This window comes from Sceloporus occidentalis, unplaced genomic scaffold (genome assembly GCF_023333645.1).
Source record: "Sceloporus occidentalis isolate IW3139 unplaced genomic scaffold, rSceOcc1.0.p SCAF_71, whole genome shotgun sequence".
In the NCBI taxonomy this organism is placed as follows: Eukaryota; Metazoa; Chordata; class Lepidosauria; order Squamata; family Phrynosomatidae; genus Sceloporus; species Sceloporus occidentalis.
This window is the reverse complement of record NW_028317051.1, coordinates 2,604,920-2,749,098: the sequence shown is the minus strand read 5'-3', so window position 1 is coordinate 2,749,098 and position 144,179 is coordinate 2,604,920. Positions and strand designations below refer to the sequence as shown.

Below are 144,179 nucleotides of genomic sequence, written 5' to 3'. Positions count from 1 at the left end.
AAAGACTGAACAAGCACGGTTTATTTGGAAGGGTTGCCAGGAGAAATCCTCTTCTCTCTAAAAAGAACATGGCACCTTGGCTTGGCTATAGACAGACGAGACCAAAGAGATGTTTGGCCATAATGCATAGCGCCATGTTTGGCGAAAACCAATTTGCTGCAGGATATCAACACAAACACCTCATACCAACTGTCTAGCACGGTGGTGGAAGTGTGATGATTTGGGTTTGGTTTGTAGCCACAAGACCTGGAAACCTTGCAGTCATTGAATCGACCATGAACCTCCTCTGTATGCCAAAATATTTTAGAGTAAAATGCGAGGCCATCTGTCCAACAGCTAAAGCTTGGTAGAAATTGGGTTATGCAACAGGACAATAATCCCAAGGTACAACAGAAATGCTGAAAAAGTCCAGACCTCAACCCGATTGAAATGTTGTGGCGGGCCCTTAAGAGAGCTGTGCATAAACAAATGCCTGTAAACCTCAATGAACTGAAGCAACATTGAGAGACTTAAAAACTCATACAGAAATGATAACTCCAAGTTATTGCTGCTAAAGGTGGTTCCTCAAGCAGTGGGACCTTGAGAGAGCTGTGCATTAACAATGAACTAAAGCAAAATAGACATATAAAATCATACAGAAAATGATTACTTCAAGTTATTGCTGCTAAAGCTGGTTCTAGAAGCTATACTTACGTATTTCACTATTTTGGCTTCATTTTTGTTGAATAAATCATGACATGGTGTAATATGTCATGTGTTGTTGTCCATCTGAGGTTGTGAAGAATTTTAGACCTGCTAAGGAACAGATGATTGTTATTATGTCCTCATATGTAAAACCATGGAATTCAAATGAGTTTTATTTTCTTTTTTACACAACTGTAAATACTTGAATTTTCTTGTTTCTTTTCCACCGTGGCAATATCATTACTTATTAGAAGGAATCATACCACGTGCCTTCGTCATGGGACAACTTCAATAGTTATGGATTATTTCCTCTTTCTACACTTCTTGAGGATTCTTACTCCCCCATCATAATCACCCCCAGAGTTCCTTTGTCCCCTCCTTCACTGTGCCACACCTCTCTTTTCCTCCCCCATGTAGTTCCGGTATAGAGTAAATAAACAACACATGGAAACACATCATTCAGGGGAGGGCTGGCAGCCTAAGGCCTGGGGGGCAAGTCAAGTCAAGAGGCCCATTGTGCCACCGAATCAGACCATCTTTTCCTGATTTTCTAACGCATATTGATTATAAAAATACAAATATGATTCAAATGTGGTTTAACATAAGTAAATTTAATAGCAACAAAGGATAGTAAAAAAACCGCAAAACGTAATGTCCCCCTGATGCTCAGCTAGGTAAATGTCCCCCATGATACTGGCTGAGGATTATGGGACGTATAGTACACATCAGCAGGGAAAGTGTTTTTAAGGCTAATATGAGTACCCTACCAGGATCAAGTAGGCCCATACACTCGCTAATATTAATTCCCTGGAAGAGCTGATTGGGGACAGAGCTGACACTGGAGAGCTGAATGGGGACAGTAATGACATGGGGGGCTGAAAGGGGACAGAGGTGACACTGGAGAGCTGAATGGGGACAGTAATGACACAGGGGGCTGATTGGGGACAGAGGTGGCACTGGAGAGCTGAATGGGGACAGTAATGACATGGGGGGGCTGATTGGGGACAGAGGTGACACTGGAGAGCTGAATGGGGACAGTAATGACATGGGGGCTGAAAGGGGACAGAGGTGACACTGGGAGGGGCTGATTGGGGACAGACGTGACACTGGAGAGCTGAATGGGGACAGTAATGACATGGGGGGCTGAAAGGGGACAGAGGTGACACTGGGAGGGGCTGATTGGGGACAGAGGTTACACTGGAGAGCTGAATGGGGACAGTTATGACATGGGGGGCTGAAAGGGGACAGAGGTGACACTGGGAGGGGCTGATTGGGGACAGAGGTGACACTGGAGAGCTGAATGGGGACAGTAATGACATGGAGGGCTGATTGGGGACAGAGGTGACACTGGTTGGGGCTGATGGGGGACAGCAATGACATGGGGAGCTGAATGGGGACAGAGGTGACACTGGGAGGGGTTAATTGGGGACAGAGGTGGCACTACCTTTTTTTTTTTTTTTTTTACCGAATACAAAAGAATAATATATAATTTGTACAAAGATTGGTTTAATAACCTTCTTCCACTTCTTCGTCTAGGCCTCCGTCTCCTCGTAGCTGCAGACTGACGTTTCTACTTTGTGTCACTAACATCTGGTACTCCAGCAGTCTGAGCGCGAGGGGGCGGAGCTTTCACTCCTGACGCTGCTCCCATCATCACTAGGCGGCCAATCTAATCTAAACTGCCGATGCGTGCTGCTGATGCCGCCGGCCGGAGCTTCTTTGATACTTTTTTTTTTTTTTTATTTATTATGGCAAGCCAATCCGGCTTGTCATATTAAATAAAAAAAAAAAATTACAGTAGCGCCGGCCGGCGGCATCAGCAGCACGCATCGGCCGTTTAGATTGGATTGGCCGCATAGTGATGGGAGCAGCGTGAGGGGTGAAAGCTCCGTGCGAGGGGCGGAGCTTTCAACCCTCACGCTGGCACTGCTCCCATCACTAGGCGGCCATCGCACACAGCTGCTGGGTGCTGATGCTGCCGGCCGGCTCTGCTTTAATACCTTTTTTTAAAGGATCGGCTTGCCGCTTGCCATAGTAAGTAAAAAAAAAAGTATTATAGTAGCACCGGCCGGCGGCATCAGCACCCAGCGGCCGTTTAGATTAGATTTCGGGCGGCCTGGGGGGCAATTGCCCCCCTGCCCAGCCCGCCCCTGACATCATTGCAGGTATAGATTTACTGAATAAGACATACAAACCCTGTATTTGCAAGTATAGAGTAAATAAGTAACACATAGAAATATAGCATTGCAGGTATAGAGCAACTTAATAACACACAACCCCATTCTTGTAAGTATACATTAACTGAAAAAATCACAAGCAAACTCAGCATTGAAGGCATAGATCAAATAAATCATATTTATCAAATAAAATTGCAGGCATACATCACAGGTTGCACACCCTAAATGCTAACCCTGGCACCCAGGTTGAACACATAGGACTTGCCCAGTACCCAGAGTACACACAAGGGACTTGCCCAGCACCCATATTGCACACATAGGTATGCATCCACATTATCCAGCATCTAGACTGCATCCACAGGATTTGCACCTTCAAAAGACTTGCCCAGCACACAGGTTCCATCTACAGCACTTGCCCAGCACCCATGTTGCAGCCACAGGACTTACCCAGCACCCATATTGCACACACAGTGGTCTCCTCTCAGTCTGGCTCAGGTGCCCCTTTTATTCATTCTATATCCTTTAGTCCCAAAACATTAACGTAGTAATGGATAGGCATTCTACCCTTGCAAACGCATGCCCATAAATGGATACATTTGTATCCAAACTTGCCCCTACACATAAACATCCTGGCGTATACTTGCCCTTGCAGCCACATACTTGCTTGCCTTAAGACAAACTTGCCCTAACATAGAAACACTAATGCAATTTTCTCTTCCCTTTCTCATAATTTCTGCCCTATCTCAATATCTCTCCCTGTTCTCTTTACCCCCTTTATCTCTCCCCTCCTCTTTGATCCTTCTCTTTCTCATTATTTCTCCTCCTCTTCATCTCTTCTCTTTATCTGTCCATTTTCTCATGATTTCTCTTCCTTATTCATATGTCCAATTATCTAATTTCTCCTTTTTCTGATTATCTCTCTTCTTTCTCTCCTCCTTATCTCTATCAAGCTTCTTTCTCTTTATCTCTCCCTTTTTGTTCCCATCTCTCCTCCTTCTCATTATCTATCCCATTTATGCCAATCTCTCCTCTTATTCATTATCCCTTTTCTTGTTATCTCTGCAACTTTTCCCAATCTTTCATCTCTCTCATTATCTCTCCCTTTTCTCCCCATCTCTTCTGCTTCATTATCCCTCCCTTTCTTTCCATCTCTTCTGTCTCATTATCCCTCCTTCTAACTATATCTCCCCTTTCTCCCCATCGCTCCCTTTTCTAATTATTCTTGCTTCTCTCTATTTCTCCCCTTTCTTTTTTCTCCTCATTATCTCTCCCTTTTTCTTACTATCCATCTCCCCCCTTTCTTCCCATTGCTTAGCTTGCTGAAGTCCTGTGGCAGGAGTTCAAGGCCTCTGTCTCAATGCTTCGTGCGGTGCAAGTGACTTTACTGGTGGGGGCTTTAGGAAGCAGAGTCCTCGCTCTCTCGCTGATCCTCCTCCTCCTGCAGTGGGCGATCTGTGCTCTCGGCTGAAGCCTACCTTGCCTAGCGGTAGCGCTGGCCCTATTTACAGGAATGATTTTTTGCAATATTAAATCTCGTTTTGCCCTTGCATATAACTCACAAAATTTAAACTTGCATTACATTTACAAGCAACTGGTGTATTAGGTAATACATAGGTTTCTTTGCAAGTGTTAAATCAACTGACCAGACTCGACTACTTAGTCTACTTAATATACTGCAATGGCACAATACTATTTGGTATAAGATACTACTATGCTTGTGGCCAGGCCCGGACTGGGACAAAAAATAGGCCCGGGCATTTAGGACTGAGCAGCCCATTTTTATTTATTTATTGTTAAAGCCCACCCTTCATGTACCATCTTTGCATTTCCCCAAATCACTTAAACATTCATGATAGACACAAACACTTACTCAAATCATTAACACACTCATTAATGCAGTCTCACAAATCATTCAAGCAATTCAACCACACATGAATTCATTAATTCTCATACACATTCACACAATTCATCCACACATTTATTCATTCATTCTTGTACGCATTCACACTACCCCCTCTCCCCATCCCCTTCTTACTATGTTCCCCCTTATCACTATGTACCCCCTTCCCCAATATGTACCCCCTCTCACTATCTATCCCCTCTACCCCTTTCTATCTAACCCCTTTCCCCCTCCTTACTGAACCCCTCTCCCTTACCCTACTTACCTTGTTGCCGGAGTAAGCAGCAACTGCGACCGGGTCCGCCACTCTAGGGGGCCGGGCAGCCCCCACCAGGGCCGGCTTTAGGGGTGCGCGGCCGCACTGGGCTTAAATTAAAACATCGTGTTTTTTTGTTGTTGTTTTTTTTAACTTTATTTAACATCCTCCATGTTAAATAAAGCTAAACAAACTTTATTTAACATGAAGGATGTTAAATAAAGTAAACAAAAAAACCCAAAAACCCGATGTTTTAATTTAAGCCCTGTGCGGCCGCGCACCCCTAAGACCGGCCCTGATGGGGGCTTCCCGGCCCCCTAGAGTGGCGGACCCGGTCGCAGTTGCTGCGGGCTTAAGGGGCAGGTGCCCCTTATGCCCTGCATTAATGCGGCCGCATAGGCCCAGCCAGCCCGTCCTGACTGAGCCTATTTTAAAATGGAACAAGCAAGACTTCTGTCAAGGGGCGCTTGAAATTCACGATCTTGTGTGACTCAATAAAAACAGATAAAAAATAAACAAAATATAGTGTAACACAGTAACACTATTACGGAAACCCAGGGCTATGCTCCAATGGTTGCACTCACAATGTGTATGACCTTTAAAGCCTCCAGACTCAGGAGGAAGCCACGAGATATTGGCGAAACGCGTAGAGGACCTTTATACTTACGAGACATTTGACTTTCCATCTATTTCTAATCATTTTTATTGATTTTTATTCGATTTTTTAAACATTCACTTTTTTTTAGTACATTTGTTTTTTATACTGATGAGTTGTAACCATACTTTCAGGATCTAGGGGAATAGTCCCATAATAAATTATTTACTTATTTATTTATTCACTCTTTCTATCATGTTTTATACACTATCCATCCATTAATCATGAATTGCACATAACACATACTGAACACTAATTATCTATTGAGTACTACCAAGTTGGATTATTATTTGCACCTGCACTTTAAAAAGTTTTTTTAACACTGCCATTGGAACCCAGAGGACTTATCTCACCAAGACCCAAAGACCTTGAAGTTCATTAGGATCCAGATCCAGAGCTGCAGCCTCATCAGCACAACTCCAGGATATACAACAGACAAGCCTGATACATCTGCCTAAATGTAAGTGCATCCCACCATTGCGTGTACATCTATATAGAAAGATATCACCCTATGATAGATTTCTGTTTTATATGTTTCATGATATGGATGGATTGACACATACACCAAGGAGTGGATTCTGGAGGCTTTAAAGGTCATACACATTGTGAGTGCAACCATTGGAGCATAGCCCTGGGTTTCCGTAATAGTGTTACTGTGTTACACTATATTTTGTTTATTTTTTATCTGTTTTTATTGAGTCACACAAGATCGTGAATTTCAAGCGCCCCTTGACAGAAGTCTTGCTTGTTCCATATTTCAAACATTCTGTGGAGGATGTTTATAGGGTTGCTGCTGTAAAGTCCGATCATATCTAAAGGGAAGTATTGTTCTTTCCGTTTCTATTTACTCACCTTATATTGGTTGACACGTGGTTTCCAAACTTCTTTCTGAGCCTATTTTAAGGTAGGGGCCTGGAGCTGCTGCTCCATCAGCCCCTACGTCAATCCGGCCCTGGGCCGCCCGGCCCACCGGGAAAATGCCCGATGTGCGCGATGGCCAGTCCGGGCCTGCTTGTGGCATCCTTACCTACTGCTTAGTAAATATAAAATTGTGTTGAACTAATGATGTTTGCCAATGATAACATCTGGAATCTGGTGGTGACTGTTACACCCCTGTGTGAGAGATCATGAGAGAGTTTGAGACGAGATTTACAAATGGAAAAAGCCCTCCCGATTTCATCTGAACCAAGATGGCAAGAAAACTGAGTGGGTTGCCCTAAAAAACAAATGGACCAAAAATGAAATAAAAAACGTGTTGGAATAATTTTTGGTCCATTTGCGCCAGTCTATCACAGATACACCTTACTGTATCTGTGAAAGACATCATTGCACAACGTCACACGATGCATGTCTATGCAAGCTGCTGCTCATAACAGAGCCCTGTCACGTGCGGGGAAGAGTTTGAAGCAGTGCCATAGTGAAGCTTCAATCTGATATTCTATGCAACATAAAAGATGTGTTGAATTGGTGGCATGAAAAGGGGCTAATAGCTTACGTGCATACGGTTTCCATTTACTCGTTAATGAATTCTGTAAATTATTTTTCTATATCTTTCCATTTCTATTTTCAGATTTAATTTTGCAATATTTACTCCCCAATATAATTATTCTGTGAACTAATGTCTGTGGTTCATCCCTCGACACCATAGCTCCAATTACTACATGTTACCCCCGACAATTTAAACGCCAACCATGGCATAAAAAACCCACACGGTTTCTTCAGAAGTGCTGCCGCACGGCTGAGAATTACTTCAGAAAATCCAAATCCAGCGAAGACTTTACTCACTATAAATTCATGCTTCACACCTACAACTCTGCCCTCTCTCTCGCCAAACAGCTCTACTTCTCCACTCTCATATCCTCTCTTTCTTCCAACCCACAACGCCTTTTTTCTACTTTCAACTCCCTTCTCTGTCCCTCCACACCCACACCACAAACCTCTCTCACTGCCCAAGATCTTGCTACCCACTTCAAAGAGAAGATCGAGACTATTAGAAAAGACCTCTCTTCCTTACAACTCCCTCCTACACCACTCACCACCACTCTCTCCACCGAAGAAGAGATAGCCACTCTACTTTCTTCCTCTCACCCAACAACCTGTCCCCTCGACCCCATCCCTTCACACCTCACAAAGTCTCTATGTCCATCCCTTGGTCCATCACTTACCCACCTATTTAATCTTTCTCTATCATCTGGAACCGTACCATCTGCCTTCAAGTATGCGCTAATCACACCAATTCTAAAGAATCCTTCCTCAGATCCCGTCTGTTTGACTAACTACCGCCCTATCTCTCTGCTTCCTTTTACCTCTAAGCTGCTTGAACGGATTGTGTACAATCGCCTCACTAACTTCCTCTCCTCTAATTTCCTCCTTGACCCTCTACAGTCTGGTTTCAAACCTCTTCACTCTACTGAAACAGCTCTAACAAAAGTCTCCAATGACTTGCTCTCTGCCAAAGCAAAAGGTCACTACTCTATTCTAATACTACTGGATCTCTCTGCTGCTTTCGATACTGTTGATCACCACCTTCTTCTAGACTCACTTGCTTCTATAGGCATTCGAGATACAGCTCTCTCCTGGATCTCCTCATATCTGTCTAACCGTTCCTTCTTTGTCAACTTCTCTGGCAAGACATCATCACCCCTTCCACTTTCGGTTGGTGTCCCCCAAGGTTCAGTCCTTGGCCCTCTGCTGTTCTCTCTTTATACTTCCTCTCTTGACAAACTAATCAACTCATTTGGCCTCCAGTATCACCTATATGCAGATGATACCCAAATCTACCTGTCTTCTCCTGATCTCTCTCCATCTCTCATGTCCCGTATTACCAATTGTTTGTCTGCTATTTCTTCATGGATGTCACAACACTACCTGAAACTTAATCTTTCTAAAACTGAATTCATTATCTTCCCTCCCTCCATCTCCACTACCTGAATTCTCAATCACCATTAACAACACGACTATCTCTCCTTCTAACCAGGCCCGATGCCTTGGGGTCATCAAACCTCTCCTTCATCCCTCACATTCAGTCCCTCGCCAGATCCTGCGCTTGTACCTAAAAAACATCTCTCGTATCTGCCCATTCCTCACCCAAGAATCCACAAAAACTCTGGTTCATTCACTTATCATTTCCCGTCTTGACTACTGCAACACTCTTCTGGTTGGCACTCCACTGTCTCGACTCTCTCCTCTACAGTCTATCCTAAATGCCGCTGCTAGGCTCATCTTCCTTGCACGTCACTCCTCTTCTGCTTCCCCCCTCTGTGAAACCCTCCACTGGCTCCCAATTACCATTAGAATTAAATTTAAGATCCTGGTACTGACATATAAGGCCATCCATACTACTGCTCCTCCGTACATTTCTGACTTCATTAGCAAATACTCTCCTACTCGATCCCTACCTTCCTCCCATGGGCTAAGGCTCTCCTCCTCACTCATCACCTCTTCCTTTTCCCGTCTACAAGATTTCACTCGAGCTGCCCCATATATCTGGAATCTACTCCCAATCTCACCCTCCCTCCCGACATTCAAGAAACATCTAAAAACCCACTTCTTCAGAGAAGCCGCACCATCTTAGCTGCTAGAACTTCCTTGTCATCGATACAACCACCACACTACCTCTCACCCTTTCTCTATGCCTTATGTTTGTCACCCCATTTCCCTCTAGATTGTAAGCTTGCGAGCAGGGCTCTCTCCACCAAATGTATCGGTTTGTCTTAGTCTGTCAATTCTTGTCTTGTCATATCCCTTGAATTTATGTATTGTATTAAGCGCTGCGTAAACTGTTGGCACTATATAAATAAAGGATAATAATAATAATAATGTGGTCTACACACAGCTCTCTGATTGAATCTCATCTGCACAAGTTCTTATTATACTTGTATTTATACTTACAGTATCACCACTGATACCCAACACACCCAAAGGTGATAAAAATCACCTGCCTCATATAGATGCCAATGTATCTACTGCATGCAAAGGATGTATGATAGTTTTGGTGATATAATCTGCACAACAGTAACTAGGCAGAGCTACATTACGTTAATGATATGGATTGGGCAGAGCTTTTGGAAAGTGGGTGTGGAATATGATTGATGTGTGGCAAAGTGTCCCTGGATTATTTTTTTTCAAATGTTGGTAACTATGAACCTATAATATTTATTTCGGAGAAGCCAGTAAAGGTATCCTATTTACAGCAGGAAATAATGGGTGGATTATATTTGACAAATCGACTGTCAAATTTTATGTTTCAATCTTTTGATTTACTTAATCCGACATTTATTTTCTACCACTCCACTGGAACAATACGAGTAGCCAACAGAATGTTAACACCTTCAGTTCCTAATATGTCCACATGAGGGCATTTGAAGTACAGCCAGAGACTAGCATTCCCATACTTACTGGATCATTTGTATGCCCCTTTTATTTAATTATTGTAGCCCCATCTTACTTTTATTGCTATGATTACTGTAGCAGTATAACACACTTTTCGTTTTAAGAATAGTACTAAGTACTGACATTTATTCACTATATATCTGATATTTTATGTTTGTGCAGATAGCTCCCATAACATAATTATGTATTGTGGTAAACAACAAAATTGCTGTATCTTAAAGGAATAATTGTGCTTTTTGGCACTGCAATTATATACTGTATGAGTAACAGTCTCCATCATTTCTCTTTCATCTCTGTATATGTATGAATATGGTCTCTGTATGACACTTTGGTTGGATAGTCCATTATCCTGCTTATTGGATTGATGCTTATATAAATAGTTTGGCACTCTGGGATAGGGGTGGAACAACCAATGATTTCTTCCCAACAAAATACAATAAGCAAACATCTACAGATTGGACTACTCAAAATAAGGTAAGTGAAAACTAAAACATAGACAAGAAGACACAAGGTTGGCTTCCATTCTGAAAAACAATATGTACAGTAGCACTGGGATAGTATTCCTATTGAGCAGTGCCTGGAAGTCATATACAGTGCCCAACATGATTGAGAATGCAGCAGTAATCATTCAGGAGGCACACTGACCACTTACAGTCAATCTTTCTGAAGGTAGCAGCTACTTGAAAGAAAATGATATCCAATATCTATCTCATTGATCTATGGTTTATGGGCACCTGAGAATGGTTTGTGTAAGGAAGTCTATATGCTTTTGAAAGTTAATGCTAGAGCGCTTGTACTTTAACCTGTTTGCCTTGAAACGATTACAGAGAACTAAGGGTTTAATCACCCTAATCCCCAAGTATTCTCTTAACCCATTCTCTACCCAGGCAACAAGTGAACTCACCTTTGTACTGTAGATAATGTTATTAATCACCTACTGCTCATATTTACCTTATTCCTTTAGAGTTTCATTCACTTCATTATTACCTTATTACTAATTTCTCTTCACCCTCTGACCTATGATAATTATTACTTCCCCTTATATATATATATTCATTTTAATCTTACCATTTTAATGATGTATTTGTATTCTTTTAATTGTCATTCATCCTTTTATGTTTATCCCTTCTTCTGATTCACTTTCTCCTCTCATACCTCCCAAGTTTGCCTCTTTAAAGGGACATATCTCTTCTGGACCCAAATCCCTATACCCTCTGGTGTCTATTTTTTCTAGGAATGTTTGTTCAGTATGACTGTATCACAATGTTCCACAACCCTAAAAGCCGCAAGGACAGTTTGATCTTCAATCTAGTCTGATGCCTGCTCTTCCCTTTGACCATGGCAATCACCTAGCTAAAGCTGTATAATCCCATCTTTTAATTTTGACTCGTTTTGTAAGAAGTCTTGATTTACTTGGGCACTGCCCTAGGCCAGATCCAAGACAGCACCCCAGTCACCCCATCCTCACTGCGGGGTACAGGGATAAGACATCATATGACATAGGCACACAGCTCCTTTTAAAAGTCTTTAGAGGCTGTGCTAGCTTGGTAGCATAAATTGGTCAGTTGGAGAGATGACAGCAATGGCATATTAGAGGGCTTAAGGCTCTAGAAAGTGATCTGTTTCATGGTTTTGTGTACCCCCTGGACCAGCCGCCATTAGTACTAGTGGGCCTAGGGCAGAATAAGTCAGTGGTGTTGATACCATTTTAACTAGCTCATCTTCCAATGCTAAGGGTCCTGCAAAGAAGAATCTGTCTATACGCCCTCCTCACTATATCAGAACATGTATGATCTACAAAAAAAGTAGTAGCTTGTCTTTTTTTTTTTCAATCCATCATGCCATCAATTTGCAGGTGTTTTACTTCATACTTGCAGGATAATGTGTACCTCCTTTTGCCATGTGCCACATTTAGATACAACAAGCAGCTTCACTCTGCTATTCTGATGTTCTAGTTTTAAGCTAATTATGGGACTCGCTTGTTGTCAATCCTTGATTGCCCTAGACCCTGTGGTTTCAGATGTTTTCTACATATTAAAAGTCCTGTGACTCTTTCCTTTACACATCACGCAAAATACAAGAAGTGTCTATCACCCAGCTATAAGGTAGAAGACATGGTCAGACACTCAATAACCAATGTGTGACTAATATGCCCTTTGACAAAATTGACTCCACTCCCTGGTGGATTTGCTTGCAGTTCGTCTCCTTCTTTCACCTCAGTCTAAGGTATATCCTGTTTTTCATGTGTACATGCTTAAACTCTGGGCTCAGGATCCCTTTCCCTCTCGTATTACTCCTAATCTAATACATTTTATAGAGTGTCTTCTTAACTAGGAGGGCTTTGGTCCTGAATACAGATCTTTGGAGCCAACATCACATGTTCATATCCCATATCTGGTATGTGCATTCAACAGAACGTATCCTTATAGGCTGATTCTGTGGAGCATCCTGAGGTCACATGTTGGGGGGAAGGTATGTCAGGAATTATAGTAACCTTTGCAGGAGGAAAATCCATGCAACAGATCCAGTGTAAGCAGGAGAGGCTCCTCAACAGTGAGCACAGATGTACAACTTCCCAGGAGGGTCTCTTGGCCACATGCGGTAGTCATCATCCAAGGATGATCCTCATGTTTGCTTGATACTAAACCACGTCAGCAACGGAGGGCTCAGTTGTGTCTGGCTTGGTTGCTCAACTCAGCAGTTGTGGCCTGTGCTTATATGCCCAATATTCTGCCTGCAAATTCTCTTCCTTGCCTGTACTGACTTAGAAGTACTCATGCTTTTAACTTATGTGTTGTTCTAGGCCAGTGGCTCAAGCCGCCCACTTGTCAGCCGCCATCCTTACTCGGACAGGATATGACATCATGTCCCTGTGTTCCATATATTAAGAATGTGTGGAGCTTGGGAACCAGCTTAGTCCATTATAGTGTAAAAAGAAGGTTGGTGAATCAGAAATATTCATTGTAATCGACCCACTGAGCTGTGTGCCTACAGTTTAATGCAGGGGTGCTGCTGCTCCCCCATACTTATCTTCCTAGGCATTGTAAGTCTAGGCCAGAATCCGTCACTGCCTACCGGCTTTCATCTCTGGGTAGACTTATAAACTTTGCTGTTAACAATCCGTCCAACTGCGTTTCAAACCATAGCTAGTTTTGACACTAGAAGGACACCGTACACACACAAGCAGCGTTGGCATTGCCCCTATCAAATATGTCTTCTTTTGGTTTGGAGTCTCGTCATACGGCCTTTCACACATACTAACCGAACATGACACCACTGAACATTTGTTAATCCATGTAGCCACAACCGTGAATGAACTGGATTCTCGCCAGCCAGGACATATTAAAAACAAACCCGACTAGCAGCGAGGCGGAGGGCGGAGTCAGGCGCTGATGGATGTCATGTGACCTACTCGGTGAGGGGGCGGGGCTGCCGTTAGGAGGAAGCAACGGCTGTAGGAGAGGCTTGGTGCATGAGAGGCAGGTGATGAGTGTACTGTGGGAGGAGAGGAGCCCGGTGTCAGGAGCCATACAGCCCGGTCATCCGCTGGAATAACAGCCACGCTTGCCCACATCAGGGCGGGGGAGCCCAGGGATGACAGACCTGCAGCAAGCTATGGAATGAGAGGAAGAGGCTTTTAATTCTACTGTGCTTCGTATTGATATTGTCATTATTATTGTTCTTCCTATTATGGGGGCCAAGGAGTCACGGATCGGATTTCTGACGTATGACGAAGCCGTAAAGAGGGGTGAGTAGATCGGCGAGCTATGGAGGGTGACGAGAGAAAGTATCCGGGGCGGTTGGTTCATGGAAGCAGATTTGGGAGAGTGACAGGAGACGTGTGGCAAGAAGTGACCGAGGTTTGGCAGAGGGGATGGATTGATAGGGTTGGGGGCTCTTGAGAGTGACGGGAGGTATCAGGAGCGGTCTGAGGCAGGTGTCACAGGGGGAATGCAGGGGTTAAGCGTGACGAGCTGGGGCAGTAAGGGGTGCTGGCGGGGGACAGCCCCGGAGGCTGGATAGAGTGACACGGCAGGTCGTGCGATCTAAAGGTCACCGGCAGATAGGGCACGGGGCAGTGGAGTGGTCAGCACTGAAGCACTCTCAAGTGTCTGATGCTAGGGGCACCTCCTGTCAGTGAGTGCTGGAATCTGCTCCAAGGGCTGTCCCTTTAACCTCTGAACTGCCTGCTGCATGCCTTATACGCCAAACCTTTTATGAAAAATTATTGTTTTATATAGCGCCATCATATTCTGTGGCGCTGTACAAACCGTTGCATCATTCTGTGTTAAAGCCGTGGTCGCGGCTGCTAACAGCGTTTTCAAACACTTAAAGCTATAGGTGTACTTCGGGGATGTATATTGCATAAGTGTGCACCCTGGCTCCCGGCACCATGGCTTGTTTATACTATAAATGACCCATCCATCAGAATCTGTTTGTTGTTCCATTGTTGTTAGTGTCTTTGGCTTACATTGTTCTGTTTCGGCTTGTTTGTGGGTTGATCTGGCCCTGTAGATTGTAAGAATTGCTTTTTTTTGTTTTGCAATTTGGGGAGGTGATGATGATACGACTTAATTAACTTTCTTCCCGTTATGAGTAATGCATCTCGTTCCGATCACATCGGCTTTGGTGATTAGACGTATGAAGAAGACGTATGTGACATCTAAGTGCATGACAACAATGCTCTCTGTTTAATATCTACTTCTCGTTGAATCTGACATTTAAAATCCACTACTTACTTTGAATGTGTCTTTCTCTGCAGCGCCGGTAAACCTGTAGCTGTAACGTGGTTATTTTGCTAGGCAGTGACAGCTGACAGGTTAAAAGGATAGAGCCATGAAACCATTTACATAACCCACATAACTCCATCTGCGACTTCCCCAAAGTACAGCGTGTCGAACCAGATGAACGGACGGAGTGCCAGGGAATGGCAGCCTCTATTCTGTGACGATCGTTGCTCTCGTCGAATGTCTCTGTATTTTACTTTTGGCTACGTGTCGTTGAACGTTGGCTTGTCTATGTTGAGAAAGCACCTGCTCTTTCTCATTCTCTAAGGGACGAATGGCTTCTCTCTATGTATTCTAAGACTTTTTGAAGTCGTCTTAGATACTGTAAGGGAGATCTGTGGCCATAATAACGTGGCTTTCCCCATTTTTTAAGGGTTATCGTAATGCAATATGTTCAGCCATTCAGATTTACTACAGTATTTAATTATAATCTCATGAGCAGGGCCTGTGATACCTCATGTATTGTTATATAGATATCATACACTGTATATCTACTATTGTCTATGTAAGGGATGATAACTCGGTTATTAATTTGTTTTATGCGTAGACATCCCCGATTAAAACAGAACCTCTGTGTCTTAAAGGGGGAAAAGTCCCTCCTGACCCCATAATGGTAATCTGATGTCTCACCGGATCAAGTGATAGCTAATCCTTTATAACCAATGGTATCCTGTATTTAGCTAAAACGGGCTTTGGTATAACTGTTCAGCGAGACCCTAAACTGTTGATTATCTTGATTACATTGAATAATTGGAGATATAGTCTATAGAATGTTAGAAATATTGCATTCCTATACTATAATGTTTTACTTACTAGAGCAAATATTGGTGCAAAGTTGTAATCAAACTTACTTAAAACCATTCCCATTGTCCAACCGTCGGCAACATTCCATTGGTTGCTATGGTGATAAGACTGCTTTTCAAACTTTGAACTCTTTATAAATAACCCCCCATCGATGGTATAAGAATAAGTTTATCCGTGAAAGCAATTGTTCCATAATCTTACTGCAAACACCTGTATACAATGATTTATTCTTCAATGACATAAGACCCCTGGTCCTTCATGGCTCTTATCTTCTAGCTGGCTGATACACAGATACAATAGTTATTTTTACATTGGAAATCGCCCATGTTCTTTCAGAGTTTTGTTTGGAAAATCTGGATATTTCTTTTAAAATAGTTATTTATTTATTTTTTGTGGCTATTCTATTTTATGTGTTATGTGAGCATGGTGACTTTTCCTGAACCCCATTTAGTTGTCTAAGTTTGAACAGCATGCTTAGTTGTTCAGAGTAGCTAATAAATGTTACTCAACAAGGAGTAATTATTCTCCAGACTGCTAATTTACTAACTGGGTAAACCGGTTACTACTATTAGTTTTATAAAGTACACAATCTATAGTTTCTTTATGTGCATATCCATGGCGTTTGTGTTTTGCTACTAATTTCGTGTATTGATCAAAGGGAAAATCTTGTTTGTGCTGTAAAGACAAGTATAGGTTGTACATTAACTCGCATACCTCCACTTAAAGGTTTACCTGGAGACATTTCTCTGTCAGTTTATGAAAGTTAAATTAAAAATGAAAGTAGCGATTAAGTGAAAGCAATACAATGTTCATGATCATTTTCTTTTGTTTTCAAGTCAGCCATGCAGACACACACATCCAGTTGGATGGCTTAACTTTCCAGCTGGCGTTATTCCCATGATATCCCAAAATACCATACTTTTGTTTTTGTTTTATTATTTGTTTTGTTTTGTTTTTTTGTAATTTAGAGCAAATTTGCACTTTTGCTAGTGAAAACTATCAATTGTAATATCATGAAAGATTGGTTTAAATGTTATGGTTATGTAATTTGTTATGGTTCGGAGTCGCAATTCTGAATTAGTGCCCGCCTGATGTTATCGCGCTAGTTCTTTGTGCTTTATGCATTATTTAGTTTCTGCTATTGCGGCTTTAAACACTGTAGTGCTAATCTGAGTCCCGTGGAATCTTTGATTGCTCTGCATTATCTAATCAAAGGGATAAGTCTTAAATGGAATGGCCGTAAATAGTGTAGGTCTGCCAAGATCACCTGCATGAACTTTGCTTCTTGGCTTTCGAGATCACTTTATAAACAGAACAGCAAAGAGGCATTTATACTTTTATATATATAAATAGACATTACAATACAACCGATGTATGCTGAGCATTTTTCTTTCTATTGTGGAAAGATCTGCATTTGTATACTTGTATACATTATGAGTATTACATATGTTGTAAAGCAGGGCTTGACAAATTTGTTGTGAATCTAGGCGCCAGCTAAAAAAGTTAGGAGCCAGGATTTTTTTTAAACTAACAGTTGGTTAGGAGTAGGGCTGAAACAACTAATCGATAAAATCGATAATGAAAATCGTCAACGATTTTCATTATCGATTAATCGAATCGATTTTTATCGATTTATAAAAATTATAATCCGACCTCAAACAGAGATGGGATTATAACACTAGAATCCAGATCCCCCGCAACGCTGCAGGGGACCTGGATTCCCCTCACTGTCGGCCGGTCTCTCACTTCCGTCTCTCTCCCCCTCCCATACACCCCTCTGACTCCTCCCCCCTCCCATACATCACTCTGCCTCTCTACCCGGCTCCGTTACTGACTTCATAGAAGCCTCAGCGTAAGTGAAGGGCAGTAACGGAGGCTGTCTGTGCAATGCAGACCCCCACCGGCTGACAGAGAGGATGATCCTCTGTCAGCCGGTGGGGGTCTAAACGATGCGCACAGACAGCCTCCGTTACTGCCCTTCACTTACGCTGAGGCTTCTATGAAGTCAGTAACGGAGCCGGGTAGAGAGGCAGAGTGATGTATGGGAGGGGGAGGAGTCAGAGGGGTGTATGGGAGGGGGAGAGAGACGGAAGTGAGAGACCGGCCGACAGTGAGGGGAATCCAGGTCCCCTGCAGCGTTGCGGGGGATCTGGATTCTAGTGTTATAATCCCATCTCTGTTTGAGGTCGGATTATAATTTTTATAAATCGATAAAACTCGATTCGATTAATCGATAATGAAAATCGTTGACAACGATTTTCATTATTGATTATCATCGATTAGTTGTTTCAGCCCTACATTATAGCATCGTTACGATTGTATTATTCATAAATCAGTGAATATCTGACCACCACTTAAAGAATGCATCCTTAATGCTATTACCCCCTCCCCGGTGTAAAGTATGGTAGAGGACCTGGGTTGGCCATGGAAACCAGGCTGTCCAACCACTAGTTTGTCCTTTAGGGAAAGTGTCAACCCTTCATAATGCATTGTTAATGTTCTGTTGTGGAATGTACAATGCGGTTCTAGCCTTTGGGATCACTTACAAAATGTCCTTTTTTTTTTTTTTTTTTAAAAGAAAAGCACATTTTGTCCATTAGAATGACATCAAATGGGTCAGAAAAACAATGTAGACGTTGTTCATGGATATTGAAGGTCTAGTGAGTGGAGTTCTAGGTACAGTTTAGTCGGCAGGATTTGTATTTTTTGATGTGTGTTGAATAGACTCCATGCATTTTACTGCATGATATTTCGCACATGCAACCTTCATTTCATTATATGCTGTCAAGGAAAATGTGCCCAAAAACCTGTATTGACAGTATAGAATGTCATGAAGTAAATAGTGTTTCCCGGAGAGCGAACCCTCATCTGTGATACGGTTTATATTTCACTTTTTCTTTTCGATTATTTTGTGGGGGACTGGGAATTTAGTTTGATTTTTTTGGGGTAATAGGAAGGGAATTGGAGGGCTGTTTAGTTTGTTGCAAGGTAGGTAGGGAGATTTTTATGTTTAATTTTTATAAAGCTCTTTCACAATAAAATGGTTAAATTGTATACAGCCAAGCGGGCATAGACTTTGTCTGATGACTTGTCAGCATCTGATGACACGCTGACTGCCTCAGACCATGACCATATCTATATATATCTATATCTATATATACATTGGTAGTGTCACTTCCAATGAATAAGTCATTCACCACAGCTTGATAAGTGGTACCCAATTTGCCCCTTTTACGACAACACCTATTATAAGTAGCCATGGTTGCAAATGCTGTTTCTAACAGACAGCTTGTTGGAGTTCACCAAACCAATCTTTATGCCAGTCAGTATTTAGCAGAACATCCAGGCTTATTTAATTGTAAGCACCATTCTTGGCTTCCCACTGACCTGGTGGGGGAAAAAAATCTTGAAACCTGCTAATAGGCATTGTAAGCAAGACACCTATTGACATAATGACTCGTTTATTTCTTTCGTTTTGATAATTCCATGTGCTCTCCTAGAACTGATCCATGGAATGACTGATTGTAGACTAACACATTTAAGGAGGGCTACAACCCACAGCAGGATATCTGCATTGATGAATCAAAGGACGGCTGATATTTAAGTAATGCATACCTTCCAAGAGGGCAAGGTATGGGGTCAAGCTGTACAAGCAATGTGAAAGCGAGACAATGTACACCTCCTTTCAGGTTAATGAGGAGAAAGACTCAAATTTAGATTCCCCCCCCAGGCTGCTCTGAGTCTGTGGTACAAGTGGTTAGGATCTCTGCGACCATGGCCTGGCTGGTACAGACCAGGCAAAGTCAGGGATTCCGTGATGGCTTAGCACCATGAGTTGTTGGTACAGACCGCAAGGATGTGTGAATGTTGTCCATGATATACAATGAGTCCATTGTGATGTGTTAGAGGGAAAAATGTTACTTAACCAAGGTGCTTAGCATATTATAATTAACACATTGGTAGTGTTGACTTGGCAGACCAGTGCTTGAAAACATATTTCGTTTACCGCAATGCCAACATTTGCTGTTGCCATTTATCTAATACATAGATTGTAAGAAAAAAAAAAAAGGTAGTCAGTAAGGAAGGAATATACCGTTTGTCAGTTCCAGCAGGAGGTCATCCAAGACCTCCTTTTTGAACAGCTCCCTAACCCCGCAGCCTCAAGGTGTTGCCAGATTCTGCGGCAGACGTTTCCCACGGAGGATTCCACCAACAGACTCCAAATATAAGCCACAGAGATGTTGTAGGGTTTGCTGGCAAAAAGGCATAAAGAAAGACAGTAGCTGTTTGTTCCAATCTCTGTCAGGGCTCTGTATTGGCAGTTGCTTCCAAAACAACCACAAACAAGTGGACTTTATAACATATATTTTTTGAAACTTGTTTTATTATTAAGTTTAGTCTTCAGTTTTAGTTGGAGGGGTGCCCTTTCCTGGTAGGCATATAGGGATAAAGTTTGAAATTTCTTATTTAAAAATACAAACAAAAATGTCAAGATTCTCTTTTCGTCCTGTTTTTGATACTATTGCAGGCCTGTTATCGTTAAACGTTTTAATGCTTTTTCCCCAAAAATATTTTCGTATGTATTATTTATCCTAATTGTTAGACTGTTTTTTTAAAAATCATATAAAAAAAAATCTGCGTCCTTGGAAAAAAAACTATATATTGTATGGGTGTACAAAAAAGAAAGAGACTCATGTTAAATAAGTACACCTGTTGAAGCAGCAGCCAATCGCATTGAGCAAAACGTCAACGTTCAGATTGCATTCATGTGATTGGCTACTGCAACTCTCATTGGTTTTAGCAATATACAAGTGTACATATTAATGCATTATGCTTTCCGTAGAGGAAGCTGGGGAGAAATAAGTGACTACAGAATGCCCACACTGATTTGGATGCAGTAAAAAAACTGGCGCTCAAGCAAAATGGACTCCTATATACATTTAACATGAAAATAGGACTGCAGTGCTCATTTAAGGTCCATAGCTTTACATCTCATTTTCAAGAGCTGGTAGTACAAGCTTAGTGTTTCCCGCTTATGCTTTTTCTGCGGGAAGGAAGTTACATAGAACTTACTCCTCATTAGAAACATTTTTGTTGACTTCCCAACCCCATATATAGAACTATAAGTAAAACTAGTGGGGGGGGTCATGTGAGGTTCCTTTTAAAGGGTGTCTGATTTTAGCCTTGGCGTTAGATGATCCTGACCGTGTTCTAAAAGGAAATAGACGTTGGATTACGAGAAATTATTCCTGCTGAGCAAACATTTAGCAATCAAGACCTTCTATATATGAACAGCCACCAATGGGCATGTGAAGGCATTAGGCTTATGGATTCCAGCAGTTTTTTCACACCAGAAGCTTCATTTTCAACATGTTTTGCAGAGCAGTACTGGGTAAAGTGCTGGCGGTTGATTACTGAAGAAATAAAAAGGGTAAAAAAAACATGTGTTGGAAGTTGTTTGTATCCAGTGGGTACAAGAATACTCCTCTACCGCAATTTTACATTTGCTTTGAACATGTCAAGGTTTAGCAAAATGAAAAAACAGCAAAAAACATTTTAGGAGGGTTATCTCTGCAAATGTGTATTAGAAATGGTGCTCCTTTGATTTGCCGGCTGCAACCCTCAAACTGTTACTTTGCTCGAGGCTGTTGCGTGCATTTGGCAATTTCCTTTAAGATGTTGGCATCTTTCCTGACATTTGTGAAGCAGTCATTGCAGGAGAAGGTGTTTCAGAATAGGCAGAGGCCGTGGAATGTCTGAAAATGCGTATTGATGATGAGTCCGCAACAAGAAATGAACTTTGTGGGGAAAATGACATTGATCAGAGTGGCTGAACCAGTTAATAGTTGGTGCTAAAGTAGTATTGTTCTTAAAGGGATACGCCAGCTATTTATATGCATGCGATAGGCGAGCGTGACCTTTAAATTATTATAATGAGGTTTATTTTTTTTTAGCCAGTAGAGCTGTATGGAACGATTCATCAGAAATGCCTCTGCGTTTTCTCACCCCATCTCCTTGACTTGTGTTCAGCTGAACCCACCTCCTGCTTACCAGCCCATGTGTGCGCTATACTCGCCACCCGACAGCCATGGTACTGCGTGAGATTTCATGGGGGTATTGTATTTACATACAAAGGCTATACCTCTTAATACCCTGAATAATAATTTTAGATTGATGTTCACAGATTTTACTCATTAAATCATCTGTTTTCTAAAAAAAAAAAAAGGAAAATCTGTTATAGTGATTAGTTTGTCTGCTGATGAAATAGTCCTTGACTATTATTTCCGTTCATACCACACAGGACACTGCCATCATTTTGCTTCATGTTCCCACAATACATCAGCTTGTACCGGCTACCCTCCCTGTCTCCCGTGTAGACAGCCGTTCCTAAATCAATTCTAAAGGAATCCATGCAGAATAGTCACTTTGACAACTACAGCGGTAACTTGGGCTAGCATTATGTGTTCTAATGTAGTTTAGTTTACTAAAAACCCATCCACTCCCAATGATCTCACTGACCAGACTGATTTTTTTTGCCAGTAGGTCATAAAATGGGCCAGGCAACGCCTCTACTTTTGGCTGGATGAGTTTGATTCAATATAATGTGTAGGACTTGTATTATAAAAAAAAAAAAAAAGCTATTTTACTTCCAGTAATGTTCTTTAGATTTTGAAATGTGTCCACGATGCTGTCGTGTACATTGGTTTTATTTAACGCAACGGTTGGAAAAGGAAGGTTGAAATGGTTATGTGAATGTTACGAAATTTGATATTTCTTCCCTTTTGATAGCTGTGAGAATCCCTTTGTTTTAGAGAAAGCAAAGTTTATCACTGGCTTATACATAGAATCATCAAAGCAATTATGACATAGCTGATCAGGCTGAAAAAAAGTGAAGAAAAATGAATGATGTTCTGCAAACATATATATCTGCCTAAGAAATAGTTATAATAGATTTAGTTGCAGTAACAGCTGGCATCAGTCCGCTTTCAAAATGACACCTTTTACATTTCTGATCAAGTAAAAGTTTATAGGCGTCTGTTTTCATAGCCGTCCTAATCACAAGTAAGCTTTTGTGACACTTACTAGTTGATACGTTATCACTTTTATTTATCTATAATTTTACAATTAATGATTATTTATTTGAAGTGGATTTATAACAAGATAATACCAATGGAACTTGGAACTTCATCACTAATATTATTGTTTGTAATGACTACTGTTATACATTATACATATATAACGCACATACACACACAGAATAAGTATGGATTCTCACCTGCCCATGTGCAGAAACCCAACACTGCTGCCTGCCTGATAAGGAGCCCGTGGACTGCATCATGGCATCACACGAGCTCCTTTAGTGGTCAGATTGGTATGATGCCAAAACATAGGTGGTCGCTCAATGGTTTTTAAACCCCACTACAATATTACACTTCTTTTTCAAATGATTGAGGAGGAAATTATTAAAAAATCTTGACAGTAAGGAGGATTGGATGAATTATTTTATTAATGCATATTTAACAAATGTTATACATATAGACAATATTGTTATTACTGTATGGGAATATTTTTTTTAGGATTAGGGATTTGTAATTCTTATGTTACATCATAGTGTGATTTAGTATTTCAAGTAAACACAATTATAATTTAGAACTACTAAAAGTTATGTTGGTGTAGTACTCAGAGCTCAGAGCTGGAAAAATCCCAATACCAAGGTAGGCATGGGTTTTAAAATTCCATTGCAAACATTTTGCTTTTTCTACTACCTTTCATATCCTAGCCTTTCATATGGCAAAAGAGAGTGTTTTAAGGGCTTTAATGAAACTTTGGGTCTATTCAATGAAGGGAGAATCGACAAGACAGTTGACAAGACAGCCTTTCAGCTCCTTGACTTCTCTATACATTTTGAAGAGTCATTCCCAATAAGCTTCTGTTGCGAGACGAGCTTCATTGACTCTATATACAATGTATAGTTAAATCAGAGAGATTTCTTCTAAGTCTCCTCACACGTTGAGCTATGCATCATTCATGGTCAGCTCAGTCCTTGCCGGTGTTGAACCTTCATAATAAATGGTAAAGTGATGGAGTTGAAACCACAAATCTCCTACCAACTCTTCCTTTAGTGAATAAACCCCTTTGTGTGACTGCGACCAATTTTGGTAGACCTTTATATATCTGATTAAGAAAAGAGGGCTGCTTGGGAGGTGTAGTGATGCATCCTCAATCTAGATTTGTCTTGGTAGCCAGGATAGGAAATGCACTTTTACGACATATGCATTGTTTCATGATGTCATATACATGTAAAATGCATATTTATTTGTTTACAATCATATGTATATAGTATGGGTTGGTAATGTTCAGTGTTCTACCCGGGGGCACTGCTGGAATTAATGGTGTGCTTGTATTTGTCTACGTGCTTGTTTAATAAAGAGCTCTGCTGAGCCTCGCGTTTCTGTCGTGTAACAGCTATGCCAGATCCACCCTTTGCAAATCCCACGTAAGCTGTAGAAAGCTGTTTGTCTGCTTCTGTTGATTGGACTGGGGCAAATGAGACTAATGACTTATTAATGTATGCACAGATCATGTTTGTTTGTACATGCATAGGCACACATCTGCTAATTTACATTTTTACAACCGCACGTATAAAAATATGTTGTACAGGCGTTGTGTGTAATTATAACTGACATTATTTCATGACATGTTGAAAAATCTAAAAGCGGATATATATATATATATATATATATATATATATATATATATATATATATATATATATATATATATAGTGTCCCATTCCAATATCTGCAGGTGCACATAAATGCTAAAATGCATTCGAATAATCAACACAGAGCTACAGACACCTAAGAATTGTAACTGGAGTGAGATAAGCGAACACGTCATACACTTACTGAATTGTATTACGGTTTTGATAAACAAAATCTAACGTTGCCGTTTGTAGGCGGGATGAAACTGCAGCTCTCCTGCTCTCGCTTTAGTGAATTAATTCTGTTCATCAACCTCAGTATGCGAAGGAACAGATACATTCAGTAAAAGCACTTGGACTCTATGGTGACGTAAAGCTCTCCAGAATTAGTGCCTTCAAGTCCAAGAACATGGTTCCATAATCATACTTGCCTGTTAGGAAGTAGACATCTGTTGTAAATATAAAATAACGATTAATTCGAACCTTTTACTTGTTTGTCAGTAGTGGGTTTATATAAAAGTGTTCTTTTTTTCAATTGGAATTTTCATTGTTTGCAACTTTAAATGCATAACCCCCACCGTTCCATCCCAAAGTCTTCTACTAGTAGACACTCGCAAGTCTGAATCCAATTTACGGACTGTTGAGTGTGTACTGTACACATCTTACACCTTGCCCATATGTATGACAGCCCTTATACCAGGGTAGAACATTTATTTTATTGCAATTTAACACACATTGTAAGTTTCAATGTAACTATTTTGGTTAAGAAAACATAACATCTAATATGCTCTGTGTAATCATTTTAGGAATGCCTTTATAAAATGAAGAAAAAAAATCATTGGATCTGATATGTGGCTGTGACGTGATAAAATGTCCTTTTTTTTTTTTTTTTTTTCTTTTTGCACGGCCTTGGTGATTTTCTGGAACTGTTCAGCTGCTCTATCATCCAAGCTAATGGCCTCATCATATCTGTTCTTTGCACCTGCGAGAAGCAGATCGAAACAGTGGAATTATTGTGTCAAAAATGAGCATTTATAAATGACAACTCTAAACTAAGCTTTTAAGTGTCTTTTCCCCCATGGAAAATACAGGAGAGCAGATTCAGAGGAAACTAATATGTAATAAGTTTTCTATTTACTTGGCTAAAGGGAGTCATAGTACATATCATAGACTGATATGCATCTCTGTCTGCCCTTTTCTACTGTTTGCATCCATCCAATGTACAATATCCACTTTTCTCCATTATGTCTATTCTATTATTCCAGCTATCTTTCCTGATGACTCCTTCCGTGGCATTTGCATCCTCTCCCTGCCATTTTCTTTGTTTTCTCCAGCTCCTCTTTTTTTACTGTCTCTCTCTTAATGTAACCCTGCAGCAACCAGCAGCATGACTCAGAGGAAGGTGGTGTGACTGCACATGAAGCGTGTGTATGGTTGGATGAAACCAGTACGCTAACAGTGTTAAAACTGTACAGAATCCAGAAATAATGAATGTATTGGATACTCACATCACACCGATATTAGCAAAGTTCATATTAATTTCCTATTGGGAGAATATGTATATTTACCATGGGTATGATCCTGCAGCAGGTATTTGTACCCCAGTCCTCCCAAAGCTTGCCTGTAAACTGGGGTCTACTTGTGCAAAAAAAATATTAACTCAAGTTATGGTTGGTTACTTTGTGTAATTACTTTAATCAACCTACTCTTTCTTAATGTAGCTCATATGTAAATATGTATATGTGTGTTTGTCAACCACCACAAAAGGCTGAATTTTGCATATGTACCTGCCATAGATTTAATTATTTAAAGGTTTTATATGAAACCATATTCTTGCTAATAAATATTATTTATTGGGGCATTGACCCGGACTTGTTTTAACTCTCATTAGCTGGCAAGCTTTCTGCTGCTGCCTCTCTACCACTACGCAGTCGCATAACACGGACACCTGGATGCCGTACATCTGCGGCACAGACCTCATCACCCCCTGAAGTCAAGCGGGGGGGGGGGGGGAGTGATTTATAGTCTGCATGGTGACCTGGTACTTAAGTTTTGACAAACCTTACCATACACTAACATACATTTGCACTCTTTAACACCATACAGTAACAGACACACTATATCCAACAACACACGCTAGCTAATGGGATACATATATAAAAATACACACACGAACGCGATGAGACTTTTGCTACAATACAGTAACCATAACTGGCACTATACATTTACACACATAGAGACATACACACTGACTCCACACTACACGCCACAGTACACACACACACAGGCTGACTCCAGCACTATACATACACACACATACACAATGACTTTGACATTGCAGAATGCACACACACACACACCCTACTGCTCATCCCTCTTCCTGTCACCTCATTGAGGCCTGCTATGCCGCTGCCTAGCTTATGCCATTGTGAATCCGGCACCCTATGCGTTCGTGTGGGGGCGCAGTAAAGCGGGTGCCAAGTCGGCATACGTAATGTGCATTACTGCAGGGCGCCTCAGACCACTCGCTTTACTGCATCCCAGCAGGAATTCCTAGGGTGCTGGATTCACAATGGCAGCCATGGCCAGTTTTTTCTCCCTTGTCCTGCACCCTGTCCTGGGTGTGGACTGGTTTTTAGTCGCCTTGGTGACCTGCTGCCCATGGTTTGTCAAGTCCTGCATTATAGCATAAAATAATCCAAAAGGTAGAATTGTTTGAGTTGGTATCCTGCCAGAAGTACCATCTTTACCTAATGTGTCAGTTTGTTTTAGTCTGTCAATTCCGGTTGTGTCATAAATATAAGGAAGTCATTTTCCTAATTCCATTTGATTGTTGCTACTAGCTCTGAATCACTGTTTGTACTCTTATGTAACGCTTCCTTAAAATGTCTTGGTCTAGAAGGAATTCTATATAAAAAAAAAAAAAATGTTTTGTGGGTTTGGAAAGAGATCAGTGGTTTTTTATTTTTAAATAAGTTCATTTATTATTATTACTGTTATTCCTTGTTCAACCCATCAAAAAGATGAACCAAGCGCACAGTATCAAGTGTTTAGTGACACTTAATTTTAATGAAATAAATTGAGAGCAGAAGTGCCAAGACCACAAACGTTTCGGGGAATGTACCCCTTTGTGAATGTGTCTGTCATCAGAGTGTTTGCAGTAAATATAAATGACTCATTAGACCCGTTGCAGCCAAAATGTAGCAACGCAGGGTGCTCTGTTGGTGGTTAAATAACACGTGTATGCGATAGACAAAGATTACTGAGAACTGTGTGCAGTCTGTTGATTTTCTTAAGGAAGTAACAATGCTTAGTAGCAAAACAATGTTTTGCAAAGGGCATTGTTAGACATTAAATTAAAACTTTAGAACTCTGTCGAGCTCTAGTAGAAGTAAGAACTTACACTCTGACAAATGTGAGAGGCACTTTTCCTTGATAGTTCTGTCTTGTGGCACATTCTTACATTTGTTACTTTTGCTGACTAGACATCGCAGCTTTTACTGAAAACAACTTCTGTTGGCATCCCTCAACATGGATTAGTCCTTAGTCATCTCCTCTACTCCAAGTCTCCTGGCCAACTAAGTAACCTACATGAAGCCGACACCCACATTAAGGGCAGGATAAATCTATGTACAATTTAAGTACTATTTTGTTATTTTTTATTTTGTTTATTTTCCACAAAATCCCCTGCATGCGCATTTGCCCCTTTTTTTGTTTTTGCATCTTCCAGCTAAATGCAAGAAATGTGTATTTGCTGAACACCTCTCTGTGATATACTCGCCTCCAGCTCTGACTCTAGGAACATTATGGGTGCATGTGTGAAACTTAAACCTGTTTATTTCGCTTCAAACCATTGAGAAGGTAAGGTTCTTTTTTCCCTTTTTAAGGCAATCCCTTAAGGACCAGGTTATTTTTCAACATTTTTATGAATAAAATTAGAAAAATGGGACTTGTAGAAGAAAAAACACCTTTGTTCAGTTTTATAGCTACATGAGCTAGACGCAGTAGACACAGTGAAAAAAGTAAGGAGAGAGGCAGAGAGTAGTGGGAGAAAAAAGCAGTCCTTGACTGTATCAATGCATGTGATTGGCTGCAGAAGCGATCACATACCCCACGCTCGGCAGCAAGAGCAGTGACCTTGTGATTGTGGTGACGTGGGACCATTTTTAACTAATGATGTACCAGGTATTTCATTGGTCCTGTTGGGGCATCATTTCATGACATACCTGGAAAGTCACTGGTCGCATAGGGATACAATTTGTCACCAGTCGAGCTTTTCTGGATATCACAGCAAGGACAGTTAAAATTGTTGGAAAAAATGAAATCGCTTGTGTTAAAGGCAATGATTCTTTGTAGTCTTTGAAGCCTGGAGCTTGACACCCCTGGATCCTGATTTTATTGTATAAAGTTTTTTTTTTTTTTTTTTTACTGTTTATAGATCTTCGCAGTTTGTGTGTGTGTATTTTTGCTGGCCTTGGAGAGGATATTCCGTTTAACAACTTAAAATTTCCATATTTTGATGATGGTGTTTGAGATTTATTAAACCACAAACATGTCGGCAAAATATTTGCTTGCGAAGAATATTGTAGTCAGACTTTTTTGTTTGAATGACAAAGCATAATGGTCATAAAACTGCATCCAATAAATGGCACGCTTGTCAGTTTTGCTGTATTTTATGAGCTGTTTTTGTTCCTTATCTAGTGGAGGGCTAATTGCCAATAAAACTCGTAAATGTGAGCATTTTATGTGAAGGTAAATTCCGATTTAATGGCAGTGCAGTTTACGTAGAATATGTCTATATATATATATATATATTTATCATAACTTATTGGCTTCACAACTCGATTAGCTAACTTGTCAGATTTGCAAGTGGTTCACAAATGCAATTAAGAATAGGTACCATGTGATAAAATCAGAATTCGAGGTAGAACCAGGACTAAAGAGTGTTACAAGAATGCGCATCTGTAACAAATTATATAGTTTAACAGATGTTTGATGATGTAAGCACACCTTAAAGGGACAGTATCGGAATGTTTATTTTGAGTTATTTTTTTATGGAAATAATGAAGCCGTTTACATTTTTTCTTCAGCAGAGCATAACTTTTCTTTGAGAAACCAGATTCTCTGTTTATACACGACACTTTAATTTACAAGTGAAAAAAAAAAAGCTGCAGTACAATGTGATGAAGACAAATGGAAGATGTTTAGTAAATATATGATGTGGATGGTTTCAACAAAATAGTACAGATAAGATGAATACATAAACTCTAACCCATTTCAGGCGTGTTTAATTAAAAACACAATTACCGGTTAGTCCAGCGTATCAAGTGTGGATGCCGCCGAAAGCATCCTTAAAGGCACACAGCATTCATTATATGAACTATATCATAATGCAATTATTATTATTATTATTTTTTTTTGTACAAATGCATATGGGGATTGATCAGGATAACTTCTGTGCATCTGATCTCTTTTCTGGTTCCCCAGCTACATGTCATTGTTAGGAAATGCATTTGAGAGTGATGGCCATTAATGGAGGTGCTTTGTTTTAAGTAATTGACTTCAAACCATTAAAAAACTAGCTGAAAATGTGGACATTTTACCAAGGTGTTTCTTTTAATCTATCCTTTGTAGTTTTAGGTAGAGAAATAGATTGTGACGTCAGAGAAGAACCATTTGGCTCGTCTAGTCTGCCTATTGTTCTGATGTAAAGACTCCAACCTTAATCAGTCCTTGGTCTCGTGTTAGATTCAGGATAGCTTTATGTCTATCCAATGTTTAAATTCACTTGCTCTATTAGCCACTACCACGTATACTTACTAAGTGCTTTAATATGCATTCATTGTTGGTGAAGCACTAAATTGTCAAATGGTAAAAAAACAAAAAATATTTTTTATTATGTCCTTATGATATAGCAAGGGTTCCCATCCTCAATTTCTGCTTCTCAAACTGTAGTGTAAACGACTTGATTCAAAAATGTTGAAAAGTAGCGAGATTCACTGGCCTCCAGTGGCCTAAACAGCGCTGAGAGACATTTTACGGTGGTGACTGCAGGTACTGCAGAAGCTGGGGTTTTATTCACAAGAGGCTTTTTCGGATTGTGATTTAAGTTGTTGATCCAGGGTTTATTTTGACGGCGCATGGAGCCATGGAGGATTTAACCGCCCTTTGGGAAAAATATGTGCTTAAACGAGGAGATAAAAAAAATTCTCCCTGAGCCTCAAAACAGTGCTGTGTACAGTAATGTCGGTTAGGACTGACAAAAACTCTTCCCTTTTTGTTTCTTCACCTGCAGACCTAGAGGCTGCCATTGTTGTCAGTCATGTTATATCTTGGGTGACTTACAACACCTCACTGAGCGGATTCTTTATGGCAATGCTAATGAGGTCTGTTTCTCTATAGACTTTTATCAGTCACAGTGTCCTACTGGGTGAGTTAGAATGATGAGTTAGGGATCGATCTAAGATAACAGAGCTAGAACACATAAAAAAAATAGCCAGTATATACAGCTGCCTGAAAATATTGTATTATGCCAAAACTAGAACTGTTGTTCCCAACTCATTTAGACCAGTGTGACTGGAAATATTTTAGACAGGCTGAACCTGGTGGACTTGATAACAATATGTTGAGATGGGAGATGAAGTCCTGTAGCAGCTGGAGGGCCGCAGGTTGGACAACCCTGATCTATATTATATTGTGTTCATGTGATGAAACATTTTATTTATTAAAGTATTTTTGCTTTATTTCTCATTCTGTTCTTAAAAATGACGTGCTGTGTAGTAACGTGAATAAGTCTACGTATTTTAATTGCATCCAGGAGAAATCGGTAGACCAGTCAGGCATTGTGTACTATGAATAATCTGGATTTGATACAGTCACTCGAAAGGGTTTAACTCATGAATTCTAGCCAGGGGAAGGCAACAACATTCTGTGTGAAGGACACTTGACTAAATGCCCCGTAAGCAACGATGACTTCCACAAGCCTTTGCTGCCTGGGCTACGGACACTTTGCCTACCACTGATTATAGCACATAGGCCTATATGCTGAATTTGGATTAAATATTGACAGGACAAAAGACCTTGAAGACAGGATAAAATAAATTATTATTTTTTTTTTATCTTTGCTGATGATGCAGAATGCTAGGACGCAATATGATCCGCTCAAGATCTGGCAAAAAAAAAAAAAAAGTGCAGTTGGTTATAAGGTGATGTGTTTACGGGCTATAAATAACAATGCATTTTTTATCTTTGCATATAATTGGAGAGTTTGGGCATATGTCTGCGCTAATTGTTTTCCTGTTTAAAGGAACAGTCGTGCCAATATTTTAAACAACTTCAGGTAATTAAGGGGAATTTACAAAATAAAGAAATATATGTAGGTTCCTGGTAGACTTCAAAATGATTTCAAATGGTTGCTTGTTGGAAGCAAATTATGCATGGAAAAGAGAGAGAAACTTAACTTACACATAAGTACAATAAGTATTACAGGTCTTGTAAACAAACCCCAGTGACGGGGACCTAACTGTGAAGTGTCACTGTACTTTATGACGAAACTACGGACTATCCGCAGTGGGCTTCTCCTGCAGGAAGGGGTGATCCTGTGAGTTAAATCAATACTTCCTTCCCCAGGCGTAACTCTCTGCTTTCAACAGATGCCTACTATGTAGTTTGTAAATGACGATTGTTTCCTGTAGGCTTATATACACAAAGTTTTGCGTTAATAAACAAGATCCAAATAAGAAATTGGTACAAATGGGGGAGTCCCAGGCTGACGCAATAGACTGTAAGCTCACAAGAGTATGTTTTCATGCGTGTTAATGTTTTTATCAATTTTAAACTGTCTTTGTTAAATATGTTAATTGTCCCCTTCGCAAAAGCATTCTGCTGTCGCTATATATATATATATATATATATATATATATATATATATATATATATATATATATATATATATATACCGTATTTGCTCGATTATAAGACGACCCTGATTATAAGACGACCCCCCAAAATCTGAATATTAACTTAGAAAAAAAAAAGAAAAAGCCTGAATATAAGACGACCCTAAAGGAAAAAAGTTTTACCAGTAAATGTTAATTCATGTAAACTATTTTTTTAAATAAAAGCTATGATTGAGAAAAATATTTTTTTTATTTCCTTGTATTTTCCAACCTGTCCCCCAGTTACGCACATCTGCCCCCAGGCTTGCCACACCAATATGGCACTGTGGCCCATGATATGCCTTTTAACCCTCTATATGCCACTGTGCCCCATGGTATGCCTTTTGACCCCCTATGTGCCACTCTGCCTCCATACCATTCTGGCATTTAGGGGGTTAAAATGCATATTATGGGGCAGAGTGGCATATAGTGAGGTATAAGGCATTTCAGGAGGCAGAGTGGCGTTAAGGGGGCATTTAATAGAGCACTCTGCAGAGTGGCATATAGGGGTATAAGGCATTCCAGAAATGCCCTATGCCCCCATTTAACACACACACACACTTACCGGTGCTTCCAATTTCCTGCTGTATTGCCGGGGCAGCGGGTTGACGTCTCCTTCCGCTGTAGCCGGAAGGAGGTGGAGGTGGAGTTGGCAGCGGGGGTTTGTCTGCGTCCGTCGCGCATACCTTCCCCGGCTGTCAGAGATCAGAGTTCCCCACACCTCCTTCCGGCTGCAGCGGACGTTGTCCACGCGGATCGCCTAGACGTCAACCCGCTGCCCCGGCAATACAGCAGGAAGCACCGGTAAGTGTGTGTGTGTGTGTGTGTGTGTGGGGGGGGAGACAGGAGGATCCAGCGGTGCATCTGTTTGAGGTCTGATTAGAAGACGACCCCGAGCAAATACGATGCAGGGGACCTGGATCCTCCTGTGTTATGCCCCCCCCCCCTCAACTTACCGGTGCTTCTGAGTCCCCGGTGTTTAGTCCGGGCAGCGTGTAGAGCTCTACGCGATTCGCGTAGAGTGGAAGTTGTCTACTCGAATACACGCTGCCCGGACTAAGCACCAGGGAACTCAGAAGCACCGGTAAGTTTGGGGGAGGGAGTGTTAAACGGGGGCATAAGGCATTTCTGGAGGCAGAGTGCTCTGTGAAATGCCTTTTAACCCCCTTAATGCCACTCTGCCTCCAGAAATGCCTTTTAACCCTCTATACGCCACTCTGCCTCCTGAAATGCCCTATACCTCCCTATATGCCACTCTGCCCCATAATATGCCTTTAAGGCATTTCTGGAGGCAGAGTGGCACATGGGGGGTCAAAAGGCATATCATGGGGCACAGTGGCATATAGAGGGTTAAAAGGTGTATCATGGGGCACAGTGGCATTTAGAGGGTTAAAAGGCATATCATGGGGCACAGTGGCATATATGGTGTATAAGGCATTTCTGGGGCAGAGTGGCAAGCCTGGGGGCAGATGTGCATAACTGGGAGGGGGGCAGGTTGCAAAAAAAAAAGGAAATAAAAACAAAATATTTTTCTCAATCGTAGCTTTTATTAACAAACAATTGTTCACATAGTTTACACGAATTAACATTTACTGGTAAAACTTTTTTCCTATAGGGTCGTCCTTCAAGACGAGTTGTTGCTGTCACAGCTTTTAGAATATGTTACAGCTTTTGCTTTTTGTTTTGGAGACTCAGTGGCAGACCGAGGATTATCTATCCAACTTCATGTCCTTAAGTTTAATTCCACCACCTTTAAAAAGCTACCTGGACATATTAGCAACAATTAGCTACTTAACTTAATTGGGAGGGGTAATCACGTAGGACCCCAGCAGACTGCTCCTATGGTATATACAAAGGTAGGGTTTTTAAAACACAAATATTGCTTTTTATAAAAGATATCAAGCTTTTCAGGCTCTTGGTACTATACTAGTTGTTTTTTCCCCCAATTTATGTTATTATATATTATATTATTATATTCTATCAACTGTAGTGGATATAAAAAGTGTTAAAGAATGAGACAAAGATAAATGATGTCGTAACTTTTTCCACCTTTAATGTGACCTCGCAATCTTACAGATTTGAAGCGCTTTTGCAAAGATGTCAACATGTGCCATGCTCATAGACTCCTACCCAAAAAGTCTGATTGCTGTAATAAAATAAAAAAGGTGCTTCAACAAAGTATTAGTTTAACCCCTTCGAGACAAAGGCTGATTTTACTTTTTGTACCCTTTGTGACAATGGCCTTTTTAACATTTCTGCGCTGCTTGTGTTTAGCTGTAATTTTCTTCTTTCCCGTTTACTGAACCCACACACATTAGATATTGTTTTTTTCAGGACAAGAAGGGCTTTCTTTAGATGACATTGTTTTGATTGTATCATATTATTTACTATTAAAAAAATTATAAAATATGGTGAAAAATTTAGAAAAAAATGACTGTTTCTAACTTTTAGTTGAAAAATCTTTTACTCATCTATAAAAGGTAATGAAAAAACCTGCTAAATAGATTCTACTATTTGTCCTGAGTTTAGAAATACCCAATGTTTTTATGTTTTTTTGCTTTTTTTTCTACCCATTATGGGGCAATAAGTACAGGTAGCGTTTTGCTATTTCAAAGCCATTTTTTCCAAATCTGGTAATTCTTCCCCCCATGTGCCATTTCGGGTATCTTTGAACCCGACCAATGCAATTTACCCCATCAAGTCATATATTTTTGAAAACTAGACAGCCCAGGGTATTCCAAATGCTAGTATTTTAACTCTTTCCATGCACCATATCTACCACCAGTCTTTGTCAAACTTTATGGTAGTCATTTTTTTGCATTTGTTTTGTCATACACATTTTACTTCAGGTATGAATTAAAATGTTCTAGTTTATGTCACTATCACAAAACACCCCAATATGTGTTCAGCAACATCTCCTGAGCGCAGCGATACCCCACATGAATGATTTTGCCTGGCTGTTTGGGGGCAAAAGGGCCACATTTGGGGCATGCGCATTTTTCAATGTTGAACTTTGGCATTTGGGGATCCACTGCCCATGCCCTATTTGGTACATCTTTGAGCCGGGCCATTTCAGTGTGCCCAATAAACCCATATATTTTTGAAAACTAGACACCCCAGGGTATTTCAAATGCTAGTATTTTAACTCTTTCCATGCACCATATCTACCACCAGTCTTTGTCAAACTTTGTGGTAGTCATTTTTTTGCATTTGGTTTTCCACACACATTTTAATTCAGGCATGAATTAAAATGTTCTCGTGTATGTCACTATCACAAAACACCCCAATATGTGTTCAGCAACATCTCCTGAGTACAGCGATACCTCACATGAATGATTTTGCCTGGCTGTTTTGGGGCAAAAGGGCCACATTTGGGGCATGCGCTTTTTTCAATGTTGAACTTTGGCATTTGGGATCCACTGCCCATGCCCTATTTGGTACATCTTTGAGCCGGGCCATTTCAGTGTGCCCAACAAAACCATATATTTTTCAAAACTAGACACCCCAGGGTATTTTAAATGCTGGTATTTTAACTCTTTGCATGCACATATTTTACCACCAGCATTTTTTCAAAGTTTGCAGTAATATTTTTGTGTGTGTATTTTTCCCACACACACCTACTTTATGTATGAATTTACAGCTCCTGGTATATGCCGCTGTCACACGACACCCCATAATGTGTTCAGCAACATCTCCTGAGTGCAGTGATACCCCACATGCATGGGTGTGTCATTTTTTGGGGGAACTAAAAGGCCACATTTGGTACGTGTGCATTTTTCTAATTGGAAATTAGATGTGTGGCCATCCTTCCCCCCGTGTTAATTGGGACGTTGTTGAACCTGGCCCATTCAATTTACCCCATCAAATCATACATTTTTTAAAAGTAGACACCCCACGGGCATTTAATATGCCAGTATTTTAACTCTTTCCATGCGAGAATTGTTTTAAGCTAATATGCTAATTTTAGGACTTGCTCACAAAAATATATTTTTTATATATATATATATTTTTTTTTTATTTTTTTTAAAGAAAATTTTAACATTTTTTTTCAACTTGGAGGTTCCCCTGATAGTGACATCAGTGGGAAATGATTTTTACATTTTACTGTTTTTTTACTATTTTTTTCTAATTATTATTAATTTTATTTTAATTTTTTAATTTATTTTTACTAATCACACTGTGAGGTCGAGGCATTCAGCAACGCTTTTTGGGTGCAGAAAGCGATAGTAGATCGCTTTCTGCACCCGTTTAAAGACGTGCCGGTCCTGGCACGTCAATTGTCGTAAAGCACATGCTTTTCCGTGCCGTGCCAGGACCGGCAATTGTCATTAAGGGGTTAAGGGTGTGCACATTTATGCAACCAGGTTATTGTGAGTTTTTTTCACCCTGAAAGATTTCAGTTTGTTTTGCAGTTGAATTGTTCACGTTATGGGTCACATTAAAGGTGGAAAAGGTTCTGACATCATTTATCTTTGTCTCATTCTTTAACATCACAAGAACCTGGCATTTTAACAGGGGTGTGTAGACTTTTTATATCCGCTGTATGTATGAATATGTGATTTCACTACTATCCTAAACACTGGTAGAACTGTTTTAACTGCACATATTTAATTTGAACTCCAAATGTGATAATTCTTAACGGATGCTATATAACCACCTTGCTTGGTGTGAGGTTATACATATGCTTGTTAAATAATGAAACACTCTACTTAGTACTATACAACATCCTCCGTTCCTCCGGGTGGTCATTCCTTTATTTTTTTTTTTATTTTTTTTATGTGCTAAGAAAGTTCATTTATTAGATGTAACAGTAGATGTTGCCCTAGGTTTAATCATATTGTAACATATGTTGTGAACATTTTTTATATAAGACAAAAAATCTAAAAGACTTTTGCCAAAAATGAATGATAAAAGGAATGTTTCAAAGATTTAAACAGCGTTTGCAGCACACAATGATATATCAAGAACCTAGTAAGGCAAAGGCGCAGAGATAACATACAGTGATTTTTGTCAAAATGAGAATAATGGGAGTGCTGGAACATAAGGAAAATGATTTTATTTCTTTTTTACTGATTGGGGGAAAAAATGTAACTAAAAAAATTAAAAAAGAAATAATAATAAAATAAAAAATATATATGAACATACCATAAGTTAAGATGAAGTTTTTTTCTTTTCCATAGGTGTGGGTAAGGTGACCTTTCATAATCTGCAGCAGAAAAAAGTAAACTCACCGGTCAGATATGCAGTAACAATAGAAAACTGTAATGGACCGCTTATAGTTTTCATTTTAAGTGTTTGCAAAGTCTTGTGAGTGTCGGTCTACAGAACGGATTTCTAATTAGTACCTACAAGAAACATATATACCGTATGTGTGTGTATGTATGTATATATGTATATTTATATAATGTGTGTGTGTGTGTGTACTGCACCTATGAAAGTGCCGCACTGAGCTGTGTAAACCAGAAAGGCACACCCTAGGGAGTTACTTTGGAAGTTTTTCAATTCTTAAAACCTGGCAAAAGAATCCTTAGAATATGAATGTATTTGTGATAAGAGTGGTGCCAGTCTTAATCATTTCTGTGTGATGATAAAAAACAAAGTCAACAAGGACCTGGTCAAGCAAAATTTCTTGTGCAAAAGAACAAAAATTTCACGTTCTTTGCCGTTGTCCCCGGCCACCATGGGGTTCTCCCTCATGTCAGTGGGGTCTCTGGGGCAACTCTGCATTATCTTCAGGGTATGCAGCCGCATTCATAATGGCATCGTGTGTGTCTCCAACACTGGCAAGCTTAGAGTGCCTTAGTCTTATTTCCACCCATGCATTTTGCCTCAATTGACAGTAGGTCTTCTGGTAACTTCCACCACCCTAAGGAAGTTGCTGGGCTCAGGTGCAAGGTGTTACAAATACAGTGACTACTATTCATAAAACAAGCTCTTGCATACATTATTGGTAATTGTATGTGTTGCAAAAACTTAAACTGGTATGATTGTTTTAGCTGATTCTTGGTGCATAACTTTTTTTTACCTGATAGCATCGCTTACCCTGGGGATCATCCATCAATCCTAAACCACCACTTATCGTGATTACATTGTTAGTAATCTTGCTACACCCTACTCATCCAGACTGAGCAATTGTGTGACTCGATTTAGTTTGGTATTCGAGAAGCTTTACAAGCTGTGACCGGCTAGTGGTAGTTTAAAGTTACCATTGTTAATTACACAAGGCCAGTGTAACACAGTGTATTTGGGTACTGCAAACTGGCTTACCTAATTGTAGGTTGTTAAAACCCATTTTTGTCACTGTCACCATCAACAAAAAGCTTGACCTTGTTACAGAATCAACCACATCCTTATTGACAGTGTACGAGAAGTCACTTTTCCCAAATATATTTTGTAGTACACTGGATACATTTACGTAATGGGTTTAAAGTTTCAATATTAAGCAATATATATGTATCAAAACTTTATTTTATGTGTAAAGTATGGAAATGGCCATATTACCTTGTTCCGTTCTCAGGAATTGGATAATTCCTCCCTATTAAGTAATTTCTCTCCTACTGCTGTCTGTGTATGAGTTGGAGATGAGGGATTGGTCAGAAAAGGCAAAATAATTGTAATGCTACTGGTGCCACTTCTTGACACAAATGTTAGCATTCATAAGGTAACACCATTTTTATTAATCAAACCAACTACACATTGGAACAAAAAGTACAAACTTTAGATTTTTTTTATTTATTTACTTTGGTTGTGTTTAAAGGAATGACCATTTACATTTGGTAAATCTGTTGGAGACCATTTAAAGGAGACACAATCACCTTAAATGATTGAAATCGTTATTTAAATAATACCAGCAGCTGATTATATCCTAGGCTTTTGAAGATTTTTGATAACACCTTCCATTTATTTACTACTAATCCCTTTATCCTACAGTTCTTAGCACTCTGTATTGCTTGTAATGCTTACGTACCTGAGATATGTAAGTTTTGTGACTACAGTAGATTTACTTAATGTTGCTTATATTTATACAACTTCAATAATGATTTCCAAGGTTATTTCAAGTCAATCTGCATGTATATCTTATTGATATCTTATGCAATTATTCTACATATGAGTCTTAATCTTGGTGATCTGCTTATAAAAAAATATTAAATACTGATACATTTAAAAAAATGTTGTGCAACCTTGACTACTTATACAACCTTGTGGTAAAGAATGTTAAAATATAGTATTTAGACTGCACGCTAGGGAAATGGTGCAACAACCCCAGACCTAAGCCTAAATTGGTCTGAAGATCAACATAAGAGAAGAATCGAAAAGGGAGTGTGCTGAAAATAGAAAAATAAAGAGTAACTGAAAATGGCAATAAAATCAGCAGATATATATATGTGTGATGCTGTATTAATTCGAAATTTGAGGTAATCACATAGACATTTCATTAGAACATTAATATAGATCACCCATATCAATCTGAATTTTAAGTTCTTTATATGCGTATGCAAATTCAATTAATTGTGTTGGGTGAATCATGAAATGTCAACTTCATTAATTATAAATGTGATAAATAAGTAAAGGGAACAAATTAAGAATATATAGATACACACATAATCTATCTCCAAATAATAGTGGTAGTATTAGTGAGAAAATCACTATTACTGAGGAAAACCCTCAGTAATAATAATATCCAAAAAGCAATCTAATGTGCAATAAGGCATCTTTTTCATCCAAGTACAACCTGCTAAATATCACCCCAGAGCAAAGGGATAAAAGATTAACACTGTCTCTCCTTCATTCCCTCACAGGGCTTACAGTGTAATACCTGCAAAAATAGTGTATGTCTAGTCAATCCTGTCTACATTATTGTAAACCATCCTACAACATTCAATTTTTTTTTTTTTAATCCTTGTGCCACTCATCTTAAAATATGTAGTGCTCAAGCCTAGCTGGTTTTCCCATAACATGGCATGGGCATTTAAATCTTGTGTGTTCATTGATCTACAGCATGGGAACCATTATGAAGAAGTAGTTGTGTGGACATGTAGGAGAACCTGTCAAGGCATTGTCAAGCAGGCTCTGGGCTCTATACTTTATTTCAGTACAATTGAATGGTAATTATGGTAAGATAAGATTTGTACATTTTCATAGAAGAAAAAAATTAATAAGTGTATATATGTGTGTGTATATGTGTGTATATATATATATATATATATATATATATATGTGTATATGTGTGTATATATATATATATATATATATATGTGTGTGTATATATATATATTTTAGTTACACTTACTCAAATACAGGTATTTCCTGACCATGCTTTGTGGCATATATATATATATATAATATATATATATATATATATATAAATCTCAGGGCTTGACAAATTTGTTGTGAATCTAGATGCCAGCTAAAAAAGTTAGGAGCCAGGATTTTTTTTAAAACAGTTGGCGGGACTCTTGAGCTACTAATGCTGCGCCTGCCTCCCCTATATGGGGCAGTGGTGGTCACTTTCTCCATGATGGGCTGGCCGCTTTGCACACGTGATCTTTGCCTACATGGTATTTCCCTCACGTACACTTTCATGGGCTATGCCTTCATACAGGTTGGTCATCTTGCCCGATACTCCTACACATGCGTTTCGGACCCCCCGACCCCCCCCCCTTTATTTATTTATTTATTTTTCTTTTCCTCTCTCCTGGCGCTCTGCCTCACATTTCAATTGGGGTCCTGCACCTTGGTATGCCCACATTACTCTTAAGCCACCCTTCCTGGGGCGCCTTCCCCTTTGTCCTCTGGGCCGTCTGTCACGGTCCTATGTTTTTGCCCCAGTTCAGGGGGGATTTGTAGGTTGTATTTTTCCTGCTCAATATGGTTCCGTCTCTCCACCTAGTACCCCTGGGGTGTTCTATTGTAGCCGTGGTTGTTCCCGTCTATTGCATATCTGTTGTTTTTTCTCTCTCCTGGTGGTCTGTCCCATCAGTGTCCTCTCTTTCTCTCTCTTCCTGCTCCGTCTTTACTACTTCTCCTTTTTCTCCCTCTCTTCCCATTCCATTTTATTTTGTCCCCTCTCCTTGATTTGTTTTATTTTCTGTTCCTATGGCGACTCCGGCCTCTCCTGCACTGAAGATCGTTTCCCACAATGTCAAGGGCCTGCTGTCTCCGCAGAAACGTAGGTTGGCGCTTCGACATTATCTTAGATCCAAAGCCGATATTGTCCTTCGTCAAGAGACTCATTTTCGTAAAACAAACGTTCCCAAGTATTGGGATCCACGGTTTCCTTTGCATTTCCATTCTGCTGCGCCTGACAAGCACAATGGTGTGTCCATCCTAATACTTAGGCGTCTGCACTTCCGAGCTCTTCATTCCTTCTCGGATTCTGAAGGCTGCTTCCTCCGCCTGGTTGGTTTGATTCATGACCAGCCGGTCACGATTGTGAATGTGTACGCTCCAACCCCGCCAACTCCGGCGTTTTTCGATGAATTAGCTCGATCACTCCTCACGGCATCCCCGGGGGGCCTTATCATCGTTGGGGACTGCAACTCGGTGATGGATCCGTATTTAGACCGTACCCTGTCGGTGGTACGTACTTGCCCGAGAAATCTTTTTAAACCTCTACAACACTTTGTCAAATCAATGGGACTTTTTGATGCCTAGCGCCTTCTTCACCCATCGGACAGGGACTATTCTTTTTATTCTCATCCACATGCAATGTACTCGAGGCTCGATTATTTTTTCCTTAACCAACGCTTGCTCCCGTCGCTCCTAAGCTCCTCTATTCACGAGATCTCCTGGTCTGACCATGCCATGATAGACATCACTCTGTCGGCCTTTCAACCCCACAACCTGCGACCTCTTTGGCGTTTGAACGATGCTCTGCTCCTTGACCCGGAGATTCGAGGGTCTATCACACAATCTCTTTCCGATTACTTTCTGGAGAACCTGACCCCTGATGTCTCCCTGGGACGCACACAAAGCGGTCCTTCGGGGCCAATTCATAGCGATCGCCTCCGCCAAGCGGAAACACCACCTATCACAGATTACAACTCTCCAGGATAAACTGGCCAAACTACAAACAGACCATAAACGCTCTGGTGATCGGGGTCTCCGCCGCGATATTGTTGCGACTCGGGGATAATTGAACATGTTGTTATCCACTGACTCCATTAGAGCGATCCTCTGGACTCGGCAGAAATTTTTCGAAAAAGCAAACAAGCCGGATACTATGATGGCGCGTCTGCTCCGAGATCTTACCTGCTCCAGGACTGTGAGGGCCATCAAGACCAGGGCGGGCTCCCTGACATCCGATCCAGAAGTCATAGCTGACCGGTTTGCTGAATATTATTCCTACCTCCTATGAAGGCAAGAAAACCTCTGGTTCCCCGTCTCTCTCCTCAGATACTCAACAATTTCTTGCGGCCTGTCAGCTCCCCTCCATTTCCGCTGCAAAGCTTGAAAGCCTTAACGCGCCCATTACCTTGGATGAGGTCTCGGCGGCTCTGAAGCTGTTTAAAAATTCGAAAGCCCCAGGTCCTGATGGCTTGACGGCCAAATGCTACAAATCCTTTGCTGCGTCTCTCCTCCCTTACCTGACGTCCTTGTTTAATTCTTTCCTCACGGGTGCGGGGCGACCATCTCCGGACATGCAGAGGGCCAAGATTGTGATGATCCCTAAGGAAGGGAAAGACCCTTCTCTCTGTACGCGCTATAGGCCGATCTCCCTTATTGTAGATCTAAAACTCTGCTAAAATTCTTGCCCTTCGATTGAATGTCCTTCTCCCTAGCCTGGTTCATCCCGACCAAGTGGGCTTCATCCCTGGTAGGGAGGCCCCTGATAATATCCGTAGGACGTTGAATTTGCTCCACTCGAGTCGTAGGACTGGGACCCCGCTAATGCTCTTGTCCCTAGACGCCGAGAAGGCCTTCGACCGAGTGGACTGGGGTTATCTGTGGTCTACTATGCGTGCCTTCAGCTTCGCTGGTGCCTTTCTGCAGGGCGTACAGGCCCTCTACTCCCACCCATCTGCTGTTGTCGACATTGGTACCTTCCGGTCCAGGCCCTTCTCGATTCTGGGCGGGACACGCCAGGGATGCCCTTTGTTGCCCCTTTTATTTGCTTTGGCCATAGAGCCTTTAGTCCAAGCTGTTCACCTGCATCCGGATATAAGGGGTCTTTCGGTGGGCCGCAATGTTTATAAACTTAAATTGTTTGCGGATGACGTCTTGCTATCCTTGACGTCTCCCCTTACTTCCCTGCCCAACTTCCCTACTTCCCAACTGCCCGACTGTTAGAGAGGTTCGGTATATTATAAAATAAATTCAGATAAATGTGAGGCTTTGAATATTACCCTTCCCGCCCCTACAGTGAAGCTCTTATCCCTTAACTTTGATTTCAAATGGCAGCGGACTTCAATCCGCTCTCTCGGCATACATATTACCCCTTCCCATTCACAGATGTATGAGGTCAACTACCCACCTCTCATCTTGCGCCTGAGGCGTGATCTAGCGACATGGTCGTCCTATGCCCTGTCTTTCATGGGACGGATTTACGCGGTAAAGATGACACTGCTACTGCGATTGAACAGTTTGTCTGGCAGGGCCGCAGGAGCCGACTCGCTAAACCCACTCTCTACAAGCCGAAGTCTGCTGGCGGGCTGTCTGCCCCTTTGCTCTATGACTACTACGTTGCTGCACAATTGGCGATGCTGCTGTCTCTCTCAGTGACCCACTCCCCCCCCCCCCCCCCCCGCTGGGTCCAACTGGAATCGGATCTCTGCTCCAGAGCTCGTCTGGGTTGGCTTATGTGGCATTCGTCTCTCGACAAGTCGCTGATCTCTGCCAGTCCAACCCTGTCGCACTCTCTCCTCCTGTGGTACCGCCTGCAGTGTACACTTCGACTTACCAGCCAAGGTTCCCGATTGACGCGGCTTTTTCAGAATCTAGACTTTCCCGCTGGGTGTCATCTCCGCCCTTTCCATTGGTAGATCACGAAAGGTGTAGTCACGGTGGGTGATTTGCTCCTGAACAATAAACCCTGCTCGTACCAACACCTCATTTCTCGCTATGAACTTCCGGCCACGGAAATTTTTCGGTTTCATCAGCTCTCACATTTTGTCCGCCTTTTTCTGCAGCGTCACCCAGACTACGTTCCCACGTTTTATGAACAAGCCGCCCGGCTCTCACACAAACCGCGTGGTGCGATTTCTCATCTTTACAACCACATGTTGGGTATCAAGTTCCCGTCCTCACCTCTGTTGAACAGCGCTGGGAGGCGGACCTGGGCCAATCACTTGAGTTCGAGGAATGGGGGGAGATCTACGTTAATGTCTGGAAGGTTACTGCGTGCACTCTGGTTCAGGAGAACTGCTATAAAGTCCTCTCACGCTGGCATGTTACACCATCCAGACTCCATCGAATGTTTCCTGCACTCTCACTTCTCTGCTTCCGAGGTTGCGATGAGGAGGGGACCTTTTTGCACACATGGTGGACCTGCCCCCAGGTTGCGTCTCTTTGGTCCTTCTTCTTCGACAGCTTGAGTGCAGCTCTAGGTGTACGCCTGAATCCTGACCCTTGGACAGCCCTCCTCTGCCAAAACTATCCGCTTGACACGCTGGCCAAACCGGCTCACCGTTTAATCTTTCGTATTTGCACTGCAGTCCGTCTGGCTATCGCCAAGATTTGGAAGTCAGACGCCCCCGCCATCCCTTTTTATTGAAGCAAAAATTTGGGACGTCCTCAAGTTGGAAAAAATTACAGCATATCTGCATGGAACGTCACACCTCTTCAACCTCACGTGGGACCCCTGGCTGGAGAGGTTCGCGCCGCCCCAAGCTGCTGTGTCATGGCTGTGTGTGTCATACACAATTGTGGCATTGAAGTGGTTAACGCTGCACTGTCACTCTCATGAAGCGATCAGGCAGCAGGGGGAGGGTTGGGGCTGGTGTCAACACTCATGTGGAGACCGAAGAACCCTTTCCCCCTGTCCCTGAAGCTGCCTCTGGCAGCTGGGACGCAATAGCTGGTCTATAGACCAGCCATTGCCGGGTGGAGTCTCTGATGACTGCTGTAGGCTTCCATGCCTACAGGAGTCATCACAGGGCTTGTGGGGGCTCGTTTTTGCTGTTGCTGGTCTGCCAGGCAGACCACCAGCAGCAGAGCCTCGTACAAAATGGGAATTAACCCCTAAAATGCCGCGATCGCGGCATGGAGCGATCAGGCAGCAGGGGGATGTTGTGTCAGCCACCTTCCCTGAAGCTGCCTGTGGCAGCTGAAAACGCGATTGCTGGTTTTCCTGCAACTGCGTTTTCAGCCTACAGGATCACTCCGTGGGAGTGATCTCAGGCTCGGGGTGGGCTCTGAGTGGCTGTGCTGTCTGCGCAGACTCCTGGGCAGACAGCAGCAGCGCCCCCGCGTGGCAATTTTTTGTGGCTGTAACAGGCTGACAAACACCTAGGCGCCAGGACAAAATTCTCTGTCGCCATGGCGACCTGGCGTCTGGGATTTGTCGGGCCCTGATTATATATATATATATATATATATATATATATATATATATATATATATTTTTTTTTTTTTTACGTTACACTCAAATACAGGTATTTCCTGACCATGCTTTGTGGCTTTGCATTGTATTGTGATATCTTGTACTTTCCCTTTCCCTTTATTTTACTTGCTTTTTTGGAAAGCAAATACAGCTTGCAGGGTTAAGTATTAGACTTAAGCAAATGGACAACTCATTTTGCTTTTTGCTCTTCTGGTTCTAACAATATTCTTTTTCCATTCAGAAATGAAATTCTTTGACTCTCACTCACTCTCTTACGCTCTTTCTTACTCTCTCACAATCTCTCACACTGTCTCTTAATGTCTCCCTACCTTCTCCGCCATTTGGTTTGGCGTCCCTGTCTCCTTTTCTGCAGCTCCGCTACTTGTCTTCCCTCTTTTTGTTCTTCACTTCTGTATACTTTCTTCTCCCCTTTAGCCGATGCGTTATCCAGGCAGGGCTTATGCAAAAAGGCCGGACCCTTCATGCATACTCTCTCCCCCAATTGGAAGAATAGGGGAGAGGCCCCCGTGGGGCAAACCATACTTTTGCAGAAGTACTCCAAGAGGCCGGAATATTGATCCACAGAGAAGATGAGGTGCACAGAAACTGCTTCTGTTTCTCCGCAGATCTGTCTGCATTATTCTGGCTTGGTGCGACAGGGTGGAGCCACGATGCACACCCTTTTCCCAGATTGGTGTAATGCCATTCATGTGTTTGTTTCATTGAGGGTTCTCCCCATTTTTGGACAGTCGTAAAAATTTACAAAATTGGCAAATGTAATTTAAAATTCATATAAATCTGAATGCACATGTCTGATAAGTACTATCGCATAACAGAGGGAGTGGCTATTAGCTGCTGAAAAAAAAGCTTTACCTCTAAAGTGTTCAGTAGAATTCAGCTCATTTGTATGCTCCCATCGTCCAAGCGTTGGTTTTCAGACCCAACCATCATTGATTCTTTTTATTTCAACTTGGCTTTCATCTTGCATGTCTATTAACTGTAAGAAGCATTCAAGGGGTTCTTAAATCCTTGGCCTACAGATGTGATTATTACATTGATACAAAAAGCTTTCTGTTGTAAACTGTAGGGGGTGGAAATATATCCTTATGCAAAATCATCCATAGATCAGTAAGATTTCATACAGATTGTGTAAAGCTGTGTTTCCGCATAGTGTATCTCTTTACTGATATTCCATTAATGACCATATAAAAGGTGTTTTGGAGTCATTACCATTTCTTGACTGGCTAGTAAATTATTTTTGCTTGGCTGGGCTGAAATGCTTTGCTAAGAAATCAATGCTAATAAACAACACAGCTATTGGTTTCCAAAAGTAGTTTTGTAATTACAAATTATAGGGCTAAAAACTGTGTGTAATTTACATTTACTATAAAATAGCAAATTACTCTGTTCATCCACAGTTTACTTAGATGTGCACCTTTTATTTTCCAAGGGCCAAGATAGCTTAAGCATATCTCCATTTAACTTTTCATCTTTGGTTGTACGCTAACAAGTTTAAAGGCTAACTTTGTCTTTTGTTGCTTTTTCCTAGAAAGTACTGAAGAGACAAACTGACTGTTTAACCCCTTCGTGACAAAGGCTGATTTTACTTTTTGTACCCTTCGTGACAATGGCCGTTTTAACATTTCTGCGCTGCTCGTGTTTAGCTGTAATTTTCTTCTTTCCCGTTTACTGAACCCACACACATTAGATATTGTTTTTTTCAGGACAAGAAGGGCTTTCTTTAGATGACATTGTTTTGATTGTATCGTATTATTTACTATTAAAAAAAAGTATAAAATATGGTGAAAAATTTAGAAAAAAATGACTGTTTCTAACTTTTAGTTGAAAAATCTTTTACTCATCTATAAAAGGTAATAAAAAAACCTGCTAAATAGATTCTACTATTTGTCCTGAGTTTAGAAATACCCAATGTTTTTATGTTTTTTTGATTTTTTCTGCACGTTATGGAGCAGTAAGTACAGGTACCGTTTTGCTATTTCAAAGCCATTTTTTCCAAATCTGGTAATTCTTCCCCCCATGTGCCATTTCGGGTATCTTTGAAGCCGGCCAATGCAATTTACCCCATCAAGTCATATATTTTTGAAAACTAGACAGCCCAGGGTATTCCAAATGCTGGTATTTTAACCCTTTCCAAGCACTTATTCTACCATCAGCCTTTGTCAAACTTTATGGTAGTAATTTTTTTGCATTTGTTTTTTCACACACATTTTACTTTAGGTATAAATAAACAGGTTCTGGTATATGTCACTATCAAAAACACCTCAATATGTGTTTAGCAACATCTCCTGAGTACAGCGATACCTCACATGAATGATTTTGCCTGGCTGTTTGGGGGCAAAAGGGCCACATTTGGGGCATGCACATTTTTCAATGTTGCACTTTGGCGTATTGGGGGATCCACTGCCCATGCCCTATTTGGTACATCTTTGAGCCGGGCCATTTCAGTGTGCCCAATAAAGCTATATATTTTTGAAAACTAGACACCCCAGGGTATTTCAAATGCTAGTATTTTAACTCTTTCCATGCACCATATCTACCACCAGTCTTTGTCAAACTTTGTGATAGTCATTTTTTTCCATTTGTTTTGTCACACACATTTTACTTCAGGTATGAATTAAAAAGTTCTCGTATATGTCACTATCACAAAACACCCCAATATGTGTTCAGCAACATCTCCTGAGCGCAGTGATACCCCACATGAATGATTTTGCCTGGCTGTTCGGGGGCAAAAGAGCCACATTTGGGGCATGCACATTTTTCAATGTTGAACCTTGGCATTTGGGGATCCACTGCCCGTGCCCTATTTGGTACATCTTTGAGCCGGGCCATTTCAGTATGCCCAACAAAACCATATATTTTTGAAAACTAGACACCCCAGGGTATTTTAAATGCTGGTATTTTAACTCTTTGCATGCACACATTTTACCACCAGCATTTTTTTTAAGTTTGCAGTAGTATTTTTGTGTGTGTATTTTTCCCACACACACCTACTTTATGTATGAATTTACAGCTCCTGGTATATGCCGCTGTCACACGACACCCCAATATGTGTTCAGCAACATCTCCTGAGTACAGTGATACCCCACATGCATGGGTTTGTCATTTTTGGGGGGAACTAAAAGGCCACATTTGGTACGTGTGCATTTTTCTAATTGGAAATTAGATGTGTGGCCATCCTTCCCCCCGTGTTAATTGGGACCTTGTTGAACCCGGCCAATTCAATTTACCCCATCAAATTATACATTTTTTAAAAGTAGACACCCCATGGGCATTTAATATGCCAGTATTTTAACTCTTTCCATGCGAGAATTGTTTTAAGCTAATATGCTAATTTTAGGACTTGCTCACAAAAATATATTTTTTATATATATATATTTTTTTTTGCCTTTTTTTTTTATTTTGTTAACATTTTTTTTCAACTTGAAGGTTCCCCTGATAGTGACATCAGTGGGAAATTATTTTTACATTTTACTGTTTTTTTACTATTTTTTTTCTAATTATTATTAATTTTATTTTATTTTTAATTTATTTTTTCTAATCACACTGTGATTAGAAAGCTGAGCTCCATTGACTTGCATGGTTGAATGGTATATTCAACCTGCAAGTGGAGCCAGAGTTCTCTAGAGGGTCTGGAGACCGTCTAGCGAACTTTTTAGACTTTATTGTTTCTTTATTGAATTTTCCCGGACCGCCGCCATCTTGCAGATGGCGAAGATCACCAGCAGCTGCGGCTGTGACCGCTCTCCGGAGCGGTCACAGCCCATCCAAAGGTAAGTGTTTGGTGTCGCTGGATGCCTCCTGATCGAGGCATTCCAGCGACACCATTTAAGTTTAGGAGGCGATCGTTGATCGCCTCCTAAACGCTTTTAAAACGGGCGTCCGCCGCCATACAAAGTATGGCGGATGTTGACGCCCCGGGGAGGGGCCAGAGATGGCCCCTTTGTGCCGATAATGGCGTTGCTGAATGCCTCGAGGTCGAGGCATTACAGCAACGCCGTTTCGGTGCAGAAAGCGAAAATAGATCGCTTTCTGCACCCGTTTAATGACGTGCCGGTCCTGGCACGTCATTTGTCGTTATCGACATGAATTTCCGTGACGTGCCCGGACCGGCAATTGTCATCAAGGGGTTAAGCAAGTTACATAAAGGGAAACTACTACCAAATGTTTATTTTTCTGTTAGTACAGTTCCCATTAGGCACAGTGGCAGTGTTTCCACATCTGAGTTCGTAGGTAACGAAGCATTGCTTAGCACAGAGACGACATTAGGGCAACAGAAAAAAAAAATATCAATTCCTAGTCTTACCTGGGATCTTTAGGTTTTGAGAATTCATAATTGAGCCAAGGAGTTAGTGCTTTATTCTTTAGTTGAGCTGAAGAGTGAGTAGTCCTACTACCTCCCTTGCACTGACCACCATGGTCCTCCTGCAGACTTTGGCCCACAACAAGTACACATGTTTTAATATACATATTTGTAAGATGAATTCATACAAAAAAACTTGGTGGTGTGGCAACACCATTCTTTTTTTTCTTCTTGTTGGGAACATGAAAATAATATACCATGGAAAAAAATGACCAATGTAGTCACTATTGTCTCTCTTCTGTGTAATGCAGGTTAATGATGTCTTTTACCTTGAAAAGGTAACTGGGTTGGATGAGTTTCTAGAACAATACTTAGCATAATGCTGAGTGATACACAATGCTAATGTTATGTACACATATGCTTGCAGTATTACAGTGCTTAAGGTTTACCCTCACTTAAAGTTATTTCTTTGCGATTAAGACTGTAAAGTTTTTAGATGTACTATTATAATTGAAGAAGTCATTGATTTTTCTAATCTGCGCAGATGCATTTTTTTTAGTTTAACCTCCATTTTATCCATGTTTGTGAAATGTATTTCAGTCTGAAAATGTAAATTGAATAGTCTGAACACACTAGACACATCATCTATTATAGCACTCTATTGCTTTTTGTATATTTGATTCATTTTAGTGTAAAATCACTCCAACCCAGAGACTAGCAGCATAATTACCGTATAACTTACATCTGGAGAATCCTCTCTGTGAATTATTGTAACCATTTGGGGTTTATTTTTTGCTGTTTGGTGTTGGTGTGTGAGTATTTATTGACTTATGTTTATATATTTTTCTATATCACAAAACCTTGCTATCATTGTTTGGATACATTGCCCGCCTAGTCCCTAGAAATAATTACTCCATTATACTATATCACCTTTTATTTATAGAGCATTGTATAGCGTCTCCAAACACAGATTATAACATTCTGGTACAGAAGAAGCAGGGGGTCTTGCTCTTGTGACCTTACAATCTAAGCCTCTTAGGCACTGTGATATTTCGTTATTAAGGGTGTTTTATGTTTGGGAACAGGATGCTATGGAGACTGTGCCCAACAGGGGGATCTGCCCTAGGTTGGGTGGCAGCTGAACTGCCTTCACCCCTGGATCTTCTGCTGTGGCCAGAATATGCCACAGCACAGCAAAGTACCCCTAGTATGGATAAACACACAAGTGTGTTGTTTTATATATGTAAGCATTGAGCTGCACATGCCACGCTCTGAATGATGTACCCCAGATAATTTGGCTTATTCCACCAGAAATGTTTACCTTGTTGTGGAAAGACATACCTTACCTGTGAAACCTTTTGTAGGTCATTGCTAGTAACAAGAGCTCTCTGTGAATATTATGCATTAACTACAAGCGTCTGTCTTCTGTCACTAAGCTAGGGCTGCAACTAACGGTTAATTTCATAATCGATTAGTTGGCCGATTATTATTATTATGATTATTATTTGTATTATTATTATTGGATTAAACAATATGCCATTTTTTTGGCTTATTTAAAAGAATTTAATGGGGACTTGGGAAGTTAATGATGGGAACTGGGGACCAGATCAAACAAGGGTGAGAGGGAGTTTATTTAATTTGCATACTGGAGGGTGGGAGGGGGCTAATGAGGGGAGAAGATGGCATGAGAGAGAGACTGGCGACCAGATCAGACTGAAGGGCGGGAGGGCTATTAATAATGGGATGTGGGAGAAACTGGAGACTGGATCAGACTGGAGTCTGGGAGGGAGGACAGGGAGTTTATTTTATTTGCAGACCTGAGGGTGGGAAGGGGTTAATGAGGGGACCTGGGGAGTTAATGATGGGGACTGAGGACCAGATCAGACTGGAGGGTAGAAGTCTAAAGTCAAGCTTTAAAACAATACTGCGACTTCTACCCAGACCAATGAATCGATAATGAAAATCGTTGACAGCTATTTTGATTATCGATTATTATCTTACGCACTCAACAGTTTAAGCATCCAAATTTAAACATCTTAATTTATCTTCTATCTTCTATAAGGGACATTGTCAAGTAGGCACAGCAAGGAAATCAATTCGGATGAATTGTTCATTTAGTTTTCTGATGCATTCATTTTCAGACAACAAATTTCCTTTTCCTTACCTTTCAGTTAGGAGGAATTTTCAATTTGTGTCCATTTTGGACTTCTGGACAGTATATCATGGGGTTTGATGCATTATTTCCCTAAACTAGGTATCTGTCAATAGCGTAACTTGTCCTAAATAGAATAAATAGGTTCCCTAAGTTAAATGACAACCTTATAAAAGGCTTTCTCTGGTGTAAAATTATGCAATTGTAGAAAAACTACATAGAACTGGCAAGCTTCCCACGGGGGAAAATGTGTCCTGACCATTGGCACTCAGAGGGTTAACCAAACTCCACTAATCAAGTTCCATCCAGGTGCTATGTGATTTCACGGGGACCTATTTTCATTCTTATCAAGAATTTGCACATTTTAGTAATTAGGCTACACAAGTGTTCAATTCCCTTTGAAAACTTGATTTGTTATTTTAAATCAGCAACATAAGTCGACACAAATTGTACAAAAAAATAATATCCTGGCTCTCAACCAACAACTGCTGTGAGACTTTATGTATCTGTATTCATAAGAAGTCTGGTATATAAATGTCTGTAAATCCTACTTAAAATACATTAGAAACACAGTGTGAGTCTTACGCTCCGAACGCTTATTAAATGATGATTGGTAATGTGCCTTTATATTGGAAAGAATGCATAAATATTTTCTAATTAAATGAAAAAAAAATGTAAAAAGCACTTGTAAGTTACGGTCTGTTCAATCTTACAGCATTCTAAAAAGTGCAAAACTTTTTTTCTTAGTTCTCTTAGGGATTAGTGAGAAATAATCAGTGAGAAGTGCTGCATCAATGTATTGCTTGATGATTTGCTCGTCAGTATTATAGCTACAAGCTGTGGGTGAAAAAAAGTCAACGAATACATTTCGTCGTGAGAAAACTGTCAAAAGCGATGCTTTTTGGAAAGTGAAAATGTCCCAATAATATAGTGGGGAGACATAAAAAGAACCGCAGGCTATTTAGAGTCATCTCAAATACAGGTACTCAATGATCAGATGTGGGGATCGGATTGACCGAACTTGGACATATATTTATGAAGTTTACATACATTTTATAGAGAGTTACAAGGTGATTTACTAAGATTAGTGCATGTGGTGTGAGAAACTTGCATATACAGACAGTATGTGCTGCTCTAGCCGATTCCCTATCCTAGGCACTAACCTAGCTATTCAGAAGATACCCTGTCCTGTCAGTGTGCCTTGAAGACTCTGTTGGGGACCACTGCTCTAGAGCGTTGTTTCCCAGCTCTGTCTTCAAGACACACTAACGGGGCAGGGTTTGGTAATTGCAACATCCTAGTCCAGTATGCAGATTCATAAAACCAGGACAGTTGGTGTCTCATGAGGCCTGCTTTGGGAACCATTACTCTAGAAGAGGAGACCTACAGGAGAAGCAACAAAGGTAGTAGTGGTGAACGAGGCAGCCAGTGGTACAGAAGAGAGTAGGAGGACCATATTGGCTAGAAAGCTCTTACATGACACGATGGCCAGTGATTTGCACCTGGCAATAAGGTGTGTGTAATAATTTGTGTTATGTGATTGTAAGTGACTTCCACCTGGATGTATAAGATTCAGTGTGTATGTAGGGTGGGGGTTGGAAATTCATTGTCTGATTGTTCCTCATTTACTTTCTTTGGTTTGGTGCTGAACAGTCACAATTAGATAATCAAATATTTTATTACCATTTTGAAGGTATTTTCATGCACCTCAGCAATTTTATTCTCTAGCTGGTTCTTTGAAGGGTGTGTGTTGCAGGGGAACGGATATCTTCCTTACGGTCCTTAATTTATTGCCACCTTTTAAGGCTTTAAGACTCGACCAAAAAGGAGGAATAACTGTAAGTGACACCTGTGCCTGTTTTAGGTAAAGAAATGCTGTTTTACCTATAAACCTTGCTAGTCTATTTTCTAGTTCTCCATGGCTCTCAAAGCAGGCAGGGCCACCGGTTGTATTGCATTGTTTTCCCATGGCCTTCATTGTCATTTGCATATATGCAGCCCTAGTTCTAAAATAACTACCAATTGATGTATCTGTGTTATGAATGTTGACCAGGCTGGCTCTGGTCCTGCACAGCCCTCCTGGTTGATCTGACCTAATCCATAAATTTAATGGGGTGGACAGGTTGTATAGGAGACGATGAGAAGATGCCAGCACGCCTAATGGAATTGGGAGGCATAGTAGTTGTATAAGATGTAATAATTATCTGGACTTTATACAATTAGTTTCAAGTGCACAAGTGTTTTTTCCTTGTGCATAATCATCTTTTATATATATATAATTCCTATAGAGTTTGGGGTTTGTCATATTGTTTATAAAATAAGTTTTTGTTTGATTTGTCATGTGGCCCATATACAGTATGATCATCCACAATGGCTCTGCATATCTTATATTAATTTTAGAGCACGCACAAACCAGAGGCTCTTTCAATGTACCCGTTGCTATGTCTTGTATGCTAAAATTGTTATGCTTAATGCCGTTTGTCAAACCACTAAAGCAGACCGATATTGTCCCTGGTTGGAGAACTAAACCTTTATACTTCCTTGTTATCTTGTTGTATTTCTGTACTAAAGTTAATTGTGGTGAATCTAGGTAGGACATTCTTTGTCCGGTTATATTGATTGTTCTTTAGTGGCCTTTATCAGAATTATTGTTACTGAGAACATGCATAGTAAAACAATATGCCTTTAGAATACAAAGCTGGGGAGAAGGAAGTATATCTATTACTTTCCAGTGAAACTTGCTTTTGCTTGGCATGTGGAATGGTCTTCTATTAGTGATAAATTAATTTTTACATTTCAGTACCTTACTTCCAAAACTACCCCTTTCTATTTATCTAATACTACTAAACTAAAAATTCATCATATTTACATTTGTCCTATATAAGTAAACACCCACAGCAGCCATTCCGAATACAAGTAGATTATATCAGTGAGACGAAAGAAGAGGGCGCTAGTAAAACAAAAATAGCGCTATCAATTATCACAACAAAAAAGGTGATTGTTTTTATTGGAAAAATATTCATTGAAAAATACCAATGCTCCTGACAACATCACCTAAGAAAAACACATATTAAAGTACTTTGTATAATGTATAAAACCTAAAATTAAAATACCTTAGGGAGAAGTTATGGTTCCCCTACTTCTCCATGGTTTGAAGCAGCCAATCAGTGACAGGAGAGCTCTCTTATTGAAAATAAATAAATCGGGTTCCCTAGAATGATTGAATAACCAACTGGTCTACAGTACCACTTCTCTTGCAGCATGTGGGGAGAAATAATATAAGCCTTGGGAGTATAGGTTCCACCTATACCCCACCAGCCATAATCCACTGCTCAAACCCAGTGGAAAAAAGAAAAAAACTTTCTGATAACAGTAGATCATCAAATGGTCACTCCTGTGCGCTGGCATCTCCAAGTGACTGGATTCAGTATGTGGACACCATACTAACAGACTACCCCCACCACCCCACAGATCCAGCTAAGTGTTTTCAATCACATGCCCTCGCTTGCAACTTACAAAATTTAATGTTGCATACAGAAGGACGTGGTCAAATATTTGTCCTGCCCAGTGTGAATTGCAATTCCCACGCTGACTTGGGTTACACACACACACACACACACACACACACACACACACACACACACTCACTCACACTACCCAGAAATATTTATGAAAGAGCCACTCCACTTTGTTTGTATTAATGTAACATGTTTTCTAAGGTTTTGCAATCGTAATAATCTCAAAAGCTTTTGAACATCCTGAAAGATGTTGACCTGTTTTTCTAATTCTTTTGTAAATTGAAACAGCTTAGAGATCAATATCTCAAATTGGCCGCTGTTAAATCACTAATCATGACTTGCTAGACAACATGTGCATATACAATTCGACTAAGCACACATGTTTACAGCTTTAAGAATGCTTTAAAACTCCTCTCCATGATGACCCTGTGGATAATTGTGGTCTGATAACATTTACTTTCTCCATGTGTAGTCTTGAATTCTTGCTGGTTTTTTCTTTTTTTTTATTTATTTATTTAATGAGTAGATGATGAATCCATGGACTAGCCTTTCAGGAGAAGTAGCAGAGGTTAACACAAGGAGGAATTTAAGTATATGTTGCATAGATATAGGGCTGTTTTGCATGTAAGAAAGACCTAGTAAGATTTCTGAAGTCTTACAGCAAGGAGAAAAAAACAGCTCCTTGTACTCCCTGCTAACTAGCATGCCTACTGACACACGTTTACACGCACGCAAACTTACACACCAATGTTAACACACATACACACCTATGCAAACACACACACACACACACACATGTACGCACTCACTATAACATACATAGGTTAGGTACATACATACTCAGTCCCTAACTCCCTCACTTTACCTAGAGCCTTTTTTCTTGCATTTACGATGGGTCATGTAATATTGCGTTACTTAACCCTACCGTGCTCCTGTCTCTGCAAGTGAGGTTCTTTTTGAAGAATTTTTGAATGGCCCCATGCCCCACTCCCCCCTGGGGTGGATGTAGTGCTGGTCCTAGTGGAATGTATCAAACTTCTTCTTTGTCATATATGTTTTGGGTCCACTGTATTTCTAGACCGCTTGGCTGTGTTAGACCAAGGTTCGAAGTTTGTAGATCTCCTTCATGATCCTTTGTTACATTCTATGGGGATTATACACATTGATGCAGAGTTGAGGTAATAACTAGCATCCGGGTAGTGGGGGCTTTTAGCCATGCCCCATTTATGATTCAAATCAGGGGCGTACCTAGAGTATTTGGCACCTGGGGCGGATCCTGTATGTGGAACCCCCCCACACACACTTTAAAACTGCATAGCTTCTACCGTTATATACCGGCGCAGACACTGAAGGTGGTACAGCATAACACTTGCTTTTATCATTATATACTGAGGCAGAAATTGACGGTGGTACAGCATAACACCTATCACTATATACTGAGGCAGACATTGCCGGTGGTACAACATAACACCTTCTCCCTATCTACCCCCTATCCCCCCGTCCCACTCCCTTCTCCCTATCTACCCGCTCCTAACTATCTACCCTCTCCCCCTTTGAAGATCACTTACCTTTCATGAGTCCTGCGGTGGGGGTGCAAGGCCTCTGTCTCCCAGCTCTGCCACTGTATGGAACAGTATAGAGTGATGGGAGTTATGATGTACTAGAGCATAATTATATAATGAAAAATACATTGGAAATGGTACAGCATAACACCCATCACTCTCACACACTTACCAATCCGCACATATAACCAATCCGCACATATAACCAATCCGCACATATAACCAATCCGCACATATAACCAATCCACACACGTACCAATCCACACACGTACCAATCCACACACGTACCAATCCACACACGTACCAATCCACTCTCACTCACTGAATGCTTTCCTGCCTTTCCTCTTTTCTCCTTACAGCTTCTTTTCCTCCTCTTCGCTCCTCTTCTTCAGTTCTTCTGTCTTCTTCCGGTTCAGTGGGCGCGGCTTCAGTGTTGTGCGCCGGGATTTGACAACAAATCCCGGCGCACAGCAGCTGTTGCCGCGCGGATCGCAAGGGAGCGATATCGGAGGTCTTTAACAGACCTCCGGCTCCCTTGAGTGATTTTAAGCCGGGTTCAAGGGTTGAACCCGGCTTAAAATCACTCAAGGGAGCCGGAGGTCTGTTAAAGACCTCCGATACCGCTCCCTTGCGAGCCTGCTCCTCCAGCGGCGGACATTACTGTCCGTCTCTGGAGGGGTGCCGGGTGCCGGCAAGTTGGCACCCCCCTGATGAGTGGCACCCGGTGCGGACCGCCCCCTGCTAGGTACGCTACTGATTCAAATCAAGCACATTACTCCCCATAGCTCTCATATGTAGCATGAAAAGGGAACCAGATAAACAAGTCTGGGATTGTCCCAAGGGTGGCTGACACATTTCATTGGTACTTTGGCCAGAAATGCTCTTATCTCATAATCCTGAAGCTTCTAGTTACCAGTGCAGAAGGTTCAATTCCTGACCTACTACTGAAAAGTACTGCATGACTCCTACATTCTACAAACAATTTGGACACACGGCAATCTATGTAATATTTATGGACTTTAACCACTTATCTAAAAACCCTATATATATGATTACATGAATTACTAATTTTTCTTTTTTTTTGTGGAAACTGTCACTCATGGGATGCATTTTGGCACATGTGAATTTCTGTGTGAAGTATTTTTTTTCTGTTTTATTGTGTTAATATCCATAAATAAATGAATCTTCTTTGTGCGTTTTTCTGCAAATCTTTGTAAACAGAAAGCTCTAATAATTGTACTATAATCTGATTTGCTTGACCCATCAATATAGAGTAAAATAGAGGAGCTGAGTCTGAATCTAATTTTTATCGTTGTACAGTTAGATGGTAATGGCCTGGTCACTGTCATTAAAGCACAACGCAGAGCTATTGTGTCTTTATGTTGGCTGTAGCTTCACTAGATAATTGTGCTATTAAAGTTATTATGGATATCAACAGAATTACATTTTCTATTATTGATATGCTGCCGACAAGCCTAAGAATGACACTGTGAAGCAGAGCAGATGAATATTAACTGGAGTTGCTAAATGTAGCTAGTATAGCTTCCGTGAACCCATTCTTCATTGTGATCACATTACATAGTGAGTGAGATTTTGAATAGTCTCCAAAATTAGCAGTGTCAACAGTTTACAGAAATAACAGCACATACATGCACATGGGGTTCAACAAACGACTAGGAATTGCCAAGTACCCAGGTTTTCACTTTCCTTATCTATCTTAACGTGCCAGAGGCCTAAACTGGTTTTCGAGGACACCGGGCAATGAAAGCAGGCAACCCCATGTATTCAACTAATCGGCTGTGAGTTACTATAGGGAATTCCATCATCGTCTTGAGCTCTGACTTGCTTAACATTATGATAGCTCTCTGGGTGTGCTCGCTTACAATGTCCCCAGGTACGAATATCACAAAGCCATCATCAACATCTTCATTTTGTGGACTTAGTTATTCGCTTTAGTGCTCCTGATTTTATAAGCTATGTTAGCCAGAACTGTAAATGGCTCTTGATTTCAGAGGCTTTTTTTCCCCCCCTCTAAAGTCTTAATGTCTACAAAGGCTCGCACTGCGGTACAATAACACTTTTAATTGACCTGCAGAATAATTTGCAACCAGATGCTTTTAATGCTAATGAAGACGATAAAATGTCTAAACAGATACTAAGTTAAGACCGGCTATGCCTGGTCTTCTAATGCGTATGAAACCTTGGTAGTAAGGTTGATATATGATGGCTTTGTGGCACATTGCATCTTTCCAGCAGTATATATTTTCCTACATTGGATTTTTGACATGTTTAAACAATTGAGGGAAACTTTTTTTTGTTTTGTTTTTTTTTTTAATGGTAAAAACCTCTTAAAGGGGGTTTGTACTGAAAATGTATAAAGGCAATACAATGGTTTCAAACATCCTGTCTCGTGGTGTCAGGACAGAATGTGACAATCATTGAGTAGGGGCCTGAGCTGCAACATCGGGTCAAATTCCACCCACACTACATGCAAACCTGGGAACTGGATCAGAGTTTGAGCCGGAGTCTCAGGGTTTTTGCTCCAATGTCAGGGTAAAGTGGAAAAAGTCACACAGTCCAGAGTTGACTCACTCTAAATTGACCTCATGAAATCAGAGAGTCCTAATTAGTGTTTTTGTTCCAAGTATGTCATGATTGATCTGCCTATTTGAACCCATGTTACTTAATTAAATGTATCTTTTAATAATGATTAGTCAAGGTTTCTGCGAGGACAGGTATAAGTCATTTGTTTAACACATTTGATAAGTCACTATGTACAGTCTGCATTCAAGGGTCTCCATTAATGGGCTAGTATTTACAGAATTTCAGTGACAGTTAATTTAGAAAGTTCCCAGGTATGACTACATGATCGTGCCACATTTTGCCATTAGGACAGCTGACCAGCGAGCCATAGTTGCTAAAATCTGGACAATTGGCTATGCATGAATGATGTGTGTGTGTATGTATGTGTGTGTGTATATATATATAGAATATATATATATTAGCTATGGAAAGAAATTACCGTATTGGCTCGGATATAGGCCGCACTTTTTTCCCCCACTTTAAGTCTTTAAAGTGGGGGTGCGGCCTATATTCGGGGTCTAGCGCCCGACGCCCGGGACATGCAGTCCCGCGCGCCGGGCAGGCAGCGGGGTTAGGATACAGATCCCCCGCAGCGGTGCAGGGGACCTGCATCCTACTCCCCGATACGCTCAGACAGCCTCCCCTGCCAGCACTTCCCACGGGGGGGTGCCGGCACGGGAGGTTGTCTAAGCGCATCGTGCGGTTGTCTAACCGCACGATGCGTTTTACCTCTGGCCCCCCGCCTGACTTACCGGAGCAGACTCCCGGGTGTCTTGCGGGGCCGGCGGGGGACATCTACGCAATACGCGTATACAACTTCCGGTGCCGGCACATCCGGCACCGGAAGTTGTATACGCGTATTGCGTAGATGTCCCCCGCCGGCCTCGCAAGACACCCGGGAGTCAGCTCCGGTAAGTCGGGGGGCAGAGGAGGACAGTGGCAGCATATCTCGGGGGGCAGAGGAGGACAGTGGCTGCATATCTCGGGGAGGGAGGAGGACAGTGGCAGCATATCTCGGGGGGCAGAGGAGGACAGTGGCAGCATATCTCGGGGAGGGAGGAGGACAGTGGCAGCATATCTCGGGGGGGGGGACGGACAGTGGTAGCATATCTCGGGGAGGGAGGACAGTGACAGCATATCTCGGGGGGGGGCAGAGTGGCAGCATGTTTTTTTGGTGCTTTTTTAAAGAAAAAACTTTTTCTTTAAAAAAGCACCAAACTTTTAGGGTGCGGCCTATATACGGGGGCGGCCTATATCCGAGCCAATACGGTATTTTTTTTACCTGGTGCATGATTCTGCTTAGTTCGAATTGAACCAGTCAGTCACTGTCAGGAAAGCACTGCCTTTAAACAGAACCAAGCCAGCGCTGCAGCTGACTGGTGGTAAGCATATCACTTGCATGGGGATGTTTTCTGAATGGAAAATAGCTGGGGGACATGCATGTGGGGGGATTCTGCAGAAACCCCTCATGCATTTGCAAGGGGGATGCACAGAAATTTAAAGGGACTTCTCAGCTATCATATGCATTAAAGTAGATATGATGGCCACAGTATCCCTTTAACATGGCCCATTAACACTCCAACGTTAGCGTGGCTGTAAGGTAGGTGGTTGAAAGCAAGCCTAGACCATAAAACTCATATATTCACTTAACATGGAGGCTGGTGTGCTTTAAATATCTTTAAATACCCACTCTTATGCTCAGATTGGGAGATATTACAAATTTCTAAGAAAACTGGCCAGAGTGAAGATGTCAAGGTGATAATGCACTTTTCCGAGCACTGTACGAGCACTGTATGAGTGTGAAAAATAAAAAAAAATTTACATACAGTTATTGTACTGGCAGCCTGTGCATGATATGAGTGTGATTGATGTTGGCTGCTAGCAACTGTTAGCAATCGCACTCCTATCATGCTCAGGCAGCCAGTACATGCACATCACTTTCACATCACTACACACGGATCCATGCTAACATACATACATGCATACATTTACTCCCCAACCTTACCTGATCTGCAGATCTTCTGCTGCCGCTCGCCGACTTCCGTGGGGGCCGCTGTTTCCCCTCTGCCTTGCTTGACGCGGCTTCACAGGAACAGGAACTGAGCGGAGTCATGTGATGCGATGTGCATTCACGTGACTCCACCGGGTTCCTGTGCAGCCGCGGCGGATAAAGGTAAGCAGCAGTTAGTTTAGTTTAAAAAAAATAAAATATATCTACCACCACTGTATAAGACGGTGCGTCTTATACAGTGGTGGTAGATATATTTTATTTTTTTTAAACTAAACTAACTGCTGCTTACCTTTATCCGCCGCGGCTGCACAGGAACCCGGTTAAACCCCAATTTTCTGAACCTCTTTTGCATAGAAGGATGATATAATCTGACAATATCTGACATGCTACGCAACATTCTACCAAGTGTCACAAGTGAGCACTGTGTGTGCCAGCACAGTGTAAATATCACGTCCCCTAAATGCTGGACAGGCGGTTACAGTTCCTTTTATTTATGAGAGGCTAAAGACGTTACTGACCAATAACGCTGGCAGCAGGATACATACTCCGTTTCACAAACATAACTGGGTCTTACTCATTTAGTTCATATTTAATGTGTTCATGTAAAAGTGTACACATTACATACGTTTTAACATTCCTAGATCTTTGAACACTGTGACTTCGCAATCTAGTTTATTCTGTACTTTGATATGGTTACATAACTATTCGTCCTAGTTTATTTTTCTATACCTCTGGCACATTAGTTTTTAAATTTTTACTCATTGATTCCTCCACCTTCTTGTTCTTTCTAGTTGTGTGTATCTCCTTTTTGTAGTTGTAATTAAAAATGAATTTAAAATTCCTTGTACAGCAACAGACAATTCTCATTCTAGAAATAGAGTGGCACTTGATTTTCATTTAAATAAATTCCTATTTTTAATGCTCCCAATGCAAAATGTGTGATTTTTTAAATTTATTTAATTGATTTACCTGTGCTTAAGCGCAGTGGCGACTCTAGGAACAACATATAGGGGGGCACATAAGATACCACAGTCAAAACTTGGGGGGCATTAATTAAGTTCCTCCACTAAAGCATGCCACTGAAAAACATAAATATATATATATATATATATATATATATATATATATATATATATATATATATATATATATATATATATATATATATATATATATATAATGCTAAAATACCAGAGTATTGCAGTATGCAATGATACCTTTTTAACATAATACTTAAAAGAAATGCGAGTGTTGCTTCAGACCTGAGAAAGAGGGGGAAAACTCTTGAAAGCTTTTCTTTATAGTTTACAAATGCGTTCAGAGAGAGAGCGACAGGCTCTTACGCCGCCTGGTTGTTGTGAGCAGAGCTATAGCTGGCTCCTTTAGCCCCCTCTGCTATTTTTTCTTACTGAGGTTATTTTATTGACACTGTCCTTACACACTGCCTTTACACATACACTGCCCATAAACACACATATACACATATACTGCCCTTACACACATATACACATACACTGCCCTTACACAAGCCTGTCCATACACAGACACACACACACACACACACACACACACATGTATACGTATACACTGCCCTCACACACCCCTGCCTTTACACACACACACACATATATATATATATATATACACACACCAGCTTACAAACACAAATGCCTACCCTGCCACACCGTCATTTCAGACCTCTGCTTTGATGCTCCCTAATCACTATTTGCCAGCTATTGGTGCAGAGCACCGGTATATGACGTATCACTCAGCATCAATTGCTGGTGCATAGTGATTAGGGAGCATGGAAGCCGAGCTCTGAAGTGACAGACCGCGCGCTCCCTAATGTTGGGCCGGTTAGAGGGGGATTGTGATCTCCCTAACCAGCCCTGATCAGTGGGCGACCGTTAAGGAGATCACAATCTTCAGCTGCCTTGGCCCAGGGGAGGCCTCCTCTCTGCTCGCCCCCTCCCGTATAGCTACGCTACTGTTTTAGGGCTTCGTAAGAAATCACATTGCTAGCAGCAATGTGATTCACCACGGGGCCCCCAGAACTTTCAGAAAGGAGTCATAATCTTGGGACTGCCACAGTGTTAAGTATTGGTAAATATTTTTATTAAAACTAGATTGAATATTATTTTTTTTATCTTGTAATCAGTGCAGAGCCAAGATTATCTAATCAATTTCTTGTCTTGATGTTATCTTGTGTACTTTTCCTCACCCTACCATTCCAAAGGCTGCCTTAACAAACCACCATTGGCAATTTAATAATAGTGCAGGAATAAGTTGACAGGGAAGTAATAATGCAAATCATGAGAACTATGGCAAGAACGTATTCATAACTGCTTTTGATGTTTGTTTTTTTTCCCGGTGGGGTGGTGGATTCATCTACTCCACGGAGTGCCTTGGAATTTGTGCTGCATTATTAATAACATTAAAGTTTATAATGGAAGCTGAGCCCTTGGGATATTAAGCGTATGTGCCCATATTTCATTATTATCAACCATTTTGTATGAATAATCTATTAACTTTAGACCGTTCAATCTATTGACTTTAGACAGTTCTGTAATGTTTGCTCAACACTAGGAAGGTGTGTCTTGGATATTATGCAGGTTATAAATTAGAAAAGAATGTTTTTTGTTGCAGTAAGGAACAAATTAAGGTTGAAGTAGCTATTTAAAGTAGTCTGATTTATTGCATAATCATTGGTAATTATTTACAAGGTTCACTGCAATTTTAAGATATGAAAAATGCTGCATTTAAGTTTTTTTATTTTATTTAATATTTTTTATACATTTCCTCCTCATGCCCTAATCTTCTAAGCACTTCTCTTTTGTGAACTATAAGACTAGTACTGATGGGATGCTGCTATGTTTATTACTAAACCGATCAGCAATGGGACTGACCTGACTGCCTAGTCAGGAGGGGAAGGACCACGGATGTTGCTTGATCTCCAAATGATCTGGGGCTTGAGCCTACAGCATATTTGATAAGTGGATCTGCTTTGGGAATGGTCACTGCACACACTGCACATATATGCAACCAGGTCTATCTTCTTTAGACATCCAATTTAACTACGGTATATAATATGTACATAAGCACTTGCTCCAGCATGCAGATTGCACCCACAAGATTTACACCTACATGGTTTGCCCAGCCTGCATCCACAGGACTTACACTGCACCCAGATTGCACCCACAGTGGTCTCCTCTTAGAGTCTTAAGTCTTCTCTTGATCCTCCCTTTTCTCGTTATCACTTAGTTATCTTTACCTCAGCTCCCCAGTTGCTCTTTACCTCAGCTCCCCAGTTGCTCTTTACCTCAGCTCCCCAGTTGCTCTTTACCTCAGCTCCCCAGTTGCTCTTTACCTCAGCTCCCCAGTTGCTCTTTACCTCAGCTCCCCAGTTGCTCTTTACCTCAGCTCCCCAGTTGCTCTTTACCTCTCACATGCACATCCATGCTCACTAGGGCTGCAACTAACGATACTAACTTTTCATAATCGATTAGTTGGCTTATTATTTTTTCGCTAAATAGGATAAAAAAATGTTTACTTTTTTCATTTATTTAAAATAATTTAATGAACAAACTGGATGGTAAAAACAAATAGCAGAATAAAAAAACTGAGAAAAACATTCTTGTGTTTATTTCCCAACCTGCCCCCCCAGCTATGCACATTTGATCCCAGGCTTGCCACACTACCTGGATATGCCTTATACCCCCCAGATATGCCATTCTGCCCTCCCCAGATATGCCCTATATCCCCTATGTGCCTTATACTCCCAGATATGCCACTGTGCCCCCTAATATGCCTTATACCCCCCTAATATGCCATAGTGCCCTCTGATATGCCTTATACCCCAGATATGTCACTCTGCCACCCAAATATGCCTTATACCCCTGAAATGCTTTATAACCTCCTATATGCCTCTCTGCCCCCCCTCAATATGCCTTACAACCCCCGATATGACCTATACCCCCTATATGCCACTGTGCCCCCGATATGCCATATAACCCCAAATATGCCCAAAAATGCCACTCTGCATCCCCCCAGACATACCCCCGTGCTCCAGACTCCTTGGTGTCTAGTAGAGGCAGCCAGTAAAAGTCTGTGCGATGCACGTAGATAAACCTCTGCTGCCGGCCCTTTGGCTGGCGCTTCTATGACTGAGCACCAGAAGGTCATGTGATGCTGGTGCTCCATCATAGAAGGCCCCAGAGGAAGTGCCGGGAGTAGCGGAGGTTGTCTACGGCTGCCAGAGAGGCCGATTCACCTCTCTGGTAGCTGGTGAATGTCCGCTGCTGCTGGCTGGTACTACATCGGATGTCAGAGGATGTCTGGGCGCATCGCACAGAGGCCCACTGGCTGTCTGAGACGAGGATCTGGGTCCCCTGAAGCGCTGCGGGAGATCTGGATCTTAAGTGTTATTTTCTGACCTCTATTTGAGGTTGGATTATAAGACGAGGGGTATCTTTCAGAGCATTTGCTCAGGGGAAAAAAAATCATCTTATATTCGATAAAATCCATTCAACTAATTGATAATGCAATTCGTTGGCAACAATTTTCATTATCTATTATCTATTTTATCGATTACGTGTTGCAGCCCTAATGCTCACCCTCACTTACTTATCTGTGGTCACACATATATACATACATACATGCATGCTCACAAACACTTATATACTTCTCCTCCTTTCCTCCACAACTGTAGATTTTCTTACTGTGCAAGCAGCCTCGCTTCACACGTGGGGTCGCATGACTTCGCATTACATGACTATGCTCTGTCCCTGCCACCTGGATGAACCGTCTGGTTATGGCGTTATACTCTGGCATTCGTTACAGGGAGATCTATGATCTTCCTAGCCGGCCCATAGGCCCAAATGGAGACTCTGGGGTAACGTATGCTTTAGCCCTGGAGTCTTTTTACAGGGCTATGAAGTTGAGACTTGGGGCTTTAACCCCAGTAGCCTCCCAGGAAGGACATAAGCACAATTTCCCAAAGGTGCTGTTTTCAAGGATAAAGGGTTGTCACATCAAACATTGATTTGGTTTAGATTTTTTTCTGTTTACTCACTTAGTTTATTTTTATCATTTAACAAAATGCTATTTAACTTGTCTGTTTTTTGAAATCATTCTTACTTTACAGCATCTTTTCACACCTTCCTAAAACTTTTGCAAAGTACTGTATGTCATTTTTAAACTTTTCTCAGACAAGACCCCGATGTTATCCTGATTATATGCTGCCGTTGAAGTGCCAGTAGAAGGGCAATAATTAAACTTGTAAAGGATTTCTTGGAGCTGCTAATGTCTTATCTGGAACTTGTCCAGCTAAACTCACAGCAGAAATCCCCTGTGGAATCTTGGGCAGTACCTTTTAAACTATGCTTTCACAACGTGACCCAATTTATAAATTGCTTAGAATAAAAAAAATTATATATTTCTAAACTGAATGCAATGGATATCACCATTTAGTAGGTTTGTGTAATCTAATACAGTGTTTTAATCCACTTTCTTAAAGAGTTTCTCTGTTTTCTGGGAGAAAACAATTTTTGGTAAAAAAAAAACAAAAACGCTGCTCCATCAATTCCAGCTTGATGGCCCCATCTATCTAGCATGGTAGCGTACCACACTGGCACTAGTTGTTGAGAATGGCTGGAGCAACGGCGTCAAATGATGTAACTCAAAATAAAAAATTAAATCAATTTTGTTGGTATAAATGTTATTATTATTTTTTTTATTATTTTCAAGGTTAAGGTATTTTTAGATGCCTAGTTTAAGGCATACTGTGACTTGGTTTATACATTTTTAAAGCATTGCTTTTTCTATGCCAACTCTATACATCCTTAATACCCCAAGCGTTGGATTCAAGATAAGCAATTAAAAAACAATGCCACCAAATACTAACAAAGTGTATTTAAACCTTTCACGCTGGGATTCTGATATAGTGAATTAAAACTGAAGGAATTCTGTCTGTAATCGATTGTTACTTCTCATATGAACAGAGTAGATGCCTTAGTTGACTAGCAAAATAAATGTACGAAAACGTGAAATGTGTGGAGTTGTGAAAACTATAGGTATAGGCCAGACACAAAAATAGCAGGGCATATTAATACGGAGTGTAGACATAAAATACATATTTCTCTAGTTGTCTTTTTGAACCTTGGGGTAGCGGGTTATAACTCTGTTGACCCTTATCTTTATGACTGAGGCTATGGGAGTCATTGAGGTCCAAAAGAGCTAATTTACAAACATATGGGTATAACGTTGCATCTTAATTTACATTTTGGTGGAGGGGTGCCTATGACAATATTCTATCTGTGCATGACAGGAGGAATATGATGAATGTTCCTGCCATGCTGAAAAGCTATCCTAACTAGCTGTCCGCATTCACCTTTATTTTTTTACACATCGCTATGACAACTGGCAGCTACACTAGTTCCAAGTACTAGTCCCGGCTTACAGAAGAAGATCGGATTTTTTAAATCCAGTATGTTTTAGGAGAAGCTGCTGATCCGTCATTGAAAGAACAGCGGCATTCTTCATGCTGCTGATGGGGTGAGCAAGCGTTTAGCTGGGGATGGGGAAAGGGGCAAATACATATAAGATTCCACAGAACCCCGTGCATCTGGGGATCAGGCTAAATAAGAAATTAGAGGGAACATTAAAGTGCATCGAATGGCTGTAGTGCCCATTTAAGACAGGGCTTGACAAACCCTCAGGGGGCTATGTCTTGTAATGGTGGGTCAGGCCTGGCTGGGGTCCCCTGCTTGTCTGTAGGGGAGCTGAGGCAAGTGCCGCAGGCGCATGGCACCCAGGTGCCCATGTTACATGGCCCTGAGAGGTCTGAGGCGGTAAGAGTGAGAGGGGGTTAGTGTATGTCATCAGTGGGAGGTCCCTCTGGCGTTGGGGGCGTTCCTGCTGGCGTTGGGGCTTTCCTGCAGACGGCAGCGGGAAACACCCCAATTTAAGGGGAAAATGGGCGGGGAGCAAGGCGTGTCAAGACCCTGCTCCTGCGAACCCGGAGGGTTCGGTTCTTGACCTGGAGAACCGGAGCTTCACCCGGCAATCTCCAGGTCAAACCTGGAGAGTTCTAAGGTATGCTAATACATATTTATATTAAAGGAACATATGATGGTGGAGCATCACCTTAGAAGAGAGAAGGTATAGAGGTACTGAAACTATATGATTGGGGGGAAAACTAGCTCCTAGATCCAAACCAAATTCGTCAGCATCTGCTTAAGACATACTGGTACAGAAGAAGAGGGCAGTCTTCCAATCTGTCTTTCTTTTGAAAGGACATTTATGCCTCTGTGTTTACAGGAAAAATTGCGCAATCCTACACTGTGGGAATGTCTCAACTTTTTGTTGAATCTTTTTTTTGTTTTTTTGTTATTACTATTGTAATCCCAGTTTGACCCCACCTCTTCCTGGAGTCCAGCAGTCTATTCCTACGTTGTAAGCACCTGATACTTTAACCGCCATAAGCCAGTTTAACTTCATAGAAGAATTAGAAATTGAATCGAAAATACAAAGACAAAATTGGCTGGAAAAATAAATACGGACCACCAATAAGACTTTATTTGCTTACATTTCTCCTGTTTCTTGAACCTGATCTGTCTGTAAAAGTAATTTGTAATGCCTGAGGATGCTGCACCATGAAATAGCAGTTTTATTTATAGACTTGATTGTGCATGGCTTTATTGAGCTGACTGTGAATAAATGAACGTCTCTTTATGACCCTCGTGATTTCTAATTGATGATGTGTTACATCTGTCTTGGCGGTGTTTTGCTGATGTCATTCTTACAGGCAGCAACACAACATTCGCTATAAACATAATGCACGTTCATATTCATTATTCATTCAATAACTGTGGTTATTTGGAATGGGATGATACATTTGGAACAGATAACATACAGATGTCATACAGATTATACACATTTTGTGTATGTTATATCATAATTATGTGGTACATAAGACGTATAACAAGAAAATGAAACCTGGTTTAGAAGAAAGGCAGAAAACCCCAAGAAACTTTCTGTTCTATGTCTAAAGAGCACCTAATATTCTTAGGTTTTACTTACAGTTTCTAATATGAAATTTTATGCTTGTTCCTTGTGTGTTTACCTATTTTGATTAGTTGTAGCTTGTGGAAGAACCAGCATTTTCTGATTTATTTAATGATTTGAGGTTCTCCCCTTTTTCCTCACCCGCCCTTACAAAGGTTGCATGAACCAGTCAACAGCAATTAGACACCTAACAGTAAGGGAGGAATAATTCTAGAAATTCAGTGAATGCTGTACACATATCTATCGGTTATTTTATTACATTACATTGACTTAGAGTATGGAGCCATAAAATGTAGGATTCAGGCAAAAAAGCGAGAGATCTGACTGCCCCTCGTTAGTTCGTTAGCACTCTCCCTGGGTTTTGTCATATCCCTCATCTGAAAGCCGGTGTGTACCGCTTTCAAATAGTGATGGCAACTTTGTAGTAGGTCACCAGTGCCCACCACAGGTCAATGATGGTTGATACTGATCACTGGTGTAAAAACATTTGGCTTTATGTAAGAGAATATCTTCGGTTCTCCCAACTCTGTGCATCATGCTGTTATTATTAACCCCTTAGTGACAAAGCACGTACATGTACGGGCTTAAAATGCATTGATTTCAATGGGTTTAGGGACCGCCCATTGTCCTTAAGGGGTTTAAACTACAGAACTACTGAAAAAAAATAAAACATGACCTTACATTTGAATCTTGCTGCTTGGCAAGAAAATAGTCGCTAATTGAATTTTGTGTTTATTAAGATAATGGAATTAATCAATGGTGAATTACAACAACCCAGATAATCCATTGACTCTTGTAGGGACTTTGTTTTATTATTAATTTTATATAGCGTCATCATATTCCATAGTGCTTTACAACGGGTGGACATAGCATAACGATGAGGGATTGACTCAAACGAGTTTACAATCTGCACTTAATTTACCATGTTAAGAAAATGATATATTGCCTTCTCCTAATTGTTTACCCCATGTGCTTAGTCAAGCCCACCTCATTCAATATCATTACTGCAGAACTTGACAAATCCCTGGAGTGAGGAAGCCAAAGCTTCTAGTTTTAGAGTTGGCTCCTAAATGTTTGTGTGATGTTGTTGTATTGCTTTTTATGAGCATACCTCTTTCTGGCTTCTACAAAAATGCAGCTGGCTCACAGATTTGTCTCTCCAGCTCCAAACTTCAACACAAATGTATCCATCGCAGTTTTAAATCATAGTCCAAATCTAGAACAGTAATCTTTCAGTGTAATGTTTATTGTTCTAGTAAAGATGCGAACACTGCTTCATTTTATGTTCACACAGTGTTGTACATTTTTGTTATACTCTAACCAATATAAGTACTGTATTGTGTTTACGTACTGTGGGCAGATTCTCGCAGTTTATACAATTGCCTGGTCAGATACCGTGATCCATCATCACTAATATACTTTTCTTTGCTTAGGAAGAAAACCGTTTCTGATTTGTATATAAGAAACCCTTCTGATTATTTTCACATATCAATGTAATAGCATTTTTTTTTTGTTTATGTTTGAATTAAAGCAGCAAAGCCGTAGATCAGTAGTAGATCAGAAACTTGAGTGTTCTGCATAACAAATATAATGCATTGGTTTGTATTGAATAAATTGCTATTGGTACAGAAACATGACATCTAGAAAAGTCAGGTATTACACAGTGAACACAGACAGTGAATAAATCTTGAGGTTCCGTATTTGGATGTTCCAGGAATATGGTTGTTGTGGTTTGTGCTGCTGTGTGACCTTAGTAACATGTGGCTAATAGATGGCAACTCATAGCAAAATGTCCATACAGTAAAATGTAAAGTCTCGTATGATCTTAGGAGCTCTATCAGGTGTCATTGAAGGCTTCACAAATCCCAAGAGTAAGGTTGCAACATCTCCGAGGTCTTTAGAGTTGTCTCTTTTGCTCTGTTTATATTGACCTCTATGGGTGCACCTCTTCCTCCTATAAAATATGTGGCTGTATATAAACCTGGGCTTTAGCTCTGGTGTTATTTGTTGTTAATAATCTTTGGATATGAGCAGTTTTCCTAAAGAACGATATGTAACGGGTTTCTTGTGCTGGCATTACCTGCAGGCAGTATTCTTTTGTCCGGAGACTTATTTACAGTTATTATTCTTAAGGAAAAAACATTAAAGATTTGCATTAGTAACCTTTATTTCTTTACTTTAAATTTAGTTACCGATGTGGAGCTCAAACGACTCAAAGATGCCTTCAAGAGAACATGTGGTGGGCCTTCATATTACATGAATCAGCAGTGTTTCATCAGAGAAGTACTAGGTGATGGAGTCCCTCCAAAAGTTGCAGAGGTAAGAAGTATTTTTTGCTTTCCAGCTAGTAATTGACATAAGTTAGTTGTGATATCCTTAATATGATTGCGTTGTTAAAAAAATGGTGTTTATGTAATGATCATGATGGAAGAGCTTCTCAGTGTCTAATATTATAGCAATAGTGTACTGAATTATTTATTATTTTAGAAAATGTTGTGGCTATCACTGTGACTATGATACTAGATTGCTTTCATTAAATAATGTTTATGTGCTATCTTTATATGAATGCCAGTTGAACAACAACAATCTTCAGTATGGTACCGACGTCAGACTCTTAAAAGAGGCTGTGAGAAGACTTAGTGGAATTCTTTGCATTTTCCATATTCTTTTTTTATGTACGATTTATATTTGGTTACAGCCGTCGGTTGTGTGAAATATCTCAAATTATTAATTACGCAAATGCTTGGCATGGCTATGTAGAAGACATCATGTATGTGTACCTATTATATTCTTTTTGGGGGGCCTGTTTAATCCTCCCAAAAAACAATGCAAGCCGGGTAGTTTTAATGTGTATATTTATGGTAAGTGTCATGATAGCTACAATAAGCATGGCTTCTATTGCCGCAACCTTTTTTTCAAGTTGCTTGTTTTATTTTTCCTTTTTTAGAAACTTTAGATGGCAAAAGAAAACTGAATTATGATATGGAAGATTGTTCTTTATTTTTCTTTATCTTTCACCAGCTGCTTAGGATGTTGCCTTGTTATAAAGGCATACGCAGCACATCCCTATTGAGCAGTGTTAATCTTCTCCTTTAATGATCCATTATTTTAATTGAATACTTTCATCTTACAAGTTCACTTGTCACACGTTCTCTGTGAAGTGGTAGTTGAAAAAGGAGGTACCGCAGTTCATGATGCTACAATCTTTTAATATCTGTTGTCCACTTGTTTTAGTATTTTGAAAAATAAAATATATGAAATAACATAGTATTATTTTTTGTCGAGAAAAGCAATAGTAGAAAATATGTATTTGGCTGTTATTTTGCTGTCAGATCTTTAGGTTGTAATCTGAAAATGCTGTATCAAACAGTTGTGACATTACAAACATGAAAGCATTATAAAAGTAAAGGATACATTTGTATACCCGATAAATGAAAACTTGTTCTGCCGCCTGGGAAAAAGTTTGGCTGACAGTTGACATTCTTACTGACTGGTAAAGGGCATAACAAGACCCCAGAATGCTGCTGCCGGCGGCTCCGCCCACCCTACTCACTGAACGGAGCTGTCACCGCCCACAAAGGTCACTGAGTCGCACTGGCTAGCTGACTCAATTCTATTTCGGATCAATGGGGACTGCTTCTTAAAATGCCACCCCTGTCGATTCAAAATAGAAGTGACTCAGCCGGCGCCGCTCAATAACTTTCGCGGGCGGCACCAGCGCTGCTCAATGACCTTTGTGGCCGGTGCCAGCCCCGTTCAGTGAGGAGGGTGGAGCCGCCGGCAGCAGCAGCTGGAATCCAACAGAGTGCACATCGGGGTCAGGTAAGTGGAAGTAACTGGGGGCATGCTTGGCAGTGGGAGGCTGGGACAAAGATGGCTATGGGAGACTGGGTGCAAAGGCAAACTCTGTCCCCAGTTTCCTATAGGCATCTTTGTCACTAAATAGCTTCCCATAGTCCCATGTTTAGTGACAAAGATACCTATGGGAGACTGGGGACAGAGTTTGCCTTTGTCCCAAGTTTCCTATAGGCATCTTTGTCACTAAATAGCTTCCCATAGTCCCATGTTTAGTGACAAAGATGCCTATGGGAAACTGGGGGCAAAGGCAAAGTCTGTCCCCAGTTTCCCATAGGCATCTTTGTCACTAAACATGGGACTATGGGAAGCTATTTAGTGACAAAGATGCCAATGGGAAACTGGCAGAGTTAATGGTAATTAAAAGTATGCACTGGTGCTTTTTAGTGTGGGCAAAGTGCTGGGGCAGAGTAAGTGCAGGGCAAAGTGAGGGCTAGGGTAAAGTGTGAGACTGTGGGTGCAGGGCAAAGTGCTGGGGCAAAGTGTAGGGCAATAAAAAGTCCTGGCTCCTAACTTTTTTAGCTTGCTCCTAGATTTAAAAAAATGTGTCAAGCCCTGATTTAGATTTATCAATGCAGTGCCTCTAAAACCTACCTAATTCATCATCAGTTACCATTAGCATTTTTATTGCCACCTACTACAGAAACATTCAAAATATATACAGACATTTTTTTAGAAATGGCTAACCCCACCCCAGAAAAGTCACTGATATCACCTCAGCCCCTTAATGTGCGTAATAAAATGTTAGGCTGACTGTACAAGTATGTTTAAGGTGTTAGAGTGGCTGTGTGTATGTATCCGGTCCAGCCCTCCTCACAAGTCATCGGCAGTGGTGTGTGTTTTCCCCTTCACCTGGAGCCCCTGAGAAATGGTTAGAAACCCAAAGAGTTCCCAGGTATGTACAGTATTATAATATGCATGCTGTATAAAAACTGCCAAAATGGCAACCCAGTGTCTGACTTTACAGCACAGAAGAGGGTTTCGCTGGGAGTAGTCCATGCAGGATGTTGTACTTCTGTGAAATCATTCCTAGTCCTGAGCTGTTTAGTTTGTAATTTAATGCCAAAGTTCAGAACTATAATGGATAATCTGGCATCTAGAAATACCACATCACACAAAATAAATTAGTAAATTATAAATCCATTTGTCAAACTGATGACCGCGAGTGCCTGGTTATTAAATGGCTGTGATGTGCTACAGGTGGTCAATGACTGCAGTGAATTCATGGAAAAATAAATACTGTACCTCAACTTTATCTCAAAGGGCAATGTATAGTTCTACTATATTATAAGCATGCAAGAAACTAATTACTAAGCACGCAGTGAATAGACTTTGGACGCAAATTGTAAAATAATAGGACTATCCACTAAAATCAATAGGCTCATAGCATGTTTTTTAATGTCTGTTTTCTTCTCCGTTCTGTATTGTATGTTCTCTGTTTTCAAAACATTCCTTCCGTTATACTCCAAAGTAGCAAGAGCAGCAAAAAAATCTTTACGGCTAGACCAGTGGTGCTCAACTACAAAAGGACCAGAACTTCTCGGTATACTTGCCTTTTAATCCTGGCAATGCAATGAGTTTTTAATTGAGATGCATATGTTCAAGATTGGATATTAAAAATATTGTTGTTTATTTGAGAACCATTTGTGCGTTAGTTTGGTGGGGGCCTTTAGTCCAGGTCAGCCTTAGTCTCTTTTCCTGTCCCCCTCCTCACCACTACTCACACCTCCACCCAGAGCTGGCCTCTGTCTCTTTATCATGCCAATTTAAAGATTGTGGGAATAGCCATGAGAGCGCATTTCACATTATCCTGCATATCTCGGTCTAATCGTGACTTATTCTTCAGTGATGCAATTTACTGACCTTCCCTTTTGAACGCTGGGCACTTCGCTTTTTACTGGGGTTTGATAAGCTAGAAGATCAGCGGGATTTTGGTGGTTTTAGAACTAAACTATGGTTGGTTTGGTATTTAAGCTGCTTTTAACAAATATAGTTCAACTAGTTTGTATGCAAAAAGTTAGTTTTAACAATATGAGAGTGCGCATAGATCCTTTTTTTGTTTGTTTTACAAAGAACTGGCACTGGGAGAAAGTAATTGATTTAGCAATAAATAATCCACGTGAAACTTGGGTAAAATCAGTGTGAATGTTTTAGCATACGATTGCAGTCAATTTTAACACAAAAAAGTAAAATTACAATTAACAGGACTTACAAGTGTATGATTTTATGGTATAATAAATCATACTTATTTTCCTTCCATAAATCCTACTGGGGAAATAAGCGAAATTTGATTTCAAGTTTTAATAGCCCTGTAGATTGTAAAATAATTATGGGAATATCAAGCATGTGTTTATGTGCGACAATAAAAAAGTGTTGAAATACATTGCTAATTTTATCTGCATTTGCAAGTTGATACAATAAGAAGAAATGTATCATAAAACCCAATAATTGTCCACGTCAGACATGTAACTCGAGACCTGGGTTACTTCTGCTGCTCCGGTGCCAGTAACAAGTTGAGATTAATTGTATCAAGAGTAAGAAGCTGATCTCACCAAGCATCTAGAATTACTGGAATCATTTGACCGTACCTGTAACCGTCAGTATATCTGCTGTAAATGCAATTTTCTCTTTTAGTCTTCCTTGCCTCATGTTACAAAAGTAAGCTTTGTGTATTTTGCATATTAACAGCTCATACATGAAAGCTATCATGAGCAAAAAAACTTACATCATGTGAGATTTTGAAGTGTTGCAGATTAACATAAGGAAATTATATATATATATATATATATATATATATATATATATTATATATATCAATCTCCATACTAGGCCAAAAGAAACTTGATTATTTAGTTAGTACCTTTTTATTTGACCAAAATCGGAGCTCTCTTTATTTGGGTGGAACCAGACCTTTGAGGTCTCAAAAGTTTTAAATCTTTCATTTTGATCCAAAGAAAAAACAAAAACACATGTTGGATGAATGAGAACTAATTAGCTCTGCGGTTAGGTTAAAATATAACATATTAATTGTGCAGATGCCAAGATTTAATGCTTAGCTGCATATCCTTTCCTATGATCACTCGGTTGTATGAGACAGTATATAACGCACAATTAATTTTCAATATTAATTGTAATGGTCTATCAGTAAAAGAATCATGCAGCAGGCTTGTACAAGTTATACGTGTACAAATTCAAATTTATCTTTCCAGGTCCGCTTCGGGTCAGACCTTCTTTTGATGTGTATGGTTAGCTGCCGCTGTATGGAGATTCCTGCAGTGCATGTGCGGTTGTGTCTCGGAGCTATAATGCAAAAACAGAGGGGAGCCAAGATTAAATCATTCGCGCCGTAGCCTAAAATATACTACTTCCAACGATTCGATGAGATATACCTGCTCCATACAGCCCGACTTGGTAGCTTTAATACATTAGAGATAAAATATTATTTAATTTTGACTAGTATTTCCCATGATCCTCCAGTAAATACTGAATGTGGATCTTACTGCCATGTCAGCTCAGGCAGCAGGACGAAAGAAGCTTGTGGCTGAGCGGTTTATACCTAGATGCTTCAACTTCACAATCATTGCACTTACAATGGCTCAGGGCCACCATTTCATGAACTAACTTGTGGCAAAGGTGGCATTCTGTGACACTCACTATACTCTTCATTGTAGCCTATTATACTGCCAATGTGTGTCTATGGACATGGTATGTGCTTTATTTTATATACCTGTTCCCAATGAATGTGACTGAAACTCCAAAATTCAATAATTAGTAGACATACTTTTGTTCATACAGTATAGATGTACACACAATTTTTTATGGTTCATTGGTTGTAATTAGCACCCAGCAAAGGGCCTTCGGGATTCACTTTTTTGCCTTGTGAAAGATCGCAAGGTTGAATTGTGTGAGGGACAAAAAAAAAGCTTCAGAAAAAGAAAAGGTTTTCCTAATCTTCAAAGGAAACGGCAGCCATTTTGACCCTGCACACCCCACCCTGCATTGGCTCTCCTGCAATTGATTGGCTGCATATAGTAGCCATAAGTGGCATGGAAACAGCAACCCTACAAGGGTGGGCTGTAGCTTCTCCTAAATGTAATATAAAAGTATAGGGTTGTATGGGACACTAGACTGTCCCTTTTAATACTATTTTTCACAGACAGCAACAAAACGAAGCCCAATGATTGCAGTGACCTTTAAGAATCTGACTCTTGTATGATGTATAGCATCTTAATTTAATCACTTCTCAGATGTTTTCCACTTCCATAAAGCACGGACTTATAACAATGATAGAGATACAGATAAATACTTCAGTGCCGGAGCACCGGTAGAAGATGAAAGTTCACGTGTATCATTGTGCTGACGCTTGTATGATGGTAACGGCTTCGAATAATTTGTTGAATGACAACAGAACAGCAGGTGTTAAATGTTCTCACCAGTTTCCAAATCTGGCGTTCTCTGCGACAAATCAATGTATTCATTGATCAGGTTTATCCTGTATTGGCACATTATGAACATGCATGCTATAAATGCTCCCAGTGCAATCAGAAAATACTGCAATGTGGAGGATATTCCTTGCTCGAGAGTGTGATATCCATGGCCCTGGAGCAAGACGGCATTGTCTTCAAGGGAAATGTTTTCGATGCCCTTGCCCTCGTTCGCTGGCCCAGCATAGACCACATATACGCTTACAATCAGCATAAACAGAAACAACATCTCAGTGGGCATTGCTCTGCATGGCTGTGCCAACAACGCTTGATTGTCTGCAGTAATACTCGGAACACTCCTCAGCTGCAAGCATTATGTTGTCATATGACGACAACTTGCCATTGATTTTGGTGGTGTTAAAGTTATTTAAAGTTTACATTCAAAATCTTTAAAAATATGTGTACAATGCTTGTCACACCATAAAACATGCCACCTCTAATAATGCTACTGGGCCTGTGCTAACTATTATAGGTTACATTTTATATTTCCATTTGCTTTTAGTGGTCCAGGTGGTGGTTTATGGTTTATAGGGATCAGGGTTCATTTTACCTGCATAACAGCCAGCTGATTAGATCACTTGGAAACATGCCAGGTTTTCAAGATTTCATGTATGGACCAGAGCAGTGATCAGATTTTTTTTTTTCTTCTCTTAGAGAAGCTACCAATTGGTCACAGACCAACCAACAGCTTCTCTTCTACTAAACTGAACCTTGTTTTAAATATTATGAGCAAGGCATCCATCTAACACATTTGCAGGTAGGAGAAGGCTGCCCATCAGTTAAGCAGCTTCCCCACTACACTATAGAAAAGTGATCCAAGTGGTTGTTTATTGTGATCGCTTAGTAGAGGACTTGGGGCGTTTGTACATGAGTAAGACACTAGAGGTTAAACCTCTGATCTCCAAAAGACAAAGCTCTCCTTCCACAAAGTAACATAGTAAATTAAGTTGATAAAAGACACAAGTCCACCAAGTTCAACCTCAGCGTTAATCCAAAAAAAAAAAAGGCAGAAACCATATATTGACGGAAATTCCAATTGTGCCTCACAATTTCTCACTGGGTCAATGAGCTGTAACTTAAAGGTTATTATATGTATCAGGGATGTACCGAAATGAAAATTCTGGAAAAATTCATCTCCTACATAAGAGAATTTTCTATCTCATTACTGCATTATTCTAACATGTAATCAATGTACGTTTTGCCCACTGGCCAGCAGAAATCGCTGGTTCCAAATAAATTTTTCAGATTACAAAAGGCAACCCTATAGGAAGAAATGAATATGTGTAATAAAGTATTAGCAGATGTAACTTATTTTAACAGTGTTCACAATCACTTTCCTTATATAAATTCTGTGCCTATCTGTGATCGTTAATCCCGTGAAAAGATAAACAAAGGTTTATAACATTAAACAAAGCGAATGACAACATACTCCACTAGAGGCGTGCTCTATCTTGTAACACTGTCCCTTTAAGAAGTCGTAGTTGCATTGACTGTATTCATGTCAGTGGCAGATGAGACAAGCAGGTAATACTGACATACAGCTAATAATCTATAAATATTTTCATTGTCTCCGGGGCAATGCTCTATTATATCATTAGTTCCTGATAAAAGAAATTAAAACTTGCCAGGAAATCCATTACCACTGTTAATCTTTTTCAGATTTCCGGAAGGGAAATTTGCTCTAGCTAGTGTTTATCATAAAGTAGGTTGCAAGTATTCAGGAATTCTCTGTAGCGGAGCCAGGAAGTATACTATGGGAATATATCGTATGCCTTTGGAACAGTCGGTTTTTGCATACATGTGTCAAATCTTTTGAGTTCCTTGAAAAGAGGCACAGAAGGATTTGGGCCTCAGAAGCAGTCCTTCCTCACAAACACAAAAGGAAACACAATATGTTTACTCCTTGGGCGCAGAGTGGCCATGCCATATAGGCAACCAATGCAGCTGCTTAGGATTGTCCCTTATGTTAAAAAAAGAACCGCGTTTAGGAGAAAATGTGTAGTTAGCACTTCAAAACCTGTTTAATTTTAAAGTGGGCTTATGTCACTAGACTTTGCAGGAGAGATTGCAGAGGAATTGCAGCTTTAACTAATATCAGTTTTGGAGCTAAGAGGACTAACCAAGATGGGGAGCGCAAGGTCTCTAACATCCGCTGGCTCCGTGATGTTGATGACTCCAGTGGCGACCTGTGAAGCTCTGGTGAACTTCATGCCCAAGAGGGTTAAGGCAGTGCTGGAAAATAAGGGTGGCCACACAAAATATTGACACTTTGGGCCCAATTTGAACATTTCCACTTAGGGGTGTACTCACTTTTGTTGCCAAGGTTTAGACATTAATGGCTGTGTGTTGCGTTATTTTGAGAGGGCAGCCAACGTACACTGTTATACAGGCTGTACACTTACTACTTTACATTGTAGCAGAGTGTCATTTCTTCAGTGTTGTCACATGAAAAGATATAATAAAATATTTACAAAAATGTGAGGGGTGTACTCGCTTTTGTGAGATACTGTATGTGAATATTTACTGGTATATGGTAGCTATGTGTTTTCTGTTCAAGATAATTGGAATAATTCTGTTGGATTATTATGTTCAGATAAAAGATAGTTGCGGAGATCCACTTGTCATCCCTGACCAACCCAGGGAGCTATAAATGCATATAGGATAAATAAGCTATAACAGAATAGACCACCATTGCAGCTCCCACATGACCAACTTGTAATGCTGAGCACTACGAGGTGGCACATTAAGTAAGATGGGCAGTGGTCCTGCCTACGGTTCTTTCTATTCCCACCTGCAACCCACCCCTCCCCACCTCTAGCCACTTCCTCAAAAGGGTTTCCTATTTGAATAATAATAATAATAATAAATTTGGTTATACCTATGTTTATGTAAGGTTTTTTTATGGCTTGTGAGCCTGTAAGGTTCTAGTTTTGTACTTCCTTCAAACCCCATTGTCTAATGGCAGTTCTCTGTAACAGAGCAGATACATTAGATCCATGGGTGTTTAGAAGGGGGACACTTGCCTAACACAAAGTCTAGAGTACAAACACTAACATTTGTTGACTGCATTTACAATAATATTCAGCCAGCAATATGGGAATTGTAATCTTTACCACCCCAGCTATTGTAAACTAAAGTTCTACTGTTGAGCAGGTACATTCTGGACTGTTGGTTACTACTGTCATGGTCATGTAATTTTCCCTATGAATGGGTAACTATCATTTACCTCCCATCAGGAAACCCCTCTCCTGAGCCAACAAGGGTAGGCAATGGGGATGAGGTAAGGCGGTATTGGGGTGAGAGGGGGGGGAAAGGTGGGGAGGATATTTTGCCTCTCCCTGGAAAAAAAATCCTGCCAATGCTCACAATTGGATCTTCTGTTTAACATTGTTTTTTTTCATAGCTTAACATCAAATTTCTGTGATTTACAGGTATTGGCATTTTAATAATTGTACAATTCCTGCCTAATGAGTCACCAGTCCTTGTTATCCCCCCACAGGTCATCTACTGCTCATTTGGTGGAACATCTAAAGGTCTGCATTTTAACAATTTAATAGTGGGACTTGTTCTTTTAACAAGAGGTCGAGATGAAGAGAAGGCTAAATGTAAGTACATTATTAATTCCACTATTATTTTCTGATGTTTTTGCCAAGCATTAACCTGTCATAGTGTTATACTTGTAGTTCTGCTTATTTAACACTTGTTTTAGAACCATAGATAATCACATCTGGCTTTGTAAAAGGGATTTCAAATTACATTGCGATGCTTGAGCAAAGAGAATGGCTGTTAACAAATTAACAAAACTATTTTTGTTACAAATGGTGTTTGACCAGGTGGTTGCTCCAACCAGTTAAGAAGAGCCAATTTAAGTCATATAGATTTATACAGTAAATAAAGTTTGGGTCTGTAGTTTCTCCTGAAGTATTTTGTCTATAGATGACACTTTCCTTTGGATAGATCTTCGCTTAACGGGGCATATACATGATAACATACATAATGCAAACCATTGGCGTAATGCTCTTTTGCCTATTGTTCTAAACTCATTCTATTTTTAATATACCCTTTGTGTATTGTTTTTTTTACGTGTTTTTACCAACTTCCCAGGATAGGTTACTAAGAGTTTTCCCTCAAGCTATATGTGGCATGGGGCTAGCCAGTTGTAGAGGCAATTTTAGCATCAGAGTACTTTTCGTAGGCAGGGATTAGGGGAACATGGACAGCAGACACAATGACGGAAGACACAGTTCCACACAATGTAAAAGTCCTAAAAGAAATTTGATTAGGGTTCATTGGGCTGGCCGCTAATAAAATGTACAGAGTGAGGTATCCATATCCGAATAGATCATATTAAGATCATTAAGTGAGGTTTGTCTGCAGTACAACAGATTGAATTTGCACTATACTAATAGATCAGAAACTAAGAAAAATGTATATGCAGGAGAAAAAACATCTTTCTCTCCTAGAGAAAATGGGAACCATATAAACCTGTGACTCTAAAAAGGGATTAATAGATCAGAATGAAGGGAGTAGGTTTAAAAAAATATAACGGTATAACAAAGTACTGTTGTGAAGCGGTCCTAAGACCTGTCCTAATTCATTTTTATATTAGTTATGGTTATGTGGAGTATTTAATATTGATGCATGTTTATATATTTGCTAATTTTCAAGAAATGTAGATTGTAGCTGAGTGTTAGCAGTGTGACCTCTGTTCTTTAATTTGAACGGGATTCATGAGGAGGAATGACCACAAAGAGAAGTGATAAATAAGTATACGATGGAAAGTTTTATAAACTTTTTTGTTGTTTAAAAAAAGCAAAACAAAAAAAGATACATGTTCTTGATAAAAATGTTTATAATCTTGTTTACGTCTCTATTGGATTTTATACTCATGATCTGCTGTATGGTGGCAGGCATTTTTTTTTTTTTGCTTTATGAGTGTAGTTGGTGGCTGAGCAATTTGTCTTTGGCTTAGTTTTTTATCTTCCTTTTCAGATATTTTTAGCCTCTTTTCAAATGAGTCCGGCAGCTGTGTTGTACGAGAGGAGATGGAGAGCATGCTTAGCGTGGTGGACGGGGAAGTTCCACTTTCTCTTAAAAAATGTTTTGCTGAGGTAGGTTTCTAAAATTTGACAGTACACTTGTTTTACTATATGACTTTATGTTGGGAATAAGTCCACCCGTGTCAGTATTGATTCACTAAACATGAAAAATGGGCATCATAATTGAACAAAGAAATGACGAAAATGAAATAAATTCCATACATAAAACTTTTCAATTTGGTGGGGTTAAAATGTTAGCGTTGCTGTCGCAAAATTTTCTTACTGTATGTTAAAAGCCTGTCGGCTTTTTAATATATTCTCCACGATAGTGTTAAATATTACCCAAAGTATCATATGTTTTGTTAGTAACTTCAGCTTGGTCATATTTCTTAATTTTATTTTCGTAAATGATAATAGATTTGTGCTTTGCGAATGCTCAGCAACCAATTAAAAGCAATACAATTATGGTAATACACATTTTTAATTGCTTATTTAATTGTTCACAAACAAGGAATTTAAGTCAAAATTATGTAAAAAAAAAAAAAAACGTGTACAGAAATATTTATAATAATACAGTCTTAAAAGGGATAGAATTCTCTGGCGACTATCTTTCCTGGAACCTGACCTAGTTTGACCTAGAGTCTCCTGGTGTGGCCTTGTTCTGTCTATTTTTCCTATCCAGTCCGTGCCATTAATGGCTCACTGGGGCTAGCACTGCGTGAAGCCATCCCCCCCAGAAGGAGAGCTTCAGATTATCACGTATTATATTTTATAAATCTGTAATAAAACAATTTTTGATGAATATTTTCTTTTTAACAAAATCTCCAATTAGATTGTTTTCAATAAATGGTACGCTGTAAATGTTTTTTTTTTTTTTTTTTTCCCATAATTGCCATTTATTATAGTGAGTTAAACAGGCACTCCAGCGTTCCTATACATAAAAAGCATTTCAATACATTTGATTTTGGATGATTTCCAGTCCCCCAGCCTTTTTTTTTGCCTTGCAGGAGATACATTTGGCTAAACACATCTCTGCATGCACATTCAAGGTACTCGCTAGCTTGTTTAACGTTTCCAGGGGGTTTTACGAGACCCCCCTATACACATGCACATTTAGGAAGTGGCCAAAGAAGCCCAAGTTATTTTAAAAGTTAACTGGCACTTTAAAGCCTGTAACACCTAGTTTTCAGTTTGAGAAATGTAAAACCTTTAGCTTTTATTAAACTAAGCTTTAACCAAAGAATCTATGTTAAGGCAAGAATGCATGTGTTATTTGCTGTATCTTTTTATATTTTCGCTTTTCCCCCTTTTTTATGCTGAAAAGAAGTGTCTCGGAGGTATTGCTATTTATAAAGGCAAGCAAAAAGAAATAATGGACCATTGAGTGCCATGGTGACTGCTATTTTCACTTATCTCTAGGAAACCTATTCATCAGAAAGATACATGGGTATAGAATATTAGTAAAATAACTAGAGACTATTAGAGAGTTAAGGACGGAATTCACAATGTACTGTAATGTGTATATGAACCTCTTTTTATTTGCTTGATAATGGAAATACCGTTCTATCCCATTTTTCCAAATATCTATATTTAGGGGCCTTTTCAACCATTTTTGGATTTCTTGTTCTTTTTCAAATTAAAAAAGCAGTCCCTTTGAAATCAACAGGAGTGCTTTCTGTGCTTGTGCGCAGAGAGATTTTGTTAGACCTCCTGACAGTCTCACGCAAGCCAGTTCTTGAACTGGAAAACAATGTTTGGTCGAACAAGGCTCCTGAAAGACAAGGAGGTGTCTGGAAGGAAGGTATAGATGCGTAGGGAATGCACAGCAGTATTCTACCATGTAAACAGTGTCCAGAAATGTCAGTTGCTTGGTTCAGTTATTAGTACCCCTATACTTGTAGGCAGAGCCGGCCTTAAGTGTTCTGGAGCCCTGTGCGGACTACACCTCTGGCGCCCCCCTATCCCCTTCTCCCTTCCCCCTCCCTCTGCCCCTTCTCCCTTCCCCCTCCCTCTGCCCCTTCTCCCTTCCCCCTCCCTCTGCCCCTTCTCCCTATCCTTACTTACCTCGTTGCCGGAGTCCTGCGGTGGGAGCGGGAGGCGTCCGTCACAGCTGAGTGCCGGAATAATTCCGGCGTTCAGCATGAAACGCCGGCACCGCGACGGAGTCACGGAGAGTGAGGGGCACCGAGTGGTCGCTGAAAACTTCACGAGCGACCGCTCGGCGTCCCTGCCCCGGACTGAAATTGAAACATTGTTTTTTGTTTTTTTTTTAACTTTATTTAACATACTCCATGTTAAATAAAGTGAAAACTACTTTATTTAATATGGAGGAGGTTAAATAAAGTTAAAAAAACAAAAACAAGTCCCGGGCAGGCGCCCCTGTTGCCATGGCGGCCGCACAGGTCGCACACCCCTAAGGCCGGCCCTGCTTGTAGGTTGGTATTGAATCATTTGCAAAGATAATACAAGCCATAATGCTGTAGTAATTTAAAAGAACAGTCTATTTCCCAAAATTTTATTAATTTTCAGTGGATTAATTGCAAATTTAAGCATGCATTCTTGGCGATGTAATTGTAGGATCAGCCATGTTGGACAATGCTTCCCTCATTTGTGTGCATGATCTGGTCAGTTCCCTCCTCATCCACAATACACTACTTATCCTTTTCCATCTATATACGAAACAAAATGTTATGTATAGACAAAATTAGAGCAGAGCGTTTTGCTACACATTAGGAACATAATAAGTTAAAAAGCACCTCCCTAAACTAAAAATCTGTCTCTGGGAATGTCCATGGGATAGGCAAATCATTTGATTATAATCCTGAATATCAACCAGAGCTGCTGTATTTTAGCAATATAATGTGAATATAATTCACTGTTTAAGTGCTTTCATATGTGTTTCATTAAAGGTTGGCCATAGAACAACGTGAAATATTTTATTTTAACAACTTCTCAAACCTTCCTGACAAGTAATGCTTAAGACATTTTATATCTAACTGTAGCATAATAATGTTACCTCAAATGTGAAAAAACCCAAAACTTTCACAAATGGCTTCTTTAGGCAAAAAGTTCATATTCCGTTTACATCTCAATATTTACATTCTGTGTTGGAGTAATAGAAATGTATGCAACCGTAATATAACAAATACAGTATGTGTTATAGTCCATTGTTCTGTTATTAATTAAATGACACAGTATATGTTCAATATACCGTATATAAGATGCTTCTTCAAATATTGCTTTTTTGGTGTAACTAAATGGCTTTCTTTGGAGAAGATAGTTAAGACAGCAGGACAAACAGTAACCCTATTGGTGATACATCCTACAAGAGCTCCTCCACCACTATGATATAGAATGTAGACTGTCTTACTGACAGATTGGTAAGATAAGATGTCTTATATGATGTGTCCTGTTTTATCAGCAGGCAGCATCAATAAAGCTCATCAGCTGGGCTGTACACCCAAGTACCACTTTTGGTGCGCAGTTCCTCTTTTGGACCTAAATCCTTCTTAGCTGCAAGAAAAGGGGGATAGAATATTTGGTGGACACGAGTTTATCATAGTTTCTAAAGTCCAGGAACTAACCATAATATGTCCTATAAGCAGAAAATCTGTTCATATATTAAATTGTGCAAGTTGAATAAATGGTCTTGTTAATTCCCTTCCTCCTGGCCACACCTGTAACCAAACCCCTTCCTCCTGGCCACATCTGTATTTTATAATCACATTATATTTCCAGTGTAACATTATGGCATTGTCAAAACCGCAAGGGTCTTGTGGACTTTGTATAGAAGGGGTCACCTTTGGTGTTTAGTATTTTCTGATTATTTTTGATTAATCAAATCAATTCTTCTTTTTAGGGCGAGAAGGTGAATTATGAGAAATTTCGAAATTGGCTACTCCAAAATAAAGATGCTTTCACGTTTTCTCGTTGGTTGCTTTCTGGAGGAGTCTTCGTTACACTAACTGATGACAGCGATACACCCACGTTCTATCAAACTCTGGCCGGTGTCACACACCGTAAGTAGTTTGATAACCAAGAATTATGATATACGTTCTTATTTAAATGCAATACTTTAATTGTTAAACTATATATATATATATATATATATATATATATATATATATATATATATATATGTATATATATATATCAATTCATGTTGTTTATATATATATATATATATATATATATAAGGCTGATTTGTTATGTATTTTTTTATTTCTCATTGATTACTTTTGATTTATAATATTAATGTGTGCATGAAATTGACGTGGGCTTTATTTTTATTTTTGGAGGTTGTTGAAAAATCTTTTTTTTTATTTTTCGTTAACGTGGATGAACTATGGAATAACATTTTTCAATCTTGCTGTAGTTTGGTATTCTGATAGCATCTCTTTAAGGAATACATTTCTTGGGCTGATTAAAAATCAAGGGCAGTACAGCTGGTGGCAAAATCTATTCCAGATCATTACACGTCATATAAATATTGTTTGTGGCGTCACTCGACATAATGTAAATCCATAGGAAATGATTTTAGTCAAACATGAGTCAAACCTTTTGTGTCTAGAATGTATCATTTTGGTTACTTGTAAGGTATTTATATTCTGTAAGCTTCGTGTTGCTGTCTGGTGTCTATACAAGTAGTAAGGGGGTGGAATTATTTTGGAAGTCAATCAGCTAATCAGTAAACCTTCTAGTGTGGCTTAGTCTGCATCTATCCCCACCATATTATCTTCTTATGTTCTCTGTGCCTCTACGTCACTTTAAGCAGATCTGTAATACTCTTTGACGATGCATGCTTCAGCACTCCGTCTTCGTAGCGTGAAAGTGACAAGAGAATGCTTGGGTCTGTTTTTGTGACAGCAGATGCATTGGAATTTGCCGGAATGCACTACTTTTAGGAGCATTTGATTGTAGATCCAATCATGGCAAGCACCCATTACAACAATGTAATAAAATGTGTGAAATATGGTATGTCTCTACTGTTGTGAACCAACAAGAATCATTCCTATAGGTAGGTGAACCAGTTTATCAATCTGCAGAGTTAATGTTTGAGTCCTAAAGAAAAGAGGACTTAAAAGGGATATGATTGAAAATTGTTTTATTTTGATGGCATTGCTACTGACATCAACCCAAACATTCTGAAAGGCTCTTTGTGTATAGCATGTGATTAGGAGTATGTCTGCCATATTATATGGTTTTAGGGTTTTTTTTGTAAATATTATTACAGTTAGGAGGATAAATGATTTTTACTTAAAGGATTTTCCCTTTGGGTTTGTCAGCTTTTTACCTATGTATTTATAGGTAAATATATATACTGTGCGTACATGTGCGTGTGTTTGTGTGTGAATATATATATATATGCACACACGCATACTCCTACATGTTTGAGAATATCAAGTGTTGATAAGGTTGAAAGTCTTTTTATTATCGACCTTTACATTGGTTTTTATTCTGAAGTATAGTATTCTTTAAATGGTCCAGAAATGGCCTCTTCCAGGTATTGGTCTCTTTCCTGACTCTCGTGACTCTTCATGTTCACCTGCATTATCCAATCACTATGAATGGCCTGGTTGCCAACAATGTATGGTTGTGTCTTCACAAATAGCACACCTCAGGAAAGTTGGATTCCTACTGCAGGTTTTGGCATCTCCAATAAATACCACTAGGCTTATTATTGCCTATTGATTCCATACCGCAGAAACTAGGACCTCCAGAAACCGCAACGGCACAATCAGTGGCCACAAAACGTATCAAAAGTTTAAACCAAAAATAAAATCTGCTCGGCTTGATTTTTCCAAATACCCACAATTTGTCAGTGTAGTTGGCAGCCCTAGGCCTTGTAAATATTGCCACAATTCCATGGATTAATGCAGCCATAAAGATATGAAAAAGTAAAAAAAAAAAAGTATATGTAATAAGTGCATGTATTTAAGTGTAATTATGTGTTTCCTTGGTTTGTGTTATTGGTATTTTTGTTAGCTTAACTAGATTAGCTCTGTAAAATAGAATAGAATTCACGTAACAGTTTGGGGTGTTGCTTTCATGTTGTACACTATTAGTTTGCCATATTAACACTTCAGATGGAAAATTAAGCTACATTTGCAAGATTATCAATGCTATTATTTAATATTCTTTTAGATGGAAATAGGATAAATTTTGCTGTTTGCAAATCTGATGGGATGAGCAAAAAGAGGTATATTGGTTAATGGGTTTATTTTTTTTTTTGTTTTGTTTTACCAAAGGGAAATTTGTCAGAAAACAAGGTAGTTGTGGGCTTTTACAAATGTCATTCCCTTAATTTGATTACTCACTCACTGGACTTTCCCTGCATCCTGATGGTTCATTTTACACAAGCAATGTTTTTTCTTGTACTCTTCTGTTCACATGAATGATCACCTTTTTCCTTGTTTTGAGGTCACACTGAAAAAGAAAAAGCATATTCATTCCTTCTAGCAGTGATGGCGAACCTATGGCACAACAGGTTTATTTCCTTCTTTTTAATCAGCCCAAAATAAAGAGAGCGTGACGTCAGTTCATATAGGCCTGTTTCGCTGCTCCCTCGCAAAGCATACCGGCTTTTGATGCAAAGCCCCAGGATATGATGTCATATGCCGGCACAAAGCACTGAAGCCTCACGTACCGTGATGGAGCACTGAAACAATGGTCCATCACAGGAGTTAAGATAGGTAAAAGATGGGGAGAAAAGGAAGATAGTAAGAAAATGGAGAGATAAAGATATAGGTGAGATATGAGAAGAGAGAAGGAGGGATAATGAGAAAGAGGAGAGATGGGGAGTCATTTAGCTAGCATTCATATATTTCAAAGTGTGCGTGTGTGTGTGTGTGTGTGTGTGTGTGTATATGCTTGTGCACTGCACTATACCAGGGGTTGGCACTTTGAGGTCTTTTTATGCAGAGAGTTGGGCACTCGGACCCAAAATTGTTCGCCGTCACTGCCCTATAGTCTAAAAGCAATTTCATGGCCCCTCAAATTATTAAGCCGTACTTAAGATATGTTGCTTTTGTGGTATTGAGATTTGTACACAGGGCTGTATCTTGGCCTAGGCAGACTAGATATAGTCAAGTTTTATATTTCCAAAAGTCTTCCTACTTCCTCTTCCCAGTAATTGTTTTCCTTCTTATTCAGTTTCCACTTCCATAATCCCTGTAGCATTACTTCTAGCAAGCATTTATATTCCTTATTTTCTGTTTCTGGCTCTTTTCTGCTCTGGTTGTACCAAACATTCATTAATATAACAAAGAATAGAACATTTTGGTTGGTATTCATAAAAGGCTAATCCTCTTTGCTCCATAGAGCTTACGAGATTCCAACCCTTTCTTTAAATTGCTGGCATTACATAGCATCTTGGTTCGATTCATGTAGCCTAATACCCAGCCGTTGTGTTAATTATTCAACTTCAGTGGGCATATTTGGAAGTTTAATTATTCTGCAGACCAACAGGAAGTCTTCTCATGAATATTTTTTGCTATGGATTATGACTAGCACTACAAGAATTGTTTATACCAAGGATTTTTTTTTTTTTATATCCCATATGTCTGGATTGTAAAGCTAACAATAATTTTATAAGCTATAATTGACTGTACCAATAGTAAGTTTGGAAATGTTCCCCAACGTGCAAATAATGTTACAATTTGCATATTAGAGAATTTTAATGAATCACAAAAGAAACCAAACCTCTCCCCTGACCAGCCCAATGCAATTGGTGTTGCGGTACAGACCTTCATAGCAGCTCTCACGTGGCCTCTTCGTGACCCTCTGCAGCTGAAGGTGGCTCCTCATGTAAGGTGAATGGCAGCCAACACTTTCCTGTTTGCCACACTTCCCAAAGTTGATGAAGAGGACTTAAACTTTGCTGCGTTAGAGTTCACCGTGGCAGCCTTCTAAGCTCCGTATGGTTCTCGAGTCGGTTAAGAGACGCTCCAGTACTTTTTAAGTACTCTCATATGCATTGTAAACAACTCTTCATAGATTTATACCTAATGAAATACTTATGGTATCTCATCGAATGGGTAAAAATGTTCTCTTACTTTCCTTTCAAATGAAAGCTAAAACAGTTTTAACATTGCAACGTTATGAAATCGGCATTTTTTGATTTCCATAGGCTGGCTTGGTGTGCCCATTTTCAGAAACCCATCTGAAGTGTGAAGATAAATTGTATCTTGATGTTAAATACCATTAACCAAGATGTACCATAGTCATTGGGATTCTAAAAATCCCCACCAGCCAATTTGTTGCATTGAATATTGCCCTTAAATACGTTACATAGCTCACACTGAAACAAGTTTATTATTATTTTTTTTTTTTACCCTTTTGGTTTTGGATACATTGCTTTTTTTATTCTGCAACACGTGGCATATACCTCCTTCTCCTTTGTGTTGAGCTGATTGTAATCATTTAAATGGAAAAGAAAAAAAGTTTTGTTAAAGGGACAATATAATGTTCCTGACACCATCACTATAGAAGAATGTATATTGAAGTAATCTGTGAGTACTTTAATACGCAGTCTTCCAAAACGAAATCTCATGCATTTGCAAAATGGTCATTACAAACACACTGGCCACGCAGCATTCATGTGCATTAAAGTGCATATGATGGCTGGAGTGTTCCTTTCTTTATGGTCAATATACTATATGAGCTGTAGTTCCCCAACAGCTGGAAGGCTACCCTGCTTTACTAGACCCATAGGAAAATGTATTTTGCATATGCATTTTCTTACAATGTATAGTTCTTTGCAGATTACACAAGGGCTTTGCTTGTAAAATGCAGCCAAAAGCCGCAGTGACTTACATAGATTTTTTTTTATTCTTCCAGCAAATTAACACTGAAAATCATTCAAGGGAACGGTGTGTGTCTTGATCTTTATTTTGTTAATAGAGAATTTTATCTGCGTTTACTAAAGCTAAATCTTTATTCTTTACTCTTTTCATTTCATGGGCCAATAAGTAGCGAACACAGCAATTTAGAACATTGACAATTGCATCTATTGTTGCAGAGAGGCTACTTAAATACCTGTCAATTAATGGGTAGTCATTTAGCTGGCGTTCATATATTTCAAAGCATCACTTTTCTTGTTTTTATTTAAAGAAAGCCAATTACATTTATTTTTCTTCGTTAAACAGTGTTCTCCAATATTAAACAATCTTTTAAATTAGTGCAAAATTATTTAGAATTTTTTTGGACTATTTAATGATCTAAGATGAATATATTTCTTTGAGCATTAAAGAAAGTAAGATTATGTATTAAAAAAGTGATTGTGGTGAAAATTTGAAAATTGGCTTATTGGATAGAAACCAGGTAGAATGGAATGTTCCTTCGGATCCAATAGCAATAAAATTATCTAACATCACCATAGCCTTTTACATTGTAAATTATTGTCTGGTAGAGTGTATTTTATGTATATGTTTATTGTACAGTATTATGCTTTATTATTTGTGCTTTATTCAGAGAGTTCAATATTCATGCTTTTATTTGTGTAATTTAACCAGGGCTCATCCAGATATTAGAAAAAAAATTAGGTTACAATTTTTAAGAAGTTGGTTTAGAAATGCAAAAGTAGATATTTGAATACAGTTCAACTAAGAGGAGTTTATTCACTAAGCTGTGAGTTTTAAGGGACTTTTAAGATGATATTCAAGAAATCTGTTTTGTTTATACACTGAGACACTTCTGCTGCTTGACAGTTACATTGGGGCTGTTGCCGATTTATGTACGCCATATGGTTAGTTTTTAAACAAGCTTGTTCTGAGTAGGAGAGACTCCTCTACGCAAGGTAAACCTGCCAAGAGACTGTATATACCTGCATTAATCTGTTTACTTTGGTCCTGCAAAGTCTGTCTTATTGGCATTCTGAGATATATATAGCATTGTAACGCGAAACACGATTTAGAGATACTTAGTATCCAAATATAAAAATACAGCTCCTGGTTTACGCTTGTTTCCCAAGTAGATCATTCTGTTTATGCTTGACCATATCCCAGTGGAAGCTGAAGCACATTTGTAGACTGTGTGGGTTAAAGCTGAAAGAATTATGTCTGTAATCGATTGTTTGAAAATTATGTCTGATGTGAACAGAGTAGATGCCTTAATTGACTTGCAAAAATGGTCCAGTCAGCAGACCCATTCCAATGGCTTTCAAACTTTGCACCAGAATCACTTTCTTATGTGAAAATGAAGTGATATTAGCCACTCGATGTACTGCACTTATTAGATTTTCTGTCTCATATTGTCAAACAAGACTGTTCTTTGGGAAGACTAAGGGAGCTACCACTATAGCGCTCTCTCTCACTGAGTCTCTCTCACTCTTTCACATTCATTTATCCACTCACTCACACGCTCACTATCATTCACTCTCTCTCGCACTCTCTCTCTCTCACCCTCTCCTTTGTTTCCTTGTTTTTTCTTCTTTTGGCATTCGGTTTCTTGGGGAACTAGAGCAAGCCTAGCTTGGCCTTGAAAGTGCATTGGAAACTAAATACATTTTATGACGATAATTATGAATAAACTTTGTAACGGAATTGCATAATATGGTTTTCTTGAGTAAAGACTGCTCTTGTTGAATAGTAATTGTAAAAGTAGCAGAATAAACATCTCTTTCTGTTCTGGATGGTAAAATGCTAACATCAGTGAATTTGATTAACTATATGTCTGTGAAAATCCATGTTTGATGTGTTGAATCTATTTATAATATATCAATAATTTGCAAATATCATTTAAAATAGTAAATTTAAATACCAAATTTTAGAATGTATGGCCCTGTGCATTGCATGGTTAATTAGTATTTAAATGGTAAGAATGCTGATGGTAATATTTATTTTTATTTGTATTGTTTATATGTATTTTAATATGAAAATACACCAGGATCACAACATTGTATGAAAAACAGAATACATAATTTCAATTTTGTGGAAAAACAAAAATCAATTGGTTTGTAAAACGTGTTTCAGAAATATGGTAGGTATATTTTATTAGTTGTGGTACAGTTCTTTTTTTAAATAACATACTTTACATGTTGATGTTTTTTGTGGGGGATGCCTTATGAGCTTTCATCTGCATTCTTTCCCCCAGTGCGAAGCCTTGAGATTCATTTTAAGTAACATAGACATTTTCAAAAATAATAAAAACATTCTAAAAGATAAAAAAAATAATCTGTTTTTTGTTATTTCTTGCAGTGGAGGAATCTGACATCATTGATCTTGAGAAACGGTACTGGCTCTTGAAGGCACAGTCTCGGACAGGACGATTTGATTTGGAAACATTTGTCCCTTTGATTTCACCCCCTATCCATCAGTCTTTGAGTGAAGGTATCTAATATAAGACAAACATACAGTCATTAGTGATCAGTTTCAAGCCCTGACATGTAGTTTAAAGGGAGACACTGAATGTAATACTGGTGTTTAAAATAAATTACCCAATGTATTAAGAAAAAGGGGTCAAGGGCCATCAGTAATTATAAACACTGACATTTTTAACCTTCAAATGAAATTGTCTCTAAACCTGCCGAAAGAAATGTAAATTTCGCAAGGTGATTGGGAAACTCGGCAAGTGGGTGGAAGATTTGTTAATAATGATATTAAATTAAATGTACTCATTTTCTATTGCGAAATAATGTCTGTTTTAATCTTTGTATTTCAGGGTTATTTAATGCCTTTGATGAAAACCGTGACAATCATATAGACTTCAAAGAAATTTCGTGTGGGCTGTCTGCATGTTGTAGGGGACCTTTGGCTGAGAGACAGAAATGTAAATATGCATTTTTCTCATATATGAACCACATATCGTTTAGATAAAGATATTTGACTGGCTTGTAAATGGTCTGTTCATAATCGGTTTACCAAACTACAAAATAATCAAGGACTAATTGTTGGACAAATCAGATCAGTAAAAATTATTGACTTACCAGGGGTGCGGGTAACACGTGAAATATGTGCTAGTAGTATGTTTGGGGGCAATAATATTTACTTAAAAGATGGGATGAACAAATCAGAAAAAGTTACACATCTAATATTTCTGTGTCTCTAGTGACACATGCCATGCCTACTTCATCATCTCCCCAGTTCTGCATTGCCCACATTATCATATTGGTACTTATATCTGTCTATTCACTATAGATTTAGCAATGCATCATTCAGGGCTATCTGAACACTTTAGCTTTCTTGGAAACCCCTTAGTTTCTCCTTTCTCTCTCTCCTCTTGTCTTTTGTGTTTGGCAGTGTTTGGCAATGCATAGGTACCGAGGGCCACTGGTCTCCTTCCTAAAGTACTAAGCTCCAGGACGGAGGTAGTGCTAGTGGACAGCTTCCTTCATATGTTCCACAAATCAAATATAAATACTTAAGTTATTAGATAATGCACTTTTACCCCAGACATCCATGCGTTACGACTGAAACTACCTAACAGCTGTCTGGAACACCACTCGTGCAGGTGAAGTGTACAGACTTATAGTTAGTTGATGGTCTTAGTCTTGTGTGTTCGGCTGCACTTGTTATTTTGTAGGTGCAGGACGTCTGCGGTGACCCATTAAGCAAGACATGCTGCCGTTTATAGTCCGTAAGGTTTTCTACCGCATACAACAATCCATGCCACTCACTCAAGTGTACATTTGTTCTTTTCTAATGGAGGAACATCTCAGAAAACATTCCGTACTCTGATAATCAATGTCTTTTGGTATTTAAGCACTATTGCTTTCTTTAGCCGATACAATTTTGTTTGAATGTTTTTGAAAAAGTGCATGCATTTCATAGTTTTCTTTTTATCTAATGGCATATTTCTGCTTTCATAACTTAATGGCCTTTTCTTTCATAATACTGGGGAAATACATGGCGCTTTTGTTCTTTTTCAACAATTTTAATGTCCCTTTACTTTTACGACAATTGTTCAAGCAGACTAAACATATTTATATCATGTATACAAAAAACAAAATACTGTCTGCGCTTCTCACCCTAATAAAGTTGGCAACAAATATATAAACATAATATAAATGAGAGGTTTTGGTTATATGAATTGGCCAAAGCATAATTAAGCTCACCCGCCACGTCAAGGCACCCTCTCAATAGGGTGAGAACCTACTCTCACCTCCTACATAGTGGGCACACAAAGCAGTTTTATACTGCTACCTAAACCTTATTAATGTATTGGGGGAGGTGCAATTAAACCTCCTCCCATTTGACCCCTGGACAGCAAGCTGCAACCAGACTGATGAGGAGCCAACAACCTCAAATATGTGCAAACAGGGAAAAGAAAAAATGTCGGTGCGCTAAGCTAGTCACAGGCTCAAATAATACAAATGTATAATATGAGGCCTACCGAACAGTGTGAGCATGCTGCAAATACAGTGTGTTGGCTGTACAATGTATACAAAAAACAAAATACTGTCTGCGCTTCTCACCCTAATAAAGTTGGCAACAAATATATAAACATAATATAAATGAGAGGTTTTGGTTATATGAATTGGCCAAAGCATAATTAAGCTCACCCGCCACATCAAGGCACCCTCTGAATAGGGTGAGATCCTACTCTCACCTCCTACATAGTGGGCACACAAAGCAGTTTATACTGCTACCAAAACCTTATTAATGTGTTGGGGGAGGTGCAATTAAACCTCCTCCCATTTAACCCCTGGACAGCAAGCTGCAACCAGACCTCAAATATGTGCAAACAGGGAAAAGAAAAAATTTCGGTGCGCTAAGCTAGTCTCAGGCTCAACTAATACAAATGTATAATATGAGGCCTACCAAACAGTGTGAGCATGCTGCAAATACAGTGTGTTGGCAGTATTTTGTTTTTTGTATACATTGTACAGCCAACACACTGTATTTGCAGCATGCTCACACTGTTTGGTAGGCCTCATATTATACATTTGTATTATTTGAGCCTGAGACTAGCTTAGCGCACCGACATTTTTTCTTTTCCATATTTATATCATACTTTTATAAGGAGCAGTTTAGGGGACAAAATGATCAATGATGGGCAATTGGCTGGAATATCTCTTGGTTTCCGTGGTGATTGTTCATCATATAACTTTTTTTTGGAAAGTACAACCCAAAGTGTGTTTCAATCTGAATGATAAACTCTTCATGTATGGTATCACTGGTACTATGCAGCTGGGAGAAATCTTTCTGTATTGCCTTATTCTCCCTCTTTCTGTTAATAATCATTTTATATGTGTCATCAGTTTGTTTCAAGGTATTTGACATAGATCGGGATGGTGTTTTGTCACGGATTGAGTTGGAAGACATGGTTCTTGCGCTTCTGGAGGTCTGGAAGGACAACCGCACCGATGCCATACCAGTAAGGCCTATATCTTCTATAGACTTATGTCTGAGATACGAATCAAACGTTCGCTTTAGCTAGGAACCTTCTGCAAAGCATATTTAAGTGCATTTTTAAGATTTGATTCAAGGTCGTACTGGTAAATCTCCAATAATGTACTGCAGCTTTAATAAGTAAATTGTTGAATGACTGGAGATGGAATCCCAGCTTACATTTAATAAGCTGAGTGTTTCTATATACTGATTTACCAGGTGTGGTGACCAAAATGTTGTAATAGTTTTGGAAACTCTAAAGAGGAATCGTAAATAGAATTAAATGCGGTGTTGTCTACAGTAATGATGCTTAGCATTGAAGAACATTTTGTTTCATTTTCTTTTCAATAAACTTCCTTAATTTGCAGCCATTGTGTTCAGTCGTGTAATATTTTGACTTTCCTAAAAGGCACAACCGTTCTCTCTTTGAACATTTCCAACTAATACTGAAAGCTCTTTGTTTTCTGTTGACAGGAATTGCAGATGAATCTTTGCGATATCGTAGATAATATTTTGAAATCCCATGATACAACAAAGGTAAGGAGGCAGAGAAGTAAACATCATCATTTTAGGTGTGTTGTGTGTGTTAAACACGTAAGCATGAAGCACTGCCGTTGTACAGATCTGTCAATCCCAGAGAGTTCTCCATTGCTTTGATGAATTAATTGTGAGGAAAGAACATATAGTGATATTTAATGATGTGTAATGAACAAAAATGAATACAAAATATTCTGTTATTAAAACCGTTTAAGGTGGCAATACTAGCAATAGAAACAACATTGGTGGGCTAAAGCCTTTAATGTTAATGACGGTTATTATGAGTAAATAGGCATCTTATGCATGTATTTAGCATATGGTAGCTCTGTGATTTGTAAAGTTTATCCTTGGCCTACTACTCCCTCTTTTCAGCCCTCCTTTTCTTTCAATTACCCATTCTTCTCCCTTTGATTGTACGCTCACGGGCCATAAGTCTAGATGGCAGGGTTTCTCAACTCCTGATGTGTCTGTATATGTTAATGTATATTTGTTATGTATGTGTTAACTGCCCCACTTAAATTGTACAGCGTTGCATAATTTGTGGGCGCTTAACCCCTTCAAGACCGGGGCGTACCTGGTACTTCCTGGTCATACGTCACCGGGACGTACCAGGTACATCATTGATGATGTGCGATCCAGCGTCGCTCTGGACGCTGGGATCGCGAGGGGCAGCTGCTACTGACCGCTGGGTGTCCCCAGCGATCCGTAGCAGCCACTCCCCCTCAATTCCGTGCACGTGATCGCTTTGAAGCGAATCACGAGCACGGAATTAAAATATTTTTAAAAAAAACCTGCTGTCTTCGAGGGAAGACACAGTATGCAAACGCCGGTCCTGAAGGGGTTAATGAATACAAAATAATAATAATCTCGAGATCCTGTAATACATTAAAGTCAATGCTGATATCTACCTTGTGTGTCATAGGCCGGACAGCTTACGCTGGAGGACTACCAGATATGGAGTGTCAAAAGTGCTCTTGCCAATGAGTTCTTGAACCTGCTTTTTCAGGTAAAGTGTTTCTACTTGAAAGATGCTTACATCCATTGTATATACAAGTATTGCTTCAAGCATAGAGGTGAACAACTACAAAATAAAGTCTTTTATATTCATCAGAAGAAAGAAGTAGCATTTCTGTGCCTTTTATTCTAATATGTGTTTATCTTGAGGCCTCATATATATATATTTTTTTCTTTCACTTGGCTTTAAGTTTTGTCTTTTGGCTTAACACAGTAGCTTCTTTCGTCTTGACCTGTATTATTATATTAACAGTGTCTGTTATACCAGCACATTTTGTATTGTGAGCTTCCAGTTCAAGGGCTCTATTAAACCCCATCTGGCGCAGACTTTATTCAGGACATATTGGTCTGCTTCTTGGGTAACAATTGGTTTTTATTGGGGATTTTTTTATTGGCCTGCTTGGTCCGCCTCTTTCAATAATACTACCCTCCGCATCACATTCGTGTGTCAGTGGTATGGATGCGTTCACCATGACACTAAAAGAAGTGGCGCTGGGAGTGTGTGAATGGCTGCTTTTAATGTTTCCTTAGCAGAAAACCTGACAGTGCAGCCTGACCACAGTCCAGAAGCAGCCACCAGGAAAGCGGACAAGCAGCAAATAAGTAAAAAGATGCTCATTCAGATGAATGGAAGTTTAATTTGGCTCATTTCCCCTCCAAAAAAACTGCCACCTCTAAAAATCTAAAGAAATAATGAAAAGTAGAATGGAAAAGGGCACGCAAGCTAAACAAAATCTATAATTAGGTGAATTTTGAATGGCATTTAGCGAACTACTGGCTTCATCCCTCTTCTCTCGTTATGCAAGTTAATACCAAGTCCTAGGCGTAAAAGGCCACGGCATGCAACAACAGCTGTGTTTTCATCATTGATTACTCGGTCAGCTCATTAAGTCTTGTTGAAAATGTTCTCTTGTCCGGATAACTGTCCAGTAGAAGCCCAAATCAATCACTCACGAGCTATTACCCATAGTCAGCTGGAGCAAACAGATACCAGCGAAAAATTAGAAAAAAATATATATATATTTAGAGTGCCAAGTGCTGAAATTCATCCATTTTTAGCCTTCACATGCCATTATGGAAGGATGGTCTTTTTCGTCCAAATCCCTTGTAACAAATACCGAACATACAGGTCAGCATTCCTGCCTCTGTGTGTCTTCTTGCTTATTGATGAATGTGTATTGGAAGATATAGTATTCCAGCTACCTAAGGATCAGTATGGAATCCCAGACCAAACAACAGAATGCATATGTTTAGAAGTGTACGGCCAGTGACCAAGTGGGCAATAAACCACATTTGTGGGAGTTTGCAAAATAATGCACAAAAGGAGAGCACACGCCATAGTACAAATGCTCCTTATCTTATAATTCACAATTGGATGTATTGTTTAGCCCAACAATAGATAGCATTTATATACAGTAGAATTAGCATCTTGTGGTATTGCAATATCAGTACTCATTTTTCTTATTTCACAGCATTTCTTTTGTGTCTCTATATAAATACACACACACACTCACTCGCCACTTTATTAGGTACACTTGTTCAACACAAATAGCTAATCAGCCAATCACATGGCAGCAGCTCAATGCACTTAATGCACTTAGGCATGAAGACATGGTCAAGACAACTTCCTGAAGTTCAAACCGAGCATCCGAATGGGGAAGAAAGGGGATTTAAGTGACTTGGAACGTGGCATGGTTGTTGGTTCAAGACAGGCTGGTCTGAGTATTTCAGAAACTGCTGATCTACTGGGATTTCATACACAACCATCTCAAGGGTTTACAGAGAATGGTCTGACAAAGAGAAAATATCCAGCGAGCGGCAGTTGTGTGGACAAAAATGCCTTGTTGAGGTCAGAGGAGAATGGTCAGGTTCGAGATGACAGAAAGGCAACGGTAACTCAAGTAACCTCTCATTACAACCAAAGTATGCAGAATACCATCTTTGAACGCACAACACGTCGAACCTTGAAGCAGATGGGCTACAGCAGCAGAAGACCACACCGCATTCCACTCCTGTCGGCTAAGAACCGTAAACCGAGGCTACAATTCGCACAGGCTCACCAAAATTGGGTAATGAAAGACTGGAAGAACGTTGCCTGGTCTGATGAGTCTGGATTTCAGCTGCGACATTCAGATGGCAGGATCAGACTTTGGTGTAAACAACATGAAAGCATCGATACATATCCTGTCTTTTATCAGGCTGGTGGTGGTGGTGTAATGGTGTGGGGACGTTTTCTTGGTGCATTTTGGGCCCCTTAGTACCAATTGAGCATTGTTAAAACGCCACAGCCTACCTGAGTATTGTTGCTGACCATGTCCATCCTTGTATGACCACCAGTCTAACCCGGTAGTAGCGAGGTGTACCTAATAAAATGGCCAGTGAGTGTAAATATATATATATATTTATCACACATACATACACTCTAACAGGCCTGACCTGACACTAGGAAAATACAGACAGCAAAATAAGAAAACAGAGTACTGATACTGCAATGCCACTAAATGCTCATTGTTAAAAGTGAAAATTTGTCCGACATCCATTTTAATTTTATATTAAAAATATTAAATACCACATTTAATACAAGAGAGGGATTTATTTTAGGGGTTGTCATTAGAGATGGGGCATTTTTAACATGTTATGAACCTATTGTTGTATAGAAAAAAAAAGTACTCATGTCCACAAACATTTTGTGCTCCTGGAAAAAAGGGAAATTAGCAAAGGAGCGTGGGATAGAAACATTTGAGTCCTAAAAAGAATACTTGGGAGTATTCAAACTATTCACTTAAAACAATGGTAATTAGAGGATCTAGGTGTGCTATGGCAGGGCTCTTCTTGTAGTAGTGGCCAATGTTTGTTGCATTTATTACATTTTATTTTAGCGCACCCTGCAAGTTGCAGTGAAATCTGATTGTGGCCTCTTGTTTCATTGTCACAAGAGCTGGGGAGGGTTTTCACCTTACAGATTTCACTAAGCAATATAAAAGACCTGCATGACATGCTTGTGTTCTCCTGAGAAATGTTTCATCTTGAGTACATCTAACCTTTTCTGCATATAATAAAATTAAATTAAAAAATATCTAGTAATTCCACAGTTTGATTTTCCTCAGCTTGTATTCAGTTGTTTCATAGTTTCATATTTCTGTCACCGATTACTAGTAATCAAAGTATGCTGCTAATTTTTCAGGTGTGCCACATCGTCTTGGGTTTAAGACCTGCGACGCCAGAGGAAGAAGGACAGATCATCAGGTAGCATTATCCCCATTAATGTCCGTGTCCAATGCAAATCCATTTCAACTAAGCGTTTTCCATGAATTTAAATATTGCTATTGAACCTGCAGAGGATGGCTGGAAAGGGAAAGTCGACATGGCCTTCAGCTCGGTCACAACTGGTTCCTCATCTCCATGCAGTGGTGGCAGCAGTGGAAAGACTATGTCAAATATGTGAGTACAGCTAGATCCTTGTTTGAAATATTGCAATTAATGTATCAGTGAATGATGTCCTTCTGTCAACAGAGAATTTCAGGTATTCCCATCCCTCATCTACTAGTAGCATAGTTTGCTTGTGGATGTCAGGTGTCTCTCTCTTGTTTCTCGCCTTTTCTGGAACTGGAATACTCTTGTGTTCTGGCAATTCAGCGACCGTTGACGAGTGATTTGAAAACACTGACGTGTCTGTACATTTACTGCTTTGTTTCCCAGTGACGTTGACATCAATACAGCTACTAACGAATTGAGCAACATCTAGTGCTCTCCAATTAAAACAAAAACCGAATTGTGGCTTAATTAGCCAAGTTGAACGGCTTGTCAGTTGAATGAGTCAAAATGTGTTGTGATATATTAACGTAATTAGGCTCTCACGATGCATTTTCTTGATATATGTACTGTTGCCATCACTGACAATTAGACATCAATTTTATTTTAAAAGGCTTTATGTCCTGGCCTTGATGAGAAAGTGATTTTGTATTAGTGAGCAATCGGTTATTCCTTGTATTATATTACATACAATTTTTCTTAAGGCAAGCTTTTGACTATGTGGACTGATGCCATTCATATCTTGCTGTATAACTTTAAAATATCTTTTTTCTAAAAGTGTTTGTGTATTGTTTTATTGAAGGCATTGTTTCACTTGAGTCTTTAAATGCTATAGAAACATCTGAGCCCCCCTGGTCAATCTTCCAGTCAACAAAAATATAAAAATATGAAATTTCAGACAAGAAACCTGTCTGAAGAACCTAAGAACCACAAGAATGTCTTTTTAGCTGGGAAAGCCCTAAGTGCCAAAGGCCATAAGCAAACAGAGATTTAGTAGGGCTTATGTCCATCCGCAACGAATGGATTATACAAAAGTTATATTCACTAGCCAATTGCCATTTGCAAGGAGAGTTGACAATCTCTTCTCCCTGATATCACTGCATGATAAAGGGTCAACCTCAGTAAAGATCCTCTGCATTATACTGGTCCAGCTCAGGACTTCTTGCAAGGTTAAAATGGGTAGATTCTCCGAATGTCAGCTCGTTGGTTTCTTGTAGAAGAAGCTCACTGAGGTTGGATGTTTACAATATACCGTACAATGGTGGGAAGTTCAAATGGTCAACTTTCCTGCAGATTTCCACATTAGCGAATATACCCAAAACGCCCAGGGAAGACAAGACTATTTATTTTGATACTTTGATGGAGCCCCACATTAAGCAGCTGATAAGTCTACCCATTTTAAGAGTTCTCTCCTGCATACATGGAAACATGGACAACTTTGTCTGTGTTACTTAATGAGATTACATATTGGATTCCAGAAGTAGTTCAAAAAAATGTTCCAAGGTTGGAAAATAAAAAAACAAAATAATGATCGAAAATGTCAATATAATTATGCATACGCTTTAGCCTAACAGAAGCCATGAAATCTGCTAACCAGATGTATTCATATATTTTTGTTAATGTTTTACTACTGCAACACACTAGTTTACATGCACAACAGGGAATAGTATAGAATTTGTCAATTCCAGGTATGCATTATCCTTACCACTTATTATAAATATTTGATACATATAAAAAGGGTTGTTTTTGTTTTTTTTAAAGTGATACTGGCCTTTTTAGGATGATTATAAATTAATTGTAGAGAGATATTCTTGGATGCAAAATGCTATCCTACTTACTCTTTCAGTTACAAAGCTTAGCCAATACTCGTTTGAAATGCTAATGTTCTTCCTACAGAGAGATTTTGTACAATTTGTGTTTGTTTTCTTTAAAAAGAAATTGTCATCTGCGAGTATTGAGATAAGCTATGATGTGTACCCTGGAACTAGGACAACTTTTAACCAATTTATCATGTAGGCAAAGTATTCTGTGCATGCGGTATGTTTAATTGAACTATAGATCCCAGTTGATACAATTTCACGGCCAGTTTCTTTTAAGGCACTGAAGAGGCTGCCAGAGATGGCGGAGCTTTGAATGACAGTCCTAACTTACTGGGACTGACTGAGATGGTATTCATTAATTACAAGCGACATTAAACATTAAAATGAAACTAAACCTTAAAGTAACCAGCTCATGTTATAAGGTTTGGAACAGTAGCAGCTTAGCCAAAAAAGACTGCTCTTTTAAATGTTACTCCATAGTGACCTTATTGATTGCGATGGGCATATTGTATTAAAGGATGTATTCAAGAAATCTGAATTAGTTTGGATAGGGTTTGGCGGCATGGCATAGCCCCTGTCACAGTGCACTCAGCGTGATTGAAGGGAAGTCCCTTTGCACAAAATATATTTCTGTATACAATAACATAGGTTAGTACTGACAGGAACCTAGCTGTATCTACAGATCAGTTGACTGCCATTGTTCGTCATGTGGGATTTTGGGTGGCTTTCTTTCTACAATCACCACACTTAACGGCTATGCTACGTAGCCCCTTCCTACATATACTTGCACTAGTCAAGCGTGGGTGATTAACAATGAGCCATTGTATAGTTTACCACAGTCTTATTATTAGCCTTAACAAAATATGTCTGCCGCATTCTAAGGAGTGCATGATATGTTAATATGCTTCGTGTATTGTGCGGACTGCTCACAGTGCAGTTCCCCAATCTGTACAAATGGACAAATAAATATGCCCACGCTATGAAAAGATTTCCATTATCGTTGGTGGCTTCAGTGGCTGGTAGTGGAAAAAATTGGTTGTGATTAACCTGGCCGTGTTGGATATGAGTTGTAGCTTTGCACACTATCTCCCATTTTAATTACCTATAAGGATGTGTTTAGTTATTCATATTTATAAAACACCAGCATACACAACATATCTACGTAATTGCGAAGAGAAAGACAAACCTTATGCAGGCACTGACCAGTAGAGCGACACTTGGGTATTGCAATGAAATATTTGTTACTGTTATGCTAGCAGAAGAATACTCAGGAGAGCCTTTAGTATGTTTTGAATAATAAGTCATTGATTCACAGATGGTCTCTTTAATTTGAATTTTTTCAGACTAGCAAAAAAAATAATGCACTGAACCCATTTTCGGTATTTTTGTGTAGGTTACAACATCTCATTGCCTGCATTTTTTTTGATTTATATTTCTTTTATTTATTTTTTTATTTTTTTAGGAATCATCTAAACCTGTTGTCATTGAACCTTGCCCATTGTTAAATGGTAGTCGAAACTCTCTGGGAGCTTCTTCATTGGATCAAAGGGAAGATGACAGGACAGGAGGTGGCATGCATACTACTATAGAAGACAGATCTTCAGATAACATATCTTCTGCATCGGAAGCTTCAGAGTCAACTACCAGCAGTAAGAACAAGGGCTGTTTTCAAGCAGAGCTCTTATGCTTTGTTTAATTTGAGATGAAGCCCATGGGGAAATGTATTTTCCATTACAGAACGCAGTAGAAAAAGATGGTCGAAAATCAAATAAGATGGCTATAGATTTTTGTTTCATGAGTAAGTGGCTGGATCCCTAAAGCCTTCATCCATTTACTCACAGACGAATAGTGCATTATAGATTTGCCCTTGAGCACAGGTAGGATTCCACTGGCTTGTCTGCAATATTGGAATCACCTTGTATAGCAATGTCAGTGTGTAAAAAAGGGCCTGAAAAAACTTTCTTTCAAAGAAAAAAAATATTTTTATTGTAACACAGATATAAAGATTATTCCTTCGTCATGGGAGTTGTTGATCACACTGAGAGGGGCTTAAAGTAATGTGCGCTATGATTGCACCTTTGCAGTAACCTCCAGGAATGGCCAAGACACAAGTGGTGCATCAGTTGGAAGGAGAGAGGCTGCCAGATTACTTTGTGTGCAATGGTAGGGTGGGGCTGTCAGCCCATGCTGTGTGTAGGCCATAGAGAGGGCTGCTGGATGGTATTATGTGCCAAAAGGAAGGGCTCCCAGATCGTGTTGTATGTATGGAGTAGGGCTCCTGGATAATAATGTTTGCAGGGGAAGGGGCTACCACATTATTTTGAGTGCAGGGAGGAGAGGTGCTGCCAGATGGTGTGTGTGTGTGTGTGTGTGTGTGTGTGTGTGTGTGTGTGTGTGTGTGTGTGAAGTGAAGAATCAAGATAAGAAAGAGAGAAAAAAGTCTTAATGGTGGGCATATATGCTAATTTGAGGTGATATCTATTTTAAGTAATTGATTTGTCACTTGGTAATAATAGGTATGTCACCACCTATTATAGGAGAAACATGTTGAGTGTCTGGACCTTCCATTTTGTTTTGGTTGTCCTGTACATTGTGCTGGGCTAGTTCGTATTGCTTTCTCAGGGATGAAAGGCAAGGGTGTTTAAAAAGTTGCGGTCAAAGTAGCTACTTGGAAAAGTCAAACTGATAATACATTGATGAAGATGTCCTTAATTAATAAAAGCATGTTCTCCTTATTTTCTAGACTTTCTTTATTCAACCGCGACAGGTGCAGACCTGTGCTTTGCACGTCAGCATAACTCTTCAGATAACAATAACCAGTGTATGCTCGGAGCCAATGGGAGCTCGTTTCTGCTTAATCCTCAGAAACCTGGAGCTATTGACAATCAGCCGCTAGTTATACAAGAAACTGTAAAGGTAAGCCATGCATCTGCTGGGACATTACTTTACATTGGCAGTGCTTTTATGTTGTCACTGCCCTTTGGATAAAAAAAAAATATAAAAAAAATTATGAAACTCGGTTTTAAATGTATATTTTTTATTTAAATAGGCTTACACGTAGGTATGGTAGCATAATGTGTTGTATCAAAATAGGGTTGAAAGATGATGTTCCACTTGGAGCACATTTCATGTTTTGTCTATCTAATGTCAGATAAGCAAATTTTAACCGTTTTATCTGCCATTTAACATAAAAACAAGACATATACGTCTAAGAACCCTTTCCTAATTGACATCCTTTTGTGATACATGATTAAACATGATTAAAAATAGTCATTGAGGCACACTTTATTTCTGGGAAGGGCCTGTGCATTATTTTATGTTAGGGATTATGTTTCTAATGCTGTATTTTATTACACAATGGGGGGATTCTACACAATCCACCATATGCATTTGACTATCACACCCCACACTAGTTGCCATGCAGGAGACACATGATATACTTACCACCAGTGGCAGGAGACCTTAGACCACATAGCAGGCAGGGAGTTGCATCTCTCCTGCAGACTCCCATGCCAATTGTCACTTCAGTAAATAAACACCTTTGTATCGACGAGTTAATATCATATCTTATATTTTTGTGTACCTCATGTATTTGTTTGTAGGTTCCTTCCTTGACATTGGAAGGGGGGCGTCTAAAACAAAGTCCCGCTCTCGTCCGTGGCAAAGATTATGAAATAGCGCCAGAGCCAGTATGGAGAGCCCTTTACCACTGGTATGGGGCTAATCTGTCTTTACCTCGACCCGTAAGTGACATGACTTTTCTTACTAGTGGGTATATCATAGATCCAAGTGTGAATAACTGCAGCTATTTTAAAATGACTTGACAGAATCCATCCATTGCCTGGGCCGGCAGCAAGATGTAAGGTGGCTTTATAGTTGTGAACTAGACACACAAAGTGGAGTATTCACTAAGTCATGCAGAACTGAACAATTCAGCTCCCTGACAATATAATGTCTATATGAATTCTGCATCAGTTCCTTAGCCTCATTATTCACATGAATCTCACCCTGTGAGCTCAGTTTACTAGTTTTGCTTACTCTTGTGCTGCACTCTCTACATGAAGCTCCCAAAGCATGACTAAGTCTGTATTAATGTATAAAATAACTACATTAGGGTGCATTTGCTAAAGCGGGAGTTGTACATTGGGCCTCCCTGAATTCAATCTTCATGAGGAAGGGCCAGGCCCACGGAGCTTCTTCTGAAAGAAGGTCAGAGATGACCCATTATAATGTATAGTTCTGTCAATCAGTGTGCAGGATCAGATCGGGCCTTGTGCAAGAGAAACTCAACAGAGATGGCCCTCCTGCTAAGTCTTCTGCCAACTCTCTCTTTGGTGGATATAATACTTAAGTAAAATAAGCGCTGTAGGTCTATAGATATAGATACAGAAATGTCAGGGGAGTTTTTTTGTCACCGATGACCTGTGTAACTCTCAAATGGAAAAGTAATATATTGCATTGTAGAACAGCTTGTTTTAGTCTAAATGATGTGACAGTTTAGACCCCCTACAAATCATTGGTAATTTGTGCAGCCAATAAGATAACTTTGTGCTTTGCCTCATTTGGATTCTACTCAAAGAGAAACTGATATAGGAATGCCAGTTGTAAGATCACTACTCATCAACTTTTGGCTAGTACGCTCTAGATCGGTCATTAGTTTTGTAACACTTTAATTGTGCATTACAGTTTAATTATGTATTAAATAGCTATAATATAATATTAGTTATTATATTTCAGGGAATATGTGCATTAATGAGGTCAAAACATAACTGATTAGTTTTATTGTCTTGATATTTTTTATTTTTTTTTAGGTAATTAAAAACAGCAAAACAGATCTTCCAGAATTGGAGCTTTTCCCGCGCTATTTGCTTTTCTTGCGGCAGCAGCCCGTGACTCGCCAACAGCAGTCTAACATCTGGGTGAATATGGGTATGATGAGCCTCAGAATGTTTCCTCAGCATTTACCCAGAGGTAACGTAAGAATGCAGCAAGAATCCGGACAGAAAAAAATCTGCAGCTCTTCAATTGCATTTCAGAAAAACAATGGGGGCTTTTATCTAAGGTCATGCACAAGAATCTTCGGGGGAGGGGCTGAACAGAATAACAGAGTCAATTAACGCTTTCCAAATTCCAGCATGCCGACAATTTACATATTGAAATTAAATATTTCCTCTTGCGGACTACGGTCCTGTGCGGACAAAATACATCCTATGTTTTTCCCCCTTCTGATCTATAAATTATTTAGAACGGCCCAAACGCAATAAGCAATGGCCATTACTTTGATTTAAATGTTCTGTTAGCAGAATTTTTTCCCGACTGGACGAGTTATTATGATGGCTGTTGGAATGGAATAGTACCTAGTTAAAAAGTATTACAAGGCCCAAGATGGCCTCTTTACGAACCCGTGTCATAAAACATGATTTAACCACATCCCATTATATGGCCAACGTTATTGCATGGAAAGTGCACTCTGTGCCTTTTGTATTGATTCCTATAAAACGCAGTTCTTGTGCAGGCCATGGGGTTTGCTTCTTTCAACTCATTATTTTTATAGGTATATTCCTAGCAAACTTATAGTAGTATACCTGCTGGCCTCAAATCATCTTTTTCGGTAGATATCAAAATAATTGGGAGCTTGAGGATTTGTCCCACTTTTTTTTCTGCTGTGCACTAATTAATGTTAAATCAATCATTAATCTATTTTGATGGTATATGCTTTCTTGCTGTAATCTTACAACTAATCCTCTTACCTGTAATTGCTGAAAATTTGCTTTTTGTTTTGAAGGGGTGATTTGGTTACAGTGTGTGATACAACTAAGGTAACACTGTTGCTTTGCTACTCAAGGTGGCTTGTGCTTTTAATTGTAATTTAATCATTAATTTGGAGTAACAGTATTGCATGTTTTTATGTGATACATAAGTGGTCTGTTGTTTGCATAACAATGTAACTTTAGAATGTATTATCATTACCAGGCAACCACATTGGTCAGTTTCATTTACCAGTGTGAGTTGGGCATTATGTATAAAAGTCGTTCTGGTTTGGTTGCTATGGTAATAACATCACTTTTCAATCTCTGTTCCTCTTACCATCAAACATTATGAAGGGTCTAGACCTGAAATATGGTATATGCAGAGGTGGCATATATTCCGTAATTTAATTGGTTAGATCATCTCATTATGTTTTACTGCTGGGCTGGATTTGTTAGCGACGCCATCTAGGTCGTGGTCTAGAGTGAGGGTTGCAGCCCTCTATATCCAATCTAGGGGGCACATACATGCAGGAGCAAAGAGGGGGCTTAACTTACAAACCAACACTAAAAATCAATATATGTGAATGTATATATATATATCCACAATAGATTTATTAGTTTTGTTATTGGACTGTATACAAAATATTTAGTTATCTTCATGTTTATCCAGATGCAGAGAAACTCAAGTGTTCTACGCAATGATTCTTAAAGTGTAACATACACTCTTACAGGGACAGTGCTATTAAAAACCGTGCTTAGCTCTTCTTTTTCTTATACCATTTAAGTGCTGCTAGGTCAGCCTCAATGAGCGAAATGCACTGGGGATATACATATTGCACTTACACATTAAAAATAGTCATGGCTCATACAGAAACCAGAAATGTAAGCAGTGATGATTGTAATCCAGAGTACGGAAGGCGTGGCCATAGTAACCAACCCTTTTAGAGAAGCTTATGGCCTAGGGTGATCATGTCGGCCATGTTTTCCGGGACATGCTTAATTTTTACATATTGCTGACCAGCCCAGATGAAATGCTGCCCTGTAGTATGTGGGATGTATAGGCTTATGGAACCAATCAGTCAACTACAGGGCAGCACTTTATCTGGGCTGGTCAGCAATATGTACAAATATGTGTGTCCTGAAAAACATGGCGGTCACCCTATAGTGGCCATAGAGCCATGGCGGTAAATCCATTGCATTTATATTCATTGCAGGCATTAAATATGGTTCTACTTGAAAACAAGTGTGATTCTATATACCGCTAATTTGAAAACCAAATGAACCATCATTTTTATGGCTGCATTATTTTTCCTTTTTTTTTTTTTTTTTTGGAGTTGTTTGTCCTTAATTTCCTTTCTTGTCAATAAGAGGAGACAGCTGCTGGCAGCAGAGAAAAAAACCCTGCTACCAGTGATTAATCAGCTTAGCTTTGGCTCTGAAAGCTTGTAAAATCTTTAACTCTTTACTGTCCACCAGGACCCGTAAAGCGTAGGATTGTAATGCTTTCTGTGTACCTAGCAGCAATCGAAGTGACTTGTGAATGAAACCATAATCTCCTCAGTAGCCTCTCACTATATGAAGATTGATGCTCTTTTGAGATATCACTATTTCTTAGCCCATCGTCTTCTTGCAAGCCAATGCATCGTGTGATTTAGCTTCAGATTACAGTGTATTATGGTTGTGGAAAAAAAATCTTTCACTCAGCATTTCATTGCTAGTCTAGAGCAGATGCTCAGGGGTGATGTTTCTAAATCATTGAAGTAATACATCAGCTTTTCTGTGGCAGAGCGCCAAATCGGGAACATTCTTAATTGTTTCCAGGACAATAACTCATTGTTTAGAATTTTATATCTGATTTTGTACACATAACCCCCCAACATCCATTTTTTACATTGAACATAGATGTTGATCTGAAATTTTTCTTGTGCCAATTATTGACCGGTTTGACACTCTAATCCATACATTTACTTGCCCCGGTGCTGATCCTCCATCACAATTAGATATCCATGAACATCACAATATGAAGTCCTGCGAGTGCTCCTATTTTCTTCATGGATGGATATAATAAATGGTAACATTCTTTTTAACATATTTACATAAAAGGAAGGTATTATTCTGTTGGCAGAAAACAACTCATACACCCAACATAATTTAGGAATGTCATGGGGCAACACATGACCTTGTGAGGAGAACTATTACTCTCATGGATCATGGACTCCCAATATGTATCACTGCATAGAAATTGGTGCTTGCATTCATTAGTTATTTTAGTTTGGCTCTTCTATCTCATTTTCCTTTTGTTCTAACGGCCTCTACTGAAACCAGAAAGAGCAACAAGGAAACACTGTGCTATTCATGTGAGTATAAGCAGCCAATCACATGGATCCTTGCTGAACATTGCTCTTCAGCTAGCACACATGCAATTGGCTGCCACCACTCCCATTGAGTTTATAGGAAGCTCCACTCAAATTAACTTAAATGAGTGTGCTACTGAACCTGTACAGGAAGCATACTTAGGTATGCAAACGGAAGTACTTATGGCTTTCAGTAGAGGCTACTTTTCTAATGGATTTAATGATTACACCAGTTTGCATACAGCAATTTTTGTGTGCACTTTACATGGAAATAGGGATGAAGTGGTCCTTTTAACTTTAGCATTATTTACCGTAAATGAATTGATATTCATAAATATTGATTATTTTTGTCATTTCTTATTTCTCTAATCCATTACTTAACAGGAAATGTTCCCTCCCCAAATGCCCCGCTGAAACGGGTGCTGGCTTATACCGGTTGCTTCGGCCGCATGCAGACAATAAAGGAAATCCATGAGTATCTTTCCCAGAGGTTGCGTATAAAGGAAGAAGATATGCGTTTGTGGTTGTACAATAGTGAGGTAAATAAGATGCATGATGTCCAGGAGGCTGGGCTACGCAAGATGGCACAAAGACGTTAAGTAAATTCATGTACATTAGTTATGTACATTCAAGTGACAGTAAAGCCGAGGATACTTAAAGCAAATCTGTCACTTTTCCCAAATACTTCACTTGACAACTCAGTAAACATTAAGTAGACCTCTGTTATAATTATGTTTACAGACTAAGCATTATATATTTATTAGAAGACCAGTCCAGTCTTTAAAATTGGTCCTGCTATCTTAACTTCCTATTCTCAGGATCTGCAGTATTGTTCTTCCCAATAAAGTAATCCTCCTCCATTTGCTAGAGTTATTATACCTCTTTGGTGGAAGCTGATTCTGGCAGCCTTTGTAAGGACAGGGAAGGAGAAAGGGAGATAAATCCAACTCAGCTACACTGTTAGGAACTGGGTCCATACAGCTGACTGTAATGACTCAGAGCACCGAAAGATGGAGTTCAGGAGCTATTGAGCAGTGGCGGAGTTAGACAGGGCCTGGTGCAGGGCGACTGCACTCACCCGGGTCTTGAGCACCTAGGGTTGTGCAGCCACATACCAGCGCCCTGACATAGCAGCGAATGTTGTCCAGAACAGAGCAGAACTTGGAGATATCCTGCAGGCACCCTGGAGCAGGCATGAGACATAGCACTAGAATCATGTGCAGGATTCTGCAGGCTGGGAGTAGGGAAGCTAAGCAGAGTACAGAGGAAACATAGCAAGCAAGGGGGACAGAGTAAGGAGCATAACAGACAAGGCATACATAAATACAGGACTAGCCTAGGACTATGCGATAATAATTGGAGATTCCGTCACATCGTATGGCCATAGTATGCTTAGCTCACCACTACGCCAAAGTACTCCAATATACGGTAGGTCCTAGCACTAAACCCTGCCTACAGAGGTACTAAACATACTAAACATGAAATCTAAACGCATATCAGAGACATACCCGTAGACTGCAGACTGAGACAAACATAACAGGTGAGGCACACCTTATAAAGGAAACAGAGCTGAAGCAAAGAGCAGAACCCAATGACAGTCTTCAGGTGTAAGCATCGTAGCTTAGCTTGAGATACAGTATCTGCCATTAGCAGACTCCACCAATATGGACCCACCAGGAATAGGATGTTGGCAGCTGGGCATTATAGTTTGAGTGTGCCCAGCTCTGAAACATGTAATCAGATGTCAGAAAGTTGTAATATAAGTGCCTAGCATTTGGTATTGAACAATGGGGTCAACAGGCATTCCTGAAGTATATCAGCTCGGAGTGTCTGCTTCTGTGTTGTTTTTGTTTAATTAGTTCTTTTAAGGAAATAGTAAAATGATAGATCTGCCTGTGTCTTTTCTTCGCATGCTCAAACACTGAGATTATAACATTATAATAACAATTCTTCATTTGAAATGCTAAGATTTTTTTCTTTGTGTATGTTAATACCAAAAGCATTATTTTATCTTGATGAATTATTGTAACAAACACGTGTCCTGCTAGCACATACATAGGTGGGAATTCCGCTGAATCCCTCCATGCATTTTCAAGGAGGAGAAAATGTTCATTTAAAGGGGACACAGCTATCATGTGCATATGATGGCTGGAAAATCCCTGTAATTGCACGGTAATGCTTCTTTGCATAAGAATGCAGCGTGCGCATGGGTTTGACCTGCGATTAGTTCCAGAAAATATTGTGTTGACTATTGTTTTCCCTTTAATAGAATTATCTCACGCTTCTTGATGATGAAGACCATAAATTAGAATATCTTAAAATTCAAGATGATCAGCACTTGGTAATAGAAGGTATGTATGTGAAGGAGTTATTTTGTATACATATTTTTCTTCTTTCTTTTCTTTTTCAAAAAAAAAAAATTAAAAAAAAATGTCCCACTGATAGATTTGATTTTACCCACAATGAACACAGTTAATGTTTTTTTCTCGCTTCTCACCAATATTATAATAAATCCATGAAACACCTCTGCAGGTTATTTTTCCACATCAATGATTTGGATTTGAGCAAGTGAGTCTGTTTATACCAGTGTAGGTGATACCAAAACACAATGTTCTGTATTGATGGGTATTGTCACCTTGTATTCTGATAAAATAATCACAATATACACTTTTTTAACAGTCCGTAACAAAGATATGAGCTGGCCAGAAGAGATGTCATTTATTGCAAACAGCAGTAAAATAGATAGGCATAAAGGTAAGTTTTTAGGTAAGTCCATTTTTTTTTTACTTTGAAAAGAATTGCACACTTTAAGATCTTCATATCATATGTAATAGTAGTTTCTTAAAACACTAAAAGAGATTTTTACGGCGTTCTTAAGAATGTAACTTTCCAAGCTTCTCCTCGAAGGCAGTTTTGTCAAAAAAAATATAATAAAGCATAGCTGACCCTTAAAATTTATCAAATCCATTATCACTATTAGTGAAACGCATATAGGCATTAACAGATGCATTTGCATCCACTCACTGGATATGATCCATCTAATAATGCACCTTAGTGTACAATTTTATCATGGAATTGCGAAACATAAGGCAAGTCCGTACATCACACACGGTACCCTTATTGATATTCATTGGAATTAAGACTCTATAATGTTTATGTTTTCCAGTTCCCACTGAAAAAGGTGCCACTGGACTCAGTAACTTGGGGAACACTTGCTTCATGAACTCAAGTATCCAGTGTGTCAGTAACACTCAACCACTTACAAAGTATTTCATCTCAGGAAGGCATCTGTATGAACTGAACAGGTAATTAATCTAAAAAGGGTCACATTGTAAATTAGTACCAGTAATTAGTAAACAAAATGTTAAGCTGCATTTTTTTATGATCCATAATTGTGTAGCCTTTTACCGTAACTGAATTATCAAAATCTCATGAAGAGTGAGAATTTAGTAGCGGCTGATTTATATCTGTTTACTCACTACATGTATCTGATCATCCAACTGCTAATATTTAAAAAATAAATCTTAGAAATGAGTATCTACGAAATACTTACCTGGTAGTTAATCATAAAAATAGCTTGTTATTGCCAACCGTCTTCAAGTGCTTTATTTCTCTGATAATTTAGAACAAATCCTATAGGAATGAAAGGGCACATGGCAAAGTGCTATGGTGATTTGGTCCAAGAGCTTTGGAGTGGAACTCAGAAGAATGTGGCACCCCTTAAATTAAGGGTAAGAGGTTTAGGTTTAGATGTACGTTAAATAAACTTTTTCATTCCTATATATGTAAATGTAGATGTTAAACATGAAAACTATTTTTTTTGGTGTGGTTTAAATATCCCTGGGTGAATGTTATCCAACTAAAGTTTAAAAGCTTGCTCCTATATTGTTTCTCATGTACTCCCGTGTGTGATTGACTGTATGAATGTTTTATGTGGTCTTGTGACTGGCACCTGGTTGCCAGACTTACAGTTTATACCAAGAATATACCGTAATTGACATCTTTCTTTTTTCTTACGGTTGGGTCAGAAGATTATCTGTCTGTCCATAAATACTCTAAATATATTAAAGTATTGAACGTTGAATTGAATAAATGACCAGACTATTTGCTTGATCGGAATTTGAGATTAAAACCTCTTTTCTTATTGTTAAGAACAATTAAGAACCTTACTATTGTTTTGTTTGTAATATGGAATTGACACTGTACCTACCGATGTATTCTAAACTTGAGAACAAAATGTTTGAAAATGTAAATAAAATAAAGAGAAAACATAAAAACTATAAAGAATAAGAATGTGCAGTGTAGCATTCTCTATATGGCATCTCTAAGGATGCTGCTGTAGACAGAGAGGAAGGTATTTTTAACCAGTTTCTACCTAATTCCCACCAACCTACTGTGTAAGGTGCTATCTAGAGATCTTTATTTTAGTTTTAAACAATATGTAACTAATTTTCTGTCAGATTGAATTATAGTAATATAAAAATATATTCATATTTCATGTATATAGATGATATACAGATGTTCATTAATCTGTAAACATTTGATAAAAAAACAGAATCATGTTTAGGGGGTTTTCTAGGTAGAAAGAGGTAACTTAGCTCATTTTAAGAAGTATCCTTTTGTGTACATTGAACCCTTGGAAAAACATTGCTTTAGAGTCAATAAAAAGTTTTTGTCATGTATAGTTAGGGATGGTTGTGTTCATTTTCCTGTATTTTCTTTGCAGTGGACAATAGCAAAATATGCTCCCAGGTTTAATGGCTTTCAGCAGCAGGATTCTCAAGAGTTGCTGGCATTTCTTCTTGATGGTCTTCATGAAGACCTGAACAGAGTTCATGAGAAACCATATGTTGAGCTCAAAGACAGTGATGGTCGACCAGACTGGGAAGTTGCGGCTGAGGTAGGCAGTCGGTCTTATATAGGACGCCAAGCAGATGAGTGCATTCCCGTGCAAATAGATTTGTACAGAAAGTCATGGTTAAAACATGTAAGCCTGCTGTATTCACCAAATATTGATGTCATTAAATCAATAGATATTCAGTGTTGTTATGAATTGTGGAGTGTAACATATAATATAAGGCCAAATCTTGATTTACTTTCAGAATTGTAGAAAATAAGTGCTGTTTAATCCATTAAGTGCTTAATCAGTTTGCTAAATCCAACACATCTTTTCTTTTATTTTGGATTGGCTTTAGCAACCCCCTAGATGTCCACCTGTAGAGAGTTTTCATTGCTTGGAGGGACATCATTGCCCACTAAATCCTCTTTAACCATAGCAAACAGGAAGGCAGGAGCATATGCTTCTATAGCTGTAAACACCTTTATTCGGTATTTGTAGGTTGCCCTTTAATGTGACTTGTGGATAGCCAAATGATTCTGCTACAAACACTAGGACACCATATTCCTATTAAATTGGTAGAATAGGCATTAATGAACCCATCTCCTGCTCAACAACCCTGGAGTGTATCTGGAGCCTCCTACTTTTTTTGTTTTACTGTAACGGCATGACTGAAGTAATCATTTCCCAGAACAAAAATGAGCAAGCGGATAAAAACAGACATTTAGTTCTAAGAGTGCTCTACTGTCCATAATTATGTTGTGGTGTATTTTGAAAACAGTAGGTTATAATCGTATTTAATGATTAGCACTCTATATATATATATATATATATATATATATATATATATATATATATATTGCATCAAAAACAAAATGTGATGTGCTCTTATTTATCTGTTATAGGCATGGGATAACCATTTGAGAAGAAACAAGTCGATTGTTGTGGATTTGTTTCATGGACAACTGAGATCCCAAGTGAAATGTAAAACTTGTGGCCATGTAAGCGTTCGGTTTGATCCTTTCAACTTCCTGTCCCTGCCTCTCCCCATGGACAGCTACATGCATTTAGAAATCACAGGTCAGTATTTGGAATTATTTTTTTTTTTAATTTTAAGTTGATTGATTAATTCAGTGTTTGGCATATATCATGAAATATGATAAATAAGATATTATATATTATAATATATATATATATATATATATATATATATATATATATATATATATATATATTATGAGCCCTTAGTTTATGGATCATTTATTGTACATTTATTATCACTTCCAAAAACTGCATAGAAAATCAAAACGGCCTCTTTGCCAGGTAAATGAACCATAGTAATTAAAGAAAACCAACCTGAATCGCAAGTGAGTCATTACTGTACTAGTATATTTTAAGCTCACAAGGCCAAGGGTTTCGTTTTGTACTAGTATGTATTAACATGCATTCATCTTACTGTCGGATTGTATCTTGTCAATTTTAGTGTTCATTTTCACTGTCCCGCTATACTATTAAACTACAAAGTTTAGCTTCTGACCTTTTAAAAAAAAAATTTAGCACATGCTATCACAGAGCTCCAAGTATGAGTCATATAACAGCAATACTAAAAATACTATTTTTTTTAAAAGCAATGGAGTAAATTGTGTTATTTTGTTGGTTACCATAGGTAGTTTTGTGTCATACTTTTGGAAAATGGAACATATATATATATATATATATATATATATATATATAAATTAGGAATTCATATTTTAATATGCATTCAGTACGCTTCTTGTAGAAAACAAACCATATGCAAATAGGCTTTCATTTGGGTCCTGGAATGGACCCCATATGCATGTTAGTTACAGTTGTACGTTGTATTTAAATATGGTATTCCATCTGTTTTGTTGAAAATAACAGTTTTATAATTACATATTGCATTAGAAACAACCTTCTTGATACGGTTGAATTCCCAAAATGCTTGATTTAATTTTTGCTTTATTTATATTTTCTCAGTGAATGTTTTTAATTGAACCTTTTTTGATACATAAAAGGCCACTAATAGATTGAACGCATGTGTTGACATTGAAACAGAAGAAGTTTCTAAAAAGATCCTAAACTGTTTGCAACATTATAATGATCCATTGAGCGCTTCTAATTCATCATTTTACATATATATATATACCGTATTGGCTCGGATATAGGCCGCACTTTTTCCCCCCACTTTAAGTCTTTAAAGTGGGGGTGCGGCCTATATTCGGGGTCTAGCGCCCGACGCCCGGGACATGCAGTCCCGGGCGCCGGGCAGGCAGCGGGGTTAGGATACAGATCCCCCGCAGCGGTGCAGGGGACCTGCATCCTACTCCCCGATACGCTCAGACAGCCTCCCCTGCCAGCACTTCCCACGGGGGGGTGCCGGCCCGGACGGGAGGTTGTCTAAGCGTTTTACCTCTGGCCCCGCGCCTGACTTACCGGAGCAGACTCCCGGGTGTCTTGCGGGGCCGGCGGGGGACATCTACGCAATACGCGTATACAACTTCCGGTGCCGGCACATCCGGCACCGGAAGTTGTATACGCGTATTGCGTAGATGTCCCCCGCCGGCCTCGCAAGACACCCGGGAGTCAGCTCCGGTAAGTCGGGGGGCAGAGGAGGACAGTGGCAGCATATCTCGGGGAGGGAGGAGGACAGTGGCAGCATATCTCGGGGGGGGGCAGTGGCAGCATATCTCGGGGGGGGGACGGACGGACAGTGGTAGCATATCTCGGGGAGGGAGGACAGTGACAGCATATCTCGGGGGGGGGCAGAGTGGCAGCATGTTTTTTTGGTGCTTTTTTAAAGAAAAAAACTTTTTCTTTAAAAAAAGCACCAAACTTTTAGGGTGCGGCCTATATACGGGGGCGGCCTATATCCGAGCCAATACGGTATATTAAACATTTCTGCAAGTACATGTACTTGTTGCTCAAGAGTTTGCAGAAGGATATGATATAACGGCATGTGTGCTAATGGATTCTTGATGCTGCTTGCCATGTTTCTTAACCTGTTGAGAGGTGCTAGTGAAAATAGAAAAAAAATCATATCCACAACCACCAATACTTTTTCTCACTGTCATGTCACTGTGTCACAGGGTGAGCTGCATTTAGTAACAAATGATTGATAAAACTGCTTTATATTGTTTTTATATGTTTATTAAGTGACTGTATTTTAGACCTTCCTTTTACAACTGCACCTTACTATTATCATTCGAGTCCAATAGCTTTCAATCCAGCTGTCATAGAACCCACTAACCACTTAGAACATGGGTGTATTTCTGTTTCAGTTCAGGTTCATTATTAAAGTGTCAATTAAAGTAGTATTAAAGTGTCAATGTAGATGGAACAGTCTCTCAGAAGTGGTAGAGGTTAGCTGGGGACTGGTTAAGTACATAAATGCTATTTTTCTTACACAGGAAAAGGTCAACTCTCTGAAACTTTCTTCTAGGGTCACTAAGTAGAACAGGAAAGACAGAATCCATAAAAACCAGCTGGTGCTTCTCATAGTATAGTTAAATACTTTTGTTTTTATATTACACAACCATTCCCCAATAATAATTTTAACATTTGAAAGTAGTCAGTGGAATAATGTGCCTTTTTTCTTTTTTAGTGATTAAATTAGATGGTACGACACCTGTACGATATGGGTTGAGGCTAAACATGGATGAAAAATACACAGGACTAAAAAAACAGCTAAGTGACCTCTGCGGTTTGAAACCTGAACAGATCCTTCTCGCTGAAGTGCATGGATCTAACATAAAGGTAAATGCTATTTGATCTGAAATGGTGTAGCTTGTTTAAGTAAACCTTTACACATGTAAATACAATAAATATGCTGTAATAAAAAAAAAATTCTATATGCTTGTTAAAAATAAAACCTCGCAAAAGGAAGTTTGCTTTATTTTATGTTTTTCATTGCTGTACCTTGGTGATGTAACTTTTATTCTAGTTTTTAGTTCTCCCTATCGAACAGGACTCTGTGTCAGTGTTACCATTGCTATATGTGTTGTGACTTCATTAAAACTATTCTTGTTTGTTTATAGAACTTTCCCCAAGATAACCAAAAAGTACGGCTGTCCGTAAGCGGCTTTCTCTGTGCGTTTGAGATACCCATTCCTGGATCACCCACATCAGCAACAAGCCCCACACAGACAGGTAAAAGAGGTTCTTTGTGTCTCTCTTTTATAAGCTTTTTGAACAGCCATTACATGAGTTAATTGTTTGCTCCTTCCTCTTTAATTACTAAAATGAACATAATCATGCCCTCAATGGGCATTTGTGACCTCTTTTTGTAGAAAGAATTAAAAAAAATTAAACATATTTATCCATGCCACACTTTATACCCTTTTGGTGTTACATTGTTTATATTAGTGTTTTAGTTGAACCATGCCTTTGGCTTGAATACTACAGAACCTGGTGGTCGCACCCTTACCAGATCAGCATCAGATCAGTGGCCGTTTGTGTGGTAGAGCCCTTATGGCTGATGCAAATCATTGGACTTCGTGCATGGGTAGCTAGTTGTCTATAGGGCTGATATTAAACATTGCCATATGATACATTTCCATGAACGCAGTCTGTAGGCTGTACTGAATGTCTCATTTTAACATAACAGAGCTAGTTTAAATATGGGTGCTTTATTAACATTGTGTATTTTCTGATTATTTAAATGCTGCATTATTGCAAATACTGTATGTTTTCTGTTGTTAACCTGTTAAATATTATTGGTTGGATTTCCCAGATTATCTACTCTGTGACATTTAAGGATGGCTAATAAAGTATTATAGGGGTCACTGAACAGGGTTGAATCTATTTTAGCGAGTCATATAATGTTAATTGTGTGCTTTTATTTGCAGACTGGTTGATGTGGGTCCATCTGTTGTATGCTTTTTAATTAGCTCTGCTGAGTCTATGAAACACGCAGCCAAAGAGGTTTAAACCATAATCCATATTAATAGAGAAGCAGTTCTAAGTAGATTACTTTGAGCTTGTTGTTCAATTTTCAGATTCCAACACAGTGCCATCATCAAATGGACCACACAGTGTCATCTCAAATGGAGGACTGAGTCGACCAACAATAATCCCCAATGGGATGCCAAATACTGTAGTGCCATGTGGAACAGAGAAGAGTCCAGGGAATGGAATGCTTAATGGGCATGCTTCTGTTCATCCAGATGGTCCATTTATAGGCTATATCATTGCAATCCATAGAAAAATGGTAAGAAACATGTTTCTTTTGGAATGTTAACGTGACATTTAGTCTGTTAGAAACTCACCAAAGGACTAACAAAACAGGCCTTCTTGGGCGCTTAGCCTTTCCTAATATACTTGCTTATTTTTACCTCTACCTAGTCAAGTGGATTGGTCAGAAGACTTGCGATGGAACTGCATTAGGGTCTCTGTACGGCAGAAAAGGATAGTTCCAACTGCTCTGCTCCTTGCACTCCATGTCTTCCTAGTACTATTGAACCAGCACAATATACTAGCTTAAGCCTAGGGTAGGAGTCCCTCTACCGCAAAACCAGGGGCAGATCAAGTCCACCAATGTGCGACTGCTGAATGGCCCGGGTACAAGGGAGATCTCTGTTCCCCACAACCAGCCCATTTACATCGCTAAATACTGTGCTGAGATTGTATGGCTCTTACATAGACTGTGCTTCTTAAGACACACAGAGTGCAAGGATATAATGTCATATCCTCCCGCTCTGCAGCGACCATGGGTCAGGCCTAAGGCAATATCCACGTTAAGTACAACTTCAATTCTATCCATTTTGTTTTAGCTGCCAGTGCGGCCTGGTTCTGGCTGTGGAGGACTGCAATTTGACCTTCTTAGTAAAATTTTGCTGAGCTCCTGGTTTTTTTTTTTGTTTTTTTTTTGTGGCACATAATCTAGCACTTGTAGGATGTTGTCATGGAAACAGAAAAAGCTTCTGAAAAGTTTTTATGTGAATCATTAAATGCTCTCATCTACTTGCTTAATGTACTAGTGAAGCAGACCATGATATATCGCAAATATATCACAGACTGTTCACATAGTGAACATTAGTGAGCCTCATCAACTGCCCCTTAATATAAAGTCATATGGTTATGTACAAGGGGAGGACACACACGAAATTGCCCATACAATTGAACATCGCAAATTGATTTCAATTGGCATATTTGCCTTTGCTTACAGAACATGTCTAGAGTGTTGCAGACATACACGGAAAACTGTGAATACTGTCACCTAGTTATAAGGTTATGTAGTAGTGAGGAATGCGTGGTACTTGTCTACTCATTTTGAAAAGTGGAAATCCATTGTCAATCACTGTTAGGTGTATGTTAATAGTTTCATATGCACATATGTACATTTCATATATATACATACATACATACATGTATATATATACACACATATGTTTTACCAAACCTTTACATTCTAACTAGCATACCCAAACATCAGTAGCTCCATCCACATCCTCAAGTTATCCTCCTAGCGGGTATAAATGGTATATCCTCCTAGCGGGTATAAATGGTATATCCTCCTAGCGGGTATAAATGGTAAATCCTCCTAGCGGGTATAAATGGTATATCCTCCTAGCGGGTATAAATGGTATATCCTCCTAGCGGGTATAAATGGTATATCCTCCTAGCGGGTATAAATGGTATATCCTCCTAGCGGGTATAAATGGTATATCCTCCTAGCGGGTATAAATGGTATATCCTCCAAGCGGGTATAAATGGTATATCCTCCTAGCGGGTATAAATGGTAAATCCTCCTAGCGGGTATAAATGGTATATCCTCCTAGCGGGTATAAATGGTATATCCTCCTAGCGGGTATAAATGGTATATCCTCCTAGCGGGTATAAATGGTATATCCTCCTAGCGGGTATAAATGGTATATCCTCCTAGCGGGTATAAATGGTATATCCTCCTAGCGGGTATAAATGGTATATCCTCCTAGCGGGTATAAATGTTATATCCTCCTAGCGGATATAAATGGTATTGGATAGTACTATGGTTGACAATTTCTTATTGATGTTTATTCCTAAAAAAAAATCTGCAACCTATCAGCAGCTTATCAGATAAACTGGAATAGAAAGTTTCTTTTAGAGAATATACCTTTAATACTTTGGTCAAGTACCAGTGTTGCAATCATGAACATTTCTCTATCCAGGCACATTTCAATAGTTTTTTTTTTTTATGTACTTGACATACTGATAAAAGCCCTTTTCATATTCTGTCACAAATGGAGACTTCTTTGGAAGACTGTTATTTGCAAATGTGAAGTCATGATTAGTGCTCGTTCTAGCTGACAGCTGTCTGCATGCTACATCAACCCTCTGGGCAATATAACACGCTTGGCATTAAGAGCACACATAGGCTTGACATTTCCGTCCTCGCATACTTTTTAGTACAGTACTAAATTTAAAATATCCTTTTACCTGCTAAATGGATTCAGGCTTAAAAGACCGTAGTTCCATATAGATGCATTAGGTGAAAAGTAGAGTACTGACGGTAGATTCTATTTATGGAGCTATAGGTTTTAAAGGGCTGCAGGCAACGGAGACAAGAGACTCATCTTTTGAAACCTGCAATGAATGTGATTAGGCATAAGCCAATGAGTGCAGTACGTTCACATATTATAAGACTGTATTATGTAATAAATACATTTTATTGAGGTGGTATTTTGCGATTTTCTGTGGGTTCAGTGGGTCAATGAAGAGTCTGCTTTGTTGCAAAAGATATTCCACGTGTATCTTACGCTATCAATGGTCAGACTCACTCCAGGTGTCTTATCAACCATGAAATGGCTCAGTACCCTTGCACAAAGTGGCCAGCTGGGATGTGTTTACGCTGCTAACACAGTGAGCCTGTTGGCAAAAAATACCAGTGCGGTCACTCAAGGCATAAGGCTGTTATTGTTACAATCGTTCATAGCTTGGGACTTGGCTGTGAATGTTCTCTGTCAAGACAAAAAGAACATACAAAAAGATCTTATTTATTGTTTTATATAGCGCCATCATATTCCGTAGCGCTGTACAATGGGTGTACAGGACATAACAGGTAGTATGTAACATAACAATTTGACTTACAGAGGCAACAGGTGAGGAGGGCCCTGCTCAAACGAGCTTACAGTCTACCTGTTATACGAGTGTATAAACATTACCTTCGCTTTGACCTTGTCTGATCTTCTGGATAGCTTCTGGTTTATCTGGGGCATGTGTAAGTTCTCTTGCTTTGTTGAAGTTCTTCATCAGTTTTTTGCTTGTTTTAGTCAAAACCTTTTGGGATTTAGATGTTAAGCAGGTTTGGCTAAGTGAGGAGTTGAAGGCTGGGAAATAAGACAAAGGACCAGAGTCAGGGTATATTTGTGATGATGGAGTCAGAATATTGGATGTAAAACATAATAAATGCACGCTTTTAGGACACTGAGGTCCCTTATTTAGGTATACGCCTGCAGACAATAGTGATAAGGAACATAACATAACATAGGGGAAGCAATGAGACAATGGACTCTCTACATTACTATTGCATACTAAAGGGGAATCCCACATGGACATTCACCAGAGAATTAAAATGCAAAAAAAACATCTGTTGAGAGTCAGGATTTTATATTTGCGGCCTTAAGAATATCTCTGGGTAGAGAATATCTTTCCTTCATGACACTACAGACTTATCGGTGTCTTTAAAGTTTGCATTTAGTGCCATCGCATCCGGTATCATTTTTACTTTTGACTCCTGTCTATTTTACTGTGTAACACATTAGCATCCTTTCTCACAGAAGGCGAAAGGAAAAAAAGATTCCCGCACAAAAACATTTTTTTAGATCATGCAAAATTCAGTGCTAAGAATTGCCGCTTATATAGTATAGCAAATATTTTTTTTATTTGAAATTGAGTTACTCAGCTACAGTTTGTGCATTTCCCTCCCTTTGATAGATGAGGACGGAGCTGTATTTCTTGTCCTCCCAAAAGAATCGACCAAGCCTTTTTGGGATGCCTTTGATTGTACCTTGCACTGTCCACACCAGAAAAAAAGACTTGTACGACGCTGTGTGGATCCAGGTATCCAGATTGGCAAGTCCCCTTCCTCCACAAGAGGCCAGTAACCATGCACAAGACTGGTAAGTTATCTTTACCTGTTAATAAATACATCAGATTTAGTTTTTTGTACTTTTAAATCGCAAAACAGTTTACAACATACTGTGTTAAAGGTTATCAAAGATTATAAATATATATATATATATATATATATATATATATATATATATATATATACATAAACCTTTCCTTCCAGGTGTGTCACTGCTTCAACACTCTGGTGCTCTTCTTCACTTAGACAATGCTATTGTTGTTCTTTCTTTCTTTCATTTGGGGGAGTGTTGGCAACACTACGGAAAGGAGAAGGCTTCCTTTTGCAAATCCCACAAAAAGGCGAGTGGTTCATACTTTCTATGTGCAGCAATCAGCAAAAGCTAAGCATAGCACGTAGAAAATATGACCTTCCGTAGTTACCTTACCACAGTCCCACAGGGAGAAAAAATTTGAGAATCACCCCAGGTGAAGAAGAAGGTGCAGCAGTAAAATGGTACTTTTGGCAGACTCAGTAAGTCACCAGGAACGCAAGGTCACTGATCTATAATATATAATTTTACTGAAAATTCGTGATAGTTGAGCAATACTGTGATAAATATATTTTAGGGTTTTAGTATTTAATTATTTACTCCCTTTTGTCTTATTTCCAGTGATGACAGTATGGGATACCAATATCCCTTTACCTTGAGAGTGGTCCAAAAAGACGGTAATTCTTGTGCCTCTTGCCCATGGTACAGGTAAATATTGGGAGTAGCTGATTTCCATAGATCCTTTGATTATCGGACAGTATTCTCTGAATTGCAGAGTTCTGTTGCTACATCTTGCCTTGCAGAAAGGTCCAATTTTTATGATTATGTCAAATTATCCCAGCTGCATCTGTCCAAATAATATACCGTTTAGAATGTTTTGTGATATAGTCGGGGTATTACCAAGCTCCACTTGATTCAAATAAGACAAAGACAACTAAGTATGCTCTGCTTCCTTTTTTTGCTTTCATTTATATTTATTTTAGTAAAAAAAAACATGTTCAAGCCAGTTTTATGTTTTAATAACACACACTCTGGCTAAAACTCCTTTGTAAACTGCACTGTAAATAAATCTGTTCTACATGTTTAGAGTATCATATTTGTGGCATTTCCCCAGCATTCAGAAACAAACTATTTCAAAAAGTTTAGTTACGTGATTTAATGCTGGAGGCATCTTTACCGTAAGAGTGGTCTGGAATGCAAACTATTTACCAGTCCAATTCCTCTGATTCATCTCGGCATGTAGATTACTTTCTTAGCCTGCACAGTAGAAATTGATTTTACTGTGCCATAGGACTCTTCTACCTGTTTTGATGTCTAAGACTGAACACAGAATAAGTTCCAGTATTTAGCCATTCTTAGATGTTGCTCTTTCCATTGATTTTTAATTTAGATTCTGCAGGGGATGCAAAATTGATTGCACAGTAGACCGTGCGTATATCGGTAATGCATACATTGCTGTGGATTGGGATCCCACAGCCCTGCATCTCCGTTACCAGACGTCACAAGAAAGGGTAAGGAAATGCGTAATTATAAGGATTGAGATTGTGTTACAAAGACTGTTCTACCTACTGTTCCTAATAGAGTATGTTTGTAGTTATAGAATTAAAACGTCGTGCCTGTTACTGTTGAAGAGCCAAGTCTTTCTAATCAAAAAGATTATTGAAAATATGTGGAATATCACATGCTGACCTAAATACAAATCTTCATTTTGTAAAGTAACCTTTATCAGGTCCAAAATGACCTTTTTCATGTCTTAATTGAAGGATACAACGGGTTTAATGTACAGAGTCCAGGTGTTTTGTCTTTCCCAATAGACATAACCCACATAACCTTAAAATCACCGTTTGTTTCCCCTGGGCAGATTGTAGAGGAACATGAAAGTGTTGAACAAAGCCGTCGAGCACAAGCAGAGCCTATTAACCTTGATAGTTGTCTGCGGGCCTTCACTAGTGAGGAGGAACTGGGAGAAGATGAAATGTATTACTGTTCCAAGTGTAAAACTCATTGTTTAGCCACCAAAAAGCTTGATCTTTGGAGATTACCGCCAATTCTGGTATTTATCTTATTTGTCTCTTTAATGTGTTTTTTTTTTTATTTCTTGGATTGGTGATCCTATTATAATACAATATTTGTATAATGTGTATGAAGGGGTCATACAGCCCCTAACACTATCTGTTATCAGTGGAAAATATGTTAATCCCAAATCATTTGTAAATCACTGCATGTTATTTCTAGCATTCTGAGGGTGCGTTGCTTTCTGATTGTAGTCTTGGATCACTCACAAATCAATTGAATAAAAAAAGTCAACTGGATGCAAACTAAGAAATCGTTTCCATGTAAATTAAAATATATCTCTCTCCACCTAATGTATCGGTTTGTCTTAGTCTGTCAATTCTTGTCTTGTCATACCCCTTGAATATATGTATTGTATTAAGCGCTGGGTAAACTGTTGGCGCTATATAAATAAAAGATAATATTAATATATATCTTCACTCTTGGAAAAATCGCTTTACATGCCCAAGCCTAGGAATGAAGGTCATATGCCAACTGTTACAAAAAAATCCAAATGTTTGTTTGCTTTAATGACATGGATTGCATAAAATCTGCTTTTTTGGATGATCAGGCTCCCTGTAGCGCCATTGTTCCCTGGGCTGGTTAAAATGGAGATCACTTATCCACCCAACCAGCACATTACAACCAGCACATTATCATTATGCAGCACTGTTCTGTGTTGAATCAGCCTCCATAGTTCATTGCCACCCGATGCCATGCGTCCTTAAAATGTGGAGAACTGGGATATTACATCATATGCCTGCACAGCAGTAAGGATGAGGGCAGCTGGTAGCAATTTGCTATTATAATAATATGACTGACACGTAATTACGTTTATCAGCAGTATTTTTAACAGGGCAGTGCCATTTAAGAATAAATATGAATTGTGTTTTTAAATAAAGATATAATGTTTCCGCTATCCCTTTTTCTTCATTAGATTATCCACTTGAAACGATTTCAGTTTGTAAATGGTCGCTGGATAAAGTCTCAAAAAATAGTCAAGTTTCCCAAGGAAAAATTTGATCCAAGTGCATTTTTGGTACCTCGAGGGCGAATTCAAAATATGAAGAAGCAAATAAAGTTCTACTCTGAAGACCAGGGTGAGCCACGGGTGACCCAGGTCGAGCTGAAGAAAGCAGAGCCTACAAACATCTGCTCTTCTGGAGATGGCGATTCAATCAGCAAATCTCAACCAATCCTCAGTTCTTCCACTGGAAATATTAATAAAGGTCAGTTTATGTAAACTACAACTACAAATCAATATCAGACTCAGCATGGTAGCTTACATATCATCCTGTTGTCTGACACTGTAGTTGATTTGCAATAATTCCATACTTGTGATCAATCGTTTGGTTGACGTAAATGTCCAACACAAACATAGCTCTTGCATTATTGATAGCCCCAACTGGGAAGATTTGTGTTTTCTTAAAGGGGGACATTTATGTTAATGTTGCTCAATATACGGGCTTTAATATTTAACTTTGAGCCGTTTAATTGGATGTTTGCCCACCAATTCTTTATCTGGCATCCATTTCTATGCCTGGCCTTTGACATCAACATTTAATGTTATTGTGCTATTGCAGTTGAGACATCTGCACAAATGCAGGATAGAAAGCTTTAACTATTATCCTAACAACTAGAATAATTTGAGTTTCAATGGTCAAATGTTTCACAGCTTGGTGATCTTTTGATTTATTTTCATTAAATGGCTTTTGCTTAATTATGTTCTCCTGATAAATGTTTTGCAAATTATCACTCACATGACATTGTTTGTTATTTTAGCATCTCCGTTACAAGGAAGAAAAGCAATGGCAAACTGTTCAAGTAAGAATAACAGTCCAAACCACAGTCCCAGAACATTAGGAAGAGGTAAAGGACGGCTACGGTTGCCTCAGCTTGGGGGGAAAAAACTTTCGAGCAGCAAAGAAAATCTAGATCAAAGCAAAGATAATGGAGCTGAAGAAGCTAGAGACATTTCTGATCAGGTGGACTCTAACAAAGGACACCTTTTGGGTGGAAGTCAATCAGAATTACTCAACATTCAGGATTCTGATGTGGTCTTAACCAATGGACTGAATTTTGAGAAAAACACATGTAGTAATGGGCAGCTAGAAAACCATACTGGTGAAGATGAGGACAGTGTTGATGACCAAAGAGATGACATCTGCTGTCGCCCTATTTACAATCTTTATGCAATTTCGGTAAGCAACGTTCTTTTAGGAGTTAATGGCATAGTGCGTAGTGCGATGGGTTACCAATGGGCTGCAAATCTGGTTTAAAGTTTTTCCACTATCCCCACATCCAAGCTGTGATTATAATTCAGGCTGCTTTGCTAGCAAATAGTTGAATAGTAAATCCCCCTATGCATTGGTCTGGCCATTGTGCCATCTTGTTAGGTTTGCACACATACATGTGAATTTTTTTTTTTTCTTCTCAGTGCCATTCGGGAATTCTGGGTGGAGGTCATTATGTCACTTATGCCAAAAATCCTAATAACAAATGGTACTGCTACAATGACAGCAGTTGTAAGGTAAGCAGTGATCTCTTATTGACTTATGGGCTGAATTAACCTTGTTACTGGAAAAATTCCAATGCCATCTGTACATTGTGGGAATCCAACTCACCACAGGGTCCCGGGGTCAACAGGGACAATTTTTTCCCACCTTTTGCATTAAGTTGAGGGATTTCTCTATTATATAGACTCTTCGTAGCATAAGGAAGCTTGATTTTATAGGTCACAATGCTGGTATTTTCCATACTCAGATGTTCAACCTGTACTACAGGTTAAACAACGCAGTTAGATCAGGAACATAATACACTGCTAGGATTAAATGGGGAAACAACTGGTATTAAAATCATTATTTTTTTTTATTTGCGAACGTGGCTATTTTTTTTTTTTTTACTTTAAATTAGTAATGTAGACATTAATAACTAGAATTATAGTTACTGTGCGCTCCCCCCTTTTTCACATCTGTAGGGTAAGCCATTTTCACTCATTTTTGTCTTCAAGGTAGGTCTGTAATAGTTTTTGTAATCAAACTTTTCATGTGTAGAGATTAAACAATTTTTCCTTTTCTAAAGGGAATTCTAAAGAGTTTTTTTTTTATTATTTCATGGCTCCTTATAGTAGCCAAACTAGGTAATCTGTATAGTAAATGTAATTTTAAAAAAATGTGTGTTATATATAAATATCTACTTTTTTGAGGAAAATAATGCACTGCAAAGCATGTGTCTTGTATTCTGAATACCAATTAATATATATATATTGAATATTTCTTTTTGCACATGTGTAATTATAGAGGTTTGATGTGCTTTATAACAAAGTGTTCCTTATTCCTATGGTAACTTCCAGTTTCCCAGTATGGTGCTGCACCAGTTATAGAGTTATGGGAGAAATATTAGCGCTTCTGCTCCATTCGTGTAACGATTTTATCAGCAACCAAAGTAGGAAGCAGAAATGTTTTTTTATGCTTTTTATATTTATGATTTTCATTTTTATTTTATCAAATGCTAAGCAAAACCAATGTTCTAAGTCTTCATCCCATTTAAATTCAGATCTTTGCATGTTTTCTTCCCATTAGGAGCTGCACCCTGATGAAATTGACACAGATTCTGCCTACATCCTTTTTTATGAGCAGCAAGGAGTGGACTATGCACAATTTCTGCCAAAGATAGATGGGAAGAAAATGGCAGATACTACCAGTATGGATGAAGATTTTGAATCGGACTATAAGAAATATTGTGTACTGCAGTAAAATGTTTGTGCTTCCAGTGTAGTGAGAATGCATGGCAAAGGTGGAAAAGCTGGATTGAAACCGAAACGCGTCGGAAAGAAGAGACAACGAAACGTTGAAACCGATAGTAATTGATCTAGCTATATTTGTGGAGAGGTCCCCTATGCATGTAGACTTCTTCACTAACATGACGAAAGATCAAGATGTTTAAATAATCTTTTAATATATATTTTAATTTATTTTAAATACGTTTTTCGTAGTTTTTCCCTCCCAAGCAATCAGCTGTTGTTTACATCAGAAATACAACACTAGATTCTTCATAACGCTTTAACAAAGAGCTGTAATTGAAGAAATCCAACAGTAAACAGCATTTGGGGCTGAATTATATTTATTATAACTTATATTACCAGGAAAGATCATTAGCGTTCTCCAAAACCATATCTTGCAAAGGCAGTGAAGCTTGTATATGCAATATTATTTCTTTTTAAAATATTAAAGCCCAACCTAATATTTCCTACCGCAAAATCATAGTGTTTTATTAAAGATATCATAGTTGATGTTCAAGCCCCTCTCCTTTCCATACAATAACGTACTACCCTTTTCTAGTAGGCTGGGACGTCAGTGGCATAGACAAAGCACTTTAATAACACGGGTTTATTTGTTGGTGGCTTGCATCTTCAACTCATTCATCAAAAAACATAGAAACTTTTAAGGTGGTTTTTATGTTTTTATGGCAACGGCCCATCAGCGCCTGCTTTGGGATCACATAACAATTGGGCATTCCCTGAGATAAAAGAAATAAAGCAAACCTTTACCTTATTATAGAATTCCTAGGAATGTCGTTGCTAGTACACCACCTTTAACAGAACATTAGGGGTCATCCTGGGGTAGGTGAGAAGGCAGATCAGGTCATTTAAAAAGCCTAACCCGGGGTTCTATTCCTATAGACATTAAAGGTAGGTGTCACCTTTAGTACTGAGCATATTGATTTCTTGTTCCAAGCACAAATAAGCAATGAGTTTCTTTTTAACATCTCAAACACATCGGCCTCAGACAGTCACATTCAGGAATAGAAAAGATTCAATGGCACAGAGAACTAACTTTTTTATTCTTTTATTTCTGCCAGCGTAAAACATGTTGATAATAAGGTCTCTGCAAAAAGGAGCATGCGTATTTAAAGATGGACAATTCATTTATCATCGTTGTGCATGTCCATTTGTTTTGTTTTTTTGGTATTTGTACTTATATATTTAAAACGGCAAATGAAACCACAGTGTTCTTATTAGAAATATCATTATCGGCTCCCCCTTTAAGTTGTGTTACAAAATTAAGGCAAATAATGATGTTTTTATCCATTATGTGATTTCAGATTACAATGGTTCCAGCTATTTTATCTATAGGAGAGATTCTCAATAACTGTCCAGGCTCTTCAGTGTCTTTCATGCCCCAGTGCTTAGAAAATGCTAAAGAACCCTTAAGTTTTTACTGCCATAGGAGTCACCATTGGCTATCTCAGCCCCCTGGCAAGGCATTCTGTATACTCATGGTACTTTTAGTGGTATATTTCCAATTATTTCCTCAGGAATTGTTCATAAAGTAGATTTGTTAATCTTATTTATGTTTACCAGTTTTATTGCATATCTTTAAAAAAATGCCACCATACAAGTTGGGGATTCCAGTTTTTTTTATATACCACTATACAGAAAACACTGTCCATACACTGTGGTTCATTTGCCTTGTTGGTGATCAAATTGCATTTTTTCCGACAGGACCTGTTCTCATAAATTTAATTGAGCATTATTGTCGAACGATGAGATACACGTTTTAAATGGGGTTGGTATATCATTGCGTGGGTCTCCCATTGGGTGAAAAGCTGTGCTTCCTTTTCTGAATCCAGGTGATTTGCAGCCAACATCTGTCTTAATTGTTTATGGTACTAATTCACTGATCATCTGTGTCTCTCTCGTCTGATATATATGAATCAGATCACTTGAGGGGTTATGTCTGTTTTTGAATGATGGTAACGTGATAAGCACAATTAGTAACTCGGTAATACCTATGTTGTGGCCTGTTTGCATTTTGCTCCAATCTACTCCACGCATAGTTTTTGTTTTAATAGTCAGTCCCAAGTGCCATGTCATTCATTTTAGAAACACCTGTCTGAATGGTGCTAGTGTGACCCCCCACCTGACTCAAACTAGTGTTCCTAAATACACAACCCTTTCTGCCATCTGTTATGCATCTTTCCTGTCTATTTATATATGCGGTAGCATCCCACCTCAAAAAAACTGCTACAATAATTTTACTAAAACATAACATTTTGTTTTTATTGTTCGTGTTCTTTTCCGCACTGAACTGAAACTTTTGAGATCCTGGAAGCTCTTATTACCTTTGTCACCAAATTGCACCTAATTGGCAGTTACACCAAGCTACATATTTGACTCATTGAATTCACGTTTTTTAGTATGGTCATACAGAAGAATCAGACGTAAATGACTCATTCAAGCCATCCATTTTTGGTGTCCTCTTTCTTAAGCTCAATTGGCCCATCCAAGTGGGTAAAAATCAAGGCTAGTTTTCATTATGGACACCTTTTCTGGTGTGAATATTGGTATAAATTTTGATTCCCTTATTTGAGGAGACCTTGCCCAACTCTTCTTGGAGACTCTTTGATGTAATAACCGGTATGTCTCCTTTTCCAGTTAGTAGGAGAGCACAATAGTCTTAATTACTGCAGCCTATCTGAGATTAGGTAGTATCCGTCAGCACTAGTAATTATTCTAATAAAAAAAATAAAAATTAGCTATTATACAAATCAGTCTTTCTGGCTCACTCAAAATAATTCTATTTTTGCTAAATACTTTCATCTTTACTGACAGGGACTGTATCAAAACTATAAGTATTGTCTTTCGTTTTTTGTCTCCTCTAAACCATTCACATCCTTTAAACCCTGTTCGTCCCAGCGGGTCGTGCATGCCCCTTTGGCACTAAGAGGGTTAAGTATAAACACTTACTATTATTTTTTTCAAATAATAAAAGTGCATCAATTTATTGCGAACAAATCCTACTGGAAAATGGCCATCATTTCTAATTATGTAATCATTTTATTTATGTTAATAGCTTATGTATGGTTTTTTTAAAAAATCTCATTTGTCTTATACTTTGTTGTAATTCTTATTTTTTTTTAAATTATACAAACTCAGATTACAAAAGTCATTTATTAAATTAACAGTTAACTATGTTCACTTTGTAAATTCTTGTATAAAGAAAAATATTGACAATGCACTGACTTTAGAAAGATTTTTATGTACATACGTGCTATGTAAATAATATAGTGTTGGTGTTATTGAAATATGAGATGTATAAAAAAAAAGTATTGGTAATTGTATATGGAGTGATGCCGTTTATCTGTAACTATTATTCCAACAAATTAAAAAGCTGTGGATGCAGATTTGTTGTCTTTTTATTTTAAAAGGAGTACTACTTGCATACAACATATAAACAGTTCAAAGAATATACGGTAGAAAACAGAACAGGCTATAGGCATACCCCACATTAACATACACAATGGGGTTCAGACAGGGCTGGTGCAAAACATAATCTTGCCGCCCCTGGCTCTGCCCCTCTCCTTTTGCCACTTACTGAATGACTGTGGCCGGCGCCCCCTCCAAGTTGCCTATAGGTGACGCCCGCCCTGGGTTCACAGCATTATGTAAAAGGAAAATGTACTTAGTGAAGAGCTGCCTTTTTTCACTTATTGAATGTATTGCACTGCAATCATCCGGTCATTTCCTCCACAAAACATGAAACGCTCAAGACGTGCAAAAGACGACCTGACGCCCTGGTTTCATGCTGTGTCCAATCTCTGTGACAGTAGCTACTGCTAAATTAAACAAGCAGTGTTTCTAGATATGATGTCAATTTAGTGGCAGGATCATTGAGGTGACTATGAAAAAAAGTTTGAGTTACTGGCCCTATAATTCCGCACTAAACATTAAGTTACTATATTAGCGGACATGGGATTTTACATAATATTCCCCGCAATTTTCCACTATGTTAATCCTTTTGCCAGGACAGTGATTCTGTCGAATGACTTGAGTGGTAGCAAATGTTAGTTACACATTTAATATAAAAAAATGATATGATCATACTAGTAGTAGCTAACAGATTATCGCTGACTCCTAAACTCTTTTAAAACGGGCGTCCGCCACCATACAGTGTATGGCGGATGTTGATGCCCTGGGGAGGGGCCAGACACGGCCCCTGATGCCGATCGCGGTGTAGCTGAATGCCTCGACGTCGAGGCATTACAGCAACACCGTTTGGGTGCAGAGAGAGAACGTAGATCGCTTTCTGCACCTGTCTGAAGTCCTGGCGGTCCTGGCACGTCAATTGTCGTTAACCCCTTTGTTTTTAGATGACGTGCCCAGGCCGTCAATTGTCTTTAAGGGGTTAATATATTTTGTGGTACTTTGGTCAATTGAACTGGTTTGGGAGCCATTATCACAGTAGAGTATTAGAATTTTAACCGCAAAATATTTTCATTATTTTAATGTGTTATTCATACTTAATGTTGGACTATACATCTAAAAAAATGGTATAAAAAGAAAGCTATATCTGTCCTGGAAAGAAAAAAACAATATAAAAGAATCATGGTTAAGGAAACTGTAACCATAAGTAAAAATGCTGAAAAGGTCTCCGGTTTCACAAAAAAAATAAAAAAAAAAAGATAGTGGAACCAACATTCCTTTATTGGGTTTTATGTGTAAAGAGTAATTCCAGTGCAAAGTACAGGTTTTCAGGGAAAACAACAGTCCATACCTCATATATTCTAAATGATTGGTTGTCTGTATGCAGCCTATATGCTATTGTCGTTGACAAGAAATGAGCTTCCCTTCAGTAAACAGCAGGTGGCAGTGTTACATTACAAAGAGTTATTAAGTCAAATGCCCTTCAATTCCTCTTAGGACCTCCATGTCTCCCCAAGTCCAGTAAGGAGAAGCACAATCCCTGTTTGGGTGTGGGGCCCACCATTGCCACAAATGTCATCTAACCACTTCAAGAGAAATGCTAAGAATGTGAAAGCCTTGGTGTTCTCTCACATTAGCTAATCAAGCAATAAAGGGCATTTTTAGCTTCTGAAACGATCTGGGGCTGTGAGATGTGATGTGGTGCTCTAGCTGTAAAATTGAAGCTAGCTAAAATAAATGCAGCAGATATATTCCCTATATACCGTTACTAAGCTGCTTCTCAACTTACTTTTGTGTTTGTGGTTTCCCTCCTTATATCAAAGTGGTGACCCGTGTGCTACTCATCAGGAGGGGGTCACAGGGTCCAGATCGGACGGGACAATTTTGGACCAGCCCAGGGAAGCAGGAATGCAGCAGGGTCATGTAATGTGATGCTGCTCCCAGAGTGTACAGGAGTCGGAGAGAATGCTGCTGCTAGAGAAGGAGGGAGGCAGCAGTGAGAGTGTATAAGTATTGGTGTGAGCATGGATTTGTATGTGTTTGTGTATGTGAGCATGAATGTGTATCGGTAATTGTGTAAACATTTAAGTGTAAGTCTGTGAGTACTTACTGGCCTCCAGCAGTGAATGAGTAAACATTTTACTTTACCACCACGTAAAAGGGGGAAATGGGCTTTGGAGGGTGGACATTAATATGGTAAATTGGTAATTAACTAAACATTAGGGTGAATTCTGGCCTTTTGGACATAAGACTAAGATAGAATGCTCATAGCTACCAATGGGCCAGTCTTTTTTAAAGTACAGATGACAGATGCTTTTTTATTTCATTTTAAAAAGGTGATAACCACAAGAGGGCATGTCAACTACATCACCGCTTAGATGCCTGCATAGCACTGAGATCCATAAATGCAAATGACACTGTCTCTGGGCATGCAGGTAAAAAAAGTAATGTTTCGCTGTAGTGAAAGGTTACACCTGAAACCAAGTAACTAAATGATCAAGATGTCTGTGCTGAAGCTAGGATATCCAACAATTTTTTCTCTGTTTATGGCCCTTGAGGACTGGAGTGCCTGATATAAGCAGATATATAGGTCACATTAAAAATCACTGCCTGCAATGAGCAAGAGCGCCCTATTAAAGGAGTCAAGCACTGGGCACCAAAGCATGGCCAAGAAGCCTTCGCACCAACAAAGATTAACCTATATACATAATTCTCCACATTAAGTGCATTAAAAAGGCAGAAGTACCGCCCAGCATTTCAGAAAGCTGAGGGACACGTGTCGACCGCTTCCGTGTCCCTGTCTCCTTCCCCACAGCTCTGCTTCTTCTCGTTCTTCTTTCTGCTTCCGCTATTCCCTGTGTCTTCTTTCTTCATCCGCATCTCGGTGAACCAGGCCTCCAGGACCATCTCCCTGATTGTAGGAGCAGGGGAGAGGCTGTCCCTGACTAACCCCTTTTGCAGAAGTACTCCCAGAGGCTGGAATAATGCAGACGGTTTTACGGCGTAAGAGAGATGCAGAAACGCTTCTCTTTCTCCACGATTCCATCTTTATTATTGTAGTCTTTTGGAGTGCTTACGCTTGCTCCTTGGGGAGAGTGTGTTCCCAGAGACTCCGCCCTTTTGCAGAAGTGATCCAAGAAGCCAAGAAGAGTTTTGTTGATTTTAGTGTGAGTGGGGGTGGATGGAGGGACAAATATAGGATCCACCAAGGGTTGCAAATACTCTAGATACTCCTTGCCTCTACCACTTATGCTAGAAGGCTGTTCCATTTACTTTCAGTAAATTCAAACTTCTTTACATTACATCTAAACCTCTAGTTTAAGACCATAGCCTATTTTTTCCCGCCTTATTTCTATATTTAAAGTTTCTATACGATCCCCTCCTTCTCTTCCTTTCTCCAACCAGAGGGGGCCAATAGGAATGCTCGTGGGAGATGACAATGTCACAATAGACAGGTATTCGTTGTACCAAGAAGCATATAGCTCCATAGGATAAAAGTTAGAGAGCACGTGACCCTGGCCGCTATAGAAAGCAGCAGCTATAGGGAGGTATGAGGAAGAGCCTGCGGGAGGAGGTGAGGTTTTGGGGCGGCACACCGAACTCACACAGGAAGAAGAGAAGCCGGGCTCGGGTGAGTAAACTACTCTCCTCATCGTCTCAATGGAGTCATTCATGAGTGTGCGCTGCGCGGCTGTATCTGTACCGTACAGCTACTGACTTAACCCTTCGTGCGCTGCTGCTGAGACACTCTCGCCTTCGTGTCAGGGCCACTCACGTCACATTGTTAGCCTGTAAACGTTATGTGAGATGACCGGTGCCTGTCAAAGCGGCTGTAGAAGATTCGGGCGTCCCGTGTGTGAAATCGTGTGCTTAAAAAGTTTGTGTTCATTTTTGTTTAGAGAGGCAGAATAATAATAAAAATACTAATAATAATGTGGCTCGGATGTTGCTCATCTGGCTGTGAATCTCTCCCCCGTGCGCTGATCGTTTGAAGTTTCTATTACTATTTATTATCTATTATTTGTCGGGTGGCGTGTCTAGCTACAGGTGACGTCATCACACCTGAAGCCATAGGTGGACTGCATCTCCATACTTGCAGAAACAGGGTCATTCATTCTCTCATACACATTGCAAGTGATGTCACAGGGTACGGGGCTGTGGGATCACAACTGATTGGGGGCTGCAAACCTGATTAGCATCGAAATGTTTAAATGCAGGAAAGAGTTAAACCTGACAAAAGTCTTTTATGTTTCCTTGTAAGAAAGAGTTAATGCAGATAAACAGCTGCCATTTCATAAAGGTTGAAATGTAAACTTTAGCTTGGTGCTTCTTAAAGGGACAGTTTAATGTTCATAACAGCTCTCATAAATAATATATGTTAAAGTACTTTATGGGGGGGGCTAAAATGTATTATGTAGAAGCTGCAGCCCTGCTGTTGTTCCCTCTGCGAAATCCCCATACACATTTGTTTCTTTCCCCGCGTCCAGCTAAAAACCAGGCAGGAAATGTTTGGCTGACGCGTTTTCCAGTATGTTAACTTCCATTGGTTTCAGCTGCCAATCAGTGGCAAGAATAGTCAGACCATAAGAGAGGACGGCAACAACAACATCAGCAGCAGCAGCAGCAGCAGCTGGGCTGCATCTTCTGTTTCAGATGCGTGCTTTATTTTCTTTTTGTTCTGGAAGAATGTGTATTAAAGTACTCGAGCGTCTCAATAGACCCTTTAGAACTACCGCACAAGCCAGTGCACCCCAACTTTTGTAAATAAACCACAAAGTGTTTTCTAGAAGATGCGTTATTATTAAACAGTTGTATAACTAAGCATATCCAGGTTTGCTGCAAACCGTCACAAAATAGGAGTTTACTTTCAAAAAAGCTCTTAAAAACGCTTGCTAGAGTTGTCTCTTTGAGTCGCTTGCTTTGGGAGGATACCATCATCTGGGCCTCGGTAAATACATGTTTAGTTATAAAAATAGTTCTCTTATTTCTGGCAGCAAATGCTAAACCGCAATGGTATAAATAGAAACGTTAAAATCATCCAGTACTCCCCTTCACCGGACACATGGAAAACGAACTCGATGTGTTGCCTTTTGTATGTTTTTTAAATCAGTCTTTTATATTTATATACAGTGTGTGTAATATATATATATATATATATATATATATATATATATATATATCTCTTGCAACATCACTTGTATGCTATGATGGTGCCCTACAAGTAAGGATTAATTATTTGTAGTGGATCGGTTTATATGTAATACTTTTTACCTTTTTAGCTATATTTCCCGATGTTTTAATATAGGAAAACGTATTCATTAGCTGCTAAGAGATTTTTTGTAATGTTAAATACCAAGAATTTTTAGTGGATTTTTTTTTTTCTCACTTATTAAACTTTAGAAAACATGGAGCTTGAAAGGATGACTGCCCGAGAAGACTGGCCGGACGAGACGGAGGAAAAGGAAGAAGAGACTGCTGAAAATCCCTCGTGCTGTGACAGGCTCCATGCGACCATTTCCAACTGGATGCTACCTTCAGACTACAGGGATATCTACCTAGAAAGAGCAAACTGCCTGCCTCCTCCACTTTTCATAATCTTAATAAGTATCGCAGAGGTATAGTTGAAATATTGGCTTCCAAAACTAAAGCATATTTTCTTAGACTCATGTCTATTATATAATTTTTTTTTTGTAAAGTCTAGTTTTTGTTGATGTTTATGTTTATCGCATCTACTTTTTAAACGTATTCCCAAGATGCTGAATGAAGATCATTAACATCTTATTACAAGTGGGTTCCGTTTCTATTCAGTTACATCACCAGGGGTTGCTAGTTATACCTATAGTTTACTGAGAGGGTGTCAGATAAGTGGGACGGCCTCCCAGCAGAAGTGGTGTAGGCTAACATGTTGAAGGCGTTTAAACATGCATAAGAGAGACAAGACCAGGGGCTATAGCAGCCGATCAGTGTCAGGAAAGCACTTCCATTGACTTATTTGTGAGCTTTTTCTGTGCACGCTCCCTGGAACTCTTGCACAAGCCATTACATGATGAGATGTCTTCTCTCATTTCCTGCAAGCCAAGTTGCAAAGGGGTGAAAAAATAAGAGGACACCACTAGCTGGAGAGTTGCAGTCTTATCTTACTGACTTGACTTGGATGGTACAGTATACAGGATATTTAAATTAGTGAAATTCCAAGGGGGGGCGTCCGATCAGAGTGCCGAGGTGACATAAATTCCCCATGCTCCACAGAGAGAACAGTGGCCGTGAACAGGGCAGCTGGGTGAGCTGACCTGGGTAAGATATAGTTTCACCTGTGCTGTGTACAGATGTGTAGCATCGACCTTTTTTCTTTTCAATTATGTACATAAACTACAGCCTTAAATAATAGCGTCCCACCAAATGTATACACAGCCACCATTTTTTTGACACATGTATACCCTTTTTTGCGTCTAGTTGGCTATATTCATTTACTACGCAGTGTGGAAGCCACAGAAACAATGGATCACTTTGGATAACGGTGTCATGAATAGCCCTTTCATTTACCGCTTCGATAAACGTGAAGAAGCATGGAGATTTGTCTCTTACATGTTGGTGCATGCTGGGTGAGCCTTTTGAAATATCCTACTAAGTACCTGGTAGTAAATAGATGAATTAGAGGTATGTATGGAAAAGGAAACTTTTTGGGTCTGATAACTGTGATGGCAATGTTGGCAATGATTTTCATTATCGATTATTATCGATTTTATCCATTAGTTGTTGTAGCCCTAATATATATATATATATATATATATATATATATATATATATATATATATATATATAATCTATCATCAGCAACATATCATTGCAAGTGTTCCTATGAATGTAAGTGAGGGACAAAATAGTAAATGAAAGGGTTAGTTTGAAGAGGCTTAGCTCTGACTCTGTTACTTCTTACATTAAGCCTTTTTATCTTTTACAGAGTGCAGCATATTATTGGGAACCTTTTCCTTCAGCTTTTCATTGGGATCCCATTAGAGATGGTCCACAAGGGACATAGAATTGGCCTCGTTTATATCGCTGGGGTCATTGGAGGTCTGTACTCTTTTTTTTTTTTTTTTTTTTTTTTTTTTTTTTTTTTTTTGTAGGGGCGTATTGTAGTTATTTTATTTTTATTTTATTTTTGTGTAAATTAAAGGAAACTGAAATTCTTTTTGTGTGTAAAATAGAAAGAAAATCATGTATCTTGTTAAAGGCAGGATAAAATCAGTCCAAGAACTCGCACACGCCATGTTGACCATCTCCAAAACACGAACAGCATACTACATATATTTATATTTTTCTAGCTAGTTTTTGTTATCTCATTTGTGATAATGCTTATTGACCCACATGCACCTGTGTATGCTGTGTAAATGTACGTTTCCCACGCTGCAGCCAAGCATGTGACTTTAATTTGATTTGCACTGCCAATCATAGTACTCTGGTTTAGGGATACTTTAAGTTCTGTTACTAATATTTGTATGCAATTTTTTTTTTAATCATTGGGGTTTTCTTATTAGGATCTCTGGCCAGTTCGATCTTTGATCCCAATAAACATCTGGTTGGTGCTTCAGGCGGTGTCTATGCCTTGATAGGAGGGTATTTTATGAATGTTATTGTGGTGAGTACAACATCAAAACAAAACTGATATTTCTGTTATTGCTTTGTCTGTAATTATTCCCTTTACAGTTGCCTTTGAAAACATGTAATACTTTAATTGAATGGTCTTTCTAGCTATTGAAAGAGAGAGTTCTCTACCACAGTCCTTGAGTCTTTGTTCATCAAAGCCTCGTATCATGTTAGCCTCGTAGCGTAAAATCATGTATTAGAAATGATGTTGCCTTCATTTATGACTACATAAGAGCAGTGTGTGCGACCTGACAAAAATATGCCCAATATATCTTAATTTCTCATATAATAACTTCATTGACTGGCCCACTAATTTCTACAACTTTTGAGGTGGAGTGCTTGAATGACCATCCAGAATATAGTTGGTGTCTGCCCTCTTATTTTTAATTTATTCCATAATGTCTTCATTTGTTACCCATCTCATGTGATGTCTTCTCTCTGTCTCTTGGTCAATTAAATTATAAAAAGAATAAATGACTAGCAGATGTGCCTCCCTGGGACTATAATTTATGGAAGATATGCCAGCTAGTTTCCTGTGTAGCCACTACTGAGTTGGAATGATACCGTGATGTTAGAAGGTTTTGAAACAGTCTAACCAGTTGTTCCAGTTCTGTTTCCTAACCGAGCGTTAGGCTTTATTTACAGGACATGTACTATACTACATAACAAGAAATCGACTTTAAATGTATACTGTATACTAAAGAAAAGGCAAATGTTTTCCACCGGTTACACCCTTTACAAATCCTGGCCATTTCATCTTTTGAGCAACACTCCCTGTTAACTT

At 39.3% G+C, this 144,179-nt stretch overlaps 2 protein-coding genes across 2 annotated transcripts in view; both read left to right on the top strand.

The window, feature by feature from the left end:
• The first annotated feature begins 41,392 nt into the window (after positions 1 to 41,392).
• On the top strand, positions 41,393 to 132,299 carry LOC149286270 (ubiquitin carboxyl-terminal hydrolase 32-like). Its single transcript, XM_089494316.1, has 36 exons — positions 41,393 to 41,875; positions 43,748 to 43,846; positions 44,278 to 44,521; positions 72,236 to 72,366; positions 81,886 to 81,991; positions 83,379 to 83,497; positions 87,285 to 87,444; positions 94,621 to 94,752; positions 95,084 to 95,191; positions 97,623 to 97,738; positions 98,227 to 98,289; positions 99,212 to 99,295; positions 102,488 to 102,549; positions 102,642 to 102,744; positions 105,898 to 106,084; positions 107,179 to 107,351; positions 108,038 to 108,178; positions 109,247 to 109,364; positions 112,924 to 113,078; positions 114,809 to 114,890; positions 115,219 to 115,293; positions 115,706 to 115,844; positions 116,165 to 116,270; positions 117,266 to 117,439; positions 118,282 to 118,456; positions 120,999 to 121,150; positions 121,432 to 121,543; positions 122,392 to 122,603; positions 126,308 to 126,492; positions 127,114 to 127,200; positions 127,883 to 128,003; positions 128,354 to 128,545; positions 129,482 to 129,773; positions 130,327 to 130,745; positions 130,982 to 131,074; positions 132,126 to 132,299. The coding sequence occupies exons 1-36, from the start codon at positions 41,393 to 41,395 to the stop codon at positions 132,297 to 132,299; spliced, it is 5,574 nt and encodes a 1,857-aa protein (XP_089350442.1).
• An 8,854-nt stretch (positions 132,300 to 141,153) lies between these two features.
• LOC149286269 (rhomboid-related protein 2-like) overlaps positions 141,154 to 144,179 on the top strand; it is a 7,443-nt gene continuing 4,417 nt past the window's right edge. The window contains exons 1-4 of the mRNA XM_089494314.1: positions 141,154 to 141,363; positions 142,202 to 142,350; positions 142,710 to 142,822; positions 143,287 to 143,387. Of these exons, the coding sequence (XP_089350440.1) occupies positions 141,154 to 141,363; positions 142,202 to 142,350; positions 142,710 to 142,822; positions 143,287 to 143,387 (573 nt within the window). The remainder of the gene's footprint in view (positions 141,364 to 142,201; positions 142,351 to 142,709; positions 142,823 to 143,286; positions 143,388 to 144,179) is intronic.

Coding starts and splice junctions, on each gene's coding strand:
- LOC149286270 (XM_089494316.1), top strand. CDS start 41,393: ATGGCGACTCCGGCCTCTCCTGCACTGAAGATCGTTTCCCACAATGTC. Junction 113,079..114,808: donor TGTGGTTGTACAATAGTGAG/GTAAATAAGATG, acceptor TCCCTTTAATAG/AATTATCTCACGCTTCTTGA. Junction 115,845..116,164: donor CATCTGTATGAACTGAACAG/GTAATTAATCTA, acceptor CTGATAATTTAG/AACAAATCCTATAGGAATGA.